The sequence below is a fragment of the Eretmochelys imbricata genome, chromosome 11, assembly GCF_965152235.1.
Source record: "Eretmochelys imbricata isolate rEreImb1 chromosome 11, rEreImb1.hap1, whole genome shotgun sequence".
Taxonomy (NCBI): Eukaryota; Metazoa; Chordata; order Testudines; family Cheloniidae; genus Eretmochelys; species Eretmochelys imbricata.
In genome coordinates, this window is record NC_135582.1 from 52,455,019 (window position 1) to 52,578,234 (window position 123,216).

At 40.3% G+C, this 123,216-nt stretch overlaps 2 protein-coding genes across 2 annotated transcripts; one reads left to right on the forward strand and one right to left on the reverse strand.

Annotated features, from left to right (window-relative positions):
* Positions 1–4,937: 4,937 nt before the first annotated feature.
* HIBCH (3-hydroxyisobutyryl-CoA hydrolase) lies at positions 4,938–92,877 on the reverse strand. The gene is made up of 14 exons (XM_077829425.1): positions 92,721–92,877; positions 84,555–84,597; positions 83,526–83,666; positions 78,332–78,416; positions 77,044–77,124; positions 74,499–74,551; positions 42,209–42,287; positions 35,166–35,311; positions 33,016–33,102; positions 30,486–30,544; positions 28,470–28,551; positions 14,527–14,646; positions 13,378–13,411; positions 4,938–7,926 (listed from the first exon to the last, which is right to left on the reverse strand). The coding sequence occupies exons 1-14, from the start codon at positions 92,759–92,761 to the stop codon at positions 7,811–7,813; spliced, it is 1,167 nt and encodes a 388-aa protein (XP_077685551.1). The 5' UTR covers positions 92,762–92,877; the 3' UTR covers positions 4,938–7,810.
* Positions 92,878–96,345: 3,468 nt separating this feature from the next.
* Positions 96,346–117,797, forward strand: INPP1 (inositol polyphosphate-1-phosphatase). Its single transcript, XM_077830401.1, is given in 6 exon segments — positions 96,346–96,414; positions 113,129–113,189; positions 115,079–115,243; positions 116,571–116,745; positions 117,538–117,735; positions 117,737–117,797. Coding segments are annotated over 6 exon segments (729 nt in total).
* The last annotated feature ends 5,419 nt before the right edge of the window (positions 117,798–123,216 follow it).

Below are 123,216 nucleotides of genomic sequence, written 5' to 3' on the forward strand. Positions count from 1 at the left end.
AGTGAAGCTGGATGAGAGAGGCTCATCAAGTACCATAGTGCTGGATTATGCTCACCGTCTCTCTCGTGAAATTCTTGATCAGGCTGTGAAACAATGGGCAGTGACTGAAAGCAAATATAGTGACATTCCTTTCATCGAAAGTGATGTGCCCTGAATTCCAAGGATTATCTTCTCAATAAGCCTCCATTTGTCTGTTAAACAATTCACGTTTGGTGCTATTGCAAATAAATAAGTTCAAGCAAAAGCAGTTGTGATTTAAGCATAACTCCAACTACAGTACTGTGTCTGGAAGGTCAGGGAGCATAAAATGTCCTTTTATTCACGAGCAACTGGACCACAGCAGAATCCATTAATCCAACATCAGTTGTGATCTGCCATAGGTTGTGTGTGTTCTATCTGCTTTGTATGTGCTGAGTCTGGTCGTAATGAATGTCAGGAAAATGGATGTGCAAAACTGCTGCAACTGTAACCACCCCCCAATGGTTGCAGCAACATCAGCACCAAAGATTCTTAAGGATAAGGTACAAATTGTCTTTTTTTTTTAATGTGCTGCATAAAAGCTATTGTGACAATGGATTACTTTATAAACGTGTAAGCCTTGCATCTGCCTGTGATCTTACGTGAGAAATTGCACGTATGATAAAATGCTCTAACTTCTGTTAAATGGGAATCAGGATTATAGAGCTATAGCATAGATAACTGGAAGGGGTTCAGTCATAAATTTACCTTTGATCTTTTAGGGTGACCTGACTAAATGTGTGAACTGCTAATTGACTGTTAAGCCAAGGCAATGTGCTTTGTAACAGTGAAAAGTAGCAAACCAACCATATGGATTATGCTGCCATTAAATCTGCCCTTCTTAAACGCATCAATAGGAAATGTATTAAAGGCACCAATAATCTAATTATCCTGATGAACCATTTAACTGATGCTTTGGCCTCTGCAAACTAGGTGAAGGGTATTGACTAATCCCTAAAAGCATAAATTAAGGTTGTTAACAACATTCATTGCTGTAGCCATCATTTACATATGATTACTATACTCAGACCAAAGATACTTAGTTTAGCCAGAAAGGTGAGGGAAAATAAATATGCCTGTGAAGATTCATTTTATTAAACTGTGAATGGCTGAGAACATCTCATCTAAATATTATGCTGCATTGTACTGAAATACCACTGCCAGGATGCCATTTGGAGTAGCAGGCCTTTCTCATGCTACTGTGAGGGGCCATCTCTTTTTTCTGTTAATTGAATAGTGAGTCTGACTAAATGATGATTAAATGCTATGGGTCCAAACTATATTAGAGCCAAAGGGGCTAAAGCATTACGGGAACATTCTTCATTAAGAAAGTGCCCTTCTTCAACAGGATTTGTAGTCTGGCCCGTCCAAGACACAGCTGGGGTCTTGTACGTTATGCAAGAATGGATTTTGAGGATGGGCGATTGCAATATGTTACCTAAAGCCAATGAGCATAGTTTTGCACTCAAACACTATATCCAGCTGCATGCCTCTTAGGAGTTTGGTTTCTTTGCATTTGTTTCCTCCTCCATCAAAATCCATTGTCAATAATAAAAATGCCTAGATAAGGCAGTCAATAAAATAGGTGCATATTTCCATTCATTCCACTTGTAATTTAACAGGCAAATAATGGGTTTGCAACTTTTTAAACAGAAAACAGCTTTTCCAGGCAAGTTAAAGGCATTTTTGAAAATTTTATTAAATAATACAAAAAATGATAGTTTGAGTAATATTTTTGGGAATTAGAATGGTCATCTCTTGCTGCAGTTCTCTTGCTGCTGCTAAGATTGAGCCACAATCTGTCCATGTAGGAGAGAGAGAGAGAAAATATGGATGTTTATGAAGCAAACTGAAAAAGGAGTCAAGTTATTTTGGGTTAGTATATACAGGTAAATGACAATTTACCAGGAGTAAATTTCATAAAGGAAGAGTATTTCCAATAACGCAGCCCAAGACTGACTTGAAATAAAGGTCTCTTATTCACACTGAAGTTAATTCCATAGATCACACTGTGCTGCTATTTAGAATATTTTCCCAAGCCCTTGAAGAAAAGGAAAAACAATTTGGATCCACTCTATTGAATACTATCGTCTTCTCCATCTCTGTATTTTAAAATGGGTCATTGTGTTAATAGACAGTCTGTGATACACCACGTCCAACCTAAATCTAACTGAATCTCCCTGAAGTTATAGCGAGTACAGTACATTCAGCCATGCTCTACAGGTGCCCTCACTAAAACAGGTGATTCCAAACATGAAGTGAATATAAAAAAGAAATGGAATAATCAGCCAGAAAAAAATGAATCCTGTCTTAATTTACTGTTTGGTTAATCGGTCTAAAAAGGGAATCTCTTCCAATGTAAGAAAGAGAAAAGGTAGGAAAACAAATCTCTCCCTCACCTAGCATCAGATCATGTGTGGTATGGTACAGCAGGAAAATAACTTGTCCCATTGCTGAAGACAGTGATTTTTTTTTTTAAATCACTATTAACTGAATGGCATAGACATTGCTTCTGTGCATCTGCTATTCCAATGACATTTCCCCATGATTTATTTTTAAAATACACTTAGCTGTAATCTGAAATTAACAGCACTACATTTTAAGGAGTAGGAGGCTGTGTTTCATATTACACTTCAAATTCAATTCAGGAGGACTAGATGAAGCTTGTGTTGTAGTAAAAGCTTATTCCTATGTCAAAAGAAACCTCTTAACACCATTAGCCGCATGTTAAGCATTGGTTATGAAATGCCAAGGAACGAGCTACTTTAGATATTAAACTGAATCCCATTTGCAGTGCTGTTCCCTTTTTTGCAGAGATGTTGGCAATAAAGTGTCAGTTTAACAAAGTTTGGAAAAAGGCTGCCTATACAGATCTGTAGTTAAGTACATTCTTTTCATTTCCTGCTCAAGTAGCTGCACTATCTGTTACTAAAATGCTCTAGTTAATGATGTCCTCATTTACAAATTAGTATATATTCGTTATTTCTCTTCTTCCGGTGGCCCCCTACTGCTCTGTGTGCCAACAAGGGGGAAGGAGACTACTTTCATGCTTCTACCTAGCAGCCTGACTGCATGCTATAAGCCACAAAGAGAGAGTTCCAGGCACTTGAACGCTCAGCTGTTTTACTGGGCTCCTTAATCAATAAGCTGATCTATGAAAACAGATAAATTATGTCTACACCCATAACTGGAAAGGCCAAATGGCTTAAGGAGAGAGGTGATGGAAGGAGTAGCTCATGGGCTATTCTGTCTCCACGCAGTTGGGTCCACCTGATTCTTGGTAACTGTGAACAGGCTTCAGTGAGAAAGGGTTTTTTGTTTTGTTTTGAAAGGCTGGGAGATTAGGCACCAGTAGGCACAACAGAGTAAGTTGCCAATGCACTCCCACTGCTGAAGGCACTGCTAAAAGGGAGCAGGGAAGGGTGGGCAAGAAGAACACCTCTTCCTGCCTCCTTCCTTTTCTGTACTGGCTTGGGGTCTGGCACTTACCAGCGCTGGGATAGTAGATAAGCAGCTTCTCTGCCAGGAGGGTGGTTTAGTTTGGTTAGTTGCTGAATTGCACCTTTCCCTGCACAAGACACCCAGGCATTCGACTTGTAGCTGAATCACAGCACCCACACCCGTCCATCAGAAACCATGTTAAATGCACAAGAACTAAAGGAGAAAATTACCCAGCTGAAGGTAAACAGTGTATGACACAGAGCTAGTGGAATACTTAACTTTACAGATGCTGTGAACTACACTCTACCTACACATACCACTTACAATAGGCCCCCTACTAAAATTGTCTCCTACTGCTAATCCTTTCCATATCTGAATCTCCTACTGTGATTTCCAAACCTGTTCTCCCCCACTACTTCCTGACAATTCACAGCGCTTTCATATAACCCAGAGTGCTACTCTAGCAGTGTCTGACAGGAACACCACTTTCTAAGGGTTTGTCTATACTACCCGCTGGATCAGTGCGCAGCAATTGATCCAGCTGGGGTCGATTTATCATGTCTAGTCTAGACGTGATTGATCGACCCCCCCGAGCACTCTCCCATCGACTCCTGTACTTCGCCGCCACAAGGCGCGCAGGCAGAGTCAACAGGGAAGCAGCAGCCATTGACTCACGCAGTGAGTAGATCTAAGTATGTCGACTTCAGCTATGTTATTCACGTAGCAGAAGTTGCGTAACTTAGATCGACACCCCACCCTCCCACCCCGGGCAGACCAGGCCTAAGACATTATCACTTCAGGCAAGCACAGAGCAGTTGGAAAATAGGCTCAGGAGCACTAAGGACAGCCGTGTACACAGCTGCATAGCAGGAAAACCATTTGACTTTTTATCCATTTAAGTTTTCTAGGACGCTGACCTTTGCAAATGATGCCTGTATCCTTAAGACCACAGGACAGTATTCTAAAGTAACCTCCCAGAATTTTGCAGTCTTTTTGGTAAGGATATTGCTACAGGACTTTACCTAAATCATATCTTAAATGAAACTACACAATACCCACTCAATATTAGTTTGTTTTTAATGGTAGTATAGTTTTTATGATAGAGATGCAACAGTGGCTCTACAACAAAAGTTGCAACTAGCTTTTTCATTTGAGATTGTATACTGAAGGACTCACATGACAGGCGCGCATGTTTTGGAAAAACATTTATGGATTCTTTTTAATTAGAGTTATACTATACTTTATACAATGTCCATGAGCCTGCCCATAAAACAGTGACAGTTGTATCTCGTTAATGCATGTTATCTGCCTTGCTTGATGCTCTACTTTTGGTTCAAAACCTAACTACAGCACAACTTTGTAAAACTGACATTTCAGCAGCATGACAGAGCTGGATCTAAACTCTAATATGACCATATATTTTTACAATATTTTTGTGAAAACATTTTCTTAACTGAATAAAATTAAGTTGTAATTAATTGCTTGTAAGGTTTTTATTTGATTAAAATACACATTACATCCCGTTCTTAGTATATTAATTTATACATATAAAATCTTGCAATGCCAGCAGTGTGCTATGTACTTTGCAAGCAGAGAAGGCAAGATTCCTGCCTCAAGGAACTCAAACTCTTGGCCTCGTTTATTAAACACATAATAGATGACGATTACATTTTGCACAAGAATAATGGAACAAACAGAATTTTGCTGAGTAAATGAGAACTTACCTCGTTACTTCAGAGCTTATAATCATTTTTAAAGTTTTTTTGTTTAAGAATAAAAGCTTCAAAAGTGCCTTGGTACTCATGCACTTTTGAAAATTTTACCATTAATAACTGGCAGCTGGACTGAAATTTTACCACTGCACGTTAAAGGTGAGACCACTGAGTAGAGGAGCTATTAGTGAACAGTCAAGACACCAGTGCTTTTCTCTTTCTCTCCCTTAATTATTTGCACCAAGAGATTACAGGTCAACTAGCTGCCTAAATTACGTACCGTGTAGGGCTAATTGCTGCACGCCTTTGAGCACCTTGTAAACAATTCTGCGGTCTCTTTCTGCTTCGTCATTCTATTTTATTTTGGCGGTGCCAATTACTGAACACATTTATTTGAATAAAAGCTCTTCCCCTTTCAGCTCATTTTCCTCCTCTTGACTAGAGTCTTCAGAGGAGTCAAAAACTTACATTTGTGATGACCTCTTCTATTGCCATCGAAATAACTGGAAAAAGAGTCGCTGAAGTTTAACCTGTCAAACTAACTAGAAAAAGCAGTCTCCATTTTGAACAAACAGAACATAGACCAGTGGCCATGTACGACCTACAGAATCATGGAAATGTTAACTGTACATAATAAGGATATAATTACATCCATTGGCTCTTGTTATTTGTGGAACTTCAGGGCATTATTAACATGACCAGAAGCCTGAGATGGAACAGCTGTCTTTAATGCACATTTGAGGAGGGTTTTTTTATTAGATGGTTTAAAAAAGTTTCCTGGTCCTTTTTCCCCCCTTCCTTCTCCTCTGCACCCATTTTCTATTATCAAGTTGAAATAGTCAAACTAGCTGCAGCTTTAGCAGCACTGACAGGGGCTTTCTAATCAAGCTCTTAAATATGGGAAACTTAAACTCCCGTTTTACTTTTTGTTAAGAAAGTGAAAATTACATACGAGCTCTGGAGCATGAATGTTGCAGCCAGACAGCAGTTTTCAGTCATTTTTAATAATGGTTTGGTTAGAGTCTTTCCAATTTTTACTTTCAGCTTTTTTCCAGCGGCTGTTGCGGACAAGAAGTGCACTAGCCACTGGGCCTGGCCAGCAGACTTGGTTTTCCTGCCACTTAGTTTACATTGTATCATTTCCTTTGCATCCAGCCCTGGAAACTGGGCTAAGCAGGGGAGAACGCAGTAGAACCTGTATGTGCAACAGGAGCAGAGCCATTCTACAGCTGATACTTCGGGCTAAGGACTGGAATAGGCTTCTAAGCCTACCCATACATTCCCCACATCCACTAGTTGAGGGAATGGACTAGGTCAGTGGTTTTCAACTTGTGGTCCATGACCCCTAGAGGTCTGCAGACTATGTCTAAGTTTTCCAAAGGGCTCCACACCTCTATTTGAAATTTTGTAGGGGTCTGTAAATGAAAAAAGGTTGAAAACCACTGGACTTGAGGATCCTTGTAGCAATGTATTCTCCAGTCCCTCTGCTCACATGCTCCAAGCATGCACCATTTAGGGGTGTGCACCCCCTTCATAGCCTCCACAAATCCTGCCCTTGCCCCCATGCAATAGATCTTCCTTGTTAGGCTGCATGTGACCCTTCTACACCTGTGAAGTAGTGACAGATTTATTGCTTATTGGTCAGTACAGCTAAACTGCAGACATGCATTGTCAAGTTCATCTGTGCATGACTAAAGTTAACAGAGCTGCAGCTGCTGACACAGTGAATTTGGCCCTCAATGTTCACCACACTTAAGAGGCAATTATTCCACCACTGAATTCAACTGTCATCACAAAACCAGGGAAAGTTCACTAGTGATTTATCAAGTTAAGGTAAATTCCTTGTTATGCAGAGTTATCTTTATAGAGATTAAACTGTAAAAATAACCTAAAGTGTGGTAAATGGCAGTTGTATTAAAAATACAGTTAAAACTGGTCAGCTCTGTAAAATACTATTCATACGCTAGGTTGGCTGGCAATTTCATCTGTAAAACTGGCTTGCCATTCCAGACAATGAAGTTCTATCAAATACTAGGTCATAATACTGACCTGATGCTAAATCAGTAGCATAGCAACTTCTTGTTGTCAACCCAAGAAGTTATTAGAATTGTCTGTTTACTTTGATATTATTGAAAATACTACCCACTACCAAGCACTTAGAGTGTGTGTGTACACATACACAGCATTTTCAGCTGCAGCTCTGAGTGCTTTATGAAGTTAAATATTTTTATCTACACTTTGTAAAGGAGAAACTGAGGCACAGAACCAATGTAGTGGATCAGTGGTAGACCTTGGAATACCCAGATCTCCTGACTCCCAGACCAATACATTATTCACTGAACCAGGCCGCCGCCTCAGCATCGCCCCACTAAACTAACAGATGTCTCCAAAAATCAAATGTTCTTTATTACATAATAGCAATTACTAAAAGGCTTTTTCTTAAAGTAGTTTATTCCCCTGATTCAGTTTTCTCCTTATGGTACTACAGACGCAGTAAAAGCTACGGACTGTGCATCTCAAGCAGATTAGACACAAGAGTGTTACCATACCTCCTTCATCAAAGTCTCTGCATCATTATTCATTTTTCTATCCTAGAATTATACAGATGAATACAACCTTGATAGGCTTGTACACCATCATTATAATTTGAGATCGCTGTTTCCCAGTGACTTAAAGCAATTTTCCACAAATTCATCTGTTACTTCTTCTAAGGTAGCTGGTTTCCACTTTGGAACTTGGTCTTTGTCAATCAGCACTATCAGGTAAAGTAGAAAAAGGTGAAGTTATTAATGAATTTTCTCAATTCAGAAAATTCAGATCACATCAAGACAGTAGATTATACTGTTGCTATATTTAGTATATATTAGGAGTAAAATCAATATGCAGTACAGTGTATTTGCAGTACAGTGTATTTGGCTTCAGTAACGGCTTAACTTTTTACCTTTTTATGAATGTTCACTGAACAGTCACACCCTTGAGTTGCATGGCACTGGGAATATTTTATTGCTCCAGAAATCCCCATAATGACCCCATCCAATATAGCATTCACAAACTATGAGTGATGATCGATACTATTATCAAGCAAGCCTCTAACCAGTCATTTATTGTAGACCTGTTGCTCAATCCTAACATATATAGCTCACCACCTGGAGGTTGGATGTAGGTATAGGGCTCTATGTAGGATGCTTCAGTTAAAAAAAGAATTATTAAATCCTCATGTAGAATCTCACTTTTGAAGACTGTAGAGGGTAGACATTCAGATTCCTATGGGAATGTCATATAAACTAATATAGTATTAATGGGGAAAACAATATGGCAGGATATCCTCAAAGGAAAATCAACAGTAGTTATATACTGCTATTGAGAGAGAGAGAGAGAAGACATATAATTTCTCTGAAGAATTACCATTGTAATATGTATATTCTGCACAATACTGGAATACACCCCCAATGCTGTATTTAAAAGTCAGTAATGAATGGGCTATATGCAAAAATATAACACAAGAAAATATGATGCAGAGATCCATTCCCAACAGACCAGGAGAAGAAATGGATCTTAGTTAGGAAAAAAGAGAAGGCAAAATAATAAACTTAAATTCCATGTGGATCTCTTACATGTAGCTGGAGATGAGCTAATCAGAGGCTAATTACTGTTACTGATATGTCAGTAGAAGAGACTTTTACATAACCAGCAAGAGACTGCCCCCATCAGAAAGGAACAATAAACAGTATTATATGGTGTTGAAAAAAATCTGAATGGAATTTCAAGAAGGTTCTTTGATGCCTCTGTATACAATTTCAGGGAACTCTTAAAGGTCTGATTATGTAGCTCAATGATTTGACTAAATATATTATTGAAAAATAAAAGCCCTCCACATTTAAATTTAAAAAATGTATTCAGATGAAAAGAAAAGATGTTTTTTAGTTTTACTCTGATCATATTGACTTAGGCTTTCTTTATTTTAAGCACCAGTCATGAACGCATTAGATAGTGGGCAGAAAGCCTTTTACCCTTGTTCTTCAAAGGTCAATATTATGGCTACAGGAATTTTAATTTGCATAAGAGGGTAATCTACTGTATGGGTTTGAATGAAGGAGCTATGCTGCTGTTTCTAGGGGATAAAGACAAATCAATCATTCTGCTGTTAAAATTCAAAGTGTGTGCTGGTTCAGTTTCCACCTCCTGCCTCTAGAACATTCAAGCCAGACTCACAACAACCTGTTCTGTGTGTTGCACAGAAAACTTCCCGTCCTTTACACAACTGTGCAGTTAAACCATTCTCCTTATTTACATCTATGGCCTGTGTTATATTGGAGATCAAAATACATAATCATAACGGTCCTGCCTGGACCTCAATCCATGAAGTGTCTCAGGACATGTAGCTTAATAAGTATTATACACTTTGAGCATCTAGTCATATATTTATTGAAGAGGGGAGGGCTAGTGCCACCCTCAGAGACCCTAGATCTGCCGCTGTAGCAAATATGTTCACTCTCTTGTCCTTTAGGAGGCAGGTTAAGTTAGACCCGAAAGGAATGTGGTAGGTTCAGTGACCACACTTAACGTGGCTGGAATTTTAACAGGGTTACTTATCGACATCTTCAAGCACAGCTGAAACCAAATATGACTTGGCCGGCTAAGGAGTTAGGGTCGCAGAACTTGTTTCCCTACAGCCTCTGCCCTTGGAGATAATGGAGGCTAGCTATATGCACAAGATAGGTTTCATCCAGTAAACAGGAGACAAAAACTAGCAGGAAGCTCCTTTTCTTATGCTTAAAACTAGCACTTTCCTTTTCAGGCTAGTTTCAAAACCCTGAGGACTGCCTGACATATCACAACTGACCCTGTTCATCCTAAACATACTTTTTTCTTCCCTTGCTTGTTGATGCAGCTGATTGCCAGTTAGCAATATGCTGTGTTGTTTCATAGGCCAGATTTCTGAAAGACATTTGACCCCAGGGCTTTGCCTTTCTAAATCGTTGTCAAAGTAGCCACAGTTTGCCTTCTTCAATGGAAGCCAAACATTCCATAATCACAGAATCTGGGTTGTTAAAATGTTCTCAAATAATATCCATTAAAATGACTCAAGAAACAGAAAGTTTTCATCTGGCTTGATATGGGGAGGGAAGTGTTGTTGTCAAACAGGAACAGATGAGAAAGTTGGGAGACTTCCGCAGCTGATTTAAGGCAAGTTCATGACTTGTTATTAAGTTAACATTGATTTAACATGAACTCCACTTTTAATACTAGTAAATATCTGACCTCCAAAGAACAAGTTCTTCCGACTCTCATGCATTTGATTACAGACCGCTGTTAAGAGGTGATTAGCACCTGAAACTTGCATTGGCTTTAATGGGATTTGCACATCTGCTCAGCACTTCTCGGGAGGAGCCCTATGTCAGAAGAATGTCTGTTCTCCAGGATGGAAAGTAGCAGCACTACAACCATTTGCAGTGGCGGAGATGTGAAACCAGTAAAAGCCAGACCTAAACATTGCTTTGAAAATTGCAGACATACATTTCTGCCTAGCTACCTGTGCTATTGCAACTAATCACATTTGCCACCCGATGCCTTCAAATTTTTTTTTTCCCATATAGGGCAAAGCTTTGTTATCTATGATACCCCTCTGTGATAACTTGGCAAATGCTGTCTTTTAATGGCAACCACTTAAATATTGTTCTAATTTTTAAATCCACATATTATTAAAGTACGGCTTGATCCTGTGAGGTGCTGAGCATCTTCATGGGAGTTGAGGGTGCTCAGCACCTTGAAAGATCAAACTGTCAATGATTTGGGTGAGTGTGCGTATATATGAAAAAAATAAAATATTACCGTTCATCTTTAAGGGCCAGTTTCTGCCACCCTTTCTCACATTAAATAAGCACCTTATCTGACAAGTGGTCTTAGTGATTTCAGGGAGATTATTCACAGAGTAAGGTACTAATCAGTGCGAGTAGGGGGCAGCTTGGGGTCAAAAATGATTCAAGAACAACTGATAAAATTGCCAATTATATATTGCACAATGAAATTTGAATATTTTCTATTACCTGTAGGCCTATTCTAATCATATAATCGTGCTATAACACACACAAGAAAGAAATACTATGCAGCCAATGGAAGTTTCCCAGCTGTTGCGTCTTGATGCTTGTTTCTTAATCAGTGGTCTGTTTGATTATCTTGAACAGTATGGCAAGCAATCTGTCTCTGTCCTCTGCCCACTTCCCAGATGATTTTAATGACCTTGTGCATTACAAATGAGAATCACGTCTGCTGCTTGACTCTCTCTCTCGTGGCCTTTGAGTGAGTTCTGCCATTTTCCATACAGATATATCTCAGTGATTGTGCATATTTTCCCGTAGATTTAGAACATATTCTAGGAACTGCATCTTTTAAATTGTGCATGTTTCCTTCTCTTGTTTGCTAGCACAATGATGCCATACCTGTTCTTTGATAGATATGGCCTGAGGTTTCTTTATTAATACTTAATACTTAACACTTAACACCCTTAATCCACAGAGCTTAAATTTGCTTTACAAAGGTAGATAAGGATTATTAGAGAAAAGGAAATAATATTTAAATGAATTAAATAAATTCTGAATTAAAATCTCATCTGGGTCTCTCAGTCTTAACTAGATCTGCTGTTTTACACTGTAATCTCTTTAGGAAACCATCTCCATCAGTGTCTCATGCTGTGCTAAGTGCATCAGCTCTTAAATAACCACTGAGTCCCATTTTACAGATGGGGAAATTGAGAGGCTTGCACAAGGTCACATAGTGACTCAATGGTAGAGCTGGGGAGAGAACCTTAGTCTGACTCCCAGATCAATCCAATAGACAAAAGCCCTGCTGTTTGCTGCCACTTCCTTTCCTGCCTACCTAATACTGAGAAATGGTTTAAAAAATTCAAAAGTTTATGTACTGTGACAGGGTCGGGCCAGATGGCTACAAGATAGTCATAGAAAACAGATATATTAGCCCCAGGTTAAGCAGGTCCCTTTCCCCTGGGTAATGTGACAGGGAAGTTTCTAGAACAATCAGGAACCTTCTGGAAACAATTAAGACAGGCTGATTAGAACACCTGCAGCCAATCAAGAAGCTGCAAGAATCAATTAAGGCAGGCTAATCAGGGCACCTGGGTTTAAAAAGGAGCTCACTTCGATTTGTGGTGCGCGTGTGACGAGCTGGGAGCAAGAGGCGCTAGGAGCTGAGAGTGCGAACGCGGACTGCTGGAGAACTGAGGAGTATAAGCATTATCAGACACCAGGAGGAAGATCCTGTGGTGAGGATAAAGAAGGTGTTGGGAGGAAGCCATGGGGAAGTAGCCCAGGGAGTTGGAGCTGTCGCACAGCTGTTCCAGGAGGCACTCTAGACAGCTGCATTCCACAGGGCCCTGGGCTGGAACCCGGAGTAGAGGACGGGCCCGGGTTCCCCCCAAATCCTCCCAACTCCTGGTCAGACACAGGAGAAGCTGACGTGGACGGTGGGTTCACGAAAACGGCCAAACTGAGGGCTGCTGTGAATCTCCAAGGCGAGCAAATCCGCCAATAAGCACAAGACCCACCAAGGTAGAGGAGGAACTTTGCCACAGTACCCAGGAATGTTTTCCATGGTAAGATATAGGTAATGATAATATATGAGACATTTACCAAAAATAGTTCCTGTGCTAATGAATGTGCTTCCACCCTGAAACAACCAACGTATCTGTTACTAACTTTACCTTTTGATTTTGTGAATCACTTTAGAGCTGTCTGACTGCCTAGCACTCTGGCTGACACCAGAACCAAACTGAATGCATGAGAGATGATAGATCATGCATCACATCGTCATTGCTCATTATTGCCCACACTGGATATATCTTGTTTCTTTCAGATGACCTGGTACACATGTTTTCATGGTGCTGTACTAGCAGTTAATGGTGCAAGGGGAACATGTCTACAAAACACTGAAAATACTTTACATTAACAAGAAAGCCTTTTTCTATCGTGTTACAGAATGACAAGAGGCCAGTTGGCAATCTATGGCTGCATGGAGGGAATACAATGAGCAGGATAAATTAATGTACTGACCATATTCTCTAAGATGATGATACTGGATATTACCGTAAAAACAAACTGCTGCACGTTTACTTATATTTACAAATGAGCAATAAAGCAATGTGTTTTACCCACTATTAACTTTAAGTGATCTTTCTGGTGTGCATGCTTACCTGCTCGAACACCTTCATAGAAGTCATGGCCACTCTGAAAGACAAAGAAACATGTAAAACAATACATTCCATTTCACCCCCTTTCACTGGGGGCTCCTTGCTTTTGCATCAAGTCCATGCTACCCAAGCCTCTACCCAACTTCACTTCCACTGCACTCGTCTTTTTCTCTTACTCTTATTATACTGCTCTGGATGTTCTCACCTAACTGCTCCCTTCTTTCTTTCCTCAATTCTGGCTTTTGCACCTTCTTTCATGCTACACCCTATGTTTGGAACAACCTTCTGAGTCAATCCACCAAGTGCTCTCCTCCCATCCAAAATCTTCCTATACTGATCCATCTTACTACCATAGCTCCAAACCTCCTAACATTTGAACTGCTGTCCTGTGCACTGTGGCTGACTGAATTACGGTCACATCATCCTCCCATGGCACATCTCATTGATTTTCCATTGTATGGGAGTTCCACACAATGGGGGCTTACAGGATTGGTCTTTAGACTGTAAACTCCTCAAGGCAGAGCCCTTGTCTTCATTGGTTTTTGATGTACTATGTATGCTTATCACACTTTTCAGTTAAATAATTATGTTCTATCAAATCCTGATCACATTTTATTAGAAATGGAGTGACAGTACTCATTTGAGGAAAGGAGTAACAATATTTTCAGTATGAATGAGGCATGCCACACATTTCCAAGGTCTATCTTAAACAAAACTATCCATTCAAAAATAATATTTTTATGTCATTTAATATTTTATATGACAAAAAGTGACTAAATGAACAAAGCAGGCTTCCGGTCAGGAATCTTACAGGGTTTCAGTCAGACAACTAGGCTGCTGCGCCAGAACTATTTCACCAAGCTACGTACTGAACGCGACTTATTGTTTAATTCTCCAGGTTGTAGCTTCACCATATGTTTCTTCGTAAACCACTGTCCCGCCTATAACCTTGTTTTGCTGGCTACCTTTCCTTCCAGTTGCACAAGCAGGCATACAAATGGCAACTGTCATTTTGAACAAAGACACCACTAAGATACTGACAGTTATATATTCGTCAGCTATATTTGTTGATATAATTAGTATGGAATTGCAAAAGTGGGCAACCAGCTCATTATGTCTGGAAGGAGCAAATGTACCGTATTTTTTTCTTACCATGCATGCCTGGCTCAGTCTGTATTCCATAGTTAATACATCTTGCAAGTTCATGGAAGCGCCTTCTCTAAGCTGTCTCAAAGTCATTTTTAAGGACGTAGGTGACATTTTATTAATTGTCTGTGGAAGACATTAAACTTCATTTTTTCTGTATTAGATTTTTGGTTAAATGGTTTTCAAAAATGAAGACAAAAGGTTATTTTATTACAGGTGTAACAATACAAAACAACACTTGGCAATACTCTAGCACTTCCATCCTCCTAAGCTTAACTGCCCGATCCTCTCCACCTCTACGTAACCCACCTCTGCCACGCTGTGATATAAAATCATGTTAATTTGCCCCAAAACCTCTGTTATTCCCCCTTCCCTAAGCTCTTATCTATGGCATATAAAAATAGCACTGAAATCCCATTGATCTCTAGCAGGCTTCCAAGTGGCCTCAAAATTGCCCCTGCTGTTTCTTAATCTTTTATTTTTCTCTTGTGCATTGTTTCTCAGTACTACAGCCCCTCTTTCAATGGCGAACAGAAGTCTATCCTGTGAAGACAGGGCTCAGGCACTAAACCAGCAACCTACTCCACACAAGGACCCCTGTGCCCAGGCAGACGCTCACTGTAATCTGAGTTCTATGCAGGCACATATTCCACCCCCAAGGAGTAGTTTGCAGGACTGGGGCTCAAATCTCGACTAATTTGATTTGTCAGTGGACTTCTTGATTCATACTAGGGTAAATTAGAGCAGAATTTGGCCTTTTATATCAGTTCAGTATGAACTATTACACATTTAAGAATTACAGGCACAAGTTAAAAAAACTTCTAAAATTCTGATCATTATTTGCACCATCTATAGCTACAAGAGATCTTGCAGGTAAGCTATGGATACAGTATTTAAATTTCGTTTAGTGCAATGATCAGAATAATTTGGGAATATGTGAGTTGGCCCAACATTTGAGTTTAAAAACATGCATTTCTCCTTATACTTATTTGTAAAGACCAGATAATTGGTATGCACTACTGCCACTAAAAAAAAAGATAGTGTCTTTTTAATTTAAATAAAAAATAATTGCCAGAAGCCTATCACTCATGAGTAACTTTCAATTAAAAAAGGAGTACTTGTGGCACCTTAGAGACTAACAAATTTATTTGAGCATAAGCTTTCGTGAGCTACAGCTCACTTCACGAAAGCTTATGCTCAAATAAATTTGTTAGTCTAAGGTGCCACAAGTACTCCTTTTCTTTTTTCAGAGTAACAGCCGTGTTAGTCTGTATTCGCAAAAAGAACAGGAGGACTTGTGGCACCTTAGAGACTAACCAATTTATTTGAGCATGACCTGTCTTTTTGCGAATACAGACTAACATGGCTGCTACTCTGAAACCTTTCAATTAAAAACAGACCACGTGCCAGATGGATGAAAAAACATAGTTAAGGAATTAGAACTGAGCTCCAAAAATTTCCTTGGAGAAAGGAATGTAAACAAGAATTCTATTTTTTAATTATGACAAATAGGTGATTAATAAGAACATAAGAACGGCCATTCTGGGTCAGACCAATGGTCCATCTAGCCCAGTACTCTGTCTTCCAACAGCGGCCAATGCCAGGTGCTTCAGAGGGAATGAACAGAACAGGTCATCATCAAGTGATCCATCCCCTGTTGCCCATTCCCAGCTTCTGACAAACAGAGGCTAGCGACACCATCCTGGCTAATAACCATTGATGGACCTATCCTCCATTAATTTATCTAGTTCTTTTTTGAACCCTGTTATAATCTTTGCCTTCACAACTTCCTCTGGCAAACAGTTCCACAGGTTGACTGTATTTTTTTAAATCTTAAAACTGAAGGATTTTATGTAAGCATGAATAAATGATCCACACCATTCATACCACAATAGTGTTCTCTGATTTACAAAAGATTGTTTATTACTACAATGGGAAGTGGCAGATGGTAAGATTTACCTATTCATATTATCAATGAGGATATTAAACTCTTAACCCACAGACTGAAATAGCAGATTTCCAGTCATTAACACCAAGGAATTTTCTGCTCCTCACTGCTCTGATTTCTCATTCTCTCTCCCTCCAGATGATAGCCCCTAGAGAGTAATAACCTTGTTTGCCTGTTTACTTATGTCTATGAACTCAACTGCTGTGCAAGCAGTAGATCCTATAATTGTAACTAGTGATTCAAGTTTTATCACAGTTTTGCATGTATCCATCAGCTGGTTTGAAAATAGAGCTCGGGGAAATAGTTTGGAAAAAATACATCCTGGCTTGAACTGATAACTTTCATAATTCCATTAATTATCACAGACCCGTAGCTGCTTTTTTGTACTTTAGCTCCTCTACCTCCCTCCCTCACCCACCCCGACTGCAATTTGCTGCTCTTCAGACCTGTTCAGCGATTCCTAATAAAGCCGCCTTAATTTCCCTTTTTCCCCTTAATTTCCTTTTATCTTCCTGGCCCCATTTCCACATAGGGCCCTTTACCCCTTTGCTCAGTGGCAAACTCTTGTGTGATCTGGAAATCTTTGCTGGGACCAGACCAGATGTTATATTCAAAATTCTGGGCACCTATGAGCTTCCCTGGGTGAAATATGCACAGTGCATCGTGGGGCACCACTGATCAAGGGGAGCACTGAAGCAGGAAAGATTTGAAAACAGCAGTTTACTAAGCTAATGCACACAGAGGCTGCCAAAGAGGCTGGAGGTGGAGAGAGCATTGCTATAAATCGTGCAGGGAATCGAGGAAAGGGAAAGAAAAAGACGCACAAAAGGTGAGTGTAATGCAGAAAAAAGGAGTCACCAATTTATCTATAAATGAACTGATAGTATAAGAGGAAGATCATGTCTGGGGAACAAGATCAAAGAGGAACAAGTTGCATTATGAGGGAGAAATAAGAGAGGCAGATAAGGAAGGGTGTTGCCACTCATTCCATTTTTTAAGGATCATCTTTATTTCAGTGTAGGAGTCCTGCATACTGCAAGTTGGATTTGCAACACCATTAAACATCAGAACTTTATCATCGTACGGTGAGGGAACTAAGGGTAAGGAATGGAGTCCTCCCAAAAATAACAACTGGAATAGCAGCATTGCTCCCTTTCAATCACACAATATAGGTTGCTAAGAAAATTTCTTATATGCACCATAGCATCCAGTTTCTGGGAAGAAGAGGGTTGTTTGTTTGTTTGAGATGAGTGACAGAAGTAGCCCTTTTCCCTCAACTGTAAGGGAGGAAGAAACAAAAGGGTTATTTACAGAGATGAAGAGTTAATTATGTCCTGCAGGGAGAATTGGGAGTGAAAAACCTTACTATATTAAGAGAAACAGGTGACAAAGCTGGGATCCAGAAAGGAACTTAGGCATTGCAACACTGAGGGTCACAGTGCCTAGGAAGTCACAGGAATAACACTGAAATCCACACGGCCAAATTAGGCGCTTAGGCTCCCTAGACAATGAATGGGGAGAGACGGGCACCTTAGAATGCACTCCACAAAGCCAGCACACTAGGTGAGGCTCTGCCTAAGCTAGCCAATGAAATGCCAACGAGAAGAGTGTGTGCTCAGCCCCGCCCCCTACGTCAGAGAGCTGCTGCAGTCCAGGCTGCAGGGAGTACCTATGTCATCTTAGCAATCCACAAATGGGAACCGGCTGTCTGGAGTCAGGCACCTAAGCTGTGTTTGAGCAAGAGAATTAGGCGCCTGCCTCCCTACACATAAAACAACCAGAGGAGGTGGTGGAGCGGCTGCTGCTGCCACCTTATAATTTTTAGCCTCCTCTGGCAGAGGGGGAAATTGAACCTGGGTCTCTTACTTCCCAGGCGAGTGCTCTAACCACTTGGCTAAAAGTTGTGGGAGAGCACGCTCCCACACATCAATTCTGAATGGACCTGCTCTAGTAGGCACGTGCAGAGCCCCCCACAAGATGGGCTCTACAGGCAACTCAGCTGCTGAATGCCTGTCTTCTCCTGGTTTGTGACTCACTCTGGGCTTAGGCAGGAGATAGGTGTCCAGATACCTAAGGGGGGCAACAGTGCATGTGCTTAGCGGCAGAAACATGGGCATGGAGGGAACTTTTATTCTGAAAAACGTAGGCACTGAGTTTAGGCACCTACAGGGCTTGGCAGGAGTTCTGGATCACAGTGGAGCCACTGGGACTAAGGTGCCTAAACCTGATACTTAGGCACCTAGATCTGGGTATAAATAAATAGGGCCTAAGTACCTTTGTGGATCCCACCCAGAGTGTTTGATTAATCTGAGGTTTCCCGTGTTAACTCATTTTAAGTTTAATTGAGCTCAAGGAATCAAGGCTACTCTCCCCTGTATGAATGAGTAATATGTGGCACTTTCTTTCTTCAAACTATTCAACTTTTTCCAAGCTCTTTCTACCCCCAAGTAGCTAAAGCAGTAAATTCCATACTGCTGTATCAGGAAAACAATCTTTGCTGGGTTTCTAAGCCTAAAAAGGAAAGTACTGGTGTCTAATGTGGCACTTCTCTTTAGAATAGAGAGGAGACACTCATTACTGGCTTGCTAAAAGAGAGACCAGTCAACTCTATTAATCTGAGATGAACTCATAAGGTTTCTTTTGGTTGAACTAAGAATGATAAGGAAAAAAAAAAAACCAAAAGGAAAATGCTGCACTATCCAGCAGAGTAAAGGAAAACAATTTAAAGGGAACTGTATGGCTACATTTTTCTGTTGGCCCATCAGGAATTGCTCTTCTGAAATGCTGACGGGACCTCTGGTAATTTGGGTGCAAGAAGCTTCAAGTTTTGGGGAGGGCTGTGTGTGTTTTCTTTTCTGCTTTTATTATTAGCTTGTTACTGTAATCCAATAGGATCTCGTGATGTGGTATATCTCAATCCTGGCTCTGAAAGGGTTAATGTGGGTCTGAAAGGCCAATTAACTCATCTGGCTGCACCTGCAGGGTGGGTCAGGCACTGGGTGATGACTATATAGAAAGGAAGCACAGATGAGAAGGAGGCTGCAGGGAGAGTGGGAAAGAATACTTCAGTTCCTTGTTTGGTGTGAGAGACTGGAGAGACTGGGTGGGTCACAGAGGAAGTTTAGGGGGAGAGTTAGCTCTAGAATCCTCTGCTGAGTAACAAAGGCTGACAAGAGGCAGCAGAGATACAGAGAAGCCAGTGGGGTGGAGCAAGCTCTGGTGGTGAACCCTGATAAGGGGGCAGCACCTGGACTTCCAAGAAGAAAGCCTTGGATGGTGCTCAGCTGAGGAATGGAGATGGATCAAAGGTCAAGTCTGAGGAGGGGAGAAGTGGGTTATGTTTGTACTATTAGTTTAGGATTTTGTTGGGGAATTCCAGAGTAGAGCCCTGTGAGTTCTCGCCCTGAAAAAAGGGTGACCCTAGAGAGGGTGTGAGGAAAAGGCCTGAAAAGAGACTACAAGAGGAAGAAGTCCAGGGAGGCAGTAGAAAGAAGTACGATGAAGCAGCCCTTGGCTTCTAATTATAGGGTCCCTGGACTGGAACCCAGTGTAGTGGGTGGACCTGGGTACCCCAACCAGCTGCCAGTGGAGTTGGTGGTGGGAGGCCACTCATGAGAAGGGAATATGGACAACTGAAAACCTGAGAGAAATGTGTGGGTCCCTGGGCCCCAAGTCAGGCTGAATTCCTTTGATGCACTTTCTGTCACCCTGTAAAGGGTAAGACTAAAGCATGATTTGTCCAGAGGGCTGAGTCACAAGAAGAGTCAGACCACTGGCGGGCCATAGCCAGCATGAGCAGAGGGTACTATAGAGGACATGAAAGGGTGCACCAACAGAGTCCAGCCTTCACAGATCCATACATTAATGGAGGGAATTCCTGAATCCAGAGCGTTGTCCCTCCTTTATCCCTCTCACACATCTAAGTATCTGAACTGTCACAAGTTGGCGTTTGTCTCCTAACTTGACTTTTTTAAAAAAAGTAATCACCCTAATTTTGACAAGGGGTCCCCATAGCCTGTAAGACAAGTTTATAGGACACTAAAATGTTTCAAAACATCTTTTAGAGGGAGCAATGTTGGTCGTGAGGTGTTGCTACAGTGCAATACCACTTCATGAACATCATGACAACACAACACCACTCTCTCATGATGCTGAGGTAAGTTTGTCCTGAAGGACATTTTAAAAAATATCAATTGGCTACAATCAAATGACGGCTCTGACAGTTTTCAGGTTTTGTCATCACTTCTTGATATTGTAGCTCAGGTTGCATAGTGGCCTCATTAAGAGTGCCCATTCGACCATATTCTGATTCAGGAAAGCAGCGGTATTGTATATCAGGACTGCACTGGAAAGAGCTGGATAGCCAGCAGAGCAATTGCCTGCAGTATATCTGGATCACAGCCAGTGCTATTCGTTCCACTTTATTAACACTAAAACAACTCGCATATCAAAGGCCTAACACTTCCAGAATAATATATTCTGCATTTGACTTTCAGTAATGCCTATGGAATAACCATACCCTGCCCACGATACACCATAATAGCTATACATTAATAGATTCTGAGGCCAGAAGGGACCACTGTGATCACGTAATCTGACCTGCCATACAATACAGGCCTTAGAACTCACCCAAAATTATTCCGAGAGCATCTCTTAGAAAAACATCCAATCTTGATTTTTAAAATGGTCACTGATGGAGAATCCACCACAACCCTTATTGTTCCAATGGTTATGACTCTCACTATTAAAAATGTGGGGGGAGTTCTATGGCCTTTGATGTTTGAATAAGTTTAATTATATGTTTGCTAGATTAAAGACACCATTATCAAATATTTGTTCTCCTGGGAGGTACTTACAGACTTTGATCAAGTCACCCTTTAATCTTCTCTTTATTACGCTAATAGACTCAAGGAACTCAGCCTATCTCTGTAAGGCAGGTTTTCTAATCCTTTAATCATTCTCTTGGCTCTTCTCTGAACCCTCTCCAATTTTTCAATATCTTTCTTGAATTGTGGACACCAGCACTGGACAGAGTATTCCAGCAGTGCCCAATACAAAAGTAAAATAACCTTTAGTCCTACTTGAGATTTTCCTGTTTATGCATCCAAAGATCGAATTAGCCTTTTGGCCATAACGTTGCACTGGGAGGCCACATTCAGCTGACTATCCACCATGACCCCCAAATCTTTTTCAGAGTCATTGCTTCCCAGGATAGAGTCCCCCATCCTGTAAGTATGGCCAACATTCTTTGCTCCTAGAAGTACATTTACATTTGGCTGTATTAAAATGCATATTGTTGGCTTGTCTCCAGCTTAAAGTGATCCAGATTACTCTGTAGCGCTGATCTGTCCTCTTTCTTATTTACCACTTTAATTTACCAATATACAAACAACTCACACACAACATTTGTATTTATTCCTGTATACACTGAACAAATTAAAGTTTATCTAAGCTATCTAGACACCAACGGTGAAATCCTGGTTCCACTGAAAAAGATGGCAAAGCCAGGGCAACAGAAATGCACCCAGGGAACTGGAATGACCCTTTGCCAGCTGGGCAAAACTACCAGACAAGGGGCCAAACATCTGCCCCCCGAGGCCTAGTGTCAGATTCACTTTTCTGCTTCTAATATTTAAAAATGCTATTCTGGGTTAGGAGATTTTTATGGCTTCTTCTGTACCTTGTACAATTAGTCACTTGGGGCCTAATCCAATACCCACTGAAGTCAATGGAAGCTTCTGCTGGATACAGGATCTGGCCCATGGCAATTAAGGCATGTAGACATACAGGTGGAGTTGTACAGAAAGCAGTGTCAACAGATACGTTTATAATTGCCTAAAACACTTTAAAAATATTTTTCCTATAACATGTAGCACATACAGAATACTTAATATGATGAGGTAGGGTGATGTAAAGGTTTCATCAACAGTCATTTGGGATGACCTTCAAAATTCACTCATAAGTAATGTAGCCATCCCAAGTTCAGGCCAATAAAACTTATTTAGAATATGTAAACTCCCCTGTAAGTTAATGTCGAGCAGGTTTTTGGTCTATACATTTGTACATACTGTGAACTATTTCAACATTTCTGATCCAGTCTGGATGAGCTATGGTTTAAAAAAAGACTGATTTTTCCCATACAAGTAACTATATCCAGCTATGTTTTCCTGTCTTGTCTGCTGTCTTCGGCTGAGTTTAGTAAAAACATTAATTACACAATTCAAGCACAGAAATATCTGGTAAACTTAATACAGATTTTTTCACTTAAAAAAAAGATCAAACCTGGTTTTGCAGCTTTTTAAAAATACATAGTTTTGGAATTTAGGTCAACAATGACATTATTAAATTATGAAATATTATACAGCTCTTATAAACTATATTGCTCTTTGTACCAGGAACACACTGCCTTGTCTCACTAGATGTTACCCTGTGTTCATATCCTGAATATAAGGTTTCAGCTTTTTCAACTATTTTTGAAGACCACTTGAGTCAATTCCTAGCCCAAAAGAGAGAAGTTTATTGAGCTACCAGTTTAGATCCAGTAAGCATAAGTCATAATGATTAAATGTCTTTTAGGCACATATTTTCAATTAAATACCTATGCTGTTGTTTAGTATTTGACAAAACCATATACTCTATATAGTCAAAATTTCTTAATAGCGAAGATGACCATGACTGACATTTATATAGTCCTTTCATCTAGAGAATCCCAAAGCATTTTACAAACTACGGTACTGTGATAGGGTGCATATCTCACATTGGCACTAACATTAAGGTTAATGAGAGCTTCAGAACTCCACTAACCTACCTGTTGGCACCTGAACAGATGTTAGAAAGGTTGGTTCGAAGGGTCACCTGGAAAGGAGTCAAGTTTCCTTAAAAAGACAGAATGCTCAGCTAGAGACAGACTCAGAAAAGATGAGGCTGAGAGTTCTTGCACTGTGGGAATGGTTTGATAGAAGTAAGAAGCAAAGTATCTGGGAAGCCTCCAGAAGGACTCACGTTCGAGCCTGGGTAAGATGGAAGTGGTTTAAGTTTGTACTTTTGGTTTGGGACTTGTTGGAGATCTCCATGGAAGAATCCTGTAAAGTTATGAAGTATGAAACCTCTGAGGGTATGTCTAACTGCAATTAGACACCCGTGGCTACCTCAGCCTGTCAACAGGCCTTTTCTACAGCTCCTTCCTGGGCCCACTGTGTACCTGTATTTTTCTGAGACTCTCAGGGTACATCTGCACTGCAATTAGACCAGGGCTGATCCATGCCAGCTGACTTGAGCTCAGACTGAAGCAGGGATGTTTAACTGCAGTATAGACTTCTGGGCTCAGGCTGCAGTCTGAGCTCTGGGACCCCCCCCGACCCCAGGTCCTAGAGCCTGGGCTCCGGCTTGAGCCTGGAAGTCTACACTGAAATTAAACAACGCTGCTGTCGAAGCCCTGTGAGCCCAAGTCAGCTGGCACAGGCCAGCCGTGGGTGTCTAATTACAGCATAGACATACCCTGAGAGTCTGAGAAAAAGACAGGTACACAGCAGGCCCAAGAAGGAGCCATCGGAAAGGCCTGTTGACAGGCTGAGGTAGGAGGAAGTGCAGAGAAGGTAGCACAAGGTGGGTCTGAATAGACAAACTTTATCTTTTCACTATAGGGTCCCTGGGCTAATACTCAGAGAAGTGGGAGGACCTAAGTTCCCCCACCAGTCACCAGAGAAGGTGGAGTGAACTTCCCCCTCGTATAAGGGGATGAGAACTCGTGAAAGCCCTGTGGATAAGAGGATGTAAGGACCTGGGGGACAAGAAGATTTAAGGACCCTGGGACCCAGAGTCAAGGGCTGAAAATCTGATATAAGGTTGTTGGACTTTTGTTACTCTGGAAGGGGTGGACCTAAAATGTGACCTGGCTGGACGGCCAAGTCATGAGAAAAGAGACCCGCACAGGACCAGACTGAACATCGGCAGGAGACACACCATGCCACAGCAGAAAGAGCAGCTACACCACATTCAGCCACGAGGGGAGCACACCAGCAGCGATTCCACCCTTCCACAGGTAGCAGTTCTGCAAACACTTAATACAAGTAAAGTTACTTGTGCGCATAAGTGCTTGCAACACACGGCTCTATTTTATATCATCTGTCCAAAGCGACATATGGGAGAATGAAATGCCATCATGTATAGGGTGAAGTGAGACTACACTGGTTATCAGTTCACAACAGTAGACATAAGAGTTTAGATCAGGAAATGAAGAAGAGTAACATATCCAAACGATACTAAAAGGGCAATCAGAGCTATGCAGAACTGATTACTCAAACTGGAATCTGGCCAGGATACGGGGGTTATGATATTGCTTGGTATTTTTGAAGTATGTGTGCTTTTAACAAGCGAAATGTAAATGAACATCTTCTAAAGTATCTGAAATGTTTTTATAAGGGACTTTGAGTCATTTTTGCAGACTAGAAATGAAGTAGGAATTTTGAGAAGCCAGCTCAGGAGAGGGCATCATTGCACCAGCTTTCCAACCACTGTCCCAGCAGCTGCCATGTCCATTGTTTCTTCCTTTTGTTTGGCTCTTCTTACCTTTCTAACCTGCCTTTCACTGGTTACCAGGTAACTCTGGCTGAGTTGCTGTGAATATATATTGAAATGTGACTGCTGTCTTAGTTTTTGTTTTTAAAGTATGGTTTCTCCCTGACCCATTTCCAGTATTTTAAAGGAGGAAGGAAAGCAACAACTATTGAAATTTTAAAGTTTCTACAGAACTCATTAACAAGCAGCCAAGAGGGGGCACCAGGGTAAAAATATTACATACAAATAGGATTCAGTTTGCCAAAAGTAATTAATGCATCAGGTAAACTACAGGCATCTATCACTCTGGCTATTGCTGTTGGTGACAATTTCACTCTAAAACCTCTCATCCCTCTACCCTGCAGACAAGCTTTCTATTCTTCAACAACATGGTAGTGGCAACGTAATTTTCCCCACAATGTATCACCACTGTGCCACCATTCTGACCTGGAGATATCACCCTCCTTGAGGAAAAAATGATCATATGCACATTCAATCCTTGGCCTCTAAGCTGCGTCTGCCAGTCAAGGTACCAGTTAATGGCAGCAGAAGTGGTACTTTAAGATGTCTATAATACTTAGAAATTGACTCATTTCACACAGGCCACCAAACAGCCATCAGATGTTAACGACTTTTGGTCATAATTTTCCTGGGCTGGATTTGAATGACTCTATTTTATTACCAATTCCCCGAGCTATTCAGTCTTTCAAAATCTCTATTTCTGACCCAGGCGTGACACTGGAATCGCACTGCCTGTAACCTCAGAAGCCCCAAAGCCAGTCATGTTCACAAGAGGCTTTCACACTGGAGTTACTCTAAAACAGTGGAGACCACATACTTCAGTCTTTTTTTTTTTTTTAAACTTTTTAATCCAAGAGAATGGGTAACTATATCTGTAAACTCATTGCAGTGAAAAATAAATGGCAGATTGCATGGGATGCCTCCTTAAACCTCTAAGCAGCACACTAGTTAGTTGATTTTAAAGTGGGTCCAGATAATTTACCCTGGATTCAATCTACAGCCAGGAATTTCTAAATATCAGGAATGTTTTTCAAAAGTATCAAATTAATGTTTTATCTGTGAATCATCTCATCACTCTTCCTTTTGCAACAAATATTTATACTATAATTCTGTTACATCTTTGAATTTTGCAGTTAGTGACACCACAATTGGAATTCTAGTCAATTTAAAAAAAAAAAAGGTTAAAAGTAGTTTCAGGTAGAATATGGGTCCCCTAGTTCCCCCTAGGGAATGTTTGTGGTCTTACCATTTTCCAGTTGTTAAAAATGTTTCTTGTTCCTGTGGCTGTGTGAAAGACTGACAAAAGCAAAAAGGGAAACAAAGGCCCTGATCCTCTGGACACTTACTAGTGGGCACAAGGCTTCTACTGTAATTCAATTGAAATAAAGGGATTATTCACAGTAATAAACACTAAATCTTATAAAGTATTTGCAGGATTCATAGGTTCCAAGGCCAGAAGGGACCATCATAATCACCTACTCTGAACTGCTGTATAACACAGGCTATAGACCATCACCTAGTAACTACTGTATCAAGCCTGAGGAACAAGAATCACCCATTAACCAACCATAGAGGGGAAACAGTATCATCTACTACATACCAAGTGCTATTAAATGCACAAACGAATGGAAGAAACAGATGGGGGAAAAAAATTTTTAAAGGCACAGGGCCTTTGCTTACTCATACATAGGCTCTTCTTGAAGACACAGATGATACTGCATCAGTTAACCTAAAAGATGTGAAACAAATGTAATCTCCACAATCATAAGGACTGAGAACTTAAATTTTGGCTTTAAATAGGTCAGATTCTGCAGCAAGGGGGTGAATTCTGCAGCAAATCTGGTAGTTATGGGATCGTGGAATATACAGGGCCTGGATAGTGACTATAAACCAATAAGAAAGCACTTCTAGTCTTTATAATGTGAACTGTATTTTGAACGCACAAAACATTGTAACGTCCTTTATACACTATCTTCTCTGTCAAACAATTCCACTAGATTTCATTATTTTTATAGTGCCATAACTATACACTTAGAAAAAGCCATAGTTAAATAATCTTCGATGGTCTGTCAGCCTCCACAAAAGTTAATTTTATCATCAGCGTGAGGTTAAACATAGCTCTACAATGATATTGTAAAAGGGGTTTACAATATCCCATTGCAGTTCAGCAGATTATAAATACAACTGAGTGGGCTGATCTATTTTAGGTATCTATCTTATATGGCCCCACCACTATAGTATCTAAACACCTCGTAATCTTTATTGTGTTTATCCTTACAACATACCTGATTGATCTATTTTACTACACAACATTAAACAAACTTTTTCTTTTAAATACTGAGCATAATGCTTGCTGTGCAGGTGGCTTCTAAAATTCCCTTTTTTTAGAGATATGTTTATCTTAATTCACATTTCTTTGTGAAGAAGATTGTCAATATAATCTGTGAGAATGCAAAAATATTACCATGGTCAACATTTTGACTGTCCACAAAAACCCTAGACTGGCCAAATGCTTATTGGTTACAACCTGTGAGGCTCCTAAAATATAATTTATAGATTCCAAGGCCAGAAGGGACCATTGTGATCTTCTAGTCTGACCTCAGTGATTACAGATAATTACATCTGTGTTACCTCAGGTACATTCTTTGATAATTTTAATTTATTTCCAGTCTGCCTAGGAAAGTTAATGATACTGTTATGTCTTATACTGTAAGTTCACGGGAGGGTGAGAAGAATACATGTTATACATTTGTACAAGAGCAGCATTTCTTCCTGTAGCTATAATCCTGCATTAGTATGAAAGCTTTCCTTGAGAAATGCATGAATTCAACCCAATATTAAGCAATGTTTTAATAGACCCTGGGAAAATTTTTCACAGGTCAGCAAAGTAAATCTACTTGAGACTAATAAAAAGACAGAAAATTCAAAGATTCCATATGACAAAATACATGAAGAGACATTACTTTTTTCTGAGTACTGGAGTCTGAAATGTGCCACTGAATTAATTTAGAAAACACTGAGTTTGGCACAATTTTTACATATCATTTCAGAGCAACAAAAGGAAAAGTACAAAGAGAACCTCCATTACCACCAAAACTTTGATTATGACGGGAGAGGAGGTGTGTGTGTGTGTGGTCAGGAGTAGATATGAAGTAAAATTTGTGCGGCGTAAGACTGTTTTACAATAAATATGAAGACTTAGGTTCTGATCCTACAGTTACGAGTGTGTGTAGTCCTACTGACTAAATCCTAAAGGACTAAGGATTGGATCTGAAGGGCCTGAGCCTGCTATCACACCAACTTTACACCAGTGTAACTCCACTGACCTTAATGCAGTTGCTCCAGACTTACACAAGTTTCACTGAGACCAGAATCAATCCTTAAGACTTAATTATTAAGGTAAAAATGTATAACTAAACATTACCTCTAGCTGCTTAAGAGCAAAAGGAGAACCATCCTGCTTCAAATTTTGAATGATTTCCTCCATGCAGCTTGCTGAAAACAGACTAAAAAAAACAAGAAAAGCCTCATATGACTAAATGTGTTATCTGATTCCACCCTCCTTCCTGCCTGGAAAGTAATGAGAACTCACAGACATTAAAAACAGAACAGCTTAACTAGACCATCAGCCTGATTCTCTATACTATCTCATCTTAATTACTGCAACATCCTTTTCCCTGGCCTTGACAAATAAAATTTTGCTCTTCTCATATCCATTCAGAATGCAGCAGCAACGGTCATTTTCTTAGCGCATCATTTTGACCATGTCACCCTCTCTTTGCATCCCTCCATGGGCTCCCTCACTTTATCATAACAAATATAAGTTACTTGTCCTCATTTTCAAGGCCCTTTATGATCCATCATCTCTCATTCAGTGCTGAAAGGACAGCTCCCGCCTCTAATCACCCACTTGTAAAATATTAAAATAAGCACCTTTGTGCTTTCTTCTGTGCTCTGCTTCACACTTGGGAGAAGCTACCTGTAAACATCCACAAAACTAACTACAGTAGCACCTCAGAGTTACAAACATCTTGGGAATGGAGGTGGTTCGTAACTCTGAAATGTTCATAACTCCGAACAAAATGTTATGGTGGTTTTTTTCAAAAGTTTAAAACTGAATATTGACTTAATACAGCTTTGAAACTTTACTATGCAGGAGAAAAATGCTGCTTTTAACCATCTTAATTTAAATGAAACAAGCACACAAACAGTTTCTTTATCCTGTCAAATCTTTTTTTAAACTTTCTCTTTATTTTTTTAGTAGTTTATGTTTAACACAGTATGGTTCTGTACAATACTTGAGGTTTTTTTTGTCTCCACTAACTGATCGTGTACTTCCGGTTCCAAAAGAGGTGTGTGGTTGACTGGTCAGTTCATAACTCTGAGGTTCTACTGTAATTATCTTCCTTCAAAACCCTCCTTAAAACTCTCCTTTTTTGTGAAGCCTACAAAAAACTTGACAACTGCTATCATGCTGACCAATGCTGGTTCACTGTTTCCTTGTGCTCCCCCATCAGTCTCTCCGTAACCATCTGTTGTCTCTTCTCTTATACTTAGATTGTAAGCTCTTTCGGGCAGGGACTCCCTTTTTATTCTGTGTTTGTGTCGTACCTAGTGCAGCGGGGCCGTGATCTATGAATGGGGCTCCTAGGTGCCATGGTAGTACAAATAATAAACAACACAATATTCTCTCCTGCTTTGTTCAAACTACTTTTAAATATACTGATGAGGTTTCCTCCATTTCCCTTTCAAGACTATTTCACATTCAAATAAACCTCAGTTGGGAATACTGATATTAATTCTAAAACTTCTACTTTTGTTTTATGTATGTATTTATAATCCCTATGGTATCAATTTCATTCTGACTGCTGTTTGCACTCATAAAATATCTGTAAAGAACTATATCATCTCAGTTATTCAAGATATCCATATATTATTATTTCAGCTTCTCCTCAAATCTATCCTACAAGGCTTAGTTTTTTGTTAGTGGTGTTCCCTGATTTCCATCCATCAACCTCTTTCTGGTACCCAGCTGCACAAAACCGGTCACAGATGTAGCTTCATCTCAATACCCAAAGAATTACATACATATTCTGTCCCTTGCCCCCCAAAACCCTAAATTCCAATTTTCAAGTGTCTTTGTTTTTAGTGTGTTATAGGGCAGTTATGTACAAGAGTGACAAGCTGACAAACAAGGGACTTAATGACTATAGCAATGTTCATCAAAAGTTACTTTTATCACTGAATCAGCCAAGAACACCTGTAATATGTAGAAGACCATGGGTAAGTAATAAGTCTACAAGGTCAAGAACCCTACAAAAACAGATGTTCAGACCAGGCTCTAGCCTTTTCTATTACATAACCTGTTAAATCCAGTAAACATTAAAATTAATGCAAATCTTCCACCCAAAAGAGGTAAGAGGAAAGAATGATTGCGTACCTGTTAATCTTGTCCATATGTTCATCAAGTACGAACTGCTTCTCTTGATCAATTTTGCACTATTTAAAAGAAAATACATCTTTCACTTGGTTCTGTCTCAGCCTATTTGAAAACTTTAAAAGCCCATCACTGGTACTGAAATACTATATTGATTTGCACTACAGAAAAGCTTACGCAGATAGCTCAGTTAATGCTGATTGCCATGGTTAATCAAACAGTATTTTACAGTACATACAAATTTGTCATTGTGTGTTGAATACTTTAAAGTTTTTATCTCATGATGCAGTTAGTTACGAGCTATCAGATAGCTCAAAGATGTTTTGTCAATATTTGTCAGTAACAGATACAGAGAGAGATGATTTAGATACACTTTCAGAGTTCTCTGGGGAACAGTAAGGAAAGGGAAGTAAAGCTGTAATATGAGAGATGTGTAGTTTTCGTAAACATTTTTGTACAATGGTTATTTCCATTTTAATATTAGAGATCCATATCTAACTGGAAGGTATGTACAGATTTTCTTTTAATATATATCCATTTATAAGCGGGGAGGAGGAGGGAAGCAGTAGCAGCTGTTAGCTGCTGAGTTTTTTGGGTGATTTTTTTTTAAAGAAACTTAGTACGATGGAATTTATTGGCTGATCCCAATTAATTTTATTTTCTCTTTAAGTCTTATAAGAATAAAACTTTTCTCCTCTTTTGTGCTTGCTTCGTTGTTTTGGTTTACAGTATTAATGTTGGGACATCTTCTGAACTTGTAAGATAATCAGGTATGCTTGCATCAATAAATATACAATCTTCTACGAAGATAACACCTTACCAGCAACAATAAAATTATTTATAACCCATCCAATCTTCATAGAAGTACCAGGGCCTCTTTCTAGTCCTTTTGTTTATATTTATAAAATGTTTACACATACACAATTAGAAGACACAACAATTCTGGTTAATTGGTTCACATTAACTGCTGGTATTGACTGACTGCCAGCAGCTGGGACTGCATGATGGGGTGTGTTAGAACTGGAGCTCATGACAAATGTTTTAGACCTGCTAGCACTAGGGGGCTTAGGATACAAACTGATGTTTCACTGACACTAGCTGCAGCTCAAACAGGTTCCTTGTCACTTCTATTCCAATGACTGCCAAAGTGCAGCTTCCATTCCTTTAACTCTCAGCTTGCACTGTACTTTATAGCAACATATTCTATCTCTTGGCTTATAGTTTCCATTTTATCAAAGATATTCAGTGGCGTTAGATACATTAATTTATTCCAATTATTTTTCCACTCAGTGCTTATACAAGAACCTAATAATTCTAACTGGGAAATAGTGGATACTAATCTCATTCTAAAACCAAACAATCTCGGAGGCATACATGGGATGAAGGAACAAAATTAAGCCTCTGTTAGCACCAGGGCTTTTTTCTTTTGGAATAAGTACTGTGAAGCTTACTAGAGTGGCTACATGCCTATTGTACAAACTGAGTGCAAATTATCTAAAACCTTTTGATACATGCATGCAACGTGTTACAAGGAAATCTGACATTTTCTACCTGTTTGATATGAAGTTAAATTCACTGCCAAAGAATTATGAATTCACAGAGAGAATTATGAATTTGCGCTTTGGAAAATAAGTAATCTTTCTCTGAAAATGTAAAACTAGCAATAATTAGTTACTTTAATTTAAAGCATTGCTTTAACATTCCAAATGCATTTCACTAGAGCCTATCTAGAGCCTGATCCTGTTAACATATACTATGCTTGGTAGTATTTGCCAAATTGGGCCTCAAAAGTTAAAGGGACATCATTAATCGCTGAAGTCTGGGCTCAAAATTTAGACTCTGCCAATGACTTTAAAGGAAATAAGGATGAAATTCATATTAAGCCAGAGTAAAATGGTTTCATGCAGGTAAAGTGGGAATGGCACAGGTGGGAAGGCAAAACCCACCCCAAACTGAGGGATATGTCATGGCATTAAAATGAATGGGAGTCCCTCACAATTCCTAGTTTGGTCTTTAGGCTGTAATAGCAGTTTCGGTGTCACGTGGTAGGATGTCAGAACCACTGAATCCACATAATTCCAGATTGCGTGGCCACTTCCCCTGCACCCAGTGCCTCCCTCAGTGCTAGTCTCATTCTGTCAGTGGCTGTCCCCAGGCGCTGAACATCAAAACTGAAAAACAATGAATAGTAATAGCTAGCACTTACTTAGAAATTTACATGTTCAGCACCACTGTGCCAGTGGATGAGAACCACCAAATAAAACTGACTAGTCTAACTTCATTGTCCAAATCGAAAGAAATGCAAAAAGTAGTGAAAAGTAAATTAGATTTTTAAAATTATTTCAATTTTAATCACTTATTTAATGTTAATATATAAATTATTAACATCTTGCAGTAGTGTGTAGAGGCTGGGAATCCATTCTGTAGGGTGCTACACAAACATACAGCAAATGATAGTTATGTAAATAAGATTATTTAACTTTAAAGTTGCCCCTTTAATAAAGTTTGAGATTGTAGCTAGCCAGCAGATTACCTTCATGTGATATGAGTTCAGTACATCGGCAACATTTTCTTTAGAAGGAGATTTTAGTGCTATCAAATCTTCCTCTAGTGCAGGCAGCTACCAAAAAAAAAAAAGCAAATTAAAATAATAGGGGAATAAAATGTATTTCCAGCTAGATTATTTTAACAGTTATGGATTAAAGACTTTTGACCTGATTTAAAGAGGTGATAAGCAGACAATGGGAGCAGCAGATGCTCAGCACTTCTGAAAACTGAGCAGTCTGGACTGAATGACACCTTTGGAGATCAGTACAGAGGGCCTCTTCCTAAGCAGAACCTCTGTGTGGTGGGGCAGAGAGCCACCCATACCCCTACCTATCATGAAAGAGTTAAAGAACTGCTGTGGTCACAATCAGCCCTAAACTGCTGCATCTGTGCAGCTTCTCAGGCCTGGGGATGAGCCCTTAAAAGGGAAGAACTCAGGCCAGCTGGGGGTGGTGCTCTGAAACAATCAGATCTAGAGTTCTCAGACCAGAGTTCTAGGCTATGTGTTAAAGAACAGAGCACTACCATCCTGAGACCACTGAGAAAAGAAGATGAGTTGGTTTTGTTGTTGAAACTCCCAGTTCTAACTCTTGACTTTTAGCTGCATAGGAGGATGGGAACTGAGATTTTCTGTGGATCCTGAAAGTCTGCTTCCCCTCCTCTTCATGAAGAAGAGGGTCTCCTACCTGGAGAGTCTAAAAGCTATTTTCTTCTCTGTATGGACTATTTTACAACCCCCTGGAAGGAGGTGCACATGCTATGATGTACAGTTGGAGGACTATAATTCAGACCACAGGACTGCTGTTGCTCACAGAACAACATATAAGGTAAGGGAGGTGTCCACCTCCACCTCATGGGGTGACCTTGAGGCATAATCTTTTATACACTGAGACCTGTGGATGAAGCAGGCAAACAATAACTCACAGAGCTTGAGAGGGTACTGGGAGTCCTGGTGCTGTGCTATACTTCAAAGATAGTGTAGCGTTTCATAGCCTAGGCACCTAGTTAACTCTGACAGCGCAAATGAGAAGGTGGAGTCAAGGCCTTGCACCCTCTTGATACGCTTCAGAAAAGATACTGTCAGTAGCTGAACTAGCCCTATGGGGTCCTTCTTCCTGAGTGCAAAGAGTGTCACTGTGCAGAGGTGGGGAGGAAGAGAGTACAGGGAAAGCTGGTTATTTTCTCTTGCCCACTTAACCCATCCATGCAAGGGATAGGCACAATCTCATGCTATGACTTTACCAAATGAGTTGATGATTTAGATCTCTCCCCAGCCAATTTTTTAAGGCCCCCATCCTGTAAACACTCAGGAATCTAACTTGCACATTAGTAATTTCCATTGGCTTCACTGAAATTGTTAATGTGTGAGAAGATAATCAGCATGTAAAGTGTCTGTGGGATCTAGACATACATATGTTACTGGGAAAGAGAGCTAAAGATGCAGTTTTGACTGTGACTTGATTTCTTCCCTGTGTTTTGACCACCTAGCAGCTCATCTCCAAGTGGAATCTGGAGTCAGTGGCTGCCTTAAGTGCTATCACCTAGACTCATACTTGGCTCTCATGAGGACTCAGGTGTGGGCTTGGACTAGTTTTTGATCGGCTGCCCATTTGCAAGCATTAGTAGATTCTTTCAATAGATGCTTCTAGTAAACTGAAGTTTTCACAACTGGCTACCACAATCCAGTGCTGAACATAACTCAGTTACTTTCAGTAGCAAAATATCAATTTAATGTTTTGTAAATAAGAACAGGTGCCTAATACATGCTGAGCACCCAATTACCACTGGCTTCATTGGGAGCTGGCAATGCTCAGTGCCTCCTGTGAGCCAGGCTGCTTGAGTTGAGTATGTTTCTGGACCATGAGATCTGCCTGAGTTTGAGAGGAGTACAGTTACCGCAGGCAAGACTCCATCTCACTGGAGGCAGGAGGGTAAAATGGTGGTTCATGGTCCTGGACACCCTGAGAAAGTGTAATACTCATATTGCATCAATGGGGTTGATGCTCTTGAGAGGCTAAATTTAATTACATAATTAAAAATCAGTTTAATCTGTGATATCTGCACAAAGAAGAAATTCAACTTCAAGTAAATCTAACACTTTAACCTATTATCGAAGGTAGTGATTGACAGATTTACCTTTTCTGATTCTACAAAATGTGTAGCAATTCCTGCTTTTTGCAAATCTCTTCCTTTCAGTCTAAATCCTGTAAGAGCAAGGTAATAGCCAATCTTTCCTGAAAGTCTTGGCAAGAAGTAGCCTCCACCTACATCAGGAAAAAGGCCTGTAATTGAAGAAAACAAGAAATGTGAAGGAAAGGTCGAAAAAAATTTACTATCATAACAGCCATTTAACACACAACTCACTGCACACTTTCAGCCTTCCTCCCACTCTCACCTCCATGTTTCTACATAGCCCGTTAGCCTGTACCAGCCCTCTTTGACTTGGTCTGCCAATCCTCTACCCTCTTATCCAAGCCTCTCCCTAAAGTGCACTTCTTCCACAATGCCCTCAAATTCTAGTCCTCCCTCTGGCAAGTATTCACAACAGACAAGCCAGATATCAGTGCTCATTCCCAAGCTTTTCATGAGAAGAACTTTCTCTTTATATATATATAAAAAGAGAACTTTATATATATCTGTAAAACACTTAGCATCATGTTGCCGAATTAGCACAAAGAAAAAGATAGTAATTTGTTGCAAATCAAAAGTGGAAGCTAATCTTTCTCTCCAACTTCATAGTTCATTGAATCTATTAAAATATATAATAAACTCCCACATAGCAAATAATAGTCTTTTTAAGGAAAAGTCATGAATGTTTTGAGACCCCAAAGACTAGTCCTGGGCACCTTTAGAGAAGACCACAACTAACCTGCATTTGGAGGTGGGAGGGGAGGGGGGAATCTCAGCCTTCATGATTAGTACATTTTGAAAGTTTTGTAAGTTCAAAGGCAATGGGTAGAAACTTATTTATTTTAAAAGTAAACAATGAAAGTCCAAGAATCACATTAATATTAAAGAGTTCCGAAAGGACAGATCCTTGGGCTTGTCAAAGGCAAATATATAAGTTTTGTGGTCCCCAAAAGCAACCCTTAATTTTTTTTACATTTCCCATTACATATTTACACTAATATAATGGTCAAATATTTGATTTTTCTATCCTGTAATGTGTTACTTTGCTTCAAAAATTATGTTCACAAAGAAAATTATACTTTTGATTTTTAATTTTTTTTACTTTTAATTTTTTACAAAATCAATTTCCAATGGCAATTGAGACAAAATTGCAGCTGGAAATATTCACAATAATTTTTCGGCTCATTAGCCAACATCACCAACACAAACCCAATGGCACTGCAAAGTTTCCTACCAATAACCCACTGTTAAAGTCCACAAGCTACTGCATTCTTCTTTAGGCAAGGAGAGCAATAATGGAGAGGATTTGCTCCCATTTAGGAACATAATTTTACAGCTGCCATGGGGTGGGGGGGGTAAGGTCTCTGATAAGATCATCCTTTTCATAATGACTTCACAGTGTAATAGGGTATATTAATAAGAACTCCATGTTACAGATGATAGGCAGAAGCTCTTAAAATCTCTAAAAAATGATTCCCCTTGATTGGCTCAAGTCATGGAATTTTCATTTAATGTGAATGGGGTGCCCACTAGCCTGGTTTTGGATAACCTCCTATTAGAGGATGGTTGGAATACCCTTCCTTTCAAAGATGTGCAGATTGGCTATTAAAATCTGCTTAGACACACTACTTGGCATGTTGTGGACTGGGGGTGTGTGCACACCTACCCACACCCACATCAATTGTGACTTCTTAGTCAACTTATGCATGCTGCTCTCCAGCCCACAGAATGCATAGGCAGAAGAGCATTTACTATAACATACCTTCTTCTGCTGTATTGGAGCACCATAGTGTGAATTAAATATCGCATGAAGAAGCCTTAACTTTGGATTTTTGGGCCTTTGAGGGACTACCAAACTCTTAGCAGTAACACTTTCTGGATTTGTATACTGTACCTCTTCTATCAAGCACAACTGAATTCTAATAACTAAGAACTTTTTGTACAATGATGAATGGGGGGGGAAGAAAGGTAAGACTAGATTTTATTTTCTATCTATGGCTCAATAAATAACCTCTTATAATTGCAAGTGATATATAGAATCAAACTCTTTTTAAAATTCTATTGCAAAATGGGTTGTAAGTATTATCCAATAAAACAATTACTAACACCGTAGAAATTCTGCAATTTCCCCAGTTATCAAGACACTAAAATTCAGTAAATGTGAACAGTATTATTTGCAGGTCAAAAAGAAATTCAGATGACCAAATATTTTATTTGTATGAATAGTCTCCCAGTTTCCCTGCAAACTATAAACATATACAATACTGATCAAATGTTGCTATTTTAGGGTGTCAACTGTCACAATAACACTGCATAACATTGTAGGGAGTGGCGGAGGGGGGGAAATCTCTGCCCTGTAATGGCATTGACATTTACAATATTCTGACTCTGTAAACTTTGTTTATAAAGTTTACTGCATCGCATAAGTAGAATGACTAGTACACAAAATAAATAAAACCAATTTTAATATATGGACATGTCTCTTCCCATTCAATCTATACCCACAATTAAACAACTACTTCCACACAGTACCCTGCTATAGGTCTAGTTTTCCACATTGTTCCATAAAAAAGATGGTATGGCTAGAAAGCACAGAGTGTAAGGATTATGGTCACAAATATTTTATATTACCTATAAAATAAACAGGTAGGGTCACTAGTTGGGGATGTCTGGTTAGATTCCCAGCTGCTTTTAGATCACATATGAACACTGACCAAGACTGCTTTTTTTTTTTCTTCCATCAGTATCTGGCCAGAAGAATGCATCCTCTCCTCTCAAATGTGGACCTTGCCACCAGCATTCATACTATTGCCACCTCTAGAATGGACTATGGTACCTTAAATCCACATTGAAGCAAGCGTAGTATGGAGTAGCTTATTTAAGTGGAGTATCCCACTATGAACACACAATGCTGGTGCTTGGTGAGATGCACTGGCTGCTTATTGTCTTCTGTATAGAATTTAAGGTATTGGTTTTGACACAAATACCTAAAAGATCCTATTTCGCTCATATAACCTTTTTATTCATCTTTAGTTGAGTAACCTCAGGTTGGAGAGACCTTTGAATTCCCAACTTGGAATGTGCTGACCTCAAATCTCCCTTGATACCCTCTTCCCTGCTTATGCCTGTGTGTGAAGACCTCTCACCAACTGGCATCTTATAAATGCCTATGTAGACCAACTCCCACATTACCAAAAACAGATTTAAACCAGATCTGAAAACGGGGTATTTAACACTCCCAGAACCTACATGGCACAGGCCATTTTAAATAAGAGTTCAGTTTCATCTACCTCCCTTCTACTGCCAACATCTACAGCCTAGCCAACCCTGAGACAAGTTCCTCAGCTGCTTCCTCCTTAATGTCACTCATCTCACTATCCTCATACTGGCTCAGCTCTCTCTCTCCCTTCCTCCCTCCAGCCTCTCTTGAGTGCTTCTTCCATCCCATCCTTGGCTCCAGAAATCTCCCTTCATAGTGGCCTCGGAAATGAGATTCACATGTGGTAACCACTGGATACTAAAAAGTCACTAATGGTACCTAACAAATCTGGTAACAGTGATATAGTATCAAACATACCAGACTGTTAATCAAGCCCAAAATAAACACTACAGTAGGGTTCCCAATCCAATTGAGATGGAGAGGAGGCAGCTTAGACTGCTCAAGAGGAAATTGCAATAATTGCAAGATGTGACTAACACCATCACAGGGTCTACAATGAAGATATAAACAAAGGAAGCTTGTGATATCCTGGGCTGGTCCCCTATATCCAGTTGGCTCTCTGTGGAGAGTAAAAGAGATTTACAGCACCACAAGTACTGTCCAGTTGAAGGCAATGCCAGAGGGTATAGAGAGAAGTCAGTGGTGTAAGCTGAGCTGCTGACTTATTTTCTATTCATGATCTCAAGGTAGTTTCTTGTCCAGCTGGCTGTGGAAGCAACAAGATGAAAGAAAAGAGAACAAGAAGAAAAACCAACAGAATAAAGGAGACAGTAGTAGCTGCATCAGGGCATGGCAGAAAAGGACTTGACAGTGAAGTAGTACCCAGTCATTACAGGACAACTCCAACCAAAACCAGTTAAGAACCATTGATCACCTGTGTCCCTTCTTGACTTCAGAGTGAACACAGCACCTGTGTCCCTTCTTGACTTCAGAGTGAACACAGCACAATTATGGTCCAAAAGGAAGCTTGACAGAACCTGGTACCCTGAGCTGCGACGGATGCAGATATAAAAAACTGCCCAAAAAATGGGAGGAGTATTCAAGTGCTCTGCTTCTAACACTACTACTTAGCAACTACATTACTGCATTTTCCAAATACTTGTCAAACATTGTAACACCACTGCAAGGTAGGTAGATTACATAAAGATTTTATTTTAGAAATGGTAAAACAGATGCAGAAACGTTAAGTGGTTTGTTCAAGACAAAGATCAGAATTGGGATTAGAAATCCTGACCTTTAGGATTTTAATACTGTGCTCAAACTACTTTCTTACTCAGGATGAAGATCTGAGTTTGTCATCTGTCTCCAGCTCCAGACTGACAGATATACTAATCAGTCTCAGAAGTAAAAAGATGAAGCAAAGTATTATACAAGTTACTGTTGTGAACTAGCACCCTCAGCTCCTCTGTTACCCCTGACTCCCCCAAACCTTTGCACTGCTTCTGAGAGGTGCAGGAAATACGGGTCTATATTGTAGTTTAAATAAATTATTACTCAGAGTTCTGTTCATTTCCCGAATCTTTTTTGTCATCTGTATTGTTAGACATACTTGCTGACAGGTATTTGGAAATAAAATGACCAAAAATAATTGAAACTGGTGTGATGCTATTGTGTTTTGACAAATAAAATACAGAATTTTGCAGAATTTTAAAATATTGTGTGCAGAATTTTTAATTATTTTGGCACAGAATTCCCCCAGAGTAGGGAATGGAGTTTTCTAGTCTACATTCTTAATACAGAGGAATGTATTAAGGTTTCCATTTGAAAATAGAAGGAAGGATGAAACATTCTACGTAAGTGCAATGTGGTAGAAACATCACTGCCAGAACTTGAACTCAAACAAAATTGCGAATCTTTTTACTTATTTGATTTCACAATTTTAATGTTTCATTAATAGTAGGTTTTTATTTTTGTCTTGCATTTAATTTCCTTGGTTGGAGAGGTTGGTTTAAAGAATTGCAATGAGGCAAAGAGAATTTTGCTCAAACTAAAAACAAGCAAACTTCAGGGAGAGACCAAACATGAAAAATCTCAATAGGAGAGCACTGTTCTAGAAAGTATCCTGTGGGTTATGGCAAATTTTTCTGTACCTTAACCACACAGGACAGTACTAAGCACCCTCTATAGTACCCCAATCAAGATTATTGCAATAATTCTGCAAACCAGTTCAGATCTTTTCTCTGTTAATGGCACAATGGGATGCCCCATTAATAAACAGCTACCCTTACAATGTCTATTTTTTTTAAAAGATCCTATTTATGAAAGGAAAAACTGCTAGAATGTTTTATAAAAGGCTGTGCAAGGAGGTGAGATGGTGGGGAATTAAATGCAAGAAAAGGGCTGCAGTGGAAATTGCACATTTTTCATTTAAAGAAAGCCCCTGCCCAATTAAAGTTCACAAAGAAATGGGATCTGTGCAACCCTTATTGTAATCAAGGCACTTAATTTCAAAGCACCAACTTTTCAGAAGAATAGGCAACTTATATCTGAGTAAATACTAAGACAATTCAAATTACCAAGCTATTTTTTGTGATTTTATTTTTAAAAGATTAAACATAACTTGTCCTAACAGTGTTTTTTTTTTTTTTGGCCATGCTTTTTATGAATGGTTTACAAAGGGGTAACAAGTGATATAGACAAATAGAAAGTATACACCTAACCACATCAGTAGAAGTTTAATAAGCCACTGTTTATAAGCAACCTGTTAGTCCACCAGATCGAGCTATTAGTTAGTTTAAATTGTTTTGTTTATCAGTTAACCCTTTATAAAGTCTTCATATTAAAGTTCCATTTACAAAGTCTAATAATTTCATTATGAATTTTGCTTATTGCCAGGACAATTGCAGAAATGGCTGATAATTGCCAGTGGAAAATATGAACTCTAATTTGTCTGTCTTTTATCCTGCAAGTTAAGTATCCTTAACTACCTTTTGGAATCAATTGGAATTGAAGGCCTTCAGCATCTTGAAGGATTGGGCCCTGATTAATTATTTCCTTCAGTTTGAATAAGCTATTAGCTTTAAAATAACTGTCTTTAATAAAGTTTATATTTTTCAGATTTTTCCTTGGTGTCACAGTATGCATGTAAACACTCCCAAATTCCTTCCACTGACTTTTTGTTTTGACCATTAAAAAACTGGTAGCATGTTTTCCATATTATAATTTTTAGTTGCCAATAAGGCACACAGGCTAAAGGAATTTTTTTTATTTAAAAAAAATGATAGAGTTCCAATTGAAATATTTACTTATCTTCACTGAATAAATACTTAGCAAAATGAACTGGGACAAATTCAGAGCTAATATAAGCGAGTGCAATTTAACTAATATTAATGGAATTACACCTGCTTGCTCTAGATCTGAATCTATCCCAATGACAGATTTAGGCACTGCAGTGGGTTAAGTTCTCCTTAGACCTGTCTTTCTAGTGTTGCTTTGCAGATCATCATAAAAGCCTCAGATCATTTAGCCCAGTTAATTCTTGTTTAGAACAGCAACAGAGAATGGAAATGCACTGGCACAATTAGATTGGGAGTCTTCTGTAGTCCCTGCTGCGATAGCCAATGCTATCAGTCCCTCACTTCAATTATCAAAAATATTTTATCCCAGTCTTTTATTTTGATCAATATAGAGAGTAGGTGCTGGTTTGAGTATCATTACCATTAGTCTGTCTATTTAATAGAAAATACTTTTAATGTTACGTCTAGTCCCTTTTGAAATTTTCTTTCATGGGTTTCTCTACTTTCAATCAAGTACACTTTCTCTTAGTTACATGAACAAACTTAGTATCATTTGAAACACATTAAAAGATGACATTGTATTCAATCTTTACCTATTGCTGTCTCTGGCATTGCAAAAAGTGTCTTCTCAGTAGCCACTCGAAAGTGTCCATGGACTGACAGACCAACACCCTATCAAGAAAAGTATTAAATACAGAAACTGTAATGTTTAAAACCAACACATACAGCTCCACTTAAAGTATATTTCTTACTAAACAATGTCATTGAACTACTTCTATTTGTATAAATACTATAACACTTAGTCTTATGCATAGACTTTCAACATAGTATCCCAAAATAGTTGATAGCACAAACATTAGGCAATCATCATAACAAATTTGGGACTCGGGGAAAGTATTACTAGTTGCTTAAGATGACTCATACAGAGGTTAAATGACTTGCCCAGTTTCGTGGCAGAATAGGTAGAAATAAAAGACAGGAATCTAGACACTCAGGACTTGCCTAAATGCCACAGACTAAGTGTACAATCAGGGATGTAAATCTGCCCCACACTAGCTTTTGTGGACCCTTCAGATCACACTGAGGAACTTTTTGTGCATGGTAGATCTACCCCGCTTTGAAACAGGAGTAGATTAAAGCTCACTAGGGAACTCAGTGTGCAGTAGCAGGCTCTGCACAGACACTTAATGCACAGTGGGGTAGATCACACCTAAGCTTACTATGATGTAAGTGTCCATTTAGAGAAGCCCTCATTCTCCCGCTTTTAAACCACTAAAATACAGTCCTTTTATGGAAAACAATATTTTTTTAAATGACTTGCAAAGGAAAAAAATATGTTTGTGCCTCATTTGCTTCTGTATAGTGTCGTGTGTGTGTGTGTATAAAATATATATATATATATATATATATATATATATATATATATATATATTTAATCTCAGAAATGTTGAGTCTTTTTTCTAGTTTTCCTATGAAGAACTAATTGGCAATTCAAACTCAAATTTTCAGCATTTTTGTGAAGTCGTCAGCAATGGAGTGTTGAATTCTTAGAACTTTTCTCCCAAGTGTTTTTAAAAAGGTGTTTAAAACCATAATCAGACTTTTAAACAGTCTTAATGACTATCACTCCTCCTTACAATTTAGATTTCCCTTTCTTAGTACTTCCGATGTCAATAAGACAAGCTTTCTAGATATCCTTCAAGTTTACCCGTATAGACAAAAGCCTAATTTTAAAGTGTGGTGGGGTTTTTTTTGTTTTGTTTTTAAAGGCACAAACCCATTTTTTCTTTTCCTTTGCAGATCACTTTTAAATAATCCAACATTAAAATAAAATGATAGAAGAATCAGAAGAGCAATGAGTGACTAATTTTAGCATAGGCAAAAGGCTAAAAGTGCTAAACTGACAACCAGCCTAGTTTTTTGTAGGATTACTTCCCTCCCAAATTAATTACTGCAATGCACTCTATAGGAGGTTACCCCTGAAGAAACTTCTGAATCTCCCACTAGTGCAGAAAACTAGCTGCATGCTTATTTAGGGAACACTCAGTACGCTATCCAAAAGTCTTGCACCACCTCCATCTCTGCTTCTGAATGCAATTCAGAGTGCTCTCTCTGTCTACACTGCACTTAAAAACCCATGGGTGTCTCGGGCTTGTGGGCCTCAGGCTGCAGGGCTGTTGAATTACAGTGTAGACTTCTGGGTTCAGGCTGCAGCCTGAGTTCTGAAACTCTCTCACCTTGCAGGTGGATCTATAAAGTCCTGTATAGTTAGTCCTGGCTACCTAGAAGGCTGCTTCTCTCCCTCTGCCGCATCAGAACAGCTGCACGCCAGAGTGCTGTGCTTGAACAGTCCCAATATTCAAACATCTGGGACTGGAGGCAAAATGTTCTCAATGGAATACCCTTTTATCTAGAACTCCGACCCCTCCTGTTAGATCAAGAGAATGACCTTCAAAATACAATGTAAGGTTAATTTATTTGCTCAGATAGTTCCCTGATGATGATGGGTCTTTGGGGGGAACCAAACTTATTCTGGATAAGACTACTAACTGTAACAGCACCAGTACATTCTGGTTTTGGTGGTGGTTATTTATTTTTACAAACTGAAAACAATTTTCATACATCTTAGTTCTGCCTTCACTCAAATTCTTGAACTCTCTTCTTTTTTTAAAAAAATAAACAAAAGTTATATGGGTCTCTAACAGGAAATCACTAGAACTGAGTGGCTGGAAAATTTCCTATGTCAGTTTCATTCTGCTACTGCCTGTCCACTGGGTGCAAATTTCGATTTGCAAACATCTGTGTTGGTGTTTCCAAAACAAATTTTTTTCCTGGAATTTCTAGTTTGCAAGAACTTTTTAGGGGAAAAAAATTATTTCATTCTGATTTGGAACAAAACCAAATTTTGAAATGCGGAAGTTTCTTGCAGATTTCATCACAAGTGTGTACAAGGACAAAAAGACAAATCAAACAATTTAGGATTGGATATAAAGATTAGGGACTGCAAAGAGTACAGCTACATTCTGCAACATCCGTAATTCACATTATCTCATATTTAAGGTACAAAATGACAAACTAGTGGACAATGGCTTGATTGTTGGCTCAAGCATAATTTAAAGGGTGAACATAAAATATTTTAACACTTCAGTGGCCACCTAACACTTCTGCTGGCTATGGTTGTAGCACAATGTCATCAGAACTTCAGAGGGTTAGTGAGGATTAGCACTCCATTCCTCACACAGACCACTTGAGTTGAAGAAGGTTCTATCTTCCTCTTAGCATAGTGCCTGTGTTACACACCTGAGCTGTTCTGATTCTGGCCTGAGAAGGGAGTAGGGTACATGTGTGCGTACACACATGCCCACCCATCACGGTATTTAGCATTTATATTATATTTTAGGCTGACAGAGGGGGTCTTACATTTTTAAAGTGTGAAATTTGGTTTCACCATCCTGCGGCAATGGAGCGTCAGGCTGTGATCAGCAGTAAGGTTGGAAATTTTTATTTGAGAATGCAAGTGTAGATTCTGCTGAAGCTGAAAGCATTCGCCCAGGAAAGCTTCCTCATCATATGGAAGTGGGGCATGTGGTTCTCCCCCCCACCCCCCAAGCCCTGTATGTTGTGATAACCACGCATAAAAAGGAGAAGGCAGTCAGGCGACATAGAATAGATTTTTTTTCTTTTTAAACAAAAAAGGAGCCCTCATGTAACTGACTAATTAGGCAATCAGTATTTTACAGCTGAGGTCAGAGAATGAATTAGTATAACAGAATAAATGTAGCTTTTTGCACACATGGTTAATGGTACTGATTCTTGCCCTCCCTCCCCCCAAAATAAAGCAATATCCTGCAACACAGCAGTACTGCACCTGTCTTGTACACTAAGGACTTCTATTTCAAATTGTTTAAAAACACTTAAGTGCAGAAAAATATAATATCAGTCTTGTACCATGAAGAAACAAAATTTCCCAATTCCAAAGCCAATGCTTTCTCTACATGATTGTATAAGCTAACTCTAGAAGCCCAGAGAACTAGCTGAACTTTGTAAATTACATACAAGACTGCCTAAGAAATACCACCTTGTACAATTTTTGTGTAGTGAATGTCATTAATTTCCAGTCTCAATTCCCTACACCCGACCTCATGATGGCTGTAGAGCCTTAGGCTTCTCTATGGGAAGAAACTGAGTAAATGGTTATTGTTATATAGAGGAAAAAAATCATACAGCTACACTCTCCATCAAGGGTTACACTGTAGCCTGGCCCGTATGATATTAGCAAGTCTGAGAACCTGTAACATCCAAAAGAAGATGTTTACAAATTGAGCGTGGATTTAGCAGTGCAGCAGTTAGGAATACTAAGAATGGTGATAATCAAAATGACAAAGATGCTGAATGACTGTTGATATTCACCATATTCTGTTCTGATTGTGTATAAAAAATGGCACTGAGTATCAAGTGGAGCGGATTCCTTAGCTGAATTAATACCCTTGTACATATTTAGTTTACAAGCATAAAATGTCTGTCTCACTACAAAACTGTAAAATACTATCATCTGTTTACTAAGCAATCAGAATCAAGATTTCAGGGGAAATTCAGTTTGTTAATGCATACCACATCAAGTAGAAGGAAAAAAGAGTTTTCAGGGATGCAGTGCTATAGAAAGAGTGACTGCAGTAATGTATCATAGCAAAGAGAAACCTAATTCTAATCTCAACTCACATTCATACCAGTGGATATGATTTTAACTGATCAAATAAAAAATCTGACAATATAACTATTAAAATTCTCTGCATTGAGTGTTCCTTTCCGGGGGTTTTCCTCCAGCAATCAGAAAAAGTACTTAAATGATGCCATTCCGATCCTGAAAAGCTAGGCTCAAAGCCCAAAGGTAATGTAGTGATGAACGCAGACTGGACACGAAATAGTATAATCATTATATACAGATGCATTAAAAGCAACACAGAACAATCTTTTCCAGCTGACAGATTTTCAGAGGTGTTAGTGGTGAAAGCAAATGAGTGGAATTACTCCAAAAAGCTTCAGAACGCAGAGATTTACAATTACATTAGATCAATAACTTTGTCAATGGCCGAAGAGCATTACCCAGGCTTTCAGACAATAGTGAGTCTTAATTTAAGATGTATCAAAACTAATTTGTCCGCATAAAATGCAGAACAATTAATCATTCATAATGTTATGGACCAGCCCAAAGAGCACAACTCAGTTTTATCTGGTTTCAGAGTATGCAGTTACTAAAAGACCGGATGGATTGGTTTGCAAGATCAATACGGCATAATAAAGTAAACTGAGCTAAGACTATCATGTGCTGAATGACCAAAGACAATAAACTAAGTCTATTCAAAGCTCAAAACACTTATTGAAACAAGCAATTTCTGCTAGTTTGGCAAGAGCCTTCGTATAAACTTGGACTGCTTAATGGAACACAAATTTTACATTTAAAAAGAAAGCGACTATAAAGGAGGATTGTGGGGTGTCCTAAGGACTTAATTACACTAGTTATGATTTATAGCTGCTGGGATTTAATTGTTGTAGATATGTTGCTGAGAAATACCTGATCAAGTTAGTATACGTTATTTATGATAATACTGAGAGTGGACTGATTTTAAACCAGTGATTTAAATCACCAATTTTAATCACGATTTACATCAAGCAAGAAACCTTGATTTAAATTGATTTAAATTTGTACTTTTTACTGATTTTTTTTTCAAAGTTCATTCTCATTGGTGGTACAGACATATGTATCCTCCTAGTTAGCCAAAAAGTGCCAAATTTAGAGCAAAGGCTATAAATAGTTGCAAATCAGCATATTTTAATGGATACCACCAATGAGAAGGACCTTTTTGAAAAACCAGTAAAAAGTACAACTGCAAAACATGATTAAAATCAATTTAAATCAAGGTTTCCTGCTTGTTGATTTAAATCATGATTATATACCTTTTTATTATCTTAACTTAATGCACAAAAACAGCATTTTAACTTGTATTAAGTAAGACTACCTTAAATACAGTGGACACGTAAGAGTCTCTCAAAACATGTTTTAAATATAAAACTAAGGAAGTATTATCCGTAGTTAAATGAACTGATTGTTTCTGCTCACCCTGTTCTTCAAGATTTTTAGAACCAGTGAATCTCATCCTCTCACACCTAGTTTTTATTCTTGAGCTGGAAGAAGAAAACAAACCTTCCTGCTTTTTCAACTCCCAGTCAATGTCTTAACTTTGAATGAACTGGTCATTGAACTGAACAAGCTAACTAAACTGAAATGAAGAAAATATTCTTTTTGAACCTGCAGAAGATTCTACTGCTGTGAAAAGCTGGTTAGCACTTCAGCAAACTCTGGTTCTAGCTGCTTAGCAAGTGATGTCCACCAGTTTGGTTGTTTGACTTTCTTTTAAAACTTGGCAGCAAACACTTACGCCTTAATATTAAATTTTTTTATTTAATTAAAATTATTTTAATAGATTATAAGTATCTTAGAAGGTCACATAGGCTTTTAATTTTAAATGTTTATTTTTAAAAATAAACCTGTACTTAAAAGCCAAGAATTTCAATTTAAATAAAAAATGTTTTTTAATCAATTTTTTTTATCCATGCTGCTGCTGATGACCCACTTTTCAGTTTTAAAGGTTTTCTTTCTTCAAACCCTGTTTCTAACTTCAAAAGACAAAGTTTGTGCCATGCCTGATGCTGGCATTTTTTGGACACACTCTGATTCTTTGTGCTCCAGTTCATTGCCAAAAGCCATTCAAGTCCAAGTGTCTCATTTTATGTTTTACTGCTTACTTGTATTGTGTTTTATCTATGGCCAAAATCCACGCCCTACTTAGCAAAATTCCAGTATTTGAATCTTCTTATCTGATGAACTACCAGCCTGGCTTTTTATGTGTAGATTCTCTTCCAATATAGTCCTAGATATTTAAACAAATTTGGTCCCACCAAACCCCCTGTAATCTGTTAGATCGGATTGAGCACAATCTATAACTATAATGTACAATTTAATTGTAATATATTATTCATGTATCCGATATAGTGTGTGTATATTAATTTAACTTTAATCTAATTTATAGGTACAACTATATATAATACAGTTTAAAACTGAATTAGAAATCCATTGATATAGTGAAGCTAGCTGGCAATATATGTATTGCCTTAACACAAAACTTGGCAGTATTTTTATTTTTTAGGTAGTAGACTGACAAGATTAACATTTGATTATTCAATTAGAATTATTCTGCAATTTCTTATTTTTAGTAGTAAGGGTAAGAGATTTTTTCTTGCTGCAGCTTCAGTGTTGTATGTCACTTTCTACCTCTTATCTCCACCAAGCCTACAAAGCTTCATGGCATCAGCATTCAGAAATTTCTTTTATCAAAGAGTCTTCCAAGACACTGGGGGAAACAGAAGATTTGAGACTTCCAATGCCACAGAAAGTAGACCCTATATGGCAGGAAAAGACTTAGATCTGGTCTGAAAAAACTTTTTTTTGTGTTTATACACTAGCTGGTGACACTGATCTAGGGTAGCCAGACAGCGTGAAAAATCAGGACAGGGGGTGGAGGGTAATAGGAACCTATATAAGAAAAAGACCCAAAAATCGGGACTGTCCCTATAAAATTGGGACATCTGGTCACCCTACACTGATGTCAAATGCTAAATTCACCCATTCTTTTTTCTCTATGCTTACCCAACACTCCACGAATGTTAAGGAAGACATAGTACATGACATTTATATTTTCTTCCAGCAGTCTTCGAGCATGGTCAGGATACTGACAATATAAGGGATCAATAGTAGGGCAAATTTCTTCTTCATCTCTATTCAGGGCTACTCTTCGGCTAATGTTTATTTTAAATGAAACATCTGTGGACTTAAAATAATTGTCTGTGTTTAACAATGGTAATGAAATAGTGTATAAGTAGTGCTCTACTGATTTCTGATTTAAAAAGTCTGGATTCATTCAGTTTGTTTATAGGGTTTTCTGCAGCATCTGATGCTACGAAAGGTCCAGTAAACACCAGCGAATCAGTTTCCTCCATACTGCTCCCTAGTGGCCATAGAAATAGTTTAGAAGTCTATAAGATGGCAGCTGGACAGCCATTAAAACCCAGACAGATACCAAGGATCAGGAGAAAAAGTAAACTCAAATTGCTTGGGTGGTTAGCTCCAGCATTGTGATCCTCTGAGCCCCACCCCCGCACGTAGCATTCTGGCTCCTGTAGGCACCATGTCTGCACATCTTTCCACCTCAACCCCTCTGAAACAAATGCAAGCACAGAGCTAGCGGCCCTAGTGCAGCAAGGTACAGCAACACGTATTTAACTTTAAGCTTGTGAATCATCCCATTAAAGTTAACAGAAATACGTACATGCTTAAAGTTAGGCATGTGACTAGGTATCTTGCTGCATTGGGGCCACAGTTACTTGGTGAACAAGGAATTAATTGAGGAGTTTGTGTTCTTTGTATTTTTTTTAAAGGAAAAAATAAATGGGGAGGGGTCAGATAAGCAAGGAACAGTGAGAATAAGAACAAGGGAATAATGCTGGGAACAAGATAAATCAAGATACAGGTGTGGATGGGGGGGTCACAGGGACACAGAAAGGTGGCAGGCAAGCAGGGGATTCCATCCCCTTCAGACAGTATCACTTTCCTCCTTAAAAACTGAGGAGTTCCTGCGCTAAAAGAGAAGTAGAGGGAGAGAGAGTCTGATAAGCAAATGAAAGGTAGAGATCATTCATCGGGGTTTAGGCATAGATTCAATTAGAGAGAAAGAGGCAAAGGTGTTTAGCAAGGAAGATGGTGGAGTTAAGGAAGGAGGAACAAATGTATAAAAGAGGAAGTGTGCAAGATCTCTGGACTGCCTCCAATGGTGCACAACAGCGCAGGAGTACTGCAGCTTCATATGATAAGCAAAAACCAAAACAAACTTTTCAGTACACCAAAGTTTAACTTAAAAAAAAAAAAAAAAAGGGCAAACTACAGCATGAGATGTGCCCTCTACTCACAAAGCAGACACTAACTTGCAATGTTACTTTGGCCTCTTTGTGTAGCAATAACCCCAGGACTGAAATGGAAATAATGTTTCTCACATTTTGGAATCCTAATATTTGAAGTGCTACATCATGTTAAAATAAACAGATATTTGTATCAGAGAAACAAGGTGAGTGAGGTAATATCTTTTATTGGACCTACTGTTGGTGAGAGAGAGACAACCTTACAGAGAGCTCTTTTTCAGGTCTGGTATTTGTATTATCAGTGTTCAAGAAAGCTCTTTTTTTTTCCTTTTATCTAAGTGGAAAATGGCGCTAACAATTCTTTCATATTGTGCACTAGTGAAGTCAGTAATTTTGTTGTTTTTTAATCCACCAAGTACCGTTAGTAATCAGGTCATATTTTTTTAATAAAGTGAGTTGTCATGAGTTCTTCCCTGAAAGTACTGCATATGCTAGCATAAATCCTAGAACACTCAATAGCTTTAAAAAAAAAAAAAAAACTCAAGAGCTGCTGATATTCTAGTCAGAGATTAGCTACAGAATGAACTGTACCATTTGTCTCTAGGATCATGAGCAGGAGCTTAGCAGTCACGCCAACATGCCAGATGGTAAATATAGTGCAAGATCAGCAAACAATCTTTTTTTAGTCTTGCCTCTACATTGCTTTCAATATTCTATATTACTAGTGCTACTCAGTACCCAAGTCGATCTCCTATGGACTTATGACTCAGTATAGGAGATAAGTATCTGCAAACTATTCTGCATATTTCACAATAATAAATACCTTCAGTTGTGAATGCATGAATGCAGTAGATTAGGCAAGAAGCTTCTATTTTGTATGTGTGCACATGTGTTTGTGGAGGGAAAGAGAGGGAGGGGTCAGAAAGCAGCTTATCTAGCTTTAGGATGGCAATAACTTTTGCCTTATGGCAGATTTTCAGAGCAGATACGTGACATTCTCCAGGGGTACTCTGGATTGTGAGGCACCTCACCACAACCTTCCCTTAGTGTGAAGCAGTCTTGTCTGCGCGTGCTCTGGCACAGCTCCCTGAGACAATCCATTTCTGGCCATGCAACCAGTGACTTGCCAGTCTGTGCAGAATTCACCCTCTCTGTGCAGGGTAGTGATAGGCATACACCAACCCCCAAGAGTTATGAGTGCTTCCTGCAGTATCTAGCCCCTGTTACTGGGCTGTCCCCGAAGGAACAGTGTACACATAGGTTGACTGGTACAACTCAGGATCAAGTCCTCTAACATCACAGTACTGCGATACACTTACAGTGTTGATTATCAAAGGGTAAAGATTTAAGAGATATCATCCTTACTGACTAAGTGGAAAGAGAAATAGTTAAATATACAAAACAAAACTTGAAACACCTGAAGACTGATTTGCAGAAGAACGGAGCATTCACAGCTGCAACTGACATCAGTGAAAATCATTCTCTGAACAAATATAGTGCTATAAAATGCTGAAAAAATGCAGGCCAGAGGCATTTCAAATTGGACAACCAAAATTAGTGGATATTTTTGACACTAATGTCTGTGTCTCAGCTCCCCGTCTGTAAAAAGGGAATAATATCACCTCACTGTCAGAGGGGTTTTGTGAAAATAAATTTAGGTTTGTGGAAGCACTTGGATACTATAGCAATGAATTCCAGAGAAAAATCCAGGAAGAAATTAATAATTTTGTATTCAGAGCAGGGTTTGAGTAGTGTGCAGTAAATAAGGCCTGGGGCCATACATTGAACCAAAGAGGAGAAAATGAAATATTGAATAGCTGCTCATTCCGTGAGCAATATCCATCCTGTGCACTCCATGAGGCAGGAGGTCCTGTGGAAAAATAGCATGTGATGATGTAATTAAAGGCCATATTATAATGCGTAAACATAAGGGGTCTAAACAAAGCTCTAAAATGCAATGTTTATACTAATACTTCTAAATTTCTGAGTGCTTGACTTTGTAGCCTTAATTAAAAGAATATTAATTTTTGTATGTAATGTGTCTGTCTATACACACACTGTAAATAGACAAGCAGATTGATATATTGCAAAAACAAAGATAGTGGTCAGCTGTTATCACAATACTGAGATAGGTATGGGTGCTTCACTCATGATTTTCCCATATGGAACTTTATGTATTTGAGGACCATCACAAAATTCCTAATTGAAAAATAAGTGTTACATACTACCTACACTGTAACTATATTTCCAGCCTCCTACTTCTGCTGATTGCTTATAAACAGATCATTACCAAAATGAGAGAGGTAAAGTAGCCAATCATCCTTAACCTTTTCCTCCTTGCTTCCTTCCTTTACTCTTCAGTCATTTTACCTAAACTTGTTTACATACTATAATCCCATTACTTAAAGTCACTTACAATTCTTTAGTCTTTGTTTTAAACAAAAATAGATGCACACAACTTTCATTCAGATTTTTTTAAACATAAAACAGCAATCAAATGTTAAGTTGCACATATATATCGGAAGGTAAATCATTAGTCTGCAGACACAATGCATATAGACAATCTGAATTTACTGCAAGGCTGTTTTCTCATAACAGAAGAGCCATCTAGACTAGGAAAGACTGTTGGATTAACCACACCCACTAATGCCATGCCACAGAAACAGCTATTGGATAGAATCCTCTGCTTCTGCCATATAAATCAAGAAATGGTATCAGAGGCTCCAGGTCTGCTGCTTATGCGCCATAGTGTTGCCGGTGAACAGTTTATGGGTGAAGGTGGATTTAGTCTGTGGACCCTGGGGTATTGGTGGCAGACCTTCCTCTTTTGTCTCTCCTGGTTTTTTTTCCCTCTGTTTCCTTCTTTCCCTGTCAGCAGTCCAACTCAAACTGTGGCTCAAAGAGTTAGTGGTAGGGCTAAACCCTGCAGCATGGGTACAGGCAATGTTTCACTTCAAACAGTGAGGGAAGTGCCCCTCCCACCGGACATCCTTGCAGTCCAGAGAGGATGAGCCCATCAAGAAACAAATTCATTTTTACAAAAACAAAAAAAGTAGTAATTCAAATTAACCCCTCTGATTTTTATAAACACCTGTTGGAGGAAAAACAAGGAAAACTTTAGACTTACCATTTGATGTCAAAACAGTTAAGCACCTGCTAAGAGCAACAAGAGAAGTTTCACAGAGTGACATCCACACAATGTTGAATAAGTAGGAAGAGAACATCACAATAAATGCAGCTATCACTCAAATTATTTTAAGTTCCTTTGCATAATGAAATTCTATTTGCTACAAGTTACTTCATAATATTTCACACTTTTAACTGATGGTATTTCATGCCTATGAATGATATCACTTCTGAGCAATACATCCTCCTAGTAATACGACTACTACCTGACAGGAATTTTGCTACATCCATTAACACAGTATAACAGAACTGCTGATCAAATTTTGCTAAACAACATGTCTATAACTGTATTGATAAAATTTCCATGCTAGTTATGATGAATCTCAACCACTAGTGAGTAATATCACCTAATATTCTGTGACAGGTTGTGGTCACAGAAACCCCCTTGGGACTGCCACCTGATGTACTAAGACTATCTCTGAGCTCGTTTTCCCTGGCAGCTTGAGACTTCAGTACCCTGTCTTGCTGAGCCAGACACATTAGCCTGCTGCAAACACAGACTCAGGTCTGAACCACGTCCCCGAAGCTGCAGGCTTAACTGAAAATGGCTTAAGAAGTGCTCCTATCTCTAGCACCCAGATACCCAGTTCCCAATGGGATCCAAACCCCAAATAAATCTGTTTTAGTCTGTATAAAGCTTATACACATAAACTCATAAATTGTCTGCCCTCTATAACACTGATAGAAAGATATACACAGCTGTTTGCTCCCCCAGGTATTAATACTTGCTCTGGGTTACTTAATAAGCAAAAAGTGATTTTATTTAATATAAAATTAGGATTTAAGTGGTTCCAAGTAATAACAGGCAGAACAAAGTAAATTACCAAGCAAAATAAAATAAAAACACGCAAGTCTAAGCCAAATACAGTAGGAAACTAAATGCAGGTAAATCTCACCGTCAGAGATGTTCCAATAAGCTTCTTTCACAGATTAGACTCCTTTCTAGTCTGGGCCCAATCCATTCCCCAGTAGAGTCCTTGTTCCAGCTCAGGTGGTAGCTAGGGGATTTCTTATGACTGGAGCCTCCTTTGTTTTGTTCCACCCCTTTATATAGCTTTGGCACAAGGCGGGAATTTTTTTTCTCTTTGGGTCCCCACCCCTCCTTCTAAATGGAAAAGCCCCAGGTTTAAGATGGATTCCAGTACCAGGTGACATGGTTACATGTCCTGTGAGACCCCAACCCTCCATTCTTCCCGACCTGACTCACAAGAAGGCTTGCAAGTAAACAGAGCCATCTACAGTCAATTGTCCTACTTGATGAGAGCCATCAAGATTTTAAACCACCATTAATGGCCCACCCTTTGCATAACTACAATAGGACCTCAGAGTTATATTTTAAATTCCTAGTTTCAGATACAAGAATGATACATTCATACAAACAGGATGAACAAACTTGGTAGATTATAAGCTTTGTAATGATACCTTACAAGAGACCTTTGTCATGAAGCATATTCCAGTTACATTATATTCACACTCCTTAGTGCATTTTCATAAAATCATATGGAGTGTAACATCACACACTCAACCACTGACACTCAACAGCAAGTATTTTCTGTAATTTGCTCACTGTTAGAGTTACACTGACTACAGAAACAAAGGCAAATAACTTCCACATAATACAATGTGTTCTTATATTTGCACTGCACATACAGAACACTCAGTTCTCTTGTGACAATGAGTCAGCAGTAGATAATGGTTATATTTAGCACAGAATCAAGTGTTTAAAAAGTATATAAAGAAAATAACTATATCTACTGGAAGTAAAGGACCTGTAAAACACCACATACGGTGAACTGTGACTCTCTAAATCAAATTGAGAAGCACAAATATATGCACAAAACTGTAAGGCTATATAGAAAAAAGAAAGCAATACAGAAATTGAGGTCTGGTTTTTGGTTTGTTTTTTTCCATTACAAAACCTTTAAGAAGCTTTATATTGAAGGAAATTTTGGTATACTAGTAATCTGCACAAATTCTGACCCTTTCCTACATCTTATTTTGACCTTGATGATCATATTCAATTCTGAATTCCACTAGTGTCCAGTAGTTTTGCTACTGCCAGGATTCTGTCAATTCTAAACACCAATTTTAAAGATGCTTATCAAACGTGGCCATTTGAAATTTATTTTCTATAACTGAATGTGAGACACACTGGCCTAATATATGTTCTCTCTAAGAAAGGGAAAATTGCATAACCTAATGTATATTAAACACAAAATGTTAAGACTTAAATTTGCAGAGTCAAGCATCTGTTTGTTACACCTGTTACCAAATTATTCCTTTTGAGTATGTAACTCCATATTGCAAATTTTAACTTTTACATCACAAAGGAAGGACTCTACTTTTTTGGTTACTGCAATCTGTGTAACTCTTTGCCAGAGGATGTTGTGAAGGCCAAGACTATAACAGGGTTCAAAAAAGAACTAGATAAATTCATGGAGGATAGATCCATCAATGGCTATTAGCCAGGATGGCTAGGGATTGTGTCCCTAGCTTCTGTTTGCCAGAAGCTGGGAATGGGTGACAGGATATGGATCACTTGATGATTACCTATTCTGTTCATTCCCTCTGGGGCACCTGGCATTGTCAGAAGACAGGATACTGGGCTAGATGGACTTTTGATCTGACACAGTATGGCCGTTCTTATGTTCATTCTATGAACTCACTTTCAAGCTCTTAACAGAAACTTAGATATTCAGTATTAAAGGCTCACCTGGAAGCTTTTTTCTATTAGTATTTTGTACATATTCTTCTCCAGCTTTGGGCCTTTTTTTATTTTTAAACAAAGTACTGATATTTACTCTGTTCAAAGAGTAAGAGATTGGCAAGACAGGGAAAATTTAAAGAGTTCACTTTGTCACAGATTTATTGATGATGCACTATAAGTTTTATGGTTCCTACTAGACAAGCTGACTTTTGATCAACTGATTACTCCAATATTAATTTGATAAGAGTCAATTACACTGAAAAATTATGAGATCTTAAAGATGGTTTGGAGTTACGCATAGTGTGAGTAATTGATGGTACAGTTTCAAGTGAGAAAACATTTCTAGATTATGTTGTTTGTTTGTTTGTTTGATGGATATAGAATGAATTAATCCATGGACTAGATCTTTCTTATTGTCAGATTACCTGTGCAGTAATAAATACTTTCAGCCATTCGCATAGAGAACTTGTCCCTAGTCAGATAGAGAAATATGAAAAGTATCAATTACATATAGATGACTTACTATTGTATAGGGAGATTATTATATTCATGTTTTTAAACATTTTGGCAACTAACTGCCCAAAATGGAGACACTGTCCTCATAGCTTGATAAAACATTTCAGAGCAGAAAAAGGAAGAGTTACATCACTATAGCTCTAATGTATAACTGTTAATACCATTACCTCTAAATTATAAGATATATGGATTTGTTAGTTTTATTTTGTTAACAGGTACCAGGCTAAGACTTTAAGGCCAATTTTTCAGAGTAGGTGCTCTATTGCACACCTAATTTATAAGTACAATTATTGCAACTGCACCCTGAAGTGACCAAAATTGACTGTGTATGTACAACCACCTGATTAAGTCTGAAAACTCTGGACCTTAAAGACTAACAATTTTTTCCTTGATGCAGTTAAAGAATGGAAAAGAGAACTGGAATACCAAAGAGTGACCAAACAAATAGCATCTTTAATTGACCGTATTTGTCCAGTGTATATTTGAGTCATATTCACTTACTTTAGTGACAAAAACCAGGTAAATACCATTAATACTTCAGACCCAATAAAGCAATGGGAGAGGGAGTGGAATCTGTTCAGACTCCCAGATTCACAAAACAAAACACAAAAAAAGGCAGTTAAATTCTGATAACACTGGTGAAGATGCAAGAGACAAAAGCCCATTTGACTTTCACAACTCTGGCAGACTGTGTCGTGCTAGGAACTACAAGAGTCATATTGACTTGTAAATTGAACAATTTTACTATGGATGACAGAATGAACATGTCAATGTCAATTTCAACCACAATGTCAATTTTCTGAGTACAACTCCTAGCTTTCAAAACTAAATGCTGCAGTTTTATAGCCTAAAATATAGGCCAAATCTGAGAGCTTCCTCCATTGCCTGGTTAGAATTCTAGGGGACTGTCTACATGGTGGGGTAATGCATGCTACAGGGATCTGATTTCTGAAGCAGACTAATCTGTTGCACTTTAATTGGTCTGTGTGGGTCCTGTGGGTGTGCACTAAAAGTCTGAAACAGTACTACACTTAAGCATATTAGGGAACTTTAGACACCAACAGGTTCTATACAGACTAATTAATGTGCAACACGTTGGCGTGCTTTAGAAATCACACCCCTGTCGTTGGCATTACCCCACTGTAGAAGTGCCCTTGGAAGCAGGATGACAGACACATCCTTTGTGCAGCTTGTACAAATAACGTACTTATTTCTAGCTAGCATAACCATCATTTTTATACAAGGGATGTAATTACTAGAAAAAGAACTTTTTAGTACCAGAGAGCTAAACAACAACATTCATAGCTTCATGTAAAGTGCCATAGAACAATAATTACAATGGACAGGTAGCTGGAGTAAAATATAATTAATGGCAAGAATCATCTGTTTAAAAAAACCATGGTGTTTTCTTTTTTTATAGTTCCAAGATGTCACAAGAGCACTGCTGATTTGTTAATATTAAAAGCCTTCTTCCATCTCAAATCTTTGATTTTATTAAACCAAAGATTTGAGATGAAAGAAGACTTAAAATATACATACACGCATTTTATATCTATGTGCTGTTATGGTTTCTATCCTATTTAGCAGCTACTAGATATGATGGTACTACATTTGACATGAGGCAAGAGGATTTTTTTCAGTTAAAGTCTAATATCCATGGAATGGGACAATATGCTAACAAAGACTCTTCTATCTTCCTGACTTTGAATGATAATACCCATCAATAATCAACTGCCTCAAATTCTCAGTTTAAGCAGATCAGTTAAATGTATAATAGGACTGATATTTTGGGCATGGCACTGGCAAATATTTCTCAGCTTGGTGTGGTTCTTTTCAATAAGCATCAGAAAAATTATACAACTTAAGTTATCTATATGCCCCAAACAAAGCAAAGTGGGCAATAATTTTTGCACTTTTCTAAACTTTGATTTCATCTCTCTAAACCGTCTCCTTATAAGAGATTGCCTTCATTACACACATTTCTTCTCACTTCTATTGTAGATTTCTGTCAGAAATATGGAATCATGAAATATGGTTTATGCAAAAGGAATTCTTATTTCAAACTTGTAGCGCAAATTGTATGTCTGGTTTTTGGGTGTTTATCCCAGTCTTGAACCTTGGCCACTTGAGAAGTATGCTAACCTTTTTCCTCTCTCTCTTTTTTTTTTCTTCTCCATACAGGCTTCCAGTGATTGCCAGCTCCTGTTTGGTGTGAAATGCAAGAACACTTTGTTGGCAAGTGAAACTCACCAACGAACAGCAAGGTGCCTGACAGTGGGTATAAACATTGGACATTGTTTTCATCTAAAATATTAATGATTTTCTGGTTGTTTTTTCCTCTGAACAGTTTTCTATTTTATAGGGTAGAAAATAAAAAAGAATTCTGACACTTAGTGAAATGAATGAAAAAAATTGGCTGTCAGATATTATCTCTTCAGCTCAAGTGCTCTGCTATGGATAAAAATAACTGAACTCTTAACAGCATTTAATTTAGAGCTGGTTGTTAAGACTATGTCAGGAAAAATATGCAAAGCACTGCTTAGCAGACTTTTATCATCTATGAAAATCCTTCTGTATATGATGACGGGAAAGTAAGAATGGGCCTGGCATGAAAAAGTTGGAGAGTATTCTGGAATATATTTTAATTTGAAATTTAATGTGAAAACTTTGACAAGTCTGTATTGCTTACATAGAAAACCCCAAAACAGATTAGAAGTGTTCAACATATTGCTGAAAGGGCTTAGCATACTTATTTTCTCATTCTTCCCAAAAATCAATCTAAACTCTTCACTATGTAAAAAGGACTTTGAATGACTCAATAACAGAATAATTCTTGAGCAAAGTTTATCACAGGGACTACGACTGAGCTAGTGTCTGCTAATATGATCTGTGTTTTAGAAAGATATCTGATTTATAATGAAAATGGAAAGAATGACTCCTGCCCCAAAATAGGCCATTATACTCTTTTGTTGAAAGCCAGCGGTGTTGCTGACATTTTAATACTGGTTAACTCATTATTAAAAAAGAGTGCTGTCTTTTTCTACCACAACAATTACACCTGAGGTCATAATCCATCTTGAGTATTCACACTTCAAAAAATAGTATACAAGTCATTTAATGAGAAAATAAATGAAAACAGAGTCAATTAAGCCAAACTCAATTAATAGGGTGTTTCTGAAATTCACAAGAAGTGTTCTGATGATATCTCAAGATCTTTGTCTGCTTCAAAGGGAAAAAATATGGAGAGAGAGTGGCAAATGGATTTATTCAAGATTACTCAAAATTATGAGATTTTAAAAGTACAAGTTTTGGGTTATACCTTATAATTACTCAAAGTTCTGTGCAATTACTCTTTGCTATGCCTTGGAAGTATTTAACTCTCACTGTTGAGAACCGGTATTACAGTGCATATGAAATACAATCCTAATTAGACTGGAAGTTCTGACCTTATGAAGGCAGGACCAGTAACTGGACTGACCAACATAATTAAGTTCCTGTTGCAGCAAGGCCCAATTGGAAGTACGGGTGCTGCGGAGAGAGCAAAGCTCTTGAAGCAACACCTCCATTCAACTGCCCCGATATCAGGGTTAAAGCAGGGGAAAGGGATTTCTTTTGTTCTAGAAAATTCCAAATTTAAGCCATCCCTACATCTTTAACTCACCCTATTGTTAACAAAAAAAACCCATCCTGCATATCAGTATTACACCTTGTGCATATTATCTCTGGTGTTCTGTACACAGCACTCTTGCCCATTTGCCTCTTGCGTTCCTTTAAAATAAAACGTCTGGATTTTGGCTGGGCAGAAGTCAACAAATGAAATAACCATTTGAGTAGCTGTCATATTACCATAAGCCAAACTAATTTTCTACAGGCCCAGTGTGTGCCTTGCACCCAGAACTTGTCCCACTGATTTTCAGTATAAGGTTTCTTGTCAAATTCACTCCAGTTTTTGTTCTATTTTCATCTTATTGTTATTAGCCACACTTCTGTCAGTTGAGCAGGTTATTCTGAAGCCCTTACACATGCATGAAGATAATAAAAAACAAGCAACTTTACGTGGCACAAAAAATTACAATTCTAGAAGAGTACACCATAAGCTTCAGAAAATTAATAAGCTCTACAACCCCACCTACTGGCTCATTTAAAGTTCTTACAGAAAAACACATCCATTACAAATGTTGACAGCAATTCAAGATTTATAGATAACTGTGTACCCAGTTCCACATTGAACTGTCACAAAGAATAAAAATATACCTATAGATTAATATATTTCCCTGCCATTTCCACTGTCATCTGCTTATACGTGTCAGAAACGGGAAAGTGATCTGAACCAGGTGTTTGTCTAATTTTAAAGAAAAACCAATTAAGAGTCAGATTTGGCACTCTTTTATATGTGTAGTACTGTAAAAGATAAAGAGTACCTCAATGTACCTTCAAGCAACATTCATATTTCTACATTCTGTGACTTCAAGTAACCCAAAATCTGTTTACTCACATTTTTATATATTGATAAGTGGTCAAAAATTAATAAAAATATAAATCACAGTATGCAAAAAGAATGTTCCCAACATTTATCATTTTTGATTTATAAAATATGCCCAGCCGAAGCTCTAAAGTTTAGGTGAATTTACAGTATAAACACCAAATTCAAAACTTATAAAATTAACCAATGACTTTAATTCCTCTCCAACTCTCCTTACTAGATGGACCAAAATTTCCAACTTCTTCTCTTTACAATGTCTTCAATAGCCCAAGACCAAATTTTTCATATTTAGATGCCTAACGTTAAGTTCTTACATCCATCTTCGAACAGCTAAGTAAGTGGCTTGTTTTTCGTAAGTTGCAAGCTCTTTTAGCTCCTATTGACCTTCAGGTTATGACTTACAGGTTATGACTCCCTAGAAAACAGACAGACCTTGTAGCATAAGTGAAAGGTCAGACTCCAGCTTGTTCAGACCCAGAGTGGAGGTTACATGGGATGTGGAAAAGTGTCCTAGATTTGAGTGCCCCAAATACAAAACCAAATGTGTGGCAACATAAAATAAAATAAATTTACTATCAAAATAAACAGGGGTTACTTTGATAATTGTATCCATTTCTGTACTGAATTTATTAAAAGCTTTTTAAAAACTGTAAATTGAACATGCACAATTTCTAGTCTATTGCACCAAACAGCTACAGAATCCAGAGAGATGGCCATAACGGTTAGGTCCAGTTTGCCACAGAGCACACAGACCCGTTATTTGCTGACTAGATACAAGCCCTAAATATCATTATTTAAGATGAACTACATAAAAACAGTTTATGGTATTTTTGCTCTAGCAAAAGAACAACTAACAATGCTGGGCCGTATTCTGCCATTTATCTGTACATAAAACTTCCCTTGACATCAATAGAAGTTTCAAACACAGGTCAATGACAACGTATGACCCTTTCTAATTACATGATACTTTATACTGTAATCTAATTATGCCATATAGATTCAGTTTATAGCTCAGCATACTGTGCAACTTCTCCGTAAAATACAGTTTGCAAGTGTGGTAAATTGCATGGCACAAATATTCTTCTAAAAAGCTTCATATTATTTTAAAAGTGGAGGCAACATTTGTTTACTAAATCATATTTATCTGTTTTGGTTTATGTGGACACTAGAAAATACCTGCATACTAATCATTTCCTCAACAGATTTACATGACTGTTTAAAAAGGCAAAAATTTAGAGTTTGAAAAATCGTCTAAACCCTACTGAAGTTTCCATTGCACTAAAAATGACTTTTTTGCAAATGACGCACACCTTTCCTAATAAAATCAGAAGGCCTAAATTTTCAGAAGGTGCTAATGACTTTGCCCAACTTGAAACCTGATTTTCACAAATGCTGAGCACATGCTTTCTGAAAATGAGCCCCCTTTCAAAGGTGTGTCAAGTCGGACACACTTAAACTGAAGCACCCAAAATTACGAGTCACTTTCCAGAATTTAAGCCAGGATTTTCAAAGTTATTTGGCTCTAAAGAGGTTTTTGTACTCCCAAAAAGAATTTCTGAACTCAAATTATGGCTTTTCTTACAACATTTCCAACCCCTCTCTGCCTGATCAAACTAATAATTTGCACTCAAAACTGCTTTTGAATTCAGTTTAAATTCTGCACATAAAACAATTGCAGGATTAAGCCCATACTCTCCTACTGCAACATGCCAAAACTGACACCATTAATATTACTGACAAATATGCTTTAAAAGCAAGTGAACCAAATGAAGAAATCTGAGTTCTGTGTGAGACAGAATGTCAGCCTTACTCCACATATTGCTTATCTGGGTATTCGTCTGGGAAAGAAAAGATGTTCTTTAAAGAACGAAAACTAAGTTCTTTCTGGAAAGTAAATTTTTGGAGCTTGTTCATGACTATGCTGAGGTAATCCGGGTGAAGATCCCTGTAAACCCAGAGCTCCTATGTCCCTATCTTGCTGTAGCTCACTGTGAGAACCATTGTTAAAATTACTGGCAATTTGAGCTTGGCGAAGTTGCAGAATCAAGGCTATAACAGAATTTTCCCACAGAGCTCTAACTGTGGGGAGGGTAGAATATTGGCAAAGCTCCCTCTCTTCCCCCAACTTTCTGCTATGCCTCAATTGTGGACTTTTGATACAATGTTGCTATTTTCACATAAAATTACCCTGTAAACTCTTCAATCAGGAACTATGTTTTGCTCTGTAAAGCAGCTATCTCATTTTTGGTTGCTGTTTAAACAAAGTTATAACAGAACAGACAAAGTTTATCATCTAACAAAGTTTAAAAAATTAATCATCACACTTAATTATGCAAGGCACACATCTATATCTGAACTGTATTTTTTCATACAGGAAACGATGACTGAGAATACAATCGTGAAGTAAAATAGGCACAAGAACCTTCCCTTATTTACAAGGCCACTTTTTTCTCTGCCCTATAAGGCAACTATTGACACGTGCACTGAGCACAATTCTGCCCCTTTTTTATTAGGAGACCGCCACTGCTAAGCAATATTTTTTTTTTAAGTCTCTTCAGTGGTTCCTTAAGACAGGATTCACTGAGCATCATTACAAATGCTCTACACATAGAACGTTACCCCATATAACATGCCGTATTTAGCAATGCTTCATGGCTATCAATATCTAACTTAATTCAGTTTTAAGCTGATGTTAAGCACAAGGACAGTGGTTAGCATGTAAATAAGCAAAAAATCTAGAGCAACCTACAGAACAGCTTTAGAATATTTGAGATTAATTTCAGTAGCCACTATTGAGGATGCTAGACTCAAGGGTTTTACATGATATTTTTGTTTCTCAATAACCGCCATTAGAGGACTCACAGGGGGAGTTCCCTTCTATCCAAGACTGCAAATCATACATCTTCTAAGTATTTAATTTAAAATGGCATTTTGCTGGCAAAGATGTGATTACAGAATCATAGAACTGGAAGGGACCTCAAGAGATCATCTAGTCCAGTCCCCTGCACTCAAGGCAGGACTAAGTATTATCTAGTTCTAGACCATCCCTGACAGATGTTTGTCCAACCTGCTCTTAAAAATTCCCAATGATGGAGATTCCACAACCTCCCTAGGCAATTTATTCCAGTGCTTAATCACTCTTGACATTTAGGAAGTTTTTCCTAATGTCCAACCTAAACTGCCCTTGCTGCAATTTAAGCGCATTGCTTCTTGTCCTATCCTCAGAGGTTAAGAAGAACAATTTTTCTCCCTCCTCCTTGAAACAACCTTTTATGTGCTTGAAAATTGTTATCATGTCCCCTCTTCACGTCTTCTCGTCTCCGGACTAAACAAACCCAATTTTTTCAATCTTCCCTCATAAGTCAGGTTTTCTAAACCTTTAATCATTTTTGTTGCTCTTCTCTGGACTTTCTCCAATTTGTCCACATCTTTCCTGAAATGTGGCGCCCAGAAATGGACACAATACTCCCGTTGAGGCCTAATCAGCACAGAGTAGAGCAGAAGAATTACTTCTCGTGTCTTGCTTATAATACTCCTGCTAATACATCCCAGAATGATGTTTGCTTTTTTTGCAACTGCGTTACACTGTGAACTCATATTTAGCTTGTGATCCACTCTGACCCCCAGATCCCTTTCTGTAGTACTCCTTCCTAGGAAGTCATTTCCCATTTTGTATGTGTGCCACTGATCGTTCCTTCCTAAGTGGAGTACTTTGCATTTGTCCTTATTGAATTGCATTATATTTACTTCAGACCATTTCTCCAGTTTGTCCAGATCATTTTGAATTTTAATCCTATCCTCCAAATCACTTGCAACCCCTCCCAGCTTGGTATCATCTGCAAACTTCATAAGTGTACTCTCTATGCCATTATCTAAATCATTGATGAAGATATTGAAGTGAACCGGACCCAGAACAAATCCCTGCGGGGCCCCACTCGTTATGCCCTTCCAGCATGACTGTGAACCACTGATAACTACTCTCTGGGAACGATTTTCCAACCAGTTATGCACCCACCTTATAGTAGCTCCATCTAGGTTGTATTTCCCTAGTTTGTTTATGAGAAAGTCATGCGAGACAGTATCAAAAGCCTTACTAAGGTCAAGATATAAACACACATTGCTACTTTTTTTGGACATTCTAGCTATATGAAATTTAAGAAAGGTAGCCTGATGACAACTGTTTACTCAGTATCTATGCAAAAAGACATATTAGGCTAACATTCCAAAAACTTCTTATTTAAACCTGTCCATAACATCCTGTATACCTTAACTCTAATAAATAAAATTAGAGTTAGCAATCAGTAGCGTGTGGGTAAAAGGTTCAAGCTGTGGTCTCATGCTGCTACACTTAAGTTGAAATGTATTATTAACACGGTCTGTTTTCATTCCTTTTTCTACCTAACCATATTTTATCTTGACAGATGCTTGCTTCTTCCCTGATCTGTTATTGGTCTGGCAAATGTTGTCAACAGCAACTATAAATACAGAAGGTTTTAAAAACATCAAAAAACCATCCGCAGGACTGATTCAATAAGCAGGGAAAAGAAGATTCAATCATCTAATGTTCCATGATGTACTTTAGAGACTTGAAACACTTACACATCAGCTTCTTGGAATTAGCAACAATCTGTGATAAATGTTTTGGTAAGGATTAAGTACTGTGATACAGCATGGCCAGAGGGCAGCAGGAGAGTGTTAGAAGGAAGCCTTATTCCCTGTAGAGAGAAGAAAGTTTGCTACAGATTAATTAAAGCACCAGAAGCCAGTCACCCGATAAAACCCCCCTGCTCCATTCAGACAGGGGAAGGAGTTGAAGCAGAGTGGATTGGTGTTGGAGCAGAGAGCAGTTTGGAGGATTGCTGCGGTGGGCTAAGAAGACCAAGACCCTAGGTAAAGGGACACCTGGTTTGTGCAGAGGGAGAACAGGAAACCGCACAAGCTGAAGGGCAGGAGAGAGAAGTAGACCAGGGGAAGGAACTGCTAGTTCAAGCGGTTTACCACTATCCCTAGGGCCCCTGGGCTGGGATCTGGAGTAGAGGGCGGGCCCGGGTCCCTCCCTCTCCACTCCCCTCCTCTAGGACACTAGTTGGGCAGTTAATACCCCAGTTCAGGGGCGAGAAACAGTGCCCTGAACCCTCCCCAAGAAGAGAGTGTGAGACCCATCAAAGAAATGCCAGCAATTTGCCACAGTACCTAGTTAAATAAATTATTGTATCGTAGCCTTCATCTAAATTCTGTTTTTTGTTAAGCATTGTGAGAGAGTACAAGCATTAAAAAGTTACAGTAATTGTACAGGCCATTTACAAATGCAATAACTTATCTTAAGCAAAATCATAGCATTCATTAAACTTGTAAAAATCTGCAAACATTTTTATTCATTACTGCTCAGGTAAGCTTTCAAAGGGAGCAGGAGCTCCAACACTTACACAAACTTCCTTAAATTCAAAGTATCTTTGTGGCAAGAACTAAATGATACTGAAATGAAGAAGATACCATTTAAAATGAATAAACGGGACTACTAATTAGTTAATAGCCAGATTGGTCTTGGTCTGTAGGGCTATTTTAAGATCTTGTAGTAACCCTGGAGCTCTGCTTCCCTGCAGCATCTGACAGGTTTCCTGTGCACATTATACATGCTGGAATATAGAATACACTAGATCCTGTCAGTAAAAAAAATTCCATTCAACCCACATGACTACATCTTAAAAGTATGTGGCACTGATTCTAGGCAATGTTTAATATTTTAAACATCCCTACAAGTTTTCAACTCATATTTTAAAAGTTTCATTGAACATGTGTCCTTGCACCCCAACCACTCAATGTGAAAAGTAAAGGAAAGGCAAACTCTGATAGCTACCAAACAGCAGATGTAATATACTGTATTGCAGCGGTTCTCAACCAGGGGCCGCAAGCAGGTCTCAGGGGCTTCGCCAAGCATGGCCCACGTTAGACTCACTAGAGCCCAGAGCAAAAAGTCGAAGCCCCACCACACAGAACTGCAACCCAGGGCTAACACCAACGCCTGAACAACTTCGCTTTATGGTGCCCTCTGTGGTGTGGGCCCCAGAAAATTACCCTGCTTGCTACCCCCTAATGCTGACTCTGGCTTTTATATGCAGAAAACAGTTGTTGTGTCACAGCTGAGCCATGGAGTTTTTAATAGCATGTTGTGGGAGCCTCAGAAAGAAAAAGTTTGAGAACCCCTGCTATACTGAACACACTTTTGCACAAGCAATCTCTCCATAAAAGTAACCTCACTACATTGATCGGCCTGCTTACTGTAGGTCAGGCTTGACATGAGTAATTGGACACGGGTGAGGCTTCATTTCTGGGAGACAGGATTAGTATATCATACACAGTAAAACCAGTGGTACGTAATATGGAGCCAAACAGCTTGCTCTTTTTTATCGCCATAGAAATACTGTTGCAAGACAATGGAAGGTCTGGAAAGCCCCAGACTTGTACTGCTGTTTGACCTGGGAGATCCTTACATATGCATGTGTAATGTCTTCCAGGCAGAGTTGCCAGCATGTGGGTTCACTGTGGGAGAACAGACTCCCAATTGCACAGTACAGCTGAGATGCTGGAACATTGGTAAAGTAAAAACTGGTTGTGCTGGTAATAAGAATTGTGTGGTGGCTAAAAAGCACCACTTCTGCTAAGGACCTAGGGAATATTATTTTAATTGGCCTATGTTCTCTTTCACACCTAAATTTCCCATGCTAGCTAGTGAGAGAGAGAGAGAGAGAATCAGTTTTTTATAATATAGTAAAAGCAAAATTACCAAAAAAAAAAAAAAAAAGCTTTAAAGGCACAGCAAGCAAATAATGTAAAATTACATCCCAGTGGGATATACCAAACAAAGTGAGCTTGCACCTCCTAGTTTGTATTTTAAGCCTAATATTAATGATGATTCAAATAATTACAACTATTGCGGTCTTGGAAATGTACTGCTGGATAGTAAATTTAAAACAGAAACCACAAAAAACCCTCAAAATAAAATACAAATAAAACAAACGCTAATATATTAAAAAAACCAAAACCAAAAGCAGTGGAATGGAGGCCTGGTTTGAGATGATTAACAGGACCTGGGTGAGGCCTCATGTCTTGGGAGACAGAATTAAGGTGCTAAATGAATCAGCAGGCTGGAAACAGAATGTCTGTACTAAGATAAGGGAGAACACCCAGAGAAACATTTACAATGAACAAAATAACAATGGATAAGATAGTCCTGGAATGTAAGATGAGGTAAAGGGTAAGTTGTACATGGACAGCGTGGGCTGTACAGGGATTGGTTCCTACAAAGTGACCAAGCCAATCCCAAAACATATGATGCAATGTATAGTAAATGCAGTGTAATGTGTAAAGGTATATAAAGTAAGAGGTTTACTGTGTAACTCTGGATGTGTTGTACACCCTACACCCACCTCCTATGCCTCAGTTTGATCAACTCAACATAGCTTTATTGTATGCCAAATAAAGGAACCTGAGTGATGAGACTGGAGTTGAACTGAGTTCTTGGGGACCCAAGTGGAAGAGGTCTGGGGGGGAACCCCAACACTTGTCTAAGTGTCTGCAAGATATGGTCCTATTTCTTTTTCTTTTAATATGCTACTTTATACTGCCAATGAAGGGGTGACATCAGACTATACCATATTAATTGGGTAGGCTATATTTTTCCTGGAGGAGAGGAGGAAGAGAAGACATACACGTTTTTAAACTCCATCAAGTTTTTATCTTTGCTATGTATTATTTCTAGCCACACAAAATACTATTTGAATGTTACCATTTTTACAGGTATTTTCAATATTTTAATACGAAATTCTCAAGTGTAACATTTGCTTGATAAATATTGACACTGTTTCTTTCCATCCCCTCCACTTTAAACAAGAGTATGAGTAGATTGATAATGCAAGGCAGAAGGTTTGATTAGCTGAAAGGAAAGTTGGCATGTTTGAGGAAACCACTCAATTTCTTATTCTTTGCAAAGTTCCTCCCTACTGTAAGATATAGGCAGGACACTTCGGAATGAACCTAGAATGCACCAAAACTAGATTTCCTTCAGTGTTTCTACCTTAACCTATATGAAAAAATTGATTCTAAATATCACTATACTTCAGTAGAAAGAAATACTTACCATACTTTATGAGTAATCACCTGAACTCGCTGAAGATTTTACAATCCAAACAGACAAGAGAAAAGATATAGGAAGAAGTTGGGAAAGGGGTGCAACATACAAGCAAAGTGATCAAGGCAATGGCTGACCAATCATCTTTAACTCACTTTATTCTGTCTAGTCTACTTCGGTCATCAGCTTGTCAGAACTGAGCACAAAGAAGGCCCTAATCCAGATTCAGGACTTTGGGTTCCACCAGTATCTGAGTATTAAACAATAGTTGGTGTATTGGAGAACAGCTGATAGTCAAATGAAACAGGCAATATGGTGATCTGAACATAAATCTTGAGCACTTTACTTGCTTTGCATTGCTCCAGGCTCTGTTATAAGGAGAGGGGTTTGACACCATGAGTCTTTTAGTTGTTTATATTATTAATACCAGAAAGCACCAACCACATTGTTAGACACACCAGCTAATCTGAAAGATTTATCATTTCGCAGGACAGGAAAAAATGCAAGAATTTAAACTGCTCTGTAAAGGGGTAAACCTCTGTTTTAGCACAATTTTTTTAAAAGTACTTTAAACCTCCCTGTATCAGTTTGCTGAATTTGGCCTAATGTTTGGCAAATATCACGTTAATTGTCACATTTTTAATTTAATATCTAAAAATAGGGGATAGGATGAGAGTGGATGGGTTAACAAAAACAGGGGAATAAGAAAAAGTAGAAAGGGACACAAGATATCTAAAGGGTGGGAGGGTTAATCTGTCCCTTTAGAGGTAGTAGCGGTTAGGGGACAGCACACTATGGCATGGCCCCTTAGGAGTTTGGGAGGTCTGATGTATACAAAGACCAAAAGAAATACGAAATACTGGTAGATAGGAAGTAGCCCCAAGAAAATGTAGTGCTTGAGTAGGGAAAACCTGTTACTGTTTCCTTAAGGACCTGGGACTAGGAGCCTTGCAGAGCGGGGAGGGCAAGGCTCCCCTCTTGCCCAGCCAATTGGGATGAACTTCAGGAAGGAAGCCCAGCATATATGCTGCCTCCTGCCTCATAGCAGAGGAGACACTAACAGGAGAAGTCTGGCTTGCTGAGCTCTCCAAGTTGGAGGACTAATTGGGGAAAAAAGGGGCCAGCTGAAGGAAAAGCTAGCTAAGGCCCTACAGTTGGCCTAAATCACAATCACAGATCTAATGAGGAGAGCTGTGAAAAATCCTGTCTTAAGGAAGGCATTACTGACTACCTGAACCATAATCCCAGCTCCAAGATGAGGGCTGGTTATGGGGACTCCTGCCTTAAGGAGGAAGACCAGAGAGATTGCTTGAAATATAATCCCAAATCTAGGAAGAGACTGGCAGGGAACTCCTGTCTTAAGGAAAGAGAGACTGCCTCCAGTATAACCCAAGAAGACTAAGACGGACCTTGAGAACGCACTCAGTAGCTGTCTGGGAAGAAGCCACACAAGGAGAAAACTCCAGAATGGGACTAGCGGAGTCCATGTTCCTGTGAGGGATGCTGACAAACAGGGAAAAGGTAGGAGCAGCCTAGGGAAACAACAAGGGATTAGAAGGTGTGGTTGTTAGTTGCCCAACACAGGGCCCCTGGGCTGGAACCCAAAGGAGAGGATATGGCTAGTTAGAAGGCTACAAGCCTCAAACCCTAGAATCAGACAAATGAGTCCAAAAAGGGGGCCAAAGGCCCGGTATAAAAATTACTAGACTTTGTCTGTACTTTTTCTTCCCCCCGGATGGGGAATAAACTGAGAAGTGACCTGACGGCAGGGTGTGCCCTGTTACAGGTGGGAAGGAAAGGAGCCTGGAGGGCAGGGAGAGCAAGGCTGATAACAGAAACAGTAAATGAAAGGGGTGAAAAGAGCTCAGGACAACTGTATAACCACAACATGAGCTTATCTCCCTCAACGAGTTACCATGTATTTGTGTTTAGTTAGATGTGAGGGTTTGTAAATGGAAAGTTTCCCTTTTTTTAGTTTAACTTAACTCTGGAAAAACTACCTACATACTGGTAGGCACTGGTATAGTAAGCTGTGTATATTAGAAGGGATGAAAAGAAGAAGGTAGATAAAACTAGTCAAGCAAGGAACAAACAAAAAAATCTTGCTTTCATCCAGGGACTCTATTAGCCCTATCATCTGCCAAGCAACAAATGCTATCCTCTTTCGGTTGCTAGCAGATTTTTATATATATACGCAAAACTAAGAAATTGATAGTCAATTCAGTCAGTTACTGCCTTCCCACGGCTTATTTCCACAGCTTGCTGTAGTCAGACACGACTTTTACTGTTGGTACTACTTCTGTCAGTGTTGCTGTTCACTCAAACACCACCAGTAAAATTGTTTAAGGCAATGCTATCTCCACGGATAGTTTTAAGATGCTTTATCACTGGGTTGAAAACAAAGATCTTCCAGTGATCACACAGATATTCTTACCTAAAAATGAAAACTCAGCCCATACAGACACACTCCACTACCAAACAAATCACTCAAAGACCCAGGTCTAACCATTTCCAGATTTTATACCACAAATATACAAACTTTATTTTCTATCATGTGATGTGCTCTGCTAGGATTTGAATTATCAGTGAAATCTAAAAAGCCAAATTTAAAGAGAAATGACCACAATATATCTTTCTTAGAGTACTCTGTTCATGGTATTGCATATAATATGGTATCATTAAGAAACAAAATGGGACTAACGTGTGCAGCCAATGGTAGCTAATCAGTTATAACTAATATTTATATTTCAGACTTCTAACCTTTAAGAAAGTAAGCTAACTATGGTTAGTGTCAAATAACAACAAACTGACCAGAGCTGGAAGAAATTTCTGCAGATTCTGCATGCTAGTGTCCCCACTCTTTCACGGTTCTTATACTAAAATTTCAGCCTCCTTAATAAACTGCAAGGTCCTCTGCTGCCTTCAAAGCTACTACCAAATCCTCAGAGAAAAGCACAGGTTTATCGTTAACAGTAACAGAATCATTAAAGATAGCAGTCTGCTCTGCTGTGGCAGAACTCTCTTATATATGATGATGTCATCTCCTTCCCTCTGATTACACCTATCAAATGTGAATGCTATAAAGAGGATAAGGTAAACACACCTTCAAAGAATTTGCAGTGAATATTTGGCACATGAAGTTATTCTGAGTCACTGATGCATACAATTTCCCTTTAGCACATTCACTTTGCCTAGTTAGAAGTATTTTTCCCTCCTGTTCCATGTGAAAGAGCAGCTCATTAACAATATGTGCATATAATTCCAATCAGAAAATAAATGGCAACTAGTCTTAACCATATAACTTTTAGAACATACAACTTATTGCTTAGTTTTAGCAAAACAGTAAAACCATCTCTTAAATTCATTTTGGGGCTGCAATGTATCAAGAACTAGATTCTTGGAGTTCTCATGAGCATGCCATAGGTTTGGATGGTATTTTACAGATGAAAAGCAAGTTCCAGAGTTAATGTTCATTATATATGGAGTCACATCAGTTTTTTCTATTTTCTGCAATGGTCACTTGAGAGAGAGGAACAAAAAGCTGCATTACCTCTTCAGTATATTAATGGGTTATGTCAAAGAGAGACGTTACATTTGAAAATTAACTACTTTCTAAATGATTTGGGCCAAGCATCACCCAATAATATCTGAAAATGACTTATGTTAAATGACTGTTATACTGTAACTCCTCACTTAACATCGTCCCGGTTAATGTTGTTTCGTTGTTATGTCGCTGATCAATTAGGGAACATGCTCATTTAAAGTTGCACAATCCTCCCTTATAACGTTGTTTGGCAGCCACCTGCTTTGTCCACTGCTTGCAGGAAGAGTAGCCCATTGGAGCTAGCTGCTGGGGCTTGGAACCAGGGTGGACTGGTAGCCCCCCTAAGTTTCCTGTATGGCAGCCACCCAGCAAGCTATCAATTGCCGGGCAGTTCAAGGGTCCCTCCCCCCACTGCTGTGTGCTGCTCCCGCCCTCTGCCTTGGAGCTGCTCCTGGGAGCCTCCTACTTGCTGTGCGGAGGGGGTGGGGAGGAAAGGGGTGCTGATGTCTGGGTATCCCTCTGCCCTGCACCCGATCTCCACAGAGCAGGGGGGGGACAGGACAGGGCTCAGGATGGAGGGAGCTTGCTGCCAGCAGCTGTTGTCTCAACTTGCTGATCTACTTAAAAAGGCAGTGTACTTAGAGTGGAGTCAGCGTACTTAAAGGGGCAATGCACGTCTCTCTCTCACATACACGGTGTGTGTGTGTCTGTCTCTCTCTCACACATGCACCACCCCCCCCCCCCATCAGCACTTTGGAAAGTGGAGGGAGTGGTGCACTTCAGTGGGATAGCGTGGGTTCATCATCACATTCAGTTCCCACAGGGAATGTTTGCAGCCATTGCCATGCATCTATTGTGTCTCCTCCCTCCATTCCTGCTGTCCTGTAGAGTGTGAGGCTACATTAACAACGTGTTAACCCTTGAGTGCTCAGCCAAGTGTTAGTTCATCATTTAGCAGCAAGGCATTCCCTGGAAAATATCCCACCCTCTGACTCCACCACCTCAACCAAGCTTCACAATCATTATAGCTGTGTACAGTATTAAACTGTTTGTTTAAAATTTATACTGTGTATTTGTGTGTGTGTACATATATATGGTCTTTTGTCTGGCAAAAAAAATTCGCTGGAACATAACCCCCCCATTTACATTAATTCTTATAGGGAAACTAGATTCACTTAACATCGCTTAGCTTAAAGTAGCATTTTTTCAGGAACATAACTACAACGTTAAGTGAGGAGTTACGGTACATACTTCTGTCAATTTTGCTTCATGCAATGTTTTTAATCAAATATTACATTAACATAGACAAGCCATCTCAACTGTCTCACTTAGAAAGATATTTTACTTACACCTCCCATTGTAATCCCATCAATAAGTGCCACGTACGGCTTCTGGCAGGTACCTAACAGAAATGTAACAATTAGGCATATGTAATATATTTTTGTACACTTAACCCCAGCCTAGAAGAAAATACCTCTGACACACAGATATTTCACTTAACTGGCTGTAGTTTTAACAAATTACTTTATACAATAAAGAGATAAAAGGATAAAATGTTAAATTCATAATGAATAAAGTTATTTTATGTCACCACCCAACAATACAAGTACTTGAAGTAGTTCATAAATTATATAAATAAACTTCAGTATGATTTGTCAGTTAATTCTCTAGGGGGCAAGTTCTAGAAACACTTCTACCATCCTTAAGAATGCATTTAAAAAGCAACCAGTAAACAAACCTACATTATTTTTAAGACTGTGTGTCAATACCTAAACATCCAGGCTAACTTAGGAGGAGCAAAACCAAGGTCCCAGCTTCTTCGAGGACAGCTTTTTTTTTTTTTGAATGAAGCTATGCTTTTTAGTCAGTATTTTAAATTAAATCTAAGAAACTGCAAAATCCCAACTCATGCAGTTATAGCAACTAGCACACAAAATGCAAGAAAATGTAGAGTTATAGTTCCCACATCAATTTTAACTCTCTCTTTCTGTATATGTGTATATATAAGAGGGTCTTTCACTACAAGATCCCCACGCTGAGTAGTGGGAAATAGTATTTAGCAAATATAACAAAGGACGTGCACTTTAACCCCATCACCCCAGATGAAAATGCAATATTACTACCTGGATTGCTAAACCGATTTTTGTACTACATGTCTACTTTGACTGCATAAATAAGATGCATTATTTGCTGACAACTTTAGATACCCACTAGAGATGCTTTCAATACATAATACAAAATCTCACTCATAGGAATGCTATCAGATCAAATTTGGCAAAAATATACATTTGCTTTATATATGCTTTAATAAAGCCATGATCAATAGAAAAACTTGTATGTGCTTTAAAGGCAATGGAAAAGGTTTACATAAAGTCCTGTGTGTTCTTACTGTACAAACATTGTAGGATTCTGCAAAAGCATGAGAACAAGAAAGTAAAATGATAAAACTGACTTGTGCACCTTTTTATAATCAAAGGAGAGATAACAGAAGTTAGATTCGAGAACAACATAAGTTGGATGTTATATTCTCAGGACTTGTTACACTTGAAATGCTAGAGAGGTGCCACTGTAACACATCAGTGTAGACCAGTGTTTCCCAAACTTGGGATGCCGCTTGTTCAGGGAAAGCCCCTGGTGGGCCAGACCAGTTTGTTTACCTGCAGCATCCGCAGGTTCGGCCGATCGGCTCCCACTGGCCGTGGTGCGCTGTGCCCAGCCAATGGGGGCTGCGGGAAGTGGTGCGGGCCAAGGGACTTACTGGCCGCCGCTTCCCACAGCCCCCATTGGCCAGGCACGGCGAACCGCGGCCAGTGGGAGCCGCGATCGGCCAAACCTGCGGACACGGCAGGTAAACAAACCGGCCCGGCCCATCAGGGGCTTTTCCTGAACAGTGGCGTCCCAAGTTTGGGAAACACTGGTGTAGGCACTATCTATGCCAACAGAAGTTCTCCCATTGGCATAGATAGATTGGCATAGATACCCAGAGGCGGTAGGTAGGTCAATGAAGAATTCTTCATTGACCTAGCATTGTCTATAGGCAAGGTTAGGTCAGCTTAACCACACCCCGCAGAGGTGTGGATTTTTCACAACCATGAGCGACATGGCAAGTCAACTTATTTCTTTAGTGTAGACCAGGCCTGTTTTAATAATCTAAGGGTGTTGTACGATAACACACTAACTTTTCAGAAATATGAATTTTTAATCTGAAAACATCTTTTCGCTATACCTGAATTGCCATACAGCATCAAAACAATGGTCCCTCTAGCCAGTATCTTGTGTCTCTGGCTGTAAATAGATTATTCACATAAAGGTCCAATCTTTTTCTGACTCCGACTAAGCTCCTTGCCACAGTAATAATCAGTGGAACTCCTGCTACAAATTGTTATGCAATGAGTAAAGCAGTATTGCCTTCTAATTTCATTGAGTGCTGCCACATTCTTACATCATTAGACAGTAAATATAGGAGTGCCCATTTTATGTATCTTGTCACATCTTCTTTGTGTCTTCTCTAAACTAAACAAATAATACTTCACAATTATCTAAAATACTTCATCTGCAAATCTAGGAATCACTTTCCCCATCACTGAAATATAGTTACTGACAACCCCCAAGATGAAATGGAGAAGCTGTTTAACAGTTTAAAATGGGAAATGAATACCATACTTAGCCGCACCCCTAAAACTATAAGGGATTCCCCACTGCCAAATTAGTGATGGGTTACCAAAACTGGCATTTAGTCAGAAATTAATACCTTCGGATTTAATCTTTACCTGTGTTACCAGTTCTATAAAATTAAATGTTGAATTTATGCTTTAGAGCCACCACTGTGAAAAATCAAACCCACAAATATTCTACAGGTATTTTAGATTTGGAAATTGCTTTGTACACACATACCAACAGCATTGTTCAGGATGTATTCTTCTCTGAAGAAATCTTGTGCTAGCCTATCTCCAACTTTTCCTGCATCTGTGATAGCTAGTAAAATAAGACAAAATTAAAACTAAAAATTGCTTTAAAAATTTGGTCAAATTTAACCAGCACAACAAAAATGACCTTGTAATATTAAATATTGACAATAAGCAAGGTCTTGTGTACTCTGCAAAATGGACTTAAATTCTATAGGAGGGGCCCCGGTTTTCTGCAGCACTCCAGTGCAGCAAATGGAAGTGTGACAATTACCAGTAGACTTAAAAATGTATTTTAATTACTTAAATACAATCAGTATCATCTTCCTTGAGTTATTTTCATTATAATGCATATTTTTCCCCACTAATTTCTTGTCATAATATATCTGATAATCTACGTCCAGCTCTCATAAATTATGCCTGCAGCATTCATGAGCCTTTCCTACTGGTTGGCAGCTTCACAGTTTGGTTTCACTGGAATGATCACAGGAGGTCATGATCACAGAGGGAAAGCCAATTTCCCAGATAGCTAAAAACATTCCTATGAAAGATTCTGAATATTGGAAAATGAGGACCCAGTGCTGAGAGGACACTAGTTTACAATGAGCACACAGGCTATTGCATTTTCAGCCTCTGGAGCATTTTCAGGGTATATAGTTTGTTCTTAAATTAGCTAAAGTAATCTAGTAGGGAGTACACAAATGCATTGATCACTGTGGTCAGATCTGTCTAATAGGGTACAATCTTTATAGCAAGTCATAAATATAAGCAGGTGTTTTTTGCTGCCATGACTATTTGGGTCTTTAATATCAGTGGGTTGTCTAACAGGGCCACCAGACTGCAAGAACAGATGCCCTCAGTAGCAAGGGATATTTTTGAGAAGGCAAGTTCTTCAAAGTGCTTCCCTCTTCCTACCACATTCACTTCAGTCACACCTATTTTAAGTTTTAGCCAGCTACTCATAAAGAGATATTTTTCAACCATTATAACAAAATTTAGCTGTCTTAGGGCAAATACAGTTTTGCTTTATCTCTGTATTATCTACTTACACTGAAAAGGAACTCATTTAAGATACATAAATGTTTTGCAGTGGCCCCATTAAAACCTTGATGATTCTTGCACAACAGTATCTATTTACCTCTATCTCACTAATTCACATATGCCCTGTACTTAGAATGGGGGATATGAATATTGAAGTAACTGATAACTGAAAAAGTTGTATGTCACAATCGTAAAACAGTGACCAGGGTGAATTCAGCACATTCTCAAGTCCTTACCTCTGATATCACCCCCTGCACAGAAAGCCTTTCCTCCAGTTCCCTTTATAATTATTAGAAAGGTTTCAGGGTCTTTCTCCCATGTCTAAGAGGAAGGACAAAAGAAATATTATTCCCCAATATATAAAAATTAATTTAAAAACACTTTTCCCAAATGCTGTCTTTGGTCATTCTTCTTACTCCTTCCAGAAAATGAGCCATATCCTCCTTAAACTTCAACTGAGCCCTAAAAACATACAAAAAGCAGGACTTTGAAAATCCACAAATGCAGCTGAGTAGAAATTTCTCCTGGGTCAGTGCCATCAACCTCTGCCGAATCTATTATTTCACTCTTAAAAAAACAAGTTTGTATCCCCTGAAGAAACATTTAGTTCATGCTTGGAAGGTTAATTGATGTAGATAGGTCTTCCTGAATCTTCCAACAGACAGCTTCAGTGTCAATACCATCAGAAGAGAAAAGGGAAGCAGCTGGGAAGCACTTGCTGCTATTAGAAGTATTTCAGAGTAACAGCCGTGTTAGTCTGTATTCGCAAAAAGAAAAGGAGTACTTGTGGCACCTTAGAGACTAACCAATTTATTTGAGCATGAGCTTTCGTGAGCTACAGCTCACTTCATCAGATACATACCGTGGAAACTGCAGCAGACTTTATATATACACAGAGAATATGAAACAATACCTCCTCCCACCCCACTGTCCTGCTGGTAATAGCTTATCTAAAGTAATCGTCAGGTTAGGCCATTTCCAGCACAAATCCAGGTTTTCTCACCCTCCACCCCCCCACACAAATTCACTCTCCTGCTGGTGATAGCCCATCCAAGGTGACAACTCTTTACACAATGTGCATGATAATGAAGTTAGGCCATTTCCTGCACAAATCCAGGTTCTCTCACTCCCTCACCCCCCTCCAAAAACCCACCCCCATACACACACAGACTCACTCTCCTGCTGGTAATAGCTCGTCCAAACTGACCACTCTCCAAGTTTAAATCCAAGTTAAACCAGAACATCTGGGGGGGGGAGGGGAGGGGAGGAAAAAACAAGAGGAAATAGGCTACCTTGCATAATGACTTAGCCACTCCCAGTCTCTATTTAAGCCTAAATTAATAGTATCCAATTTGCAAATGAATTCCAATTCAGCAGTTTCTCGCTGGAGTCTGGATTTGAAGTTTTTTTGTTTTAAGATAGCAACCTTCATGTCTGTGATTGCGTGACCAGAGAGATTGAAGTGTTCTCCGACTGGTTTATGAATGTTATAATTCTTGACATCTGATTTGTGTCCATTTATTCTTTTACGTAGAGACTGTCCAGTTTGACCAATGTACATGGCAGAGGGGCATTGCTGGCACATGATGGCATAAATCACATTGGTGGATGTGCAGGTGAACGAGCCTCTGATAGTGTGGCTGATGTTATTAGGCCCTGTGATGGTGTCCCCTGAATAGATATGTGGGCACAATTGGCAACGGGCTTTGTTGCAAGGATAAGTTCCTGGGTTAGTGGTTCTGTTGTGTGGTATGTGGTTGTTGGTGAGTATTTGCTTCAGGTTGCGGGGCTGTCTGTAGGCAAGGACTGGCCTGTCTCCCAAGATTTGTGAGAGTGTTGGGTCATCCTTTAGGATAGGTTGTAGATCCTTAATAATGCGTTGGAGGGGTTTTAGTTGGGGGCTGAAGGTGACGGCTAGTGGCGTTCTGTTATTTTCTTTGTTAGGCCTGTCCTGTAGTAGGTAACTTCTGGGAACTCTTCTGACTCTATCAATCTGTTTCTTTACTTCCGCAGGTGGGTATTGTAGTTGTAAGAAAGCTTGACAGAGATCTTGTAGGTGTTTGTCTCTGTCTGAGGGGTTGGAGCAAATGCGGTTGTATCGCAGAGCTTGGCTGTAGACGATGGATCGTGTGGTGTGGTCAGGGTGAAAGCTGGAGGCATGCAGGTAGGAATAGCGGTCAGTAGGTTTCCGGTATAGGGTGGTGTTTATGTGACCATTGTTTATTAGCACTGTAGTGTCCAGGAAGTGGATCTCTTGTGTGGACTGGACCAGGCTGAGGTTGATGGTGGCATGGAAATTGTTGAAATCATGGTGGAATTCCTCAAGGGCTTCTTTTCCATGGGTCCAGATGATGAAGATGTCATCAATATAGCGCAAGTAGAGTAGGGGCTTTAGGGGACGAGAGCTGAGGAAGCGTTGTTCTAAATCAGCCATAAAAATGTTGGCATACTGTGGGGCCATGCGGGTACCCATAGCAGTGCCGCTGATCTGAAGGTATACATTGTCCCCAAATGTGAAATAGTTATGGGTAAGGACAAAGTCACAAAGTTCAGCCACCAGGTTAGCCGTGACATTATCGGGGATAGTGTTCCTGACGGCTTGTAGTCCATCTTTGTGTGGAATGTCAGGAACACTATCCCCGATAAAGATGGACTACAAGCCGTCAGGAACACTATCCCCGATAATGTCACGGCTAACCTGGTGGCTGAACTTTGTGACTTTGTCCTTACCCATAACTATTTCACATTTGGGGACAATGTATACCTTCAGATCAGCGGCACTGCTATGGGTACCCGCATGGCCCCACAGTATGCCAACATTTTTATGGCTGATTTAGAACAACGCTTCCTCAGCTCTCGTCCCCTAAAGCCCCTACTCTACTTGCGCTATATTGATGACATCTTCATCATCTGGACCCATGGAAAAGAAGCCCTTGAGGAATTCCACCATGATTTCAACAATTTCCATGCCACCATCAACCTCAGCCTGGTCCAGTCCACACAAGAGATCCACTTCCTGGACACTACAGTGCTAATAAACAATGGTCACATAAACACCACCCTATACCGGAAACCTACTGACCGCTATTCCTACCTGCATGCCTCCAGCTTTCACCCTGACCACACCACACGATCCATCGTCTACAGCCAAGCTCTGCGATACAACCGCATTTGCTCCAACCCCTCAGACAGAGACAAACACCTACAAGATCTCTGTCAAGCTTTCTTACAACTACAATACCCACCTGCGGAAGTAAAGAAACAGATTGATAGAGTCAGAAGAGTTCCCAGAAGTTACCTACTACAGGACAGGCCTAACAAAGAAAATAACAGAACGCCACTAGCCGTCACCTTCAGCCCCCAACTAAAACCCCTCCAACGCATTATTAAGGATCTACAACCTATCCTAAAGGATGACCCAACACTCTCACAAATCTTGGGAGACAGGCCAGTCCTTGCCTACAGACAGCCCCGCAACCTGAAGCAAATACTCACCAACAACCACATACCACACAACAGAACCACTAACCCAGGAACTTATCCTTGCAACAAAGCCCGTTGCCAATTGTGCCCACATATCTATTCAGGGGACACCATCACAGGGCCTAATAACATCAGCCACACTATCAGAGGCTCGTTCACCTGCACATCCACCAATGTGATTTATGCCATCATGTGCCAGCAATGCCCCTCTGCCATGTACATTGGTCAAACTGGACAGTCTCTACGTAAAAGAATAAATGGACACAAATCAGATGTCAAGAATTATAACATTCATAAACCCAGTCGGAGAACACTTCAATCTCTCTGGTCACGCAATCACAGACATGAAGGTTGCTATCTTAAAACAAAAAAACTTCAAATCCAGACTCCAGCGAGAAACTGCTGAATTGGAATTCATTTGCAAATTGGATACTATTAATTTAGGCTTAAATAGAGACTGGGAGTGGCTAAGTCATTATGCAAGGTAGCCTATTTCCTCTTGTTTTTTCCTCCCCTCCCCCCCCCCCCCCAGATGTTCTGGTTTAACTTGGATTTAAACTTGGAGAGTGGTCAGTTTGGACGAGCTATTACCAGCAGGAGAGTGAGTCTGTGTGTGTATGGGGGTGGGTTTTTGGAGGGGGGTGAGGGAGTGAGAAAACCTGGATTTGTGCAGGAAATGGCCTAACTTCATTATCATGCACATTGTGTAAAGAGTTGTCACCTTGGATGGGCTATCACCAGCAGGAGAGTGAATTTGTGTGGGGGGGTGGAGGGTGAGAAAACCTGGATTTGTGCTGGAAATGGCCTAACCTGACGATTACTTTAGATAAGCTATTACCAGCAGGACAGTGGGGTGGGAGGAGGTATTGTTTCATATTCTCTGTGTATATATAAAGTCTGCTGCAGTTTCCACGGTATGTATCTGATGAAGTGAGCTGTAGCTCACGAAAGCTCATGCTCAAATAAATTGGTTAGTCTCTAAGGTGCCACAAGTACTCCTTTTCTTATTAGAAGTATGTGCCCTGTGAGGACTATTGTCCTCACTCCTGGTAGGAGTTGCCACACCCTAGAGCAGTCAGCCTGCGAGGAGCTCCTACCAGTACTACCCACAGAAGATTCTGTGATTGAGATGGTATTAACTGGGGCTCAAAGTTCAGCCAGTAGGAGACCAGGGTGTTAAAGGCCCAAACAGACTGGGCAGGAAGTACATGACTTGTAGCACTAATGGATTTCAGCCAAATGAATTGACTAAAGCCTGGTCTACGCACAGCGTGTTGTACCGGTATAACTACATCAGTGTAGCATGTTTTTGTTTTTAACTGAAATAATTATAGTCGAACAGCCTCCCAGTGTTGATGCAGTTTTTAAAAGTGCATTATATTCATCTATTTTAATCCCTTTCCCATATGGTAATAAGCTATATCAATATAAACATTTATACCAATATAACTGCATCTGCACTAAAGAAGGGAGTTGAACCACTTTATGCCAGTATAGTTAAAGTGGTATGATTTCTACAATTGAGGATTTGGAGTAGTTCAAGTACTCCCCACCCCCAGCCCGGCTTACATAACCTCTGGAGAAAGGAACCCATATCACTACATATGCAACACTGTTCAGCATTTCACTAAAATGTAGGAAGTTAGTTGGGGAACCAAACTACCATGCAAATGTGGATTCTTCAACCTAATCTGTAGGTCAGGATGGTATTTAAGGACATGCCTTACTTTAAAACTGTGAGTAGTCTCACTGAATTCAATGGATCTACTCACACGTTTAGTTAGGTGCAAGTTTAAGTACCGGTTGAAGCAGGGTCTTAATGATTGGGTCAGTGACTCCATACAAGAAGTTACAGATTGATTAGAAAGAACAAAGAAGTGGCAGCTTTATATTTAAAACTGCCAGTGGATGTATGAATTTAGGCTGAGTTAAAATAAAGCCACTAACCTTTAACTGTGGATAAATCTGTCGAATCATGGAAAGATTTAATGCATTTAGAGCCTTTGGTCTATTCATAGTTATGACTCCAGCACATCCTTTCTTTTCCAATAACACTTCAGCTGCAGAATCTGTGTGTTTGGACATATTCTGTACATGCAAAAATAGGGAGACTAAGTAAAACAATGTATTTTCATGTTGAATAACCATACGGTATAGAGTATAATTCCATAAACATTCTCAAAACTCACCGTAACTGTGATTCAGGTCATTGTGAGTATTTTGACAGAATTCTAGACTAACATTTTCCAACACAACTCTCAAATTATTTAAAGATTGATTTATTTCAGCTACTCTTTAATATTGCTCCGAAAGCCATACTAAGTATATTATACTAGCTTTGCGCTTATTAATTTGCAGGAATATTTGGAAATATTTTGTGTTGTACATTCTGAAATACATTATGTTCCTCAATGTCTTTATTTAGGACATATGGTTGTGATCTTGTTTCACTGAGACTACCACGTTGAAAACACTTGCATCAGTTATGATGATAGATGTACAAGACTATTCTCCTACTCACCATCTAACACAGTACACATGGGATCATGGCAAATGGCCTTGTCTGATCATGTTTGACAATATTATACAAAAAAGTTACTCAAATGATTCATAAGCAAACTCAATTTAAAACTCAAAACTAAAATGTAAAGTCAGCAAACTAAAATATACAGAAGACAATTTAGCATACTGGAAAACATTGTGTTTGAATCTACTGAGAAAAACAGAATAATCACTCAAAATATGTGGGGTGCCAAAAACTAATAAATCTATATTATTATTGTAAAAGGAATTTGTAGTAAACTCCAGCTGAAGTGTAACTGGCAGCATTAGACCTAAACATTAAAAAGCTGAATTGACAGTATAATACTGCCATGATTGGATAAACTAAAGAACTATACACTTATTCTCTATCACACAAGGGGGAGAAGTTACAAAATCGACTTTTAACACTACCAGATAGAACCCTATACTTACCAAGTGCTGTAGTATTATTTGTAATCTGTTGAATGGCTTCAATCTGAAACAAGAAAGCCAAGTTCAATGGTAGCTAAAGCATTTCAAAAATTAAATGCTCTGAGTGAGTTGCACTAAGCTTTGATAGAAGTTTCTCGCTGTACATGTCAAGTCAGTGGCAGGTTCTCTTAACATATACAACCTTGCACAATTCAACTTCTAAATTATGGTTAGTATGAATAGTGTACAAGCAATCACCCTGTAAAGTCATAAACAACAGACTCGTCGTAAATCACTAAAACGGGTTTTTTTACGTGTGTTTCTAGCATTGTAAATAGTTGTTGGTTTTAAAGGAACAGGAAAAAAAGAACAAATAAATAGCATTTGTCAACATGTACAAACCACTGCCAGTTCTGAAGTGCCTAGAAGTTTCAAAGGAAGTTTGCACACATACAGAAGGAAGTCCTGACTATAATCAGCAGTTTGGCTCAATGTCCAATATTTAGTAGGCATATTACAAAAATATCAGTGCATGTTTCAGTGCTTCAGGAATATTTTCTAGCCCTGGCATTTCTGCAATTTTTTTCAGTTTCCCCTATCATAACCTCTAGAGACAATTATATAAATTAGTTATTTGGGGACAAAATGTGCTCTAGTTTATCTGGTGCGCATTGAGAATAACTCAAATGAAATCTAATGAGTTATGCACAATTTACATCAATGTATCTGAGAGCAGATTTTGGCATATAGTCCTACTTTGTTGGATCTATAAACTATTTTGTTTTGAGAATATTGCATAGTTACTTCCTCTTTGCTATCCTGCCCCATTCTTGGGAGCAGACTGAATGATGCTTGCCAGAGTTCTATGAGACCAGATTTTTTTCAGTTTATCAAGACCTATGGCAGTTTGACTATAAAAGATGTCTTATATAACTTTTATACATGTACATGAATTGCCAGTGTGCAATCAACCACATTATCAGTGTCCTAGTTTATACCACTTTCCTCATTTTATTCCCAATATTATCCTATTGTTGGCTTTTCCATACCTGAAGTTCATTAACAGAATATATTTAAAAGCATGCTGCCAACTACTTTTAGGCCTGAATTACATTTTGCAACAAGTGGGAATGTACAAAACCTAACATGAACGAGCTGCAGGAGGTGCTGCATGGCCTGGAGGAACAGATACCTTGAGCTCCAGAGCCATCTGCTAATATCTATTTCCATCTGTAGTACAGAGCCCCTGACCAACACCCCCAGCCTTAGTAAAGGAAAAGGTACCCCCAAATCTCTTGAAAATCAACAGTCATATATTTGTCTGTTGTGGGCTCTACAACTAGCTAAAAGACAAAGAGAACAGAGACTCTAGCCCCTTGGACAAAATGGTTAATTAGGGCACTGTGTCTGTGTTGGCCCTGCTGGAGAAAGTTGCTGCAGATACAATTGTATTGTGGCCTTGATATCTCCTGACTTCTCTCAATTTACTCTCTCTGCAAGGGCTGACAGGATAGGTGAATGAAGGAGAAGCAAGAATATCAACTCTGGAAGATCAGGTACAAGGGGTCTCTACCCAGGTGCAGAGAAGCCGAACAGACTTATCTTCTCTTAAATCTAAAGTGGCAGACCAATGGAAGGTCACCACAATACTTTGAGAATTAAAGGAGTACCTGAAATAGAAGAAAGTGAAACCCCCTAGAATTTGTTCCCAGGCTCTTTTCAGAAGTGCTCAACCTAATGGATTATTTTAAATTTGACTTAGAGCACGCAGTTCCCTAATTCTTAAAGCCAGCCTCAAATGCCAAATCTCATGTACTGGTAATCAAACTTCTAATACTTACTGTAAAAGAGGGAAAAATGCAGCTAGCTCAAAGGGGAGGACAACAGTTTGAGGGATACCAAGAAAATGATTTTGCAAAAGATGTGGCTGAAGAGACCAGACTTTAGAAGAGCTAGGGAACTTGCCAAGTAATGAAGTTTCAAATATTTTATGAAGTTTCCCACTCAGTTCCATGTCAAGACATTGAAAAAGTGCCTCTGTTCCCAAAGCCATAAGAAGCAGAAAGTTCACTGCAGATTATTTAAAACAGTGGCTCTCAACCTTTCCAGACTACTGTCCTCCTTTCAGAAGTCTGATTTGTCTTGTGTACCCCAAGTTTCACCTCATTTAAACTACCTGCTTACAAAATCAGACATAAATACAGAAGTGTCACTGCAAACTATTACTGAAAAATTACTTGCTTTCTCATTTTTACCATATAATTTTAAAATAAATCAATTGGAATATAAAGATTGTATTTACATTTCAGTGTATAAAGCAGTATAAACAAATCACTGTCTGTATGAAATTTTAGTTTTTACTGACTTCACTGGTGCTTTTTATGTGGCCTGTTGAAAAACTAGGCAAATATCTAGATGCATTGATATACCCCCTGGAAGACCTCTACATATCACCAGAGGTACACATACCCCTGACAAATCAATACATACTATTTGTTTGTGATTATACAAAGTGTGTGTGTAAGCTCAGCAGTGAAGTACATCAAAGAGATGACTGGGGGTAGTGCAGATCCCTGTTGCTCAGCAGGAACTTGAGGGCTCCCATTCCATCTTTTAAAATAGTTGCCAATGGGAGACACTGGTGCATTGCCACACCCTACTGCTGGGGGTCCTCAAAGCCTAGCAGCTTGACATCATCGGTGAAAGATGGCTCTCCTCCCTGCAAGGCATCAGGCAAAGGCACACAGGACCTGAGGGATATAGCTTCACCCCTTATAGGCAAACGCAACAGAAAAGACGACAAACGCTGATTGTGGAGCTACATCAACCAGTAATTTCTGCCTTCCCTATCACCACCTACTTCCTCCCTCTCACCCTGTCCCTTTCCCCACCTCCCCTGCCTCCAGCCCCTGCTCCCTTCCTCTTCCACTTCTCCATTTCTTCCCCCATCCTAACACGTTCTACAATATCAGGCCCTGAGTACATGAACATAGACTTATATAGAAGAATCATGAGCTTAATCTGATTGTTAGCTATGCCCTTTGGTACAGACACTTGCAATCAGCAGGATCAGTCAGACTTGTCCCCTGTCAGTTATGCTCATTTAATATGAGGAAGGGAAACTGAATGTTTGGTTGTAAACCAAAGGAACAGGGGCATGCAGCGTGGGGAAAATAATCACCAGAGCATCTCACTCAGAACACCACGCTATATTACCAATACCCTGGTGTTTACTTTGGCAAACTGAAAAGATTATAGTTAAGAGATTAATACACAGGAATAACCTTGACATACCAGTTAAGAAATATCACGTTGGCAGAGCGCATACTCCCTTTCTATCGCCTTATAACGTGGTTACTACCTTGTATTATAGGAAATATAGAGTGCCTGTTAAAAATATAGTTTAAATAGTGGCTATCAGCAGAGCTCCGGGCCTGGATGGCATCTCCCTGGCCTACCCTCTCCAGAACTGACTACTTGGATTAGTTTAGTTTATAGTGTTAAGTGTTTCACAATGGCTGCTTTTTCATTGTGATTTGCTTTTTAAGTGGTGAATGGAGAGATACCACTCAGGACAGAGTGGGACTGCGATGCCCTATACCAGAGGTTCTCAAACTGGGGGTCGGGGACGCCTCAGGTGGTCGCAAGTTTATTACATGGGGGGTCGGATCATGAGCTGTCAGCCTCCACCCCAAACCACACTTTTCATCCAGCATTTATAATGATGTTAAATATATTAAAAAGTGTGTTAAATTTATAAGGGGCGGGGGAGGTCGCACTCAGAGGCTTACTACGTGAAAGGGGTCACCAGTACGAAAGTTTGAGAACCACTGCCCTATACTAATATCTAAGACAACCGGTCACAGTTGATAATAGGCCAAGTTATATATGTTATGTGGTTTTATGTTTTTGCTTTAACCTGGCTGTGTTCTTCCCTCTCCTAAGCCTCTCAGATCCCCTTACTACCGCTACTCTTCCCACCTCTCTCTTGACCAGAAACATGCAGGAAAATTACACCCTACATGACTGACTTGCATCAAGCCTCTGGAGGCGGTTGCAACTAATGCTGATGTATCTACCCTATTCCCTGAAGCATCTGGCAAGGTAATCCAAAAATCTGTGGAATAAGTGTCTGAGGCATTTCATCTGTAGACTCTCCCACCTCATGGAATTCTGTGTAGGGCATAGGTTGAAGTGCAGTAGAGCACATGACACAAGCACTGTCATCCTTGTTTGTAAGGCCACACGTGACAAAAATAATTAACATCGCCAAATGGTCCTCCAGCTCAGTTTTATTTCCTAGAATGTAAAGGAACTCAATACGCCAATTAAAAGAAAGTATACTCATTATTAAAGAAAGCAAAGGTAGATATGTGGTGTTTTTGCTGCAGAAGAGACACTTGATGTTGGATATTTAAAAAGTCCTGTATTAAAATCACAAATGAGTTTGATTCCCCATAGTTTAAATTCCAGGGTATTATTAATTAAGAGGTCTCTTGGTTTTTGGTACTGTTTCTCTCCCTCTATGTGTGGAACTTGCAAACTGCTAATTGTGTTAGTACAGATTTAATAATTTTATTAAGATAATGTTCTAAGACAGAGTCTGTTCTCAAAGCAATTCTTTGTAACAACAACTACTCACACAGAGAGAGACTCAAAGCAATACTCCGTAACAACAGGAACGGTACCCAGAGACTCCCCGCCCTTTTGTTATATTCATCTTGCTTTGCTAACAATTGTGATTAAAATAGAGATAGAGGATGTATGTGGATTGATGCTTGGTGTGGATAATAACTGAATGATCAGGGAGGTGCCAGCCTAAGAATCCAGTGTCCATCAGCTGAAGAAGGCATCAAGTGGAAATAACCAGAGGACCCCCGGAGGGCAGACTGGAATCCACCCAACAGCCTCAAGAATGGGAGAACCAAAGAACAAGATAACATCTGGCAGTACTCAGGCGTCAGGAATGTGCCATCTGCTGATTGATTCAGCAACAGCATGACGAAGCAATTCCCATAGACTGGCATAGGAAGAAATTCCTATAAAAATGGACTCTAGAAAGTGAGAACTTTGGGGTCTGATTCTGTAAACCAACTTCCAAGAGCATCAGATGAGCATCTGACAAGGCCCTGCTCCCTCCTCATGTCCAGATCACCTGGCCAGTGGCTTGGCATGAGCAACTCTAAGGTTGGTAACTATAACAACAACCCTGCAGAACCTGTGTGTGTGTGTATAAATGAATGTGTGAATAAATATGAAATTGAATGGAATGTTATAGCTGTAACTAACTGCTTACTATGATTCTTTCTGTATTCACAATAAATGTGGCATTTTGCCTTTTCCCCTTTAATAAGATCCTGCTGGTTTTTATTTTATTGGTATAACATTGACACTGATTAGAATGAGTGCAATGCCTTGATGTTTCTCATTCAAATCCAGAGGAGAATTCATACACTTCCATAAAGTAATGGCAGTAACAGTCTGAGTCACTTTCACTAGATCAGGGCAGATTTTTAATCTGTAAAACACCATAAATGGATCTGAACTAATCATTGCTTATATGCTAACTCTATCTCTCTACTCCGTTTCCTGGGGATTTTAATCAAATGCTTGATCCTCTTGTGAGCAAATCTCACTCTCAGGGACAGTACCCCACCAAAACTAGAATGACCCTAGAATTGCACATTGAAGACATGAATATATAATCACCAAATATCACAGTCTCAATGGGTAGGGACTATACATATTTTCCCTGCCACATGGGTCCTATTCCCATATAGATTTCTTTTTGACCTCCAGGGGCTTGGTTAATTCTCTAATTAACTCCTCCATTAATTGCTTTTTCTGATCTTGCCCCTATAATTCTTCAGACAACAGCCCCAGGTGAGAAACAGCCCCATAGATGGAGATTTTTTCACTTTTATCAGATCCCCACTTCAAAATTTTTATTTTATTGTTGTCTATTTTAAGGGTATTAATTTCTGCCATGAAATAATTGGCAAGTGTCCCAAAATGCAGGTTGAGTTTTAAAATTAAATGCTGCAAGATAATATCCCCACCCCAGGATAATTTTAATCATAGATATGTAGGACTAAAAGTGACCTTACGAAGTCATCTAGTCCATCTGTCAAAACCGAGGAGGGATTAAGTATACCTAGACCATCCCTGACTGGGGTTTTACTACTTTAGACAAGGATTCCCCATCCTCCCAAAGTAGCCTGTTCCAGCGCTTAACTATACTTATAGTAAGTTTTTCCTAATATCCAACCTAAATCTCCCTTGTTGCAAACTAAGCCAGTTACTACCTGTCTTATGCTCAGTGAACATGGAAAACAATTGATCAATGTCCTCTTTATAGCAACCTTTTCCATGTTTGAAGACTTAAGTTTCCCCTTCAGTCTTTTTTCTTAGATTAAACAAGCTCAATTCTTTCAACTTTTCCTCAGAGCGCATGTTTTCCAAGCCATTTGTTTGTTGCTCTACAGTGGACTCTCCAGAACTTATCCACATCTTTCTTAAAGTGTGGTGCCCCAAAATGGACAGAATACTCCACCTTTGAAGCCTCACCAGCGCCAAGTAGAGCAGAACAATACAACTACCTCCTATGTGTTGCATGCGATAACCTGTTAATAGTTCCCAGAATGACATTTACCGATTTAGCTACAGCATAACATTGCTGACTCTCTCCTTCAATTTATGATCCATTATAACCTCCAAGTCCTCTTTTGCAGTACCACTGCCTAGCCAGTTATTCTCCATTTTGTATTTGTGTATTGGATTTTTTCCCCCTTCTTAAGCAAAATACTCTGCACTTATCTCTCTCTATTGTATTTGATCTTGTTGATTGCAGACCAATTCTCCAATTTATCAACGTTTTAAATTCTAATCCTGTCCTACAAAGTGCTTACAACACCTCTCAAGATGGTAACATTTACAAATGTTAAAAGTACAGCTCTACTCTGTAATCCAAATCACTGTGAAAATATTGAATAGAACTAGACCCAGGGAATCCACGTGCTATGTCCATCCAGTTTGACAGCAAACTATTCATTATTATGACTACAGTGTTGCAACTAGTTATGCACTCATATAGTAATTTAATCTAGACCGCATTTCCCTAGTTTGCTTATGAGATTGTCACACAGGACTGTGTCAAAAACGTTAAAGTCAAGAGATCACCTCTACTGCTTCTCATATCCACTGGGCCAATTACGCTGTCAAAGAAAGAAAAGGAGGACTTGTGGCACCTTAGAGACTAACCAATTTATCTGAGCAGAAGCTTTCGTGAGCTACAGCTCACTTCATCGGAGGCAGGTGCCACAAGTCCTCCTTTTCTTTTTGCGAATACAGACTAACACGGCTGCTACTCTGAAACCTGTCAAAGCAGCAAATTAAATTGTTTCAACATGATTGTTCTTGACAAATCTTTGTTGGCTATTACTAATTACCCTCCATGTGCTTACAAACTGATTGCTTAATAAGTTTTTTTCTATTCTCTTTCCAGATATTGAAGTTACATGGCCTATTATTCCCTGGGTCCTTTGTTAACCATTTTTAAAGAGAGGTGCTATGTTTGCCATTCTCCAGGAATACTGCAAGAACTCAAAGGTGTGGCCTACAACACCTAATTGTAACTGACCAAAATTTGCACAGCATAAAAAGAAAAGTTATCTTCTACGAACTCCTCATTATTAAGTAGTGGGAAGATCTTTTGTGGCTGATTGTTTTAAATAGCACTTCCCTAAAACAAAAGCGACTGCTAAGGGCCAACTGTAAGATTATGTGCCCTGGCACTGACATAAACTGGCAACACTTTTCCATGTCAGACTGGGCAGGGTGGCTTCATCCCTGAAGGAGCCTGACCCACAGGTGTCCTCTCCTTGCCCTAGGGAGGAGGCGGGGACTCACCAGGGGGCAGTGCCTCGGACTGGGCAGGGGCGGGAGGGCTCTCTGGGCAGCTCTAGGAGGCCACCTCCGCTCTGGTCCTGGGGCGGGTCAGTGACAACGGGACGAGAGGGGCGCTCTGCACCCACTTATCTAGGGCCCATGGGTGACCCTCACATGACCAGGGACAGGCACCCAAGGGAGCTGGGGGGCGGCGTGACCGTGACACACCCAGCCCCCGGGCAGGGCCAGAACGGCTGACCACTCCCGCGCCCCTCCCTGTCCGTTTCCCGCTCGCTTTACCTGGGGAGCTGCCTCACCACCAGACCCCAATGCGGCCCCATCCCCAGTAGGCAGTGAGAAACCGCGACCTCCCCGCGCACGGCGCACGCCACACGCCGGCCAGGACGGCGCAGCCAACGGGCGTCACCCAGCCGCGCCACCACGGCAAGACCGGAAACAAGAAATCACCACACTCCGCGGAAGCCACAGAAAGCGGAAGTGACGTACAGGCTTGTGACATTAGCATGGCCTGGACACGTATCGGCGGAGGGGAGTGCGCCCCCTACCGCTGCTGCCCGCTCTCCGCCCTGGGCATCCACGTGATCCCGCAGCCAGCTCCGCTCCGCCCACCACCCCGACCTAGCCACGCCCAGCCGTAGTGTGCCCCTCCCCCAACACCCCGACCCAGCCGTAGTGTCCACCCCAACACCGCGACCCAGCCCCCCAGCCCTAGTGTTCCCCCCAACACCCCAACCCAGCCCTAGTGTGCCATTCCCCCAACACCCCGACCCAGCCACGCCCAGCCCTGGTGTGTCCCTCCCCCAACACCCCGGCCCAACCGTAGTGTCCACCCCAACACCGCGACCCAGCCCCAGTGTGCCCCCCAACGCCCCGACCCAGCCACGCCCAGCCCTAGTGTTCCCCCCAACACCCCAACCCAGCCCTAGTGTGCCATTCCCCCAACACCCTGACCCAGCCACACCCAGCCCTAGTGTTCCCCCCAACACCCCAACCCAGCCCTAGTGTGCCATTCCCCCACACCTCGACCCAGCCACGTCCAGCCCTGGTGTGTCCCTCCCCCAACACCCCGGCCCAACCGTAGTGTCCACCCCAACACCGCGACCCAGCCCCAGTGTGCCCCCCAATACCCCGACCCAGCCACGCCCAGCCCTAGTGTTCCCCCCAACACCCCAACCCAGCCCTAGTGTGCCATTCCCCCAACACCCCGTCCCAGCCACACCCAGCCCTAGTGTTCCCCCCAACACCCCAACCCAGCCCTAGTGTGCCATTCCCCCAACACCCCGACCCAGCCACGCCCAGCCCTGGTGTGTCCCTCCCCCAACACCCCGGCCCAATCGTAGTGTCCACCCCAACACCGCGACCCAGCCCCAGTGTGCCCCCCAACGCCCCGACCCAGCCACGCCCAGCCCTAGTGTTCCCCCCAACACCCCAACCCAGCCCTAGTGTGCCATTCCCCCAACACCCTGACCCAGCCACACCCAGCCCTAGTGTTCCCCCCAACACCCCAACCCAGCCCTAGTGTGCCATTCCCCCACACCTCGACCCAGCCACGTCCAGCCCTGGTGTGTCCCTCCCCCAACACCCCGGCCCAACCGTAGTGTCCACCCCAACACCGCGACCCAGCCCCAGTGTGCCCCCCAATACCCCGACCCAGCCACGCCCAGCCCTAGTGTTCCCCCCAACACCCCAACCCAGCCCTAGTGTGCCATTCCCCCAACACCCCGTCCCAGCCACACCCAGCCCTAGTGTTCCCCCCAACACCCCAACCCAGCCCTAGTGTGCCATTCCCCCACACCTCGACCCAGCCACGTCCAGCCCTGGTGTGTCCCTCCCCCAACACCCCGGCCCAACCGTAGTGTCCACCCCAACACCGCGACCCAGCCCCAGTGTGCCCCCCAATACCCCGACCCAGCCACGCCCAGCCCTAGTGTTCCCCCCAACACCCCAACCCAGCCCTAGTGTGCCATTCCCCCAACACCCCGACCCAGCCACACCCAGCCCTAGTGTTCCCCCCAACACCCCAACCCAGCCCTAGTGTGCCATTCCCCCACACCTCGACCCAGCCTCGCCCAGCTCTGGTGTCCTCCCCAACACCCCACCCAGCCACGCCCAGCCCTAGTGTCCCCCCTCCAACACCTCGACCCAGCCACACCCAGCCCTAGTGTGTCATGTCCATCCCCCCCAACACCCTGACCCAGCCACGCCCAGCCCTGGTGTGTGTTGTCCCCCCCGCTCAACACCCCGACCCAGCCACGCCCAGCCCTGGTGTGTGTGTGTGTGTGTGTGTCCAACACCCCGACCCAGCCACGCCTAGCCCTGGTGTGTGTGTCCCCCAACACCCCGACCCAGCCATGCCCAGCCCTGGTGTGTGTGTGTGTGTCCCCACAACACCCCGACCCAGCCACGCCAAGCCCTGGTGTGTGTGTCCCACAACACCCCGACCCAGCCACGCCCAGCCCTAATGTCATCCCCCCCCACCAACACACTGACCCAGCCCTATTGTGCCGTCCCCCACCAACATGCTGAGCTAGCCACACCCAGCCCTAGTGTCCCCCCCCAGAACCCCGACCCAGCCACGCCCAGCCCTGGTGTCATCCCTCACCAACACCCCAACCCAGCCACGCCCAGCCCTAGTGTCCCCCCCCCACAACACACCGACCCAGCCCTAGTGTGCCATCCCCCCCAACACCCCAAACCCAGCCACGCCCAGTCCTGGTGTCATCCCCCCCACCAACACCCTGACCCAGCCCAACCAAGCCCTGCTCCCACCAGCACCCTGACCCAGCCACACCCAGCCCCCCAACACCCTGACCCAGCCACACCCAGCTCTCTTCCCACCAACACTCTGATCCAGCCCCTCTGCCCCCAGGACCCTGACCCAGCCACAGCCAGTCTTGCTCCCAACACTCTGACCCAGTCCCGCTGCCCCAACACCCCACCCCAACCAAGCCCTACTCCCTTCAACACCCTGACCCAGCCACAGCCAGTCCTGCTGCCCCCAACACTCTGACCCAGCCCTACTCCCACCAGCACCCTGACCCAGCCACACCCAGTCCTGCTCCCACCAATACCTCACCCCGACCGAGCCCTGCTTCTGCCAGTGCCATGCTCAACCCTGTTGCTTCCAATTCCCAACCTTACTCACCCCCAGACCCCTCAACACCCAAATTTACTCTCCTCCCCCCCATACTCCAACAACACCCAGCCCTAGTCCCCCTGCACTCAGAATGAGTGATATTCCCAACATACACCCCAGTTCTCAGAGCCAGTGCTGCTCCCACACAGATACCTCACCTAACTACCCACCCATACCTAGTGCTGGTACTTCATCTGCACTCACACTGTCCACTGCTCACCCACACATTTTCACACCAGTGGTGTTTCCTCCCTCCCTCCAGCAGCACACTCTATGCTGCTCCTGTGCACATTCTTACACCCAGCCCTGCTGACCCACACACCTATACCCTGATCTCCTTCTGGTATGTCCCATTACCTGCTTCAGTGCTCCCCATTAAGTTTTGAAACATTTTCTAAAGCTCACCCTGACCTAGCATAGGCATCTAATGTAAAGGGACCAAATTCCTCTATCAACCCTCTGCTTCACATCCACTTCCTTTCTTTTCCTATCTCTGCCAGATTATACTGATCAATATCCCTTATCACACAACCCACTCTGCAGGTGATGTTTCCCTATCAATCACCTTTAGCACTTCCCCATGAGGAATAGGAATATTTGCAACTGTGCAAGAATCCAGTGCCTTCCCCCATGACTTGTTAAGAACAGGCTTTAAGGGTAAGGTTAGAGGGTTCCTCACTGAGCAACATTAATAGGTCCTGATTCCTGCTGCTACTGAACAGCTGGGGAATAATAGGTAGATCTGCTCTCCTGTGTGGAGAATATATTATGGGGAAACAGCAGACAGCCAGCCCTGGTTTTCCTAATGGCAAACAGGACTACAAAGGGCCGGGCCTGGTATGTCTCCCACCTCAGTAGAGAAGTCTTGAAGAAGCCCTTCAAATTTGTTGCAATTCAATTTGAGCACATGATGAATGTTAGCTAAGTGTTGGTATACAGGCTCACGGTCACTGAAAACAGACTTAATTGAAGAAGTTTTAGCTACCTAACTATACCATTGTCATCACTGTCACAGCTCAAGGGGGAGTTTGAATGCATTGAAGTCTGCATTTACTAAGAGCACAAACATAGCCCCATCCTCACTGTCATAGGAGTTGTCTCTAAAAGAGGTATAGAGTATGTCTTGTCTTCTACTTAGATTGTAAGCTTTTTGAGCTGGGGACTATCTTTTTCATTCTATGTTTGTACAGGACCTAGCATAATGTGGTCCTGCTCTGTGACAGGCTGCTGCAGTCATACAAATAATGAATGCTACTACTATTATGTAAATAGTTAAAAGAAGATGGTGCTCAAGAGTATGCAGAACTTGTGCTCTGCAAACAGCTTCTCATGTACAGCTTGTTAGCACGATGCAGTTCTTTGCATGAAGTCAAAAGCAAAAGTGTTTTTACTGCTTTTATTCAGCATTACTGTGTTTGAACATTATCTCAAAACACAATTCAAACGGGGATCTCTCTGAACTGGCTTTGAGCGTGAATAGGGCTGTACCAGTTTCCAAAATCATATGAGAGACATGGTAGAGGCTAATAGTGAGTACAGGTTTTTTAAAGTGGTTTTGAACATAGTACTGCCCTGTCTAGAAAAGCCAGCTGCAAATGTTTTAACACGTTTGGGGATGGGAGTCTATTTGAGCAGAGTTTTAAAATTATTTTCAAATATGGTTACATCTTTGGTGAGATTAGGAACTTGGGTGATGATTCTGCAATGAGGTCCATATAGGTGGATCTCTGCTGTCCAGTAGATTCCCATTGATTGCCCGTATGGAGATCACTGCAGGACTGGATTTATCCCTGGTGTGCCACCACTCACCTTAAAATAGAAAAAAAAATAAAGTTTAAGGAAAACTTTGGGGGTGATTTATATCTTTGCTCTCTACAGGATGGAATCAGAACTGTATAAATGGGTTCACAGGCCTTACCCTGCCAACAGCTAACAAAGATTCTACTTTAACTCAAATAATATGGGCCTGTGCTTCCAGTGGAGGAAAATGCACTGTTTTATCCCACTGCCACTACAAAGTTCCAAATAGCCATACAGTCCTGTGTAAAAAGAGCTGTGAAGTCCTAGGTGTCCATGTATTGGTTACAACAATATAGTAAAAATAATTTAGTAATCACTTCGAGGTCTCCTCAGTGCTGTTCTCTAACATATAAGTGTGAAGGATATATACCAACGTTATGTTAACACTTTGAGTGAGAATATTAGTATTAGAGTTTAAAAGTGTGTGAGAAAGATTGCGGGGTAGATGAAACTGCAGTTCATGACGTGGGGACATATCAACATATCTTGGTGTAGCATGTTGCTAACCTTGTTGTCTTGATCCAACTTCATTTTAAAAACTTACAATAAGATTTGTTTTCCTGGATAAAAATCCACCTCAAAAACACTAAGGTTTCAGAGTAACAGCCGTGTTAGTCTGTATTCACAAAAAGAAAAGGAGTACTTGTGGCACCTTAGAGACTAAACTAAAAGACTCTAGATGGCAGACTTGCTTTTCGTTTCTGAAAATGTCAGTCCCTACTTGCAGTAGCACCATCTATAATAGCATTTCTGTTGCAATTTATTTCTCTGTATGTTTTAAATTCAATTGTAAAAAATTGACTAAAACTTGACATAAGAGGATGAAGTAAATTTCTGTAATACAGACTGTTAACAAACTAGGGTCCCACTCCTGCAACTTGTTATGCAAAGACAGACCACTGCACCAACATGGAACCCCATTTTCATTTTGCAGGCACCAAGGGTACTGCCCACATGGAATCATTTGCAAGATATCAGGGTCTAGATTTGGCCATAAATTATATTATTATTAAAAATGCAGCCTGTTAATCTATTTTGATGTATAAGACATCAATATTCTGCCTCTCAATATAGTACAATTAGAAATAGGCCCAAATCAAAACACCACAACTGAATGCCCCCAAAGTTTGGAGGTGTTCGAGATCTGAACCCAGATCTCCATCCATGCTTTAAAAATGACTTCTCTGTAAATGGACCAAACTTAAACCTCAAATTGAAATATACCTGAATTATGAGGAGTTTGATATCCAGGTAATATTTTGCACTTATATGACACCTTCCATCTGAGACTCTGTATAATTTACAGACATGTATTTAGCCTTACAATATCTCTTTGAGATAGGTAAATGCTATCTGTTGTTATTCCCATTGTACAACTTAGGAAATACAGACTCAGAGATTGCCTCAAAATTATAGAAATGTGCTGGAGGGGACTTTTGGGAGCTCTCGGAAGCCCATTATTAAAGCAAAGGGGAGGATTGTGTTCAATACAAGGTCACGCAGGATGTCTCTGTTAGATCCAGGAGTAGAAGCCCAGGATCTGATTCTTTTCTAACTTACACTGATTTTTACACTAGTGTGACCTGATTGGCTTCAGTACAGTTGAGATTAATACTAGTGTAAATTATGGGATTTTGAGCCCCTGGTCTCCTATCTCCTAATCCTGTGAACTGCTCACAGCTCCACATCGGAATTTTGCACCTTGAACCAGACTGGGTGGTAGGCTATGCAAACAGTGAGGTTCCACAAAGCATTTTCTTATGCATGGTTTCCATTACATTCCATGTAGGTAAAATCCCATGGGAAGCAAGTCCAAAGGGAAAAACAATTTACGACAGTTGGCAGTTTTTCAAAGAGACATTATTAAGGGCACAAGAGCAAACTATCCCACTGCATAGGAAAGATAGGAAGTATGGCAAGAGACCACCCTGGCTTAACCAGGAGGTCTTCAATGATCTAAAACTCAAAAAAGAGACCTACAAAAAGTGGAAACTTGGTCAAATTACAAGGATGACTATAAACAAATAACACAAGTATATAGGGACAAAATTAGAAAAGCCAAGACACAAAATGAGATCAAACTAGCTAGGGACATAAAAGGAAACAAGAAAACATTCTACAAATACATTGGAAACAAGAGGAAGACCAAGGACAGAGTAGGCCCATTACTCAATGACGGGGGAAAGACAATAACAGAAAATGTGGAAAGGGCAAAGGTGCTTAATGACTTCTTTGTTTCGGTTTTCACCAAGAAAGTTGGTGGCAATTGGACGTCGAACATAGTGAATGACAGTGAAAATGAGGTAGGATCAGAGTCTAAAATACAGAAAGAACAAGTCAAAAATTACTTAGACAAGTTAGGTTTCAGAGTAACAGCTGTGTTAGTCTGTATTCGCAAAAAGAAAAGGAGTACTTGTGGCGCCTTAGAGACTAACCAATTTATTTGAGCATAAGCTTTCGTGAGCTACAGCTCACTTCATCGGATGCATAAAGTGGAAAATACAGTGAGGATGTTTTTATACACACAGACCATGAAAAAATGGGTGTTTATCACTACAAAAGGTTTTCTCTCCCCCTTTTCTTTTTAGACAAGTTAGATGTCTTCAAATCACCAGGACCTGATGAAATGCATCCTAGAATACTCAAAAAGTTGACTGAGGAGATATCTGAGCCATTAGCAATTATCTTTGAAGAGTCATGGAAGACAGGAGACATTCCAGAAGACTGGAAAAGGGCAAATATAGTGCCCATATATAAAAGGGGAAATAAGAACAACCCGGGGAATTGCAGACCAGTCAGCTTAACTTCTGTACCTGGAAAGATAATGAAGCAAATAGTTAAGCAATCAATTTGCAAACACCTAGAACAGTGGTTCCCAAACTTGTTCTGCCGCTTGTGCAGGGAAAGCCCCTCCTGGGCCAAGCCAGTTTGTTTACCTGCATGTCCACAGGTTTGGCCGATTGCAGCTCCTAGTGGCTGCAGTTCACTGCTCCGGGCCGATGGGAGCTGCTGGAAGCGGCGCAGGCCGAGGGACGTGCTGGCCACCACTTCCAGCAGCTCCCATTGGCCTGGAGCAGCGAACCGCGGCCAGTGGGACCCGCGATTGGCCGAACCTGCAGACACAGCAGGTAAACAAACTGGCCTGGTCTGGCAGGGACTTTCCCTGCACAAGTGGCGGAACAAGTCTGGGAACCACTGACCGAGAAGATAATAAGGTGATAAATAACAGTCAGCATGGATTTGTCAAGAACAAATCATGTCAAACCAACCTGATAGCTTTCTTTGACAAGTTAACAAGCCTTGTAGATGTGGGGAAGTCATAGATGTGGTATATCTTGACTTTAGTAAGGCTTTTGATACTGTCTCACATGACCTTCTCATAAACAAAATAGGGAAATACAACCTAGATGGAGCTACTATAAGGTGGGTGCATAACTGGTTGGAAAATCGTTCCCAGAGAGTAGGTATCAGTGTTTCACAGTCATGCTGGAAGGGTATAAATAGTGGGGCCCCATAGGGATTGGTTCTGGGTCCGGTTCACTTCAATATCTTCATCAATGATTTAGATAACGGCATAGAGAGTACACTTATGAAGTTTGCAGATGATACCAAGCTGGGAGGGGTTGCAAGTGATTTGGAGGATAGGATTAAAATTCAAAATGATCTGGAGAAATGGTCCGAAGTAAATATAATGCAATTCAATAAGGACAAATGCAAAGTACTCCACTTAGGAAGGAACAATCAGTGGCACACATACAAAATGGGAAATGACTTCCTAGGAAGGAGTACTACGGAAAGGGATCTGAGGGTCAGAGTGGATCACAAGCTAAATATGAGTTCACAGTGTAACGCAGTTGCAAAAAAAGCAAACATCATTCTGGGATGTATTAGCAGGAATACTGTAAGCAATCATGAGAAGTAATTCTTCCGCTCTACTCCGCGATGATTAGGCCTCAACGGGAGTATTGTGTCCATTTCTGGGCGCCGCATTTCAGGAAAGATGTGGACAAATTGGAGAAAGTCCAGAGAAGAGCAACAAAAATGATTAAAGGTTTAGAAAACCTGACTTATGAGGGAAGATTGAAAAAATTGGATTTGTTTAGTCCGGAGACGAGAAGACGTGAAGAGGGGACATGATAACAATTTTCAAGCACATAAAAGGTTGTTTCAAGGAGGAGGGAGAAAAATTGTTCTTCTTAACCTCTGAGGATAGGACAAGAAGCAATGCGCTTAAATTGCAGCAAGCGTGGTGTAGGTTGGACATTAGGAAAAACTTCCTAGCTGTCAGAGTGATTAAGCACTGGAATAAATTGCCGAGGGAGGTTGTGGAATCTCCAGCATTGGGGATTTTTAAGAGCAGGTTGAACAAACACTTGTCAGGGATGGTCTAGATCAGTGGTCTCCAAACTGGGGTGCATGCACCCCAGGGGTGTGCGAGATGATCCCAGGGGGTGTGTGGCAGCAGGAGCGCCACCGGACGGCACTCCGCCATTTTTTTTTCTTCGGCGGCAGCTCTGCACGTCCACAGCTGGTGTTCCTCTCCGGCGGCGCATCTGCAGCAGGTCTTCCGGTCTTCTTCCATCGGTGGCACATCTGCGGCAGGTCTTCTGGTCTTCACCCTGGGGGTGCCTGAGCCAAAAAGTTTGGAGACCACTGGTTTAGATAATACTTAGTCCTGCCTTGAGTGCAGGGGACTGGACTAGATGACCTCTCGAGGTCCCTTCCAGTTCTATGATTCTGTGTCTGAGATGCTGGGACTTAGAGCAGAGAATATGCAGCATGTTTTTCTTGTTTTTACATAGGAAGAAGGTGGAGACAGCAACACCATCAAGGGGACAGGTGTGTGTGTGTGCAAGGAAAGCCTCTGTGAGGGCAGAGTGACAGAAGAAGCTGGTCTTTGTGAGGCTGTTCTTACATTTTCTCAAAAAAATGTGTTATACCAATACTGGCTTCAGCCCATCTCTAAACACATATAATTGTTCCAGTAGTCTTCCTCCAAAAACACTTTGCAGAGAGGAATGTCAGAGAGAAAATACTTTACAGAGCCGGGTCCACTGACTCCTACAAGCAGAAATAGGAAAAAATACAATGCGGAGGATGGAGTTGTACAAGAAGGAATACATTGTACTGTAACCCTTTCACCTCTGAATTTATGGGCCAGGTGATACTGTCAGTGGAAGGGGTGTGGGAGAGCCTTAGCAACTGGGAAAAAGGACTGCTGAGGAGGAAGAGTACCCCTAGTAGCCAGGTCAGGTATTTACAGTGGGTGGATATTTGGTGAGGGGGAGAGCCATGGCAACCAGAAGGAAGGGCAAGCTGTATTTATCCCACTGAGATGAGGGTTCTGAGAGTCTCATCAGGGTTCTCAAAGTTTGGGAGAAAATGCAATTCTGGGAGGACTCATGTGTAACTGTTTTTCTGCAGAGAAGAATACAGTTCCAGCAGCTAAATATAACTCCCGGGATTTAGCAGGAGGGCTCCAGCAGCAGCTGGATTCCTGGTATGTCACCTACATACTAATGATTAATAACATACACCTATATATTACCTATATATCCCTATATATTACCTATATATAACATACACCTATATTTTACTAGCAGTGCTGACCAGAGCCACCAGGACCCGTTTTCGACTGGGTGTTCCAGTTGAAAACTGAACTCCTGGCAATCCTACTTGGTAACCTCAACAGAGAGGCCAAGGACTAAAGGCCCAATTCTGCTCCACTGAAGTCAATGGCAAATCGCCCACTGACTTCAGTGGGAGCAGGAACAAGTCCTAAGTGGACTGTGGAAACTGAACTATTACATTCCCTAAAAGTGACCCTCACCCAGGGAAGAGTTAAGGGACATTGGGAGACTAGTATGGTAGGGGGAAGCCTTTGCCTGTACTTTAGTAATCCTGTGGCCAGGGAACTGCAGTCTCCAGAGCTTTTAGTCTAACACCTTTCACAAATGTTAAATTCACTTCAATTTTGAAGTGATAGTTGCTTTATTCTGTTTTGGGGTATGGCCTGCAGCAATGAGGAAGCAGTGACTTCTGTCCCGCAGCAAGAATGCGTGAGAGAGAAATAAGTGTGTTTCTCCAAATGTAATCTTCATCCTGTTAGTGGGGAAGGATGGAAGCAAAGGCATTATGAAACTGTTTCTAGTGAAGCTGTTTCCATTGTAGGGCCTCAGAGGAAGCCTCGGGAAATGAGGGGGCGGCTGCATTCTGCAGCGGCTGCAGCTGCTATTATGATTCTGCTGGGATGGAGGCCCAGCAGCAAGGATCTCGGCCCAGTAACATCCATCACTGCACATGCTTCCTCCCACCACCCTGGTGTTACAGGCAGCAATACCCCACATTGTACCAATCTCTCCATTATTCCCTAGGTTAGATGACATCCTCATCAAACTTTCTCCCACATCACCTAGGAGGTAGGGGTAGTAGCATCTCCCTTGTCACCTTCTCCACCATCTCTCTCTCTCATCTATATATTGGGATAAGCAGCACCTTCCATAGCACATCTTCCCTCTTAAGCAGCAGGCAAATGACCTTTCCCAAGAGATCTGGCCAGAGGCTGGATCCTGCAAAGTGCTGAGTAGCTCCTGAAGTTGGTTTCAGTGGGAGTTGAGTGTTCAGCACCGTGAAGGATCAGGCCCTAGGAGAATAGGTTGGGCAGATGTGTGTGCAGTGCAATAGCTTTGTGCGGATGAGTGCATGTGCATATGGGGTGGGCGGTGTTTGCCCTGATGTCTTCCCTTGCTAGAGGATTCCACTCCAACACCCCACCCCACCCTCAGCCTCCAACTCAACCTTAGCAGTGAGCAATGCTGCAGCAGGCTGACCATCTAAGCCACCCGCTGGAGGAAGAGCACCAGCAGCAATCCTTCTCACCCTTTCTATTCTTTAACCACAGCAAGAAAGAGCTGAAGTGTGGGTGAAAATAGCTGTAAGGGGTTGAGGGGGAGCTTGAGGGGAATGAACTTTCTTAGTCACTAATGAGGCTTATTTTTGGTATTTCTGAAGGGAACGTCCTGTCCTCTTGTTATTTTGTGTGTCCTCAGGTAAGTGAGTAGCTCTATATGGATGACATGATTATATTGCTTTTCCCCTCATAGCTCTAGTGAGGGCACTTTGGCAGCCCAGCAGCTATCACTTAGGTTTGTATGCATGACCACTTATGTTGGTATAACAGTCAGAGGTGTGAATAAGCCACTCCCCGATCAAGGACCTAAGCACCAGTGTGGACAGGAGAGCTTCTCCCACTGACATAGCTACCGCTTCTCGCGGAGGTGGTTGTATTATGCCAATGGGAGAGCATAGAGCCTCTTCACCAGACATGCTACAGTTGCGCAGCTCCTCCACTGTACTGCTTCAATAGACTAGCCCTTAGAGAAGCTTATCCTTAAGAGGGGCCTTCAGGAATCTAGATAGAAAAATACTGAGTTTATTTTGGAGAGTCTGGGTGAGACAAAATGTATCCCTTTATGTATCCCTTTATGTGATCCGTTGTCACTGTGTGAGATTCAGGGTGATCTCCATATGTGCATGTGGAAGGGGAGAAGGTTGCTTGTTTTTGATATATTGTGGGTTGGTTATTTATATTACAGAATATCAGTCCTGACATTCTCCTTCACGTATGCCCACTTTACACTTATGTAACTCCACTGGCTTCAGATTTACTGCTGATTTACACTGGCATATGAGAGGTGGAAATCCAGTTCATCAGCTTTACATAGGCTGTTGCCCAAGATTTTGTTGTTGTTGTTGTTTTCCCTAGGATGGAAATGTTTATGCAGTATTGGTATGTGCAAGTAGAATCTGTAAAACTAACAACCAGATTCATGCTGTGAAGTAATATCACAAGACCTTCACCACTTCACAGATAGCACTTCAAAGTCAAAGGGGAAATAGTCTGAGGTAGACTAGACTAGATCTTTTAAAATATCCCAGATGTTGGAATATGTGTGAGCTCAGTTAGGTCCTGATGCAAACCCACTGAAGTCAAAGGGAGTTGACTTTAATGAATTTTGGATTAGGTCCTCTGCACCTTCTGGGTCCTCGAGACTTTATAAAAAGTATTAGAGTGTATAGAACAGCATAAGTACATAGTTAATCCTGCTAAGTTCAGCAAATGTTTAGCTTAACATTGAGCAGTTAAATAGAAATACATTTTTTAAATCTTAGATTAAAGTTTGTACCAAACTGTGAAAAATGTAAGGCACTATTTTACTCTAAAGAAATACCTTTAAAAGATTATATTATTTTTATCACTTATTATAGTTTTTGTTCTTAAAAGACTGATACAAAAAAGAATGCTTTTAGAAACTGATATAGTTAAAGCAGTAGACCCATAGTGTGGATGTGATTATACTGGAATAAAGGTTACTTTATTAGTATAGTTTATTTCTGCATATTTATAGAAATAAACTATACCGATAAGGAACATTTACACGGCATAGCTGCATCCAGACTAAGGGGGTTGTGCTGCTTAAATTATATTGTTTTCTAAACCAATATAGTTAAATCCTCCTACAAAACCCTCCTTAAAATTCTCATTTTCCATGATGCTGACAAATAACTTGACAATGGTTAGGCTGCTAGTGTGCTGAGACCATTGCCTGTCATGCTGACCAGTATAGTCTCATTGTTTTTTAATACTTCCATATCAGTCTGTCTGAATCTATTTGTTGTTTTAGTCTTGGATTGTAAACTCTTTGGGGCAGGGACTGTCTTTTGTTTGCTGTTTATAGAACATGGAGTCCTGGTCCATTACTCGAGCTCCCAAGCTCTACATGAATACAAATACTATAGAATAATAAAATGATATGAAAGCTATGTAAACAGCACAAAAATACCTTAAAGCCAGTGTAGCCAGCTATTGGAAGATTCCTCAATGCTAGAGGAATCTTTAGGTGGCATAAAGACTCTGTAATAGCTCCTGTGCCATCTCTTCTTGGCCAATGGAATGTGACCATATCACTTTAGGAGCTGTCAGAAAATATTAAAGAGACACAGTAGGGGGCAAGGCAACAGGTTTATTAAGTGTGTTCATCCCCTTCAGGGGAGTCATTGCCTGCAGCAGTCCCAGTCAGACCAGAAGCAGGTCCTAGATAGAACAGTAAACACAATAACCCTAGGTCAAAAATGGACCACAATAGCCCGGGGTAACAAAGTAAACACAATAGTGGTAGGCCAGACCTACTTTCCTTCAGGGTGGCTCTGGCATCTAGCAGTCCTGGTTGTACCGCAACCCCAACCAGGCTATCCTTGAGGAGGCTAGCACTAGAGAACTTCTCTTCCTCCTCACTGAGATGGACCTTTTCTTTTAACCATTCCCTCCAAGCCTGACAGCACATGCAGGTGAACCAGGGTGGGACTGATTGAGCTCACAGCAACTCGTTACAAGAAGGAATGGCCACGGCTCTCTTATGCCCTGCTGATTTGTGACTGCCATAATGGCTTCTTGGCGCTTTTGGCAACCAGCATACAATAGAGTTGTCTTCAGATTGCTTTAATTTACCCTGGGGACCGCACCAGTACTAACATGGCTCTAGAATAAGGAATGTAAAGCTGTCTTAAAACCCCTCTTTTGCATCCTCCACTCTTGTGCTGCACCAAGCACTCTTCAGGATATATCCCACAACTTAGTTTTGTATGATTTAGACTATAGGGCTGGCAATTCAAATTTTTGTACAAAAAGTGTTTGCAGCCATTGTGATCCATGAGAAAAATGTGTGCAAAGCAGAGAATGTTATCTAGGTTTTCATGAAGCAGCAAATAATTGATAATACACAAGCTTTCAGACATGGATGCTTATGAATTACAAATGATTTGCTGATCCATGAACATCACAGGATACCTTTTGTATACCTTATTTTCTAACAAAGGGCTCCGTTCTGGAAGGTGCTGAGTGCCTTATGCAAGACACTGAGCATCTTCTGTGAGATCTGAGGGTGCACACCAGCTTGCAGAATCAGGCGCAATTTAATTTTATCTATATGGGATATATGGCAGTCTACAAAATTTTATAATATAAATTTACAATAATGCCTTGAATTTGGTGCACCTCAAATTACTGAGTTCAGTGCATCCCTCTGAACCCAGAATTCAATCAATATTTATATTGTTTGCATACTTTCAAATTATTTTGTCATCTCAGTTTAAGACATTGCATTAACAACATTTTAGGAACAGTACTTATTTGGAGCAAACACCAAAAGTAACATAACAGGCAAATATTGAGTTCTGGGGCATTTGGCTCTGATAAAGCATACAAAATCTAATGATTAAAAATCTTGTTAAGCTTTATTCTCCATTGCCTTGTACTTTGTGCAGTGATTTATGAAGGTGGAAAAATTAGTGGAAAGTGGGTTTTAAATGCTATCAAATTGCAGTGGTTTACACCCACAATAGTAGTATTTTATATCCACTTTGCACAGGTCTTAAAGGCAGTGGAGAATCATGTTCATTAACTTCAATAGGAGCAATATCTGACCCTGCTTTACCACTGTCTGCCTATATTAACGTGAATCGTCTTAAAGGAGGAATGGGAAGAATGAGAGATTTGGAGCAGAATCCTCATAATGCTTATCTGTGAATAATTCCTTCCATTGACTAGCCCAGAAACAAAGGAAATGATGTATAAATCTAATTAACATGTTTGCGTATAATGCAGCAGAAGTATCAATGGATGGGATTCCATTAGCAAAAGTTAAACAAGGAAAGTAGAAACAAGATCTGAAAAGAAACTAATTGCCTTAAGACTTAAAAAAAATCTTTTGAATGACTTTAGTGTTTAATATTTTAAATATATGCCTCTTATAACTATCCATTAATTCACATGTAACTCATAATTATAATCTGCTGGAGTTACAGGCCCACACTGAGGAAAGAGAAATATTCCTAATGTTAAACACATGTAAGTTGATTGACTTCCTTTAGACTATTGCAGATATTTCCCTTTGTCAGTTGTTTTTCTGCAGTATTAAAGGTCTTACTTGTAATTCCATACCACATTTACCACTGGATTAATTCATTTTAAAGGTGTTGTTCATGGCAATCTTTACATACAGAATTTTCAAGCTAAAATTAATCTTACAATATAGTCTTCTCTTGCCAACTACTGTCATTCTGAACTTTTCTTCATATAAAATGAACCAGGACAGGATTGGATGGCTCTGGGGATATATAATGAGCTCCGCAAGCCCAAGTCAGCTGGCATGAACCAGCCATGTGTTTTTCTTTGCTGTGTAGACATACCCTTAGATGCCTAAGGTGCCTGACTCCAGAAGGTTTCCAGCTGTGGATTGCAAGCCGAGCTAAGTACCTCCCTGCAGCCTGGACTTAGGCCTTGCCTACACTACAAAATTAAGTTGACCTAAGTTAGGTCGACATACAGCCATGGCAGTAATTACTGCAGTGGTTCATATAAACACTACGCCCCCTCTGCTGGCAGTGCGCATCCCCACTAGGAGCTCTTCCATTGACTTAACTGTGTTGGGCATTGTGGAGCACTGACAGCTAGAGTCCCCGAACCCCCTCTGACCTGGGGCTGAAAGCCCGAGCTGCCAGCCCCACACAAAGCTCACAGCAACAGGCAATATAAGAAAAGCAGTGTCTATGCTGACACTATGTTGCCCTAACTACATCAACCTCCATAGAGGTGGAGTTATTAGGTCAGTGTAGTGGGCGACTTACACCGGCGGGAGCAATGTTGTAATGTAGATACTTACAGAGTTAGGTTGATGTAAGCTACCTTATGTCAACCTAACTCTGTAGTGAGACCAAGCCTGTGGAACCTAACAGTGAGAGGGGACACTTAGGACACATCCCTCTCCTCAGCATCTCCCATGGGCTAGCTTAAGGGGCTCCCTGCCTAGCATGATGTCTTTTTTTGCAGATCATATTCTTAGATGTCTATCTCTCCCCATGGATTGTATAGGAAATCTAGGCATCTAAATGAGGGTTTGTGGAGCCCAATTATTTTTCTAGGCACCTGGAAGTTAGGCATTGCGACCCTGAGTATTGCAATATCTAAGTCCCTTTGTGGCTCCATGCTGATGTTTTTACTTCAATTGGAGTTCCATGCACCCAGGTGTTAAAAGATTTGGCCCTAGATTATTATTACCTGAAAGCTTTTTCAATTTGATGGTTGTTCATTGGTGAAATTAGTGGGTGGGCTCAGTCTAGTTCCTAATGAACTGATCACAAAAGTACTGGCAGTAATTAGTATCCTTTTTGATGGTTTCAACAGGCCAAGGATGTAATTAACATAGAAATGGAACAATCCTCTCAGCCCAAGAGATGGTCCTTCTAGATATGGCATGGCAGTTTGGCTAAATTCGGCAATTAACCTTGTAAAGAGAAATTTTCTATATATGTTCAAAATAGGCATTATAAATTTGGCACATTACACAGGTACTAATGTCACTTAAAATATTTCCATTTGGATTAAACAGGAGTCAGTGCTTGGATCTTTTTCAAAGTCTCTTTGCTTTGCTTTTTTCAATTTTAGAGTACAACTGGAACTGTTTCTTCAAAGAATGTTGCTTAAGGGGAAATATCTTGCTAAATGCCACAAATGATGCAAAGGGCAGGGCAGAACAAATTGAAGAATTTAAAAATGATGAAGAAAATAGGTCAGCAGAATAAATAGCACAGTAGAAGCCATTAGAAAGTAAATCTTTACCATCCTTTATCACAGCTATCTTCTGTGGTAAGCATAGGGATAAACTGTAGTAATCTCAGCTGTGTGGTAAAAGTAGACAAATATTGACTTTTTAATGGCAACCACTCCATTTACCAACTGTCCACAACTATGTGTAACATGTAACTAGTAACCTTACGGAAAGGATATTTAATGAATTTTGTTACAGAGGAAAAAGCATTCTGTTTAAGCCTCACAACCCCTATAGACCAAATCATAACTTCCTACAATCAAACTAATAGGAGGAGGACAGCTTTGAGAGTTTCTGTTGTATATACTATTCAGGGAGGACAGACTTGGGAGCCATTGAAGAGACAAATAATAAATAAATAAAGGAATGAACACATGTCTGAGAGTTATGAACACCTGTGTTCTAATACCAGCTCTGCTAGTCATTCACTGTCTGTGCATAGGAATGTCACTTTACCACTGTCTTTAGTTTCCACGTTTACGATATGGGGAGAAGGATTTCTATCTACATAACAGGGGTGTTGTAAGAATTAATAAGCATTGGTTGAAAGTGTAATGTTCTATGTAAGTGGTTACAGTTGTCAATTTCATCATGCAAATTAGGTACCATATTTATTATTGAACTAAAAAGTGAAGTATTGTTATAACACATACATTCACAATGGACACAAGAAAATGTCTATTTCAGTAGATAGTTTCTTTACAGGTGTGACTCGTAACCCCATCTATTATTAAGGTTGCCTAACATTTCCCATTATAAGACTGTTTTCAGTTTTTATAACTGCCAAACTAATAGTTTGGGATGAAATTTCCATGATAGGTATCTGCCTCAGGCTGAGCTTTTTTTTGCAATTTCAAACAAAACAGTTCAGTCATTTCTTAGAATAAGGCTAAGGGAAAATACATTGTTTTTCAATGTAAAAAAAAAAGAATTCTGTCAATTTTTTTTTTGAAAGCTCGTGTGCTCCCATACTTTGGTGCCGGGACTTGAAATTTGGTAGGAAGTTGGTGTTTATGTCAAGGATGTGCCTTTTGCTGTCCCTATGAACATCTGCCCAGATTTGGTCAAATTACGAGCCTCTGAAAAGTCACAGTTTGTACATGCTCAGTAGAGACTTGCTGGACATTCTAGCAGCTAAAATCTCCAAAGATTCCATCCTCACTGAACATGCTTGAGTGTCAGAGCTCCTTGTGCTGAGCAGACATTTTGAACATGCTCCATCCCATCAAAACTCCTATGTGTGACAGAACTGCATGTATGCTATCCCCACAGAGCAATGGAGCATACACCAGCACAGGCTACAAGGATGAAGCTGTCTTTTTTCCTGTAATGACTGCTCCAAGGCGGGGTAAGGTCAGGCACTAGAACTGAGAACAGGGAGCCTGTCTCACCTGTGCTGTCAGTGACATCCTCCCTTTCTCTCTCTCCTCCCACTCCACAACGGCACCCAGGCAGCGTGGAGGAGGAAGTCATCCGATTAAAATGCAGAGGGGACAAGTGCCAGACCTAGGCATCGTGGTGGAGGGCTGGGAGTTGACTGGGCCAAGAAGCCTGGGAGGTGGAGACTGGGACTCAAGTCTGGCACGGGGGTGTAGACTTGGATGCGGACTAGCTGGACAAAGAGACTGGGACAAGGAGCCAGAGAAAATGAGGAAACTGAGACTGAATGAGAAGTCCAAGGAACCTTAATTCTTGCATTTTCTAACTTTTAAGTGCTTCACTTTTAACATAGTTTTTTTAGACGTGGTTGGATGTTGGGTTCCAGAGAAGGTGTAAAAACCACATGATGTAGACCTTTACACTATACTGTGATACACTGGGGAAATATTTTGACCAAACCTAGTCTATAAATAATTACAAAACAAACATGTTCATAACACTGTTGGGTCACGAGAATGTTTCAAAGGATCCTGTGGCAGCTCCTGTGGCTCCTGTCTCACAGGGCTGGTTGGGCTTACCTGCCTGCTCCAGGCAATGCAACCTGTGGAGTCCCAGTGCCACTCAGTTTGGCCCAGCCGTCATGATGATGGGAGTCCGAGTAGGCCAGACTTGAGTGAGTAGCACTGCAATCCTATGAGCCAGGCCACAACTCCACTCTCACAAATTTGTCCAGTCAGGAGGGTGGGGACAAACTTCAGCAGTGCTACAGTCCTGGAGGTTGCAATGCCCAGCCAGACCTGAGAGGTAAGTGCAGCAAGCCCCACAGCACAGGAGTTGCAGGAGCTGCCATTGTGGCTGCCCAGCACTACGTGTGCTGGGCAGGACCCAACTCCTTCGAGGAAGGAGTGGGGCAGGTTCAGGTTCAGACCAAAACAACCTCAGGGCTTCCAACCCCAGACTATTTACTGGGTCATGACAGGCCATAAATATTTTCAAATGGATCCTGAGCCCAGAAAGGTTGAGAACTGCTGGTTTAGATTATTCAGCATTGCTCTTATCTCCTGGACCTCCAGTTCCACTGCAGTGACTATCAGGATGAATGGAACTGGACGGTCTGGTAAACAGACAAAACCAGAAGAGAGGGGGAAAATGGAGGGAACACCCTCTCTGGGTTCTGCTCTTAGATGTTATTTATCACCTACATCTTCTCTCTGAATAGTTGACAGGTGTGTATGACTATCAGCCTGATTCAAAGCCCATTGAAGTCAATGCCAAGACTTCCACTGATTTCAGTGGACTTTGGATTTTAAACTGTTATCATTCCTAGGACAAGAAACTAATTCTCTGATATGACTAATCACCAACCAAGTTTATGCTTTGTTGGCAAAGTCTGGAGAAGAAAGTTCTGTGGCAGAAAAAAAAGTGGTTACTTTGCTTCCTGATTCATTTTGGTCCCATGGTTCTTTGTCTTGGGAGCCATGAGAAGCAAGTACAGTATAAACCATGAATCTCTGAATTTCTGCAGAGTACAGTACTACATTATTAGTTTTGGACCTGGTCTTCTAAGGTGCTCTGTGTTCTCAGTTCCCATGGGCTTCAATAGAAGTTGAGGACATTTAGCACTTTGCAGAATTGGGCCCTTCAAAGCTAAATTAAAATTTTGTTCAAAACTAAACATATGTTGTTTTTCTTCACACTCAATTTAGTTTCCAGGTTTGGAAAAAAACATTGCTGGGGAGGAATCCAATGAATTCACTAATGAGCTGGGTAAGTATGGGGTTATTATTATCTTTTTCTTGTAACTTTATTCCTGTGTTATTTTGATCCTCATCTTGACACTCTGAAACAAACAGATGTTTTGAAGCTTTCCACTGTAAATACTACAATATGTTAAGTCCCATTACAAATACCTTGTGAACATGGTATATTTTAGGAAACAGGAATGTCAGTGATACAAAATTGCTTTAGAAATGCTGCACACATGAATAATTGATCTCAGATTGGACTGATAGCACTAAAAAGGAAGTATCTCAGGTTTATCATCTATTATTAGTGAATTTAATTTCCGGCTGAAAATGTGAGTAGAGACAAAAATAGTATGGTAAACGTATATTGTAGTATTTATGTCAATTATACATAGACGTTCACATTATCAACTCTTGTTATGACTGGCATATGATAGTCTATACATTCTAAGTGTATAGAAATCTTTAATGAGAATAATTAAATATTAATGTTTCTATCCATCTTCAAAGGTTATATAAGCATCGCAATCTGTCCATACGTCTTTACCTGGGATGTTTCTTTAAAACTTGAAGAATAACATGGTGTATTTGGGCCTGATTCTATGCTGATTGAAATTAATGGCAATGCTCCTATTGACTATAATGGTGTAGGATCAAGACAGTATTTCCTAATACAGAGCATGGGGTAGTCTAGGCATGCCCTCATGAGAATGTGTTTCATCAGCGCATCAATGACTTGCCTATTATTTTAATACTAAAATGAAAACTGAATTCAACTTCTAGCGTTGTCCAGATTCTAAAATATTAACACACACAAAATATAGATTACATTAAGGTTAAGATGCTCGCTGAAAAATAAAAGCAAATAAACTCAGGGCTAACTGTTAAAGCTCTGACTTACACTATCTGACTCACTTTTCTGTGTTGAGGAATTATAGGGTCCTAACACCACTGTATGCTGTCATGTATAATGGGGCAAATTCAGCCCTGGTGTAAGGGGGGGCATGGCCAAAAAATGAAAAATTTGAGTGCGTATACGTAAGCACCTAAATCCATGTTTGGGCACCTAAATGGCCTGACTTTCAAAGATGCTGAACACCTGCAACTCTTATTCAAGTCACAGAGTTCAGTGAATTCCTATGGAAATCACTCTAAAAAATGGCTGGGACCAAGATTTTCAAAAGTAGGAGTCTAAAGTTAAGTTCCAAACTCCATATTTAGTCATGTAAGAAACTGGCCTGACTTTCAAAAGTGCTGAGTTCTTAGATACTCTGAATGACTTCAGGGAGAGCTACTTGAAAATCAAGCAACACTTTTAAGTATTTGGTGCCTAACGTTAGACTTTCTAATTTGCAAATATTGGTCATTCTTTTTCTTTCACTTTGGTGTTGTCGAATTTCTTTTCAATATTGAATAAAACTGTATTTATTTATCCTCTGACAACAGATGTTAAATTGTGTAAATATGTAATTCTGGACTAATGAAAAGTACTATCTTGTAAGAAATATGCACTTACATGCACAGTAACCTATTGTTTAAACCAAATAACTCAATCTTTTATTTATTTTTTTATGGTGATTTCAGTGGGCATTTTGCCTGAGTAAGGAATCTAGGATTTAGACTCCTTTCTTACCGAGGGTCTCCATGGTATGCATGTTAATCGGGGACATGATCTTCCATACCTTGCATATCCAACTGTCAGTGAAATTGAGTTTGTGAAGTGGACAGGGGAGGGAAATCTAATTAGTATTGAAAGTAAAGAAGCAGAAAGAAGAATCTAGCATTGTTAAAAAATGATTTCTGAGAAGCATTGTTTTATAAGTCTTCCTCTGGTGACAGAAATTCTGTAAACAGTCTCCTTTTATGTTAGTTTTTTGAAGAAAAGATCAAAGTTACAGTTTGCTCAATGAGAGAAAACTGCATAGTTTCTTAGTAAAGTTCTTGCTGGTAACATTCTGGCATCAAAGTTACTAGCTGAAGTAGTTCATTAGGATGTTGCATTTACAGACCCACTGGATGCAGTAAAGGAGATAAATATTCCACAAGGTATTATGGGTATCTGGGTGGATACTATAGGTAGGGTAACAAAAGGGAAGAACAAATATAACTGAGGAATTTGTACCCTTGCTAGTATACTGTATCACCATGAACACAATCAATTTTTTCCTGTGTAAATAATTGGTATACACTGGACACGCCAGCCTTTTTCCTATTTAATTGATAGAAACCTTCTATTACCCTTGTGCCCCAATGTATGACTAGATTCACCCCTTTTGTTACTACAGGTATAATTGAACCTATACCATTGTGCCAATGGGAACCACTGTGCCTCAGGGGGATTCACCCCCTGTGACAGTAGGCAATGGTGACACCACTACTCTCCCAGGGGACTCACCCAGGGAAGGATAGCTTTAATTTCTATCTGGGTCTCCATAGAAGTTTTCAGCAGCAGAGGATGCCCCAAACAGCACATATCCTGGATGCTCTAGCCCAGTGTTTCTCAAATGTGGCCTCCGTGGCCACATGCGGCCACCAAGGGATTTTCCTGCGGCCACAACAGCCTCTTGTGTAGAGATGGGGGAGGGGGCAAAGCAGTGGCCCCTCCCTGCAGCACTCAGGGGTGGGCTTCAGCCTCCCTCGCCCAGTTCAGCCAGAGGCGGCTATAGTCCCCCCATCACCTGGCTGCAGCCGCAGGACTCTGGCACCGGGCTTCAGCTGTGGGCCTCCTGAGGTGGGCCTCAGCCCCCCCCCCACCACCACCACCACCCACTTTCAGGGCTTTGGGTTTCAGTCCCCACATAGTAGCAGGGCTCTGCCTGTGGGCTTGGGGCTTCAGCCCACCCCTGGCTCCAGCCATGGGGCTCTGGCTCTGGGCTTCTGCAAGGCCAGTTTTACCAGGCGCTGTGGTCCAGAAGCAAGAAGTGGGGTGAGCCTGGGGTCCGAGGCCATGGAAGGGAGCCCGAGGCAATGGGGGAGAAGCAATGGGGCCCGGGGAGGTAGTGGAGGTCGGGGCACCAAAATATAACTGTACGTTATTTTTACTATTGAGTTTTTCTAAAGTTAATTAAGTATTTTAGGGAAACAATTGTCAGAGCGGCCACCAACCAGAGTTGGTGGCCACACTGAGGCTGCCAAAAAATTTGTTGTGAGAACCCCATTCTAGCCATGCCCCATCGTTGGCCAGTACCACTCCTTTTTGAGGATCCACTGGCTGTCACCATGCCAACAGTGGGGAAGTTGTTGCAGGAGGCCACCTCATGCCAGTGCAGCATTCTTCCAGCTGGACTTTCCATCCTTGGGGCCAGAAGTCAGTGTATTCACTACTGATGCAGACCCTTTGTATATATACTTAATCATGATTCTAATTGTGTCTTTAATTGTTATAAAATTATTCCATTTTTAGATTCCACTTCCCAGTAAATAAAAGGTTCTACAGATATCTAGCCAAATCAAGGAGTTTTCCCATCTGGGCTTCAGTGTGTAACTATTTTAACTGGAGCATATGACATACAAACTGAGATGCCTTTGATGTTAGTCATCAATCAACCATTTGCAGCACAAGATCCAAGGACATTCAGGTGAAAAGGAGAAATATTTTTGTGTTAGTTTTTATTCATCTTGCATTTACAGTTCATAACACACAAATTTCAGTTAAGTATAGCCTAAAACACAAAATATGCATTTATATTTATGAAGTAAACATGTGCTCAATGCTTATTCAGTCCTCACGCTAGCAAAAAATCCTAGTGCAGTCAATAGGAAGTTAGTATGAGAAAACTGATGGTCTGATTCTGATCTTCCATCAGTTTTACAGTGGTTTAACTCACTTGATTTCAGTTGAGTTATTCCTGCACAAGAATAAGTGATACCAGAACCAAGCACTGAGTGAATTCAGCAGGATTTGACCCCATGTAAATTCCATAGAGGTTAAAAATTTTGCTACTCACTAGTGCCACTGTTCTCTTTACGTCAAATGGAGTTTATTAAACAAAACATATACAAAGATAATACTTCTCTCTGTGTTGTTAGAATGGCTGTGGATGTCAAGGCGTTAGATCCATTAGCTTGGCAGTAATGCTGTGTATTGGAGCATGGAAGCTTGGGTGTGAGAGTAACCTTGAATCTCTCTCTTCTTGGCTCAGGAGTACTTGGTACAATGTAGAAGAGATATATACCGGCTTCTGGGGCAGAGAGGTAAAATGATGCTTTTCCATATTCCATGGTTTTATCACCCATTTATAGAGCTGTACTAGTGTGTGGCTCAAAAAGAACTGTTTGCCTAAATTCTCGAGGAAGAGACCCAAGATTGGTCCCATCAGAATAAATCTTAGAAATTAAAATTATAGGGTGAAATGCTGGCCCCACTGAAGTCAATGGGCGTTTTCCCTGGGAAAAGGATTTCACCCATGGTCTCAACATGCAACTGGTTACAAAAGCCTTTGAGTTATACAAGGTTTTGTTGATATTTACCTCATTTCAGAAGATTCCACGTTCAAGTGGAACTGCTATGCCCTGCATGCCGTGCTGAGATCCTTAGGAGAAGGGAAAAGTAGACTTGAAAGAATGCTTAATGAGAAGACAACAAATAGTGCATGATGTGCCACATTTACTATATAATGCAGAAGTTTAAGGGGCCCCTGAAACAGAAAAATGAGCCAATAAAGGTGGGGTTGCAGCTTACAGATCTGAGAAACATTTGGAAAGCTTTAAGTCTTCTGATTAAAAACCTCTGTTTGATCAATGTGTTACCATAAATGGCAAATCAACCTACTGTAGATGGTAGAGGACTTTTTCTTATTTCATTTGTTTTAAAAAATGAATTAAATTTAGTTTTATGAATAATTGCCTATGTAGCTTCTAAGGCAAAACCAGATCTCTGTATGATACACAGCTGTAGTGAAACTTGCCCCCAAACCAGTTGCTCAGTAGAGGTGGCCTACTAATAAAGGGAAAGCTGAATAGCCCATAGTACACATGAGAATGCTTTGAGGTAACCCTTTAAGACCAGAGGTTGCCTAATATGCATGGTCTCATACAGATTTCACTGCATTCTAATCACATAGTTCTTGCTTTAAAGACCCGATTAATAAAACTTCCATTGATTCGTAGTGGGAGCAATATCAGACACATTAGCTGTGACTCTTTCACCTTGTCTGTTGAACAGAGGAAAATAGAGGAGGAGTTGGTTCCAAAATATCTTGCAATATCTACACACAACAAATCTTGCTTTACAAAGCCAAAGTGACTAACAATGATGGGGCATGACTTTGTGAGGGGACAGATCACTTCTGGGGCATATGTAAGAGGTGCTGAGTGCCTCCTGCAAGATGACTAGTTCCCTCACCTGCCCCTGAAGTTAATGGGAGTTGAAGGGGCCAAGCGCCTGGCACAATGGCTTCCTTCCCTTACTCATCAGTCATGCCCAACCCTCACACGCCAGTCCTGAGATATGAACAGCTATCAAACATATCCTGAATGGTACAGACAAAAACAAAAAATAATTAACTAAAGAGATGCACCAAAAAACTATTTAATGTGAAATATATCATTCTTACTACATTACCTCTTCAAGAATGTTTGTTTTCTTGAAAAATAAATTTATTAAGTGAAGAACTACTACATCTGAAGAAGTGGTTTTTTACCCATGAAAGCTTATGCCCAAATAAATCTGTTAGTCTTTAAGGTGCCACCGGACTCCTTGTTGTTTTTGTGGATACAGACTAACACGGCTACCCCCTGATACTTTACAATCAAGTGCCCACTCTGGACTTAAAGTACATTTCCCATTAACAAAAACACAAATAATAGACCCAGTGCTACAGTGAATTTCACCCCTAAAGCACAAATAATAGAAAATGTCATCTTAGGCCCTTATCCTGCAATGAATTCTTTATGGGCAGAGACTTGTACCCACGTGGAGCTCCACTGAAGTCAGAGTCTGCCTTCATGAAGCTCATTGCAGGTTCAGGGCCTTAATGCTTTTACATACAAACAGTAGCTCCTGTCTTAGTGTTCACCCAGTGATACATAAAAGTGCATATGTAAAAATGAAAGGCATATATCCTGTAGTTAGTATTTGTTTTTACACATTGCTTTTCTTTCCCTTTACCAAATGAATTTAATTCTTGTAAAGGTGCCAGATTAAAAGCCTGCTTCTCCACAGAATAGTCACATCAAGGGTAGTGGCATTGCAGGCTTATCTGATTGCCTTATCAGTAGGGAATAATAATTTTCACTCCACTGAGCTGCATTTGACATTGTTTTTGACTCCTCTGTTATTCACCCATGAGGATATAAACAGCAGAAACCTGCTTATTCATCATATGACTCTTTTTCAGTTCTCGGCCAGGATTTTTCTCTTATTGGTATCAATGTCTTTGTTTCACTCTTGGAAACATAGTAATTGCATTATGGAGCACACTGTCAAATGATCAGAGGAGTAACTGCACATGCAAAATTTATATACACAATTATCTGATTTGTGTGCCTAAAGTAGGCATGCATTTATATTTCTGACATGTTCGAAAATCTGGGCCAATGCTTATAGTACATACTGCACATCTGTGTATTTATTATATCCACACACTTCCAATTTGTACAAAAGACACGTACAGTAAATTTGTAGCAATACAGTAATATTTTCCTCAATAAAATTTACTTTCTCCTGTCCAATGAGTTTATTTTTAAATTAATAATTCATTGTCATGCTAAGTATGTGATATACTCTTATTCTATTTTTTTAATACTTGTTTTGCATTGTATTGGCCCCAAACAGGAATCAAAACCCTTTGTGGCTAACTACTGAATACGCACATAATGGAAGAGCCCTGCCCTGAAGAGCGTACAATCAAAGTATACAGCAAAAGACAACAGTTGGATGCAACAGATAGACAGGAAGCACAAAGAAACAGTGAGAGGACTATGATTCGTGTAATAAGCATCAGCCCTTGCACTCCTATCCTCTGACTTCATACCCTTCTCCTCTTCACCTAATTAGGGGTTGCTTTTTTCATTTATGTTGCTATATTAATAAGAAACTCTCTTCCAGTTCCTGACAGCCATTTTTTCCTTATTTCTTTCAATGTCTTGAATGCCCTCCAGATTAACACTGGAAACTATGCAAGTTTTGTGTGCTGTGTAGAACACTCTTTGAACATGAGGTATGAGAGCCCTGTTTATGCTGCTTCATACATCAAGAGATAAGCCATGTTTCATAGAATCATAAAAATGTAGAGCTGGAAGGAACCTCAGGAAGTCATCAAGACCCCTGTGCTGAGGCAGGACCAAATAAACCTAGACCAGTGCTTTTCAACCTTTTTTCATTTGCAAACCCCTGAAAAATTTTGAATGGAGGTGCAGATCCCTTTGGACATCTTAGACATAGTCTGTGGATCCCCAGGGGCCCACAGACCGCAGGTTGAAAACCATTGACCTAGACTATCCCTGGCAGACATTTGTCCAACTTGTTCTTTAAACCTCCAGTGATGAGGATTTTAGCATTTTTTTTCTAATATTTAACTTTAATCTCCTTTGCAGCAGATTAAGCCCATTGCTTCTTGTCCTACCTCTAGTGGACATGGATAACAATTGTACACACTCTTCTCTCTTTATAACAGCCCTTAACATATTTGAAAACTGTGTTAACATGTCTCTCCTCAGTCTTCTTTTCTCAAGACTAAATATGCTCAAATTTTTAAAATCTTTTTTCATAAATCAGGTTTTCTAAACCTTTTATCAATGTTGTTGCTCTCCTCTAGACTCTCTCCAATTTGTTCCCCTCTTTCCTAAAGTCTGACATCCCAAACTGGACACAGTACTCCAGCTGAAGTCTTACCAGTGATGAGTAGACCAGGACAATTATCTCCCATATCTTACATTCAACACTTCTGTCAATCCAATATAATTCTGGGGGTGATTTTTCGCAGCTGCATGACATTGTTGACTCATATTTAATTTGTTGTTCACTCTCACAGCCAAATCCTCTTCAGCAGTACTACCACCTAGCCATTTCCCCCCAATTTGTAGTTGTGCATTTAATTTTTCCTTCCTAAGTAAAGTACTTTGCACTTGTCTATATTCAATTTCATCTTGTCAATTTCAGACCAATTTTCCCATTTGTCAAGGTTCTTTTGAATTTAAAGCCTGTCCTCTAAAGTGCTTGCAATTCCTCCATTGTTCGTGTCACCTGCAAATTGTATAAGTATATTCTCCACTACATTATCCAAGTCATTAATAAAAATACTGAATAGAACCGGACACAGGACTGACCCTGTGGAATCCCACTACATAAGTCCCTTTTAATTTAACCATGAACCATTGACAACCACTCTTTGAACTACACCTGCTATCCTTCAACCTGTTGTGCCCCACTTCAAAGTCATTTCATCTAGACCACATTGCCCTGGTTTGTTTATAAGAATATCATGTGGGACTGTCAAAAGCCTTACTAAAATCAAAATATCACATCTGCTGCTTCCCCCCCCCCAACTTACTAGGCCAGTAACTCTGTCAAAGAAGAAAATTAGGTTGGTTTGGCATGATTTATTCATGATAAATCCATGCTGGCTATTCTTTAAAACCCTATTATCTTCTAAGTCCTTACAAATTGATAGTTTAATCATTTATTCCAGTATCTTTCAAGGTATCAAAATTAGTGTGACTGGTGTATAATTCCTCAGGTTCTCTTTGTTCCCCTTTTTAAATATAGGTACTATGTTTGCCCTTCTGTAGTCCTCTGGGACCTCATCCATCCTCCATGAGTTCTCAAAGATAATTGCAACAGTTCTGAGATTCTTTCAGCTAGTTCCCTAAGTACCCTAGGATGAATTTCACTGGACTCTGCTGATTTGAATACATCTAACTTATCTCAATATTCTTTAATCTGTTCTTTCCCTGTTTTGATTTGCTCTTCTTCCCCCTTGTTGATAATATTAATTGTGTTGAGGATCTGGTCACTACTAAGTTTCTTAATGAAGACAAACACAATATGCAGTAAACTCCTCAGCCTTCTTGATATTGTCAGTTTGCAGAATCCTTTATGTATATAATCAGAACAAGTCACATAGGAGTTACTCAAACTAGTGATACAGTTATCTAAGTTTTCTGTGGAACATACTCAGGGCCGGACTGAAACAGGAGTCTTTCCTTTGATGACCGTATTTTTTGGAGCAGGCCATAATGGCACAAATCTCTCCTTGAACTTTTCTTTCCTATTTGACTGATGTAGTAAGGGCTTTGGTGACTCAGAGTACTGAAGCCACTATATGAAAATAGACTATATTGTATCAGCTGAGAATTTTTGCCTTCAAAGTACAATCTTACAATGTGGAAGCACTGTCAGATAAGGTGGATGTAAGGGAAATTAAGCTGCTTAACTAAGAATCCTGCCACTAGGTGTCTCTCAGCTCTCTTGAAAAATAATGGCAAAGGCAAAGTATAAAAAGTGCATATCATGTATATAATGCCCAATATTTCTTTCCAGAGCAAATGTTGTTCGTATTCCACTAAATGACTTATGGTTTATGTTCAAATTTTTCTCCAACTTCTATTCTAGCTAGATGGGGCAGCAGACTCCACTGAGCTCTTTCCCAGCAGGAGCCACATCTTTTAGCACAGTGGGGTGTTCTAGGCAGGCACATACTGCCAGAGCAATAACAGTTTTTTCAAATACCTATCACTATTTTAATATCTGCATTTGGTTACAGTGTATTGAGGATTTTTAAACAGTGAGGGATATGTAGCTATTTATAGGCTACTGGGTAACTTAAAGATGTTGAACACAGCTAATGTTCTTTCTACAATATTTTACTTAGTGATATAGCTGGGAAAATAGTAGGATAATTTAAATCTCTGTAAGTCAAGATGGGCATACCTCCAGCAATCACTCAAAATGTAGTATTGCCGTTCCCTAAAATTCTGATTAATAAGTCCACCATCCGTGAAGACTAACACTACAATTATAAAAATACGGCATTGTATTTCTCAGCAGGATGTCCAGCCCTTGATGTGCAGCAGGACTGAAAGTATTCAGTTCCCAATTTATAGCAATG

What these genes read in the sequence shown, in the direction of transcription:
- HIBCH (XM_077829425.1), bottom strand. Translation starts at nt 92,761, where the DNA reads ATGGGGCCGCATTGGGGTCTGGTGGTGAGGCAGCTCCCCAG. An exon ending in CATCCTGAACAATGCTGTTG is followed by an intron (nt 74,552 to 77,043) that starts GTATGTGTGTAC and finishes CATTTCTGTTAG; the next exon opens with GTACCTGCCAGAAGCCGTAC. An exon ending in ATGGGATTACAATGGGAGGT is followed by an intron (nt 42,288 to 74,498) that starts GTAAGTAAAATA and finishes TTTTCTTGATAG; the next exon opens with GGTGTTGGTCTGTCAGTCCA.